The 137731-nt window shown below is 53.7% G+C and overlaps 8 protein-coding genes and 1 pseudogene across 18 annotated transcripts; 4 read left to right on the top strand and 5 right to left on the bottom strand.

Moving 5' to 3' along the window:
• Positions 1–4707: 4707 nt before the first annotated feature.
• On the bottom strand, positions 4708–13214 carry LOC115640618 (interferon-inducible GTPase 5-like). Of its 2 annotated transcripts, XM_030543512.1 has the most exons (3): positions 13092–13214; positions 12137–12240; positions 4708–6045 (listed from the first exon to the last, which is right to left on the bottom strand). In XM_030543512.1, exon 3 carries the CDS (start codon positions 6001–6003, stop codon positions 4825–4827), a length of 1179 nt encoding a protein of 392 aa, XP_030399372.1. In that variant the 5' UTR covers positions 6004–6045; positions 12137–12240; positions 13092–13214; the 3' UTR covers positions 4708–4824. The 2 variants fall into 2 exon arrangements, with proteins under 2 accessions (XP_030399372.1, XP_030399373.1); XM_030543513.1 differs by lacking the exon at positions 12137–12240 and having other exon boundaries at positions 13092–13173.
• A 43373-nt stretch (positions 13215–56587) lies between these two features.
• On the top strand, positions 56588–68644 carry LOC115640614 (interferon-inducible GTPase 5-like). 2 transcript variants are annotated; one of them, XM_030543504.1, is made up of 2 exons: positions 56588–57210; positions 66041–68644. In XM_030543504.1, exon 2 carries the CDS (start codon positions 66045–66047, stop codon positions 67284–67286), a length of 1242 nt encoding a protein of 413 aa, XP_030399364.1. In that variant the 5' UTR covers positions 56588–57210; positions 66041–66044; the 3' UTR covers positions 67287–68644. The 2 variants fall into 2 exon arrangements, with proteins under 2 accessions (XP_030399364.1, XP_030399365.1); XM_030543505.1 differs by lacking the exon at positions 56588–57210 and adding an exon at positions 64782–64802.
• On the top strand, positions 59995–61722 carry LOC115640620 (interferon-inducible GTPase 5-like). The gene is made up of 2 exons (XM_030543517.1): positions 59995–60080; positions 60241–61722. Exon 2 carries the CDS (start codon positions 60291–60293, stop codon positions 61044–61046), a length of 756 nt encoding a protein of 251 aa, XP_030399377.1. The 5' UTR covers positions 59995–60080; positions 60241–60290; the 3' UTR covers positions 61047–61722.
• A 5995-nt stretch (positions 68645–74639) lies between the features above and the next one.
• On the bottom strand, positions 74640–90105 carry LOC115640609. Of its 4 annotated transcripts, none has more exons than XM_030543495.1 (4): positions 89999–90105; positions 82918–84144; positions 79902–81125; positions 74640–76400 (listed from the first exon to the last, which is right to left on the bottom strand). In XM_030543495.1, exons 2-4 carry the CDS (start codon positions 84138–84140, stop codon positions 75056–75058), a joined length of 3792 nt encoding a protein of 1263 aa, XP_030399355.1. In that variant the 5' UTR covers positions 84141–84144; positions 89999–90105; the 3' UTR covers positions 74640–75055. The 4 variants fall into 4 exon arrangements, with proteins under 4 accessions (XP_030399355.1, XP_030399358.1, XP_030399356.1 ...); XM_030543498.1 differs by having other exon boundaries at positions 82918–84140; XM_030543496.1 differs by having other exon boundaries at positions 90046–90082.
• Positions 86477–90066, bottom strand: LOC115640611 (annotated as a pseudogene).
• A 4508-nt stretch (positions 90106–94613) lies between the features above and the next one.
• On the top strand, positions 94614–97175 carry LOC115640596 (interferon-inducible GTPase 5-like). 2 transcript variants are annotated; one of them, XM_030543477.1, is made up of 2 exons: positions 94614–94720; positions 95549–97175. In XM_030543477.1, the coding sequence occupies exon 2, from the start codon at positions 95565–95567 to the stop codon at positions 96801–96803; it is 1239 nt and encodes a 412-aa protein (XP_030399337.1). In that variant the 5' UTR covers positions 94614–94720; positions 95549–95564; the 3' UTR covers positions 96804–97175. The 2 variants fall into 2 exon arrangements, with proteins under 2 accessions (XP_030399337.1, XP_030399338.1); XM_030543478.1 differs by having other exon boundaries at positions 94706–94767.
• A 1411-nt stretch (positions 97176–98586) lies between these two features.
• SMG9 (SMG9 nonsense mediated mRNA decay factor) lies at positions 98587–109560 on the bottom strand. 2 transcript variants are annotated; one of them, XM_030543410.1, is made up of 14 exons: positions 109475–109560; positions 105624–105788; positions 105461–105535; positions 104757–105000; positions 104337–104434; positions 103913–104025; positions 103479–103590; positions 102932–103027; positions 102576–102661; positions 102039–102145; positions 101458–101565; positions 100458–100583; positions 100057–100201; positions 98587–99140 (listed from the first exon to the last, which is right to left on the bottom strand). In XM_030543410.1, the coding sequence occupies exons 2-14, from the start codon at positions 105777–105779 to the stop codon at positions 99062–99064; spliced, it is 1545 nt and encodes a 514-aa protein (XP_030399270.1). In that variant the 5' UTR covers positions 105780–105788; positions 109475–109560; the 3' UTR covers positions 98587–99061. The 2 variants fall into 2 exon arrangements, with proteins under 2 accessions (XP_030399270.1, XP_030399271.1); XM_030543411.1 differs by having other exon boundaries at positions 99068–99140; positions 100017–100201.
• LOC115640553 lies at positions 105862–113760 on the top strand. 4 transcript variants are annotated; one of them, XM_030543407.1, is made up of 3 exons: positions 105862–109338; positions 111022–111111; positions 111598–113760. In XM_030543407.1, exons 2-3 carry the CDS (start codon positions 111028–111030, stop codon positions 113620–113622), a joined length of 2109 nt encoding a protein of 702 aa, XP_030399267.1. In that variant the 5' UTR covers positions 105862–109338; positions 111022–111027; the 3' UTR covers positions 113623–113760. The 4 variants fall into 4 exon arrangements, with proteins under 4 accessions (XP_030399267.1, XP_030399268.1, XP_030399266.1 ...); XM_030543408.1 differs by lacking the exon at positions 105862–109338 and adding an exon at positions 109469–109557 and having other exon boundaries at positions 111026–111111; XM_030543406.1 differs by lacking the exon at positions 105862–109338 and adding an exon at positions 109470–109557.
• A 614-nt stretch (positions 113761–114374) lies between these two features.
• Positions 114375–127494, bottom strand: KCNN4 (potassium calcium-activated channel subfamily N member 4). The gene is made up of 9 exons (XM_030543490.1): positions 126602–127494; positions 124798–124893; positions 121920–122329; positions 120475–120604; positions 119826–119936; positions 119047–119165; positions 118095–118164; positions 117645–117822; positions 114375–116349 (listed from the first exon to the last, which is right to left on the bottom strand). The coding sequence occupies exons 1-9, from the start codon at positions 126800–126802 to the stop codon at positions 116342–116344; spliced, it is 1323 nt and encodes a 440-aa protein (XP_030399350.1). The 5' UTR covers positions 126803–127494; the 3' UTR covers positions 114375–116341.
• Positions 127495–137731: the final 10237 nt, after the last annotated feature.

The raw sequence follows: 137731 nt of genomic DNA, 5'->3' as shown, positions 1-137731 counted from the left end.
GACAAACTGGAGAGAGTCTAGAGAGCAGCAACAAGGATGATTAGGGGTCTGGAAAGCCCATGGAAAACATCACCTACGAGGGAAGATGGAAAGAACTGGGTTTGTTTAGTCTGGAGAAGAGAAGAGTGAGAGAAGACATGATAACAGCTTTCAAATACCGAAAATGTTGTTACAAGGGGGAGGGAGAAAAATTGTTCTCCTTAACCTCTGAAGACAGGACAAGAAACAGCGGGCTGAAATTGCAGCAGTGGAGGTTTAGGTTGGACATTAGGAAAACTTCCTAACTGTCAGGGTGGTTAAGCACTGGAATAAATTGCCTAGGGAGGTTGTGGAATCTCCATCATTGGAGAGTTTTAAGAGCAGGTTAGACAAACACCTGTCAGGGATGGTATAAATGGTGCTCATCCTACCATAAGTGCAGAGGATGGACTTGATGACATCTCAAGGTCGCTTTCAAGTCTATGATTCTATGTTTGTTGCTGCCCAGTATAGAAGGCAGAGTCAGAGCTGGAACCCAAGAGGCTTTGGAAAAGAGGGGCAGGTGATCCTGGGCTCTCCCTTGACTTTTTTTCAGAGGGGTAGCTGTATTAGTCTGATTCAACAAAAACAGCGAGAAGTCCTGTGGCATCTTAAAGACTGACAAGTTTATTTGGGCATAAGCTTTCATGGGCTGGAACCCACTTCGCCACTTGAATTTTGTTTTTCCACCCTAACCTAAGGAGCATTAAAACCTGGATTCCAGTTGACTAATAAATACTGGCTTGGTCTGAAAATGCTGCTGTGCATCATGGCAAATTCATGCTGGCTGTGTCGCTTTCCAAAGGGCTAAAGTCTCTTACAGGGTCTCACACATTGGGACCTGCTAGAGAGTCATGGTGAGAAACAAGGGTGCTGAAGCCAATGGACCCAGTCCTGGGGGATCGGAGTTGTGTGGCTTGTCCTGCAAAAAGACCCAGGGTCTAGCAGAATAAAGGAGAGAGATTTTGTAAAGGCTGAAGGATCAGCACACCCTGTAAATCTGGTACATGTAGCCTGATTTAGGGTGTACTGATAATATTAATTTGGATAATATGGGAATTTAGCTTATTAGTGTGATTTTATCTTAAGAACAAAATTAATAATAATTAGTGTGGGTTTAGACTCGCCAATCTGTTTGATCAGAAGATAACAGTTCTTGTTCTGAATCAGGCTCCACAGAATTTATAAACGACCCTCGGGGGTATGACAGGAAGCTCACACTGAAACAGCTATAACCTTAAAGACTTTTTATTAAAATTAATAATAATGAGTAAAAGGTAAAATACTCAAGAGTTACAAAGTTACAATTAAATTACTGCTATTCATAAGATACATATGAGAATATAGTATTATATGCAATAGAGCTTTGGTTAACATACTCACACCCTTCCTTGATAACCTGGCGATAAGAGATACACGACCAGCCTTGCAGTTCAGGTTTCTCAATTCTCGAGTGAGTGATGCAGTGCTTAGAAAATGCTAAAAGCTGTTAAAGCTGACTAGGGTTTACTTGACCATCTGGAACTTAAATCAAAACCTAATAAACAAACTAAATAAAAACTTAGAGAAACCAGGCTTAGCCTTGTTCCCTTGAAACTTAAAGTTTAAGAAGAACAAGCACAGCCTACAAATAGTAGTAGTCATCGTAGATAGATAGAGTGGAAGAAGTAAGTGAGAAATGGACACAGAAAGAAATGGAGAGCATGAAGAAGAGAAATGGAGAAAATGGAGATCCTCTGTTGAGGTGGTTACCTCTTTTACAGGGCAAATACTGGACCTCCTTTCTCTTATGCCCAGATTTCATTCTTCACCCACAGAAATGTTAGGGTGCACTTACCCCATAGGCTAGTATGAATGTGCATATTGATGACAGGTATGTACGCACATCAGTCTCTTGTGGTGTACTTGTTAAGTCTGTGGGAAAACCCCCCTACGGCATTCGTCATTGTCTATCAGTCTAAATAAAAGTCATAGACATAGGCATGGGTACTCATATATTTAGGTAACAAGATATAGGTCAACTTTGTTTTCTGAATAAAAGGTCTTAACCTAGATATGCTAACTTTGCTTTAGCTTAACATACAGGATATGGCCTGTAGGTCTCTTGCATTACAGCCAAACTTACTTTAATATAAATCTATAAACTAATACAATATATCAAATATATATATGCAAGCAGGTTAGTCCTATAGGCTACATACATAGCCCCTAAACCAGCCCAATTCCTCCTTACTTTAGGATACTTGTGCTATAGACTCTGGTCATTGAAATGAGTCAGTCAATTGAGACATCATATGACCCAAGGGCAATGGAGTTTGTTATAAAGTAAATTGAAAAGGCCAGATTCAGAGACACATGTGCAGCCCCCATTGGCATTTGACCCATGGTCAATAGAAACAAACAAGAAAAAGATATAAAATCAGCACTTAGAACTCAAATCGCAGCTCTGCAGACATGCAGTAACTTCAACTATTTTAACCATAAAGCCTCTAAAACTGATTTAGCAACACTCAAACCTATATCAGTTTACAGCAAAGTGATGGTTACAGGGTTAACTCTCTTCCCAGGCTGCAGATCTGCAGAAACATGAAGATTCAGTTATTCCAATCATCCAGGAGTTTCTGATAGAATCTATTCCTAGTGGCCTTAGAATTCAAAGATGACATGCTGGATACAAGGGTTGGCAGGAGGGCAAAGTCATCTTTGTACTTGGAAAAATATTTTGTGCGGGTTTTTGTTTTTATCTTTACACAACCAGATTCCATTTTAATTGGTTTTGTGCTAGTCCCTAAATGCCTCAATGTGGAGCCCATCAAACCTAGCATTTAATAGCAGAGGGAACTTGAAAATCAAGGGAATCAGCAAGTATCTGTTGCTGTTGGTGCGGGACTTTGGTAACAGGTTTGCTGTACTGAACCTGCTGCACTAGACACTTTGCACTGGTGAGAGATAAATGTAAAAGTAAATACTTCCTTAACTATCCCTGTAAGGGGTCAAACATTGATTAGGGAACTTGCTCTCCGTTTCAGGCGGTTCTGTTACTTTACTAATATACCTTTGACCCATTGGAAAAAGAATTCCAGCCATAATTCCAAAGAATCTGGTCTGGCTGCTACCTAGGGTTTTCAGAACCCTTAACTAGTTCACTCCAGGTGTCCGGAATAAATCAGCAGGAACACAGCAATTCTGTCTGACCAAAGATTAATGCAAGTAAGAATGTTCTTGTCTAAAACTGCAGTTTATTAGTTTCAAGCAGACACAGACATAAGGAATGGGTTTAGAACAGCTCAGATATTTACCTACATTCTGAGATGGTATCGAGTAATCAACAACAGGCCAGTGCTGGCCAAACACCTCCCTGCCCGGGAGTAGTGTCAGGAGAAATGTCTCTCCAAGGATAGCTCCAGAGGGCTGCGCTCAAGTACATGCTATTATCTAGATTTTTTTTATAACTAACTTCTGCAAAACACATAGGTCATAAGGACCTCTACTGGATCATCACTTTTTCCTAATTTTTGATAAACTTCTAAAAAAAGAGGTGCTTAGAGTAAAGGTTTTCTCATCCACTTATTTTCTTTCAGTCTGTTATTTACTTTTCTTCTGCTCCCACATTCTGATTAGCAGAAACTGTTGATAGTTTTGACCTTGCCTCTAAAAGCCTGCTTTCAAATTAAGCCTTAACTATATGGCGTTCTACACTAGAACCTCAAAGTGACGAACACCTTGGGAATGGACGTTGTCCATAACTCTGAAATTTTCTGTAACTCTGAAGAAAAGGTTATGGACTTCAGCCTCACAGGGGGGTTGGGCTGCAGCCCTGGGAGTGGGGAGGGGGATGGGCAGCCTAGGCATATGGGCGGGGGCTTCTGACTCCCATGGCACCAGGGCTCTGGGCAGGGGGGCTCAGGGCTTCTGCCCCACAGAAGCTCTGTGGCTCAGGGATTTAGACCTGGAGAGCACTGGGGCTTGGGGCTTCATCCCCACAGCTCTGCTCCCAGTTTAAGGCTTGTGGGTGGCACCAGGGCTCAGGGCATCAGCTCCACTGCTCCGTTCCCGACTTCAGCTCTGTGGGCAGCACCAGTGCTCAGGGCTCCCCACGGCTCTTCGCCTGGCTTCAGAGGGGTGGTGGCAGGGTGCCGGGCTTGGGGCTTTAGCTATGGGGGCAGGGCTGGGGCTGAAACTGGTGCTCTCCTCGTAGCTAAAGCCCCGAACTCTGACTCCCCCATGGGGCTGAAGCAGGAAACAGAGCCACAGGGCTGAAGCCCTGAGCCCCAGCACTCCCCTCAGATCTAAAGCCCTGAGCCCCGGTGCTCCCAAGGGCCAGAAGCCCCAAACCCTGCCCCCCAATATGGAGCCCTGACCCACCCATACACCCTGCGGCTGGAGCCCCAACCCTCTGTGACTGAAGTCCTGAGCAGTTTTGCTTTTTTTCTGTTCGTTTCCACTGCTACTTGACTGATGACTTCTGGTTCAACAGGGTGTCCAGTTGACCGGTAAGTCTGTAACTTTGGTGCTCCTATCTTTGAGTTCTACAGTTTTTCATTAATTCATGGTGGCTGAATGCACATAATATGGCTGCAATTAGTCTGATCACATTCTGGGGTATACACACCCCTCAAAACCAGAGTAGCAAAAATCTGTCTTTCATTCTCCTCTTGTTGACTCTGTTTTTCAGTTTTGTTTTTAGGTTGGTTTTCGATGATCCACTTTGAGAGATATGGCAGATGAAATGAGATTTAAGCCTTTTTTTCCTGTGTGGTACCTGTGGATGTTTTGTTGCTGATATGTGTATTCTTTACCTTTTGGTTAAGACAGAGCTTTGATCAGAACTTTTTGGGCATCTTCAACAACATCATTCAGAAAGTTGTTCAGCATGTAGTACGTGGTTCCGAAGGAAACTCCTCCAGATAATAGAACTCCAATAACTGGTACAAAATCTAAAAGTTCTTCAGTTATCATTAGTGAAGCAGCACATACAGATGTGGTCAGTAAATGCATTATCCACTCTTTTGATATTGAGTTGGCCATAGGGACTGCTTTAATAACAGACTTCAGTTCTGCAACAGGCTTGCCAACCTGCTTAGCGAGTCTAGCAAGGGAATTATCATCCAAGCCAAAGACAGTGAGGTAATGTTTCATGTTTGCCATCAACATTTCTACATCAGAAGTAAATGAGAGACCTGGGACAGGAATAAGGGAAACAGCACATGATTTAAAGGCCTGTTTCCAAATATGTTTCTTCAGTTCAGCCTTTTTCTTCTCCAGGATTTTTTCTGAGATGTTGGGCAGGGCCAGGGTGAAAACGTGTCTCTTCTGAGCATCCAGATTATTCTGAAGTGTATCCTGCAAGAGCGGGAAATCATACTTGTCCCATTTCCAGTTGCAGATAAGGAAAACCTCTGGGGAGACCTCACCCACATCCCTCAGGTTCTTGATGCAGTAATTCCGGATTTTCTGCAGGATCTGCACCTCATTGTACGTGCTGGGCCGGCAGGTCTGACCTGCATGCAAGTCGGAATCCACTTTGGAGCGCACGTAGTAAAACTTCTTTCCCATCTTGTGAATCTCCTGAGCAAGTTTGGTGTGGTGGGAAGTGAAGCGCGCTGAGGCGATGATAATGAAGAAGTCATAGCGGCTGAAATTTACCTGTTTGAGGTAAGTGTGTGGCTGAAAACTTGGTGTCCCGATTCCTGGGAGATCCCACACTGTTACATTGGGGAGTAAAGGGTATGGATAAGGCTGTGGATACTTTGTTATTTCAACCTCCCCAGTCTTCGCAGCACCTTCATCTTCATCCGTCAGTCCCCGGATGGCATTGACGAAGGATGATTTTCCAGAGCCTGACTCCCCTGTGATGGCGATGTCAAGTGATTGATTTTCTGATGACTCCAGCTCCTTCAGTTTTGCTGCTACTTCTGTGATGTTTCCTGTTTCAAAAGCAGCCTTCATCTCTTCCAATTCCTCTTGGGAGAGCTTTCCAGCCATGGCAGCTCCTGGCAATGGTACAGTTGGTTTTAACCTGAATATCTTAGAAAAGGAATAGAAAGATTCTAGCAATTTATTATTTTCTCGCAAATTCAAAACAACCTCTTCTCATGGGAACCCATAGTTTTTTGGGAGTGAAAAAGATAATTTCACCAATCTCAGTTTAATGTGAATGAGTTTTAAACAGAGTCAGATCAATTTTGCTATATATCCATTGCTGAACAGACAGTGTTAATAAAGAGTTAAGCATGCCAAGCTCTGCCTCCTGTCTGGGGAGTGACCAAACTCAAAACTATGACCACAGGGAGATCTATGCAAAGTCAAGGCAACACCTCCCACAGCACACACATCTAGCCACCCTTAGCTCTCTGCTAAGAAAGATTTTTGTTTGTACTGTTGTTGTAGCAGTGTCAGTACCAGAATATCAGAGAGACAAGGTGAGTGAGGTACCTACCGTTCAAGGGAAGTTGCCCATTAATACCCAAAGGTGTTAACTGGGTGTTAATGGGCCATAGGACAAAAAGGGAAGTTAGTGGATTACAAGATTGTTGTAATAAAATGTAAAACCCATGTCTTTATTAAGACAATGAGTTTCAGTGTTTAGAAAAGTTATGAATTTAAGCTCCCAGACACTGAGGCCTGACTACACTACAGACTTTTGTCAACAAAAGTCAGCTATCACTGGCAAAAGAGTGCAGGTGTACACACTCGAATGGCCCAATAAATTGAATTTATTGAATTTATCTAATTCTTTTTTGAACCCAGACCCTGCTCCCCAACCCTGAGCCCCCTCCTGCACCCTTACTGCCTCCCAGACCCTGCACCCCCAGCACTGCTGAGCCCCAGGACAAGAATGGAGTAAAAAAGAATGAAAAGTGTGATACTGTTGCAAAAAAAGCAAACGTGATTCTGGGATGCATTAACAGGTGTGTTGTAAACAAGACACGAGAAGTCATTCTTCCGCTTTACTCTGCGCTGGTCAGACCTCAGCTGGAGTATTGTGTCCAGTTCTGGGCACCGCATTTCAAGAAAGATGTGGAGAAATTGGAGAGGGTCCAGAGAAGAGCAACAAGAATGATTAAAGGTCTTGAGAACATGACCTATGAAGGAAGGCTGAAGGAATTGGGTTTGTTTAGTTTGGAAAAGGGAAGACTGAGAGGGGACATGATAGCAGTTTTCAGGTATCTAAAAGGGTGTCATTAGGAGGAGGGAGAAAACTTGTTCACCTTAGCCTCCAATGATAGAACAAGAAGCTATGGGCTTAAACTGCAGCAAGGGAGATTTAGGTTGGACATTAGGAAAAAGTTCCTAACTGTCAGGGTAGTTAAACACTGGAATAAATTGCCTAGGGAAGTTGTGGAATCTCCATCTCTGGAGATATTTAAGAGTAAGTTAGATAAATGTCTATCAAGGATGGTCTAGACAGTATTTGGTCCTGCCGTGAGGGCAGGGGACTGGACTCGATGACCTCTCGAGGTCCCTTCCAGTCCTAGAGTCTATGAGAAAAGGGGGAAATGAAGCTCAGCACAGGGCCCCACTAGTTCTAAATCCACCACTGGCAGGTAGCAAAAGCCCATGGATAAGTGTAAGCAGGGGTCTCAAAGTCCCAGCTCATGGGCCATCTGTGGCCAGAGACCCTCCCCATTGTCGCCTGCAGCGGAGAGACACATACAGCCATGCTGCCGGCAATGTCTGCCCCATTGGCTAGGGGACAGGGACAGAGTTACCATCACTAGTCCCTGGGCAGAGTCAGCCATGAAGGCAGCATCATTAGTTGCCAGGCAGAGTCAACCATGGAGGCAGCGTCACTTTTTTCCACAATGAATATAAACAAAATACCACACACAGCTATTTGATGCACACCTTGCTGCAATCCGGAAGGTTTCAACTGCTCCATCACTGAGGCCAAACGTCAACAAACTGACAGAACTGAAGCATTACCAAGTGTCTGGCAAACACTAAAAACTCTCGGGCGAGCAAAGAATTGTATAAAGTTGTATGACAGTTTTATTATTTCTAAGAAATTTGAAATAAAAAATCAAATATAAATGTTTTCTTTTCTGCACACCATCTTCAGTGACATTATTGGCCCACTGGGAGGATTTGAGGACTGGCCCTAAGGCAAATGGAGTCTGAGGCCCTTGGTGTAAGGGGACTGCTGGCCCCTCACTAACACTCAGTCGGGTGTTTTGGTTGCTAGTTCCCAGTACCTAAAAAAGAAAGGGGAGGGGTCAATGGGAAATCAGGACCCTGAGACTGACAGTCCCCAGGACCAATGGGGAGAGGCCAATGCTCCAGGTCAGCCTGATTGACAGGGCAGGCTAATGAGGGAGTCAGGAGGCCAGGGGGGTTCTATCCTTGGTGTAAGCTGCAATTGCATGGGCCAGTCAGAGTGAGGTCGAGCTAAGGAGCGATCAGGGGCCCAAACGGAGCCGGGGAGCAGTGCCGGGCCGGCCAGAGGGGCCAGAAACATAGCCCAGGAAGCAGACCTGCCCTGGGAACAGAGCTGTGGCAACCAGAGCCAGAGGGGCCAGAGAAGCAGCCCAGGGAGCTGGAGGCAGAGTGGAGCTGGAGCAGGCTGGAGCTGGGTGCAGTGAGCAGCTGGGCAGAGCGAGGGGGACCCTCGGCAGTGGGCCCAGCGCAGCAAGACACTCCCAGCCATGGGGCCCTGCAGGACAGACTTGGGGGGGATTGTAACCCCGACGGGGTGGGGACCACGTTGGGAAGCAGGGCCCTGCCACCCAGAACCTGAGAGTGTGTGGCCACCGCCAGAGCAAGTGTTCAACCCGCAGCGTCCCTGCAGCACAGCCAGGTCCTGGGCAGGGGCCTGGCTGGGATGTGTGAGAAACAGACTGAACTGCCCTGATATCCCAAAGACGCTAGTTGTGATGTCCCCATGTCAGAGAGCGGGGTGATGTGTTTTCCTTTAACCTGTCCCATTTTTTACTTATTTTAAAAAATTGGTTGCTGTTTTATAAACTGTATTTGCGTTGAACTGTACGTAATGATCAGTGGGTCAGGGAAGCATACAGTGCAGAGCGAGGACCCTGGAATGGGGACACCCAGGCCCCTGCCTTAAGTGACCACGACAGGTTTGGGGGTCAAGCCCCCCTGGAATCCTGGGCCCAGCCTGGGCCCAGCCTCTGCCATACAGGAGATGGAAGGGGATCCCTCGAGGTCAAGCAGGCCTCTGGATAAAGGACATGGAAGCGAGGACTCGGATCCTTTCACTAGCCCACTTCACCAGGCTAGTGTATAAGGCAGGAAACTTCCTCACAATAGCGAGACCATTCCCCCACTTACATAAGTATAAAAAAGGTGACCTCAATAGAGGGATAGTTGTTGGGAGGGACATGGGAAACTGCAAAAGAATCAAAGGAGAATAAGAAGGAAATCAGTTGAGAAATATGATCACCACAAATACAAGGAGTATTGGGAATACAAGGACTGTATATAACCTGCATGGCTTTAAATCATGTGGTTAGTAAAATGAAGGAGAAAGTGAGGAATTACAATAGAACTTGGAAGCAGAAAAGTCGCAAACCAAGGAGTTAAAACAACAGCTGGAAGGTTTCAGTAGTTTAAACACCTCCTTGTCTTCCAATCCGCAGGTGACAAAAGATAAAATTGGGAATTCAGGAACAATTCAATCAGGAGGCAAAGGAAAACCTGGGGTGGAAATTGCAAGCAGCTGATTTGAAAAGTGCCTACAGAATCCTGCAAAGTCAGTTACAGCAGCAAGACTGAAAGACCATGGTCAGTGTAAGTTTAAATCCTTCTCTCTCAAGAGACAGGTCAGAGCTTTCAAGGGACAGAAGCAGCTTTAAGACTAGATTGTCTGCTCCCCACAGCACCTCATATCTACCCCTCTCAGAGGATGTTTATTGGGATTGTCAGCAGGACCGGCACTGCCATTAGGCGACTCTAGGCGGTCGCCTGGGGCGCTAGGATTCGGGGGGGTGGCATTTTGTGTGCTCCTCACGGGGCATACAGGAGCTTCCAGTTCTGCTCCAGTCGCGCCGCCGAAGAAGGACCTGCTGCCGACATGCCACGAAAAACAGGGGCAGGCAATTGAGCAGCTCAATGACTGTGGCATTTTGGCGGAGGGTCCTTCTTCGGCAGCGCGATGAGAGCGGAACCGGAAGCTCCCGCGCGCTCCGTGGGGAGCGCACAAAATGCCGCCCCCCGAATTCTGCCTGGGGTGCCAGAAACCCTGGCGCCGCTCCTGATTATCAGGGGTATGGTTATGAGTATGTGGAACTGTGGCTAGATGAGGGGAGAGAGAGAATATAGTTAAGATTCCTGTAGCCGCAGGGAGAACAAAACAGTCTAAACCAATAGCTGCCAAAGGTCACTAGAATTTGATTGATTTAGGGGAAAATCTGAGGAAGAAACCCAAGAAACAGAATCTGAGGACGAGGAGGCAGAGCCCAGCGGCATGCCTTGACAACCGCTAGGGCCTTCCTCGAGCACTAAAATAAACAGATTTAAAACTTCCACTAAAACCGAAGGGTCAGAGACTGTTACTAATATTAAAACACTTACATCTGTAGCACAACTTGTGGGTCACATGCAAAAAGGGGACTCCATCTCTCTGCATGTTAATAGAGTTAAACAACAAAAGGAGCTGCATCATTTAACTGAAGAAGACCTGATTAAAATACTGCAGGTGACAGCTGACCAGCCAGCATGGAATGTTAGAACTGGCCGAAAAGGGCTTTGAGGAATTAGTAACGCCGTCCCAGGGAATTCTAAATCCTGGGCAAACGGGAATTACTCGGATGGCAAATATTAAACAATCACTAGGGGAACACCGTACAATTTATTGTCAAAGGCTGTCTGCTGCATGGCAAATGAGTAAGATAAATGACACTGTGAATTGGCATCAGGACCCCCAGTTTGTAAATTTGCTAGTTAACAATGCCAGCACTGGGATCCAAAATCAAATGGAAGGAGCAGCAAAACCAGACACCCCTCGAACTGACGTTTTGGGTGTAATGCCGAGAACACACGAAAGTTTCATGGCCAGTAAGGCTGAAGCAGGGAAAAATAAAATAACTGAAAACATAGTAGAGGAAGGACCTTAAGGGTTAACCATGAGCAGGCAAAGCCTCCAAGCCCAGGGCTTTAAGGAGAAAGGGAAAAAACCTCCCTGGCTGGAATTCAGCTGCTGTTTGTTAAACCCAGGGGAGGTTTTAAGGACATACAAGCTTAGGAATAAATTCTAACTGGCCGCCCTCTGGGCCACAAAACCCTCCGCCTACCAAAGGCTGGGCAGGGGAGGAAATGATAATAGCCCTCAATATACACAGCATGCATCCCCCGCACTGCATCAGGCGAGGCAGGAGATCTACCCTCCAGGCCCTTACCAGCACCTTAGGCAGCAAGTAAATCGGCTGCCTCATCAAACTGATGCAGTAACTACAGTTCACAGCCGAACAAATCTGCCCTGGGAGTATCACAGACCACACTCACTGCCTCGCTTTGAACCCCTCTCCTTCGCAATGAGGGTGTCCGGCCTCAGGTAAAGCTTTTTGTCTTTTGCAACTGCAGAGCTGCGGTCGCCCTGGGTGTTCACCTCGGTTAGAGGCCACCAGTCTGCTAAATGACACCAGAGCTTCCATTTCTCTTTTGCATGAAGTTAACCCTTCTGTAGCTTCCTTTTCTGCTGGAAGCTTTTAGCTTTGGAAACCTTTGCTACGCCTCTGCCTAGGAGCAGCAGGGACATTTCACCGCTGCAGGGAGCTGCCCGAGGTGAGTGCTGTCTGGATCTGGCACCCTGAAACCCCTCCCATGCCCCTACCCCCTGCCTTGAGCCCCCTCCCACACCCAAACTCCCTCCCAGAGACCCCACCCCCTGCTGTGCTCCCACCTCCAGCTCTGAACCCCCTCCCATGCCCAAACTCCCTCCCAGAGACCACACCCCCTCCTGGGCCCCCACCCCCAGTCCCAAACCCCCTCTCTCACCCAAACTCCCTCCCAGAGCCCCCACCCCCTCCTGTGCCCCACCCCCAGTCCCGAACCCCCTCCCACACCCAAACTCCCTCCCTCCACGGGTAAGTATAACTCTTGGTCAAAAATTCTGGTTCATTAACCGGCACCCCTCATTCCCCCAACATGCCAAAGTTTTTACTGTAGTGCAGAAACTATTGTTTCTTTGGTCCAGCGGGGTGTCCTCTGCTCCTGTACATCCACAAACAACTCTCCTCTTGGGCCAGCGGTTAAACCTGATGGGCCCTGCAGACAGGGGGTGCCATTTAGGGAGGGTGGGGGGATCCCCCGAGCTCTGTACCACATTTGGGTGAAGTTTGCAGCAGGAGGGAAGATCCTGCTCCTCCTCTTCCCCCTGCCTCACTCCTCTGCTGTGCGAAGCCGCAGCGCTGTCCCTGCCACCCCCAGCTTCTGCTGACCAAGCTGCTTGGGAGCAGGCCCCTGCCTCCTGATCTGCTGCGCACAGCTGGGCAGGGGCTGATGTCGGGGTGTCCCCCTCCCCCAGCTCATGTACCTGGTCTCTGCTGAGCTGGGGTGGGGAGACTGGCTGTCTGTGCCGGTGCCTCTGGCTCAGGAGTGGGGGCTGCAGCTGCTGCTCACTGAAGAAGGGTTGAGGCTCCTGAGTGCTCGGTTTGAAGCAATGGGTCCCAAACTTTTGAGGGTCACATGCCCCCTTATCCCTGCCAGGGCTGGGAGCGGGGCCAAGGCTTGGAGGGGATGCAGACAGAGGTAAGGAGGCCAAGGCTGGGGCCACAGATGGTGTTGGGTCTGGGGCCAGGAGCGGGGCTGGGATGGAGCCACAGCCAGAGACTGAGACTGGGGCAGGGGCAGGGGCAGGGGCAGAGGCAGCGCTGGGAGCAGAGGAGATTGGGGGCAGGGCCAAGCATGGGGATGCAGCTGTGGGTGGAACCGGAGCAGATTTAGGGGTGGGGAGCGGCTGGGTCTCTCCCTCTCCACTCCCCATGGGGGTTAGTCTGGGCTGTGCCCTCCTGAAGGTTCCTCTGTGCCCCCCTAGTGGGGTGCACCCCCCCCACACACATACACACACACACCCCGTCACCATCACACACTCCCCCAATCAGGGGAAAACTCTTTACCGTCAGCTCCGATGCACAATGATTCTTCTGAGTTCTGTGAAGTCGCAGAGGCAAATCTCCAGCTGTCTGATGTTGAGCCTCCCCTTCTCTCCTCTATATATGGGAGCAGAGACCATCCGCATATGGAAAGTGAAAGTGCAAGGTGAGTGAGTTGTGAGTGTGATTTCCAAAAACTGCTGCAGGACCCTGAATCAGTAACATGAGCTCTTAGCTAACAAACCATCCCGGCGTGTCTCTTTTGCTGCCCTTGGTTTATCTTTGCGGACTCTCACCTAAGTTCTGACTCAGACGTCATCCTCTGTAGCTGGTGAGAGCTAAGGGGTGCAGAGCCCCTGGAGATCCAGGACCATGCGCAAGAAATGTTTGTTCTTGAGGGGAAAAAAGGGGCCAGATGAGTTTGAACTTTTGAACACTGCTGAGTGTTCAGGGAATGTAACAGTCATGATGAGAATATAGGGAAAGTGGGTGGATTCTAATTGCTGTAGGTCCTCCCAGCTTCCCCCCAGCACCCTCCAAGATGCAGTGCCCCCACGTGTGTGACAGATTCAAATACATATCTCCCTCACAAAAAAAATAGACAATAAATATTCTTACCAAATCACAAAGCCAAAAAGAGGGGTGAAATGATTCTGTTTGTAACAAGTTACTCTCGTTTAAAGTGTACTGACTGACACAAACCAGAGGAAACCTACAATATTTCGTAGCAACGACATAATCTGTCACTAGATGAGAATGTCTGTGAAGCTGAAGGAATCTATTTTGTCACTTCTTGAAAGACGCCCCAGCCTCTCGTGGACTTCTGGGAAATGGAAACAACCAGAAATAGCTTCAGCAGCCTGGAGCGGCCTCCTGGCGTTCCTGGTCTGCCAGCTATAGGTTTCCCCTTTCGTATGGGGCTGCCATCACCGCCCCTATGAAACGCAGCTCTCAGACTGCAAACCTGCCAGGGTGTCACACCAGCCAGCAAAATGGTGGACAAGTGACTGAACTGCGAAATGCCTCTATCTTGGTGACTCACACCATGATTCACAGATTATCATGTTTTTTTAAGCACAATTTTATAAAGAGTGAACTTTCCCCCATGCAAATCACAGCACTCCATACGCAAGCTAAGGCGTTGTCAGAGCTCGAACCCTGGATCTGTAGGCCCCTCGCTGAGACTCCTACAACTGGTAGTGAAGACCTAGAAACAACAAGAAACTGGAATTAATTAGCAAACTTGACACTATCAGACTGGGTCTGAATAGAGACTGGGAGTGGCTGGCTCACTACAAAAAGTAATTATCCCCCTTTTTGGTATTCACACCTTCTCCTCAGCTGCTGGGAGAGGGTCAAATCCCCCTGATTGAATTGGCCTCACTAATCCGGGTCCTCCCCTTGGTAAGGTAACTCCCATCTTTTTATGTAGTGTAGTTAGTGTAGTTATACCTGCATACTGTAATTTCCACTCCATGCATCTGAGGAAGTGCGTTCCAGCTCACTGAAGCTTATGCCCAAATAAATTTGTTAGTCTTTAAGGTGTCACAGGATTCCTCAATGTTATTCTCCCAGAAGACCTTGCCCATTAGTTCCCTGAGGGAGTCAAAGTCTGCTTTTCTGAAGTCCAGGATCTGTATTCTGCTGCTCTCCTTTCTTCCTTGTGTCAGGATCCTGAACTCGACCATCTCATGGTCACTGCCTCCCAGGTTCCCATCCACTTTTGCTTCCCCCCGTATTTCTTCTCTGTTTGTGAGCAGCAGGTCAAGAAGAGCTCTGCCCCTACTTGGTTCCTCTAGCACTTGCACCAGGAAATTGTCCCCTACACTTTCCAAAAACTTCCTGGATTGTCTGTGCAATAGGATTGTCCTAGGATTCTATGATTTACACCAGTGCAAAATGGGTCTACAATGCTGCTATTCTGGATCCATAGAGCTGTATGCCCGCTTTGTACAGGTGTGAATGAGTTTGCAAGGTGCAGACAATGGAGAATCTTTCATTGCTCAAACAGCCTTGTCTGATTCCCAGGGAGCTTTGTGACAGTCTCAGGAACCAATCTGGATCATGTGCTCCTGGAAACTGAAAGCAACAGGCAGAGCTTCCCCGTTCCCAGAAATGAGAGGAAGCCAGAAAGTGAGGCTGGCTCTGTGCCACCAAACTGCAAACAAAATTCCTCCAGCCCTTAACTCTTGCAAGGAAACACAGGCGAGGTCCTGGCATGTGGAGCTGTTTAGCCGGCAGCCATCTGACAGCAGCTCGAAAGCTTGTCTCCCTCCCCTACACAAGTTGAACCTTGGGGTTCTCTCTCCGCTCTGGGAACTTCCCTGACCTCCGATCCCAGGTCAACTCAAATGCAACTTATTAAACACCAACTGTAAACAAAATAAGGAAAAAAGGATAAGCATTAAAGGAACAAGTAACACACCCCCCCCCTTTGGGCACAGGGACACCACAAGCCGCTGTCTCTGGCACATGAGATAAATTAAACGTCTGTTCTTCACTTTTCCCAGGCCTCTCTCCCAGGCCCTGCATGAGCTGTGGTGTCACTGTGGTTCAGACCCCACTCTGGTGGTGACCACATGCCTTCAGGTGCTAGGCGACAGGACCCTTCTCTCCAACATCGGCCTCCTCTGAAACATCACTATTTTAATAACGATTAAATTGTTATGAATGACACAATTACATTATGAATTACTATATAGTAAAACCATTGGAATCACCGACAACGTCCCAATTTAAAGACATTATGTCCCACTGTAGCTTTCTAGATGAAACGGTCAGCAATTATTTACATCTAGTTTCCTGGTAGGGTCTTGATGGACACTAAGGATAGAGACGTTATTCAGTTGCCTTTGTCCCACTGAGGATGGGAGACAATTTTTAAGTCATCTGAATCTGGAGGAGGAATTCAGGATGATACAGGCACAGTGAGAAGGATTCTTATAAAATTGCAGTTCTCTGGAAACATAGAGCTTCCAAAGTACTGCAAATGACTCCAAGGTCTCTTTCTTGACAGATAACAGCTAATTTAGGCACCATCATTTTGTATGTATAGTTGGGATTATATTTTGCCATGTGCATTACTTTGCTTTCACATGGAATTTCATCTTCTTGCCAAGTCACCCGGTTTTGAGTAATTTTGTATCATCTGCAAATTTTGCCACCTCACACTTTACCCTGTTTTTGCAGACCATTTATGAATATGTTGAATAGGACTGGGCCCTGTCATAAACAGATAGCTAAGGGTTAATGTCTCTTTCACCTGAAACACCTGACCAGAGAACCAATCAGGAAACCGGATTTTTTCAACTTTGGGTGGAGGGAAGTTTGTGTAAGAGGTCTTTTGTCTGTCTGCCAGCTTTCCTCTGAGCTTTGGAGAAGTAGTTCTATTTTCTAGTCTTCTGTTTCTAAGTGTAAGGACAAAGAGATCAGATAGTAAGTTTTATGGTTTCTTTTCTTTGGTATTTGCATGAATGTAAGTGCTGGAGTGATTTGATTTGTATTCTTTTTGAATAAGGCTGTTTATTCAATATTCTTTTAAGCAATTGACCCTGTGTTGTATCATCTTAATACAGAGAGAACATTTGTATTTTTTCTTTCTTTTTTATATAAAGTTTTCTTTTAAGACCTGTTGGAGTTTTTCTTTACTTCAGGGAAATTAAGTCTGTACTCACCAGGGAATTGGTGGGAGGAAGAAATCAGGGGAAAGCTGTGTGTTGGATTGCTAGCCTGATTTTGCATTTCCTCTGGGTGAAGAGGAAAGTGCTTTTGTTCCAGGATTGGGAACGGAGAGGGGGACTCACTCTGCGTAGTTTCACAGAGCTTGTGTCTGTGTATCTCTCCAGGAGCACCTGGAGGGGGGAAGGGAATCAGGATTATTTCCCTTTGTTGTGAGACTCAAGGGATTTGGGTCTTGTGGTCCCCAAGGAAGGTTTTTCAGGGGGACCAGAGTGCCCCAAAACACTCTAATTTTTTGGGTGGTGGCAGCAGTACCAGGTCCAAGCTGGTAACTAAGCTTGGAGGTTTTCATGCTAACCCCCATATTTTGGACGCTAAGGTCCAAATCTGGGAATAAGGTTATGTCATGGTGTGCAGCGGCGGGATATAGACAGAATCCAGAAGCCAGTAGGAATATTATATTTTTCTTTGCTAAGGGCTTTTTAGCAGAGAGAAACAGTTTGGTTTTAAAAGGGAACCAGAGAGAATTTTTTTTTTCTGCTCTCTCTAGCAGTTTGTAGTTTGCATATTAAGCGAGAAGACTGTTAAGGGTCTTTTGTCATGCAATAGCCCTCCCATTAGGTGGCAAGTACCAGCACTTATATGCATGCAAATTAAGTGGTTTTTCTGGTTTCCCTTAATTGAACATTAGCTAGAGAGAGAAAGGGGAAAAAAGCACTGTTGCTAGGCAGACTTCAGGAGGCAACAGAGCCTGCAGTTCAACAGAGAAACACCGGAGGGCACCCCAACACAAGAAAACAGGAACCATGTCTACTAGGACAAAAATGGAGGCCGAAGACCATTTAAAAGAAGCTGAACACAGGCGACAACTGGAAATAAAACAAAAAGAGATGGAGATAAAAGAAAAGGAAGAAAGCATCAAACTGGCAGCCTTCCAAAGAGAACAGGCAGCCCAAGAGGCAGCACACAAAAGAAAACTAGAGGAAGAAGAGGTGGCCTACCGAAGGAAACAAGCAGAAGATGAGGTGGCCCACCGCCGAGAAATGGAAAAGCACCAAAAAGAAATGGAAAAGCACCAAAAAGAAATGGAAAAACAACAAAAAGAAATGGAAAAACAACAAAAAGAGAATGAAGAGAAGGAAAAACAGAGAAAACATGAACTGGAGATGGCAAAAGCTGGGCTGCATGTGCCAGCCAACCCTAACAACCCGGCGCCAATTATTGCTCCACAGCACAGGAAATTTCCCACCTACAAGGCAGGTGATGACACCGAGGCCTTCTTGGAAAATTTTGAAAGAGCCTGTCTTGGGTACAGCATCCCCGAAGACCAGTACATGGTAGAATTAAGGCCACACCTCAGTGGACCTTTAGCAGAGGTGGCAGCTGAAATGCCCAAGCCGCAAATGAATGACTATAAACTTTTTCAAACCAAGGCCAGATACCGGATGGGGATAACCCCAGATCATGCCCGTCGGCGCTTCAGAACCCAAAAGTGGAAACCAGAGGTGTCATTTCCCAAACACGCCTACTACATTGCAAAAAACTATGAGGCCTGGTTAACAGGAAACAACATTCAAACCTTGGAAGAAGTGAACCTCCTCATACAAATGGAGCAGTTCTTGGATGGTGTTCCTGAAGACATCACACGGTACATACAAGATAGAAATCCCAAAACTATCGCTGAGGCGGGGGAGATTGGAGCCAAATGGATGGAACTGGCAGAAAGCAAAAAAGCTACTGTCAAGGGGAACGATTACCACAGGGGGCACACAGACCATAAACCCTACAACCGAGGACAGCCAAAGACCCTACATACCACCCAAGTAAAGCCACAGATACCCTACTCTTCAACCTCACCAGTCTCCAGTAACTCACCTCGGCCCAGTGACCCATCAGATGGAAGATGCTTTAAGTGTAATGAACTGGGACATATCAAGGCCAACTGTCCCAAGAACACCATGCGAGTGCAATTCATTACACCACCATCACCCCAAAGATTCCCAGGCCCAGATGCCTCTCAAATACCCTTGGAGCGAAGGGAAAATTTGAGAGTGGGCGGAAAGAAGGTTACTGCGTGGAGAGACACGGGGGCACAAGTGTCAGCTATCCACCAATCCTTCGTTGACCCCAAATTCATCAACCCAAAGGCCAAAGTTACAATTTACCCCTTCATGTCACAAGCTGTAGACTTGCCTACAGCTCAACTGCCTGTCCAGTACAAAGGCTGGTCAGGAATGTGGACTTTTGCAGTCTATGACAATTATCCTATCCCCATGCTACTGGGGGAAGACTTGGCCAACCAGGTGAGGCGGGCCAAGAGAGTGGGAATGGTTACCCGTAGCCAAACCAGGCAAGCTTCCAGACCCATTCCTGTTCCTGAGCCGTCCACAGAGGCCCCGTCTGTGTTACCAGAGACCCAGACAGAGGTAGTGGACCCGGATTCCATGCCTACCACTGAAACAGCCACAGCATCTCCAGTCCCAGGCCCGGAACTGGAACAGCAACCAGCACCAGCAAGTGCAACCACATCTTCAAACTCAACGCCAGAGGGCGCCAGCGAGCCAGAACTGGCAGAAGCACACGACAGCCATACCCAAAAGGCTCAGCCAGAGCCTGAAATACCCTCAGGTGCACCAGCGGAGAGCGGTTCACCAGCAACGGAAACAACCCCATCACCTACATCGCTTCCAGAGGGACCAAGCCCAAGTCCACAGTCTGAGGAAGAACTGGTGACCCCAGCCTCAAGGGAACAGTTCCAGGCTGAGCAGGAAGCAGATGACAGCCTTCAGAAAGCGTGGGCGGCGGCACGGAGCACCCCACCGCCTCTCAGCTCTTCAAATCGATCCCGGTTTGTTATAGACCAAGGACTTTTATACAAGGAAATTCTTTCTGGTGGACACCGGGAAGAATGGCAGCCGCAAAAACAGTTGGTGGTTCCAACTAAGTACCGGGGGAAGCTCTTAAGCTTAGCCCATGATCATCCCAGTGGCCATGCTGGGGTGAACAGAACCAAGGACCGGTTGGGGAAGTCCTTCCACTGGGAGGGGATGGGCAAGGATGTTGCCAAGTATGTCCGGTCTTGTGAGGTATGCCAAAGAGTGGGTAAGCCTCAAGACCAGGTCAAGGCCCCTCTCCAGCCACTCCCCATAATTGAGGTCCCATTTCAGCGAGTAGCTGTGGATATTCTGGGCCCTTTCCCAAAAAAGACGCCCAGAGGAAAGCAGTATGTACTGACTTTAGTGGACTTTGCTACCCGGTGGCCAGAAGCAGTAGCTCTAGGCAACACCAGGGCTAACACTGTGTGCCTGGCCCTAACAGACATCTTTGCCAGGGTAGGTTGGCCCTCCGACATCCTTACAGATTCAGGGTCTAATTTCCTGGCAGGGACCATGGAAAAACTGTGGGAAACTCATGGGGTAAATCACTTGGTTGCCACCCCGTACCACCATCAAACCAATGGCCTGGTGGAAAGGTTCAATGGAACTTTGGGGGCCATGATAAGAAAATTCATCAACGAATTCTCCAATAATTGGGACCTAGTGTTGCAGCAGTTGCTGTTTGCCTACAGGGCTGTACCACATCCCAGTTTAGGGTTTTCACCATTTGAACTTGTGTATGGTCACGAGGTTAAGGGGCCATTACAGTTGGTGAAGCAGCAATGGGAGGGGTTTACGCCTTCTCCAGGAACTAACATTCTGGACTTTGTAAGCAACCTACAAAACACCCTCCGACACTCTTTAGCCCTTGCTAGAGAGAACCTAAAGGATGCTCAAGAAGAGCAAAAGGCCTGGTATGACAGACATGCCAGAGAACGTTCCTTCAAGGTAGGAGACCAGGTTATGGTCTTGAAGGCGCAACAGGCCCATAAGATGGAAGCATCATGGGAAGGGCCATTCACGGTCCAAGAGCGCCTGGGAGCTGTGAACTACCTCATAGCATTTCCCAATTCCTCACTAAAGCCTAAAGTGTACCACGTTAATTCTCTCAAGCCTTTCTATTCCAGAGACTTACAGGTTTGTCAGTTTACAGTCCAGGGAGATGATGCTGAGTGGCCTGACGGTGTCTACTACGACGGGAAAAAAGACGGTGGCGTGGAAGAGGTGAACCTCTCAACCACCCTGGAACGTCTGCAGCGGCAACAAATCAAGGAGCTGTGCACTAGCTTCGCCCCATTGTTCTCAGCCACCCCAGGACGGACTGAACGGGCATACCACTCCATTGATACAGGTAATGCTCACCCAATCAGAACCCCACCCTACCGGGTGTCTCCTCATGCCCAAGCTGCTATAGAACGGGAGATCCAGAACATGCTACAGATGGGTATAATCCGCTCATCTACCAGTGCATGGGCATCTCCAGTGGTTCTGGTACCCAAACCAGATGGGGAAATACGCTTTTGCGTGGACTACCGTAAGCTAAATGCTGTAACTCGTCCGGACAACTATCCAATGCCACGCACCGATGAGCTATTGGAAAAGTTGGGACGTGCCCAGTTCATCTCTACAGTAGACTTAACCAAGGGGTACTGGCAAGTACCGCTAAATGAACCTGCCAAGGAGAGGTCAGCATTCGTCACCCATGCGGGGGTGTATGAATTCAATGTCCTTCCTTTCGGCCTTCGAAATGCACCCGCCACCTTCCAGAGGCTGGTAGACGGTCTACTAGCTGGACTGGGAGAATTTGCAGTTGCCTACCTCGATGATGTGGCCATTTTTTCAGACTCCTGGCCCGAACACCTACTACACCTGGAAAAGGTCTTTGAGCGCATCAGGCAGGCAGGACTAACTGTTAAGGCCAAAAAGTGTCAAATAGGCCAAAACAGAGTGACTTACCTGGGGCACCAGGTGGGTCGAGGAACCATAAACCCCCTACAGGCCAAGGTGGATGCTATCCAAAAGTGGCCTGTCCCAAGGTCAAAGAAACAGGTCCAATCCTTCTTAGGCTTGGCCGGATACTACAGGCGATTTGTACCACACTACAGCCAAATCGCTGCCCCATTGACCGACCTGACCAAAAAGACCCAGCCAAATGCCGTTAAGTGGACTGATGAGTGTCAAAAAGCCTTTACCCAGCTTAAGGCAACGCTCATGTCGGACCCTGTGCTCAGGGCCCCGGACTTTGACAAGCCATTCCTAGTAACCACGGATGCATCTGAGCGTGGTATAGGAGCAGTGCTCATGCAGGAAGCAACAGATCACAACTTCCATCCTGTCGTGTTTCTCAGCAAGAAACTGTCTGAGAGGGAAAGTCACTGGTCAGTCAGTGAAAAGGAATGCTATGCCATTGTGTACGCCCTGGAAAAGCTACGCCCATATGTTTGGGGACGGCAATTCCAACTACAAACTGACCATGCTGCACTAAAGTGGCTTCATACTGCCAAGGGGAACAACAAGAAACTTCTTCGTTGGAGTTTAGCTCTCCAAGATTTTGATTTTAAAATTCAACACATCACAGGAGCTTCTAACAAAGTTGCTGATGCACTCTCCCGTGAAAGTTTCCCAGAATCCAGTAGTTAAAAAGTGTTCTTAAAATCTAAAGTCTGTTAGTTATATACTTAGTAGTATATGTAAAGGTGCATGTGTTGTATTAATCTGTTTATTTTCAAGTTCTAGAAGAAATTGCCGCCAGTGAGCTTCCCCACTGTCTGCAATTTGGGGGGCGTGTCATAAACAGATAGCTAAGGGTTAATGTCTCTTTCACCTGAAACACCTGACCAGAGAACCAATCAGGAAACCGGATTTTTTCAACTTTGGGTGGAGGGAAGTTTGTGTAAGAGGTCTTTTGTCTGTCTGCCAGCTTTCCTCTGAGCTTTGGAGAAGTAGTTCTATTTTCTAGTCTTCTGTTTCTAAGTGTAAGGACAAAGAGATCAGATAGTAAGTTTTATGGTTTCTTTTCTTTGGTATTTGCATGAATGTAAGTGCTGGAGTGATTTGATTTGTATTCTTTTTGAATAAGGCTGTTTATTCAATATTCTTTTAAGCAATTGACCCTGTGTTGTATCATCTTAATACAGAGAGAACATTTGTATTTTTTCTTTCTTTTTTATATAAAGTTTTCTTTTAAGACCTGTTGGAGTTTTTCTTTACTTCAGGGAAATTAAGTCTGTACTCACCAGGGAATTGGTGGGAGGAAGAAATCAGGGGAAAGCTGTGTGTTGGATTGCTAGCCTGATTTTGCATTTCCTCTGGGTGAAGAGGAAAGTGCTTTTGTTCCAGGATTGGGAACGGAGAGGGGGACTCACTCTGCGTAGTTTCACAGAGCTTGTGTCTGTGTATCTCTCCAGGAGCACCTGGAGGGGGGAAGGGAATCAGGATTATTTCCCTTTGTTGTGAGACTCAAGGGATTTGGGTCTTGTGGTCCCCAAGGAAGGTTTTTCAGGGGGACCAGAGTGCCCCAAAACACTCTAATTTTTTGGGTGGTGGCAGCAGTACCAGGTCCAAGCTGGTAACTAAGCTTGGAGGTTTTCATGCTAACCCCCATATTTTGGACGCTAAGGTCCAAATCTGGGAATAGTACAGACCCCTGGGGGACACCACTATTTACCTCGCTCCCTTCTGAAAACTGACCATTTATTCCTACCCTTTGTTACCTCTCTTTGAACTGGAGTGCCTGGCAGTGCTTTCAGGATCATCTAAGGATCCTTAATTTAATTTAATGACAAGCATTTTGTTATCTTAATAACCCTGCCTCTGATTAAAAACTACCTGATCCAAAGGCAGAAGTAGCACAGAACTCATCACATTCCAGCTCTGGCTTCTGGTTGCTGAGCACCCATTATTGTTTTTGTCTCTGGGTGCTTGAGCCCCGGAACACCCATAGAGGCGGCGCCAATGCTGGAGCCCCTAGTGGGCTGAGGGAAAAAAACTTTGGTGCTAGAACAAAACCAGCTGTTAAGGGAAAACTCCCCAGGACTTTGCTTCAGGGGTTGAAACAAGAGAAGGAAGTGACTTTTCTCTAATGACTCAGGAGTCAGTTTGGACCGTGCGTTTGCATCAGACTCCAGTGGAAACTAAAAGCAAAACTCTGAGCTGCCCCTTTCCCAGAAATGTCAGGAAATCAAGATGAGGGGTGGGCTCTCAGCCAGCAAACAAAACTCCTATAGCCCTTAATTTTTTCACAGGCAAGGGAACGGCCTGTGAAGCTGTTTAGCCTGACATCCATCCATCCAACGGCAGCTTCAAAGCTCCTTTCTCTCCCCCATCAGAAGTTGGGTCAATAGAAAATATCACCTCATCCACTTTGTTTCGCTCATAAACTCTGGCATCATTGTCTCACTTTTGTCACATTTCCCCAGGTGAAAAAATGTCAGATAAAGTAGGTGAAACTTCCCTTTCCCTCTATCTTCTACCTCTGCCGGACACGCCTGTGCGTTGGTTCACTCAGACCATTCCTCAAAAGGGGCTCCAGAAAAGCCTACCCATAAAATCAGACTGTGTTTACATTGGGTAATTTTGCTTGACTCTTTGATCTCGTCTGTATGATCTGCAGTGGGTGTTTGGGTTCGTAGGGGTCTATTTTCTGCAATGGGAGGAAAGGGAGCAGCCCATAGGGTGGGGTCAGGTAGGGGAGGTGTTAGCTGTGCTGAGGTGTTAGCTGGGCACTGGGCAGAACTGAGTGTCTGGAGGAAGGTTAGATCCCAAGTCGTGCCCCTGAATGTGTAACAATAAAATAATTATCGCTGGAACACAGGGATTGGCAGAGAATGACAAAGCCAAAGTTCCCTACTCCAGTATCTTGTCTTTAACAGTGGCTAGAACTGGAGATCCAGAGGAAGAGGTAAGAATCTCACAGTAGCAGAGTTGGGAGACCTTCCTGTGACAGACTTCCCCTGGGTGCAACCTGGAACTGGGGTACGGCTGGGCCCTCTGGCTTACCAGTCTGGACCCTCTCTCAACTGGTACGGCTGTGACAAACTGCAGTCCTCTCCAGGACTTGCACATACACAGCCATACACAACCAGAGACACACCCAGCTGCAATTACACCCATGCTTTTACTAGTCACTCATGAACTAATAACAGTAGAGAGATTCCAGCCAGTCCCCCAGCTCCCCAGCCTAGGACCCCAGATCTACACCATCTTGACCTGGTTAAAAATCCTGTATGTGTATTACCCAGTCCGCCCTTCACTCAGTGTAGAGAGGACAGTGCACCAGCCTACTCCTGGTCAGGTTTCCCTTTGCACTTTAACAACAACCTGTTTTAAGTGAAAAATATAAAACAATTAAGTACAAAAAAAGAGATTTTAAGTGATTATAAGTAATAAGTTTATAGATGAAAGTAGATTACTTAAGTAAGAAAACCATACCCCAATCTAAGATCTGTAAACTAGCCAGTGTTTGATTCATATACTGTCTCATCCTGATAGTTTAAGCAGTTTGCAGATCCTTCATATGGGATTCCTTCTTCCCCCCCTAAGACCACCTTCCCCCATTCAGTCTTTGTTCCTGGGGTGTTTCCAGGTGTTGAGTTGTGGGGGGAGTGAGGCCAAGTGATGATGTTGCTTCCTCCCATTATAACTTCTGCTATATGGAGGAAACTTCATTGTCCCCCCAAAAAGCCCCCAGCACAGTGGAGTTAGTGTAAAATTACTGGTACAAGATGGAATCACAACCTTTCCATTAACACCTCACATGCAATATTTTGTCCATGACAGATCATAATCATATCACCATGGTAAATACAGAGGTGTAGGGTGTTGTTTTGAGGCACAGAATGTTACACTTACCCCTATATTAGGTCTCAGGCCTGCTCTCTAATTATGATCAATTTAAGCCCTGCAGCACAAGGTTCCACGTCCCTTCCCACATTTCTGTGATCATTAATTATCAGAGCCCGAAACGATGCAATTACAATCCGCACACCCCAGGTTAGTCTCAGCAGTGCCGGTGATTCCCAGACACTCAATCAACCCTAAGCTCAGCCTCAAGAAGCAAGTCAGTGTATAAACTCAGCAGCAGTGGCTCAAACAACAGCTCAGGAATAAAACAAAAATCTGACAGGAGCAGTGTAAGTATTTAGTCTCTGGTTGGGGTTTAAAAGCCAGATGCTCCCAAATCCTGCTCAGGACCCAACTTTTATTGTTATTTGCACCATGGCCGCGCTTACTGAGATTGGGGTGTGTTTGTGTCAGGCGCTGCACAGACTCAGACTGAGATCAGGGCACCCATTGCATGGGGAACGGCACAGTGCCGCTCTGAGATCTGGGACCCTGTTGTGTTGAGCTCTGCACAGACCCTGACAGAGATCAGGGCCCCAACCCAATTCCACTAGTCATTGCACAGACCTTGACTGAGATCTAGGTCCTTGCTGGGTGTTGCACAGACACACAGTGAGATCCAAAATGAATATTTGTTATTGGAAGGGTGACACTCGGTACCTGAAAGCAGCATCCTGGAACACCCATATTCACCACAGACATATCACTATGATGTGTTTTGTACAAAGTCTGCCTTGTCAGGTATCATTTAAAAACTCTTGCTCTGTTTGACATTAATATCCTGTTGGATTGTGTGCACTAGCATTGCATGTGAGGGTATGAAGTATTGCTGTATGACTTACTGAAATATCTTGCAAGCTTGGGAACACCCAGAACCAGCCTTTCATCTGCAACCGCGGTTCATGACTCATCAACACCCATCAAGGAAAAAATCCAGACTGCTTGACCAATGGAGACTGCAGAGGGACTCTGCACACTTGTGTCAAAGCAGCCCCTATGGTGGACTTCTTGACTGAGTGGTAGCAGTCTGGAATCACCAGCTTCCACAGGGGGATTGGCACGTGCTTCTCCACCGACAGCACAGCTCTCATTCTGGTGTCTTTGCACCTCAGGTCTGGGGCAAGCTCTGCACACAGTTCCAGGAAGGTGGCTCTCCAGTTCTGTAGCCACTGCTCATCATCTCAGACCTGCATAACAACTCCCTTCACTGCGGGTTTTATGAGCTCAAAAGGGGTTGAAAGCTTTGAACAAATGCTCAGAAGCATTTCCTGTGCATATGTAGAGATGATATGAAACATTGCCTATGGGACAAACATCTAAGAACTATGGATAAGATGGTGTCTCTAGCTGAGGACTTTGAACAGACCCAGGTATCTATTGAGAATAAACACAGAAAGAGAGGTTTAAACCTAGTGGAAAGCAGGGTTCCTGGGAAAATGGAGGGTGGCTGGGAGGCTGGGCACTCACTTCCCCAAAACCATTTCTTTAATCCCCAGCCCAAACCTCCTGTGAAAATAGAAGAGACCGAAGAGTTTTATCACTGTAATTGAACTGGCCACCTGAAGAATAAGTGCCCTGTGCTGAGATGAATCACACAGCCAACAGCCCATGTTGATGCTGCTGTCCTCAGCACAGAAGCCTCTCGGGTGCCTGAGACTTATGATATTGGTTTTATGAGATTAGCTTCTGCAGAACCAGCCATGGAGCACATTAAGGTTGCCAGGATTAATGGCAGGGAATTCTTAGGGTGGAAGGATATAGGGGAACAGAATGTGGTTTCAGATGACAGCATATTACCTGGTCAAATGGCAGGTTGTGGAGGTGGGTGGAACCAGATTCCCTGTGCCACTAGTTAGAATTCATGTGGCCCGGTAAGATTTGGAAAGTGTTTTGATTGGAGGAGGATGATGGAAGACATCCTGGTTGACATCTTTATTGGAAATGATTGTTTCCATGCAGCTAAGACTGTTAATGTAGTGACCCACAGCAAGAAGGAATATTATGCTGGGGCCTGGGACCCCTGAGGGACAAGGTAAAGTCCTAGGGACTGCTGAAGGAAAGGGAGAAAGTCATTTTTATTCCTCTGCAGCAGGGGGAACCAGCAAGCTTCTAGGTGTGGGGAGAGAGACCAGCTCCTGCACTACAGCTGAAGGCATCTCCTCCTCAAGAGAAAGGGATGTAGTGCCTGTCACTGAGAAAATTGTCCAGGCTTTTAGCCCTTTTCAGCTGAATGGGGGATAGATTCCACTCTAGAAAGCAGAGGGAGATGGGTCCCAGAGTGGGGCCGAGAGAGGAAACTGGGGAAAGAGTCGTGGGAAAACATGATTATCTGTTCAAGAGTCACTTGGAAGGGAAAGCCCAGGACAGAATGGTTGATTCAGCATCTGTGCACTCAGAGTCAGAGAGGGAAATGTGTAACTGATGTTTCGGGGGGGAGCAGTCACACAGTTGACCTCTCCAGGATAGAGAAAGAGGTGACAGAGGGTACCCCAATCCAGGTCCTAGTTTTTCAGGACACCAGTCCTGACATTCCTTTGGGAACTAACTGTGCCTCTTTAAGTCAAGATGCAGCTCCCATGCCTGTAATAGCAAAGAGTTGAGTTCAGGAAGTTTCCAAGTGGTGGTTGAGTGAATGCAAATGACTCAGCTGATACAGAGGAGAGGTGGTTCCCCTGGGTTGGTAAGACGCAGAAAGCAGCTGAGGGAGAGCTGCTGGGGAAAGATGTGTCTGGCGAACGAGAAAACACTCTTAACCCAGACATCACAAATCACCATCCTCTAAGAAAAGGGGCAGGGATGCTGGGAGTGGGGATCACAGGGTAACCCAAAACAGAGAGATGGATTTTTTGCATGTGCATAACCCTGGGGTTGGGAAACAGCTCCACAGAGGGCCAGCCAATATGCAAATCCCCCTACATCTGTGGTCCCCAAACTTTTTTCCTCATGCCCCCTGTTACCCATGTCCATGCTCCCACTGCCAAGCCAGGGCTGGGAGCAGAGCTGTGGCTCCAGGAGAGGGTCAAGGCTGAGATCACAGTTGGATGAGAGTGGGACTAGGAGCAGAGCCAGGAGTGGGGCAAGGAGCTGAGCCAAGGTGGAGGCCGAGGCCAGCAGCTGGGGCCGGGAGCAGAGCTGGCAGCCGGGTCTCAGGGCCCCAAGCAGGCAGTCAGGGCCGAGGATGGAGGTGTGTGGTGCTCCCTCCATGCCCCCTCTGGGAGCTGGCCCAGGCCACAGCTGTGCCCCCAAAATTTCTTCCATGCCCATTGAGGGAAGCACGTCCCACAGTTTGGGGACATCTGCCCTACATCCTTACCTCACTAGACTCTGGAGTATCACAGCCCCAAAGATATGGTGGGTTAGAGTACCCAGACTGAAGGGAACAAAACCCCAGTAACTGAACACATGGTAAGGTTCAGGAAGGCGTTGAAAGATACAAAGGGTGTTGAACAAACCAGACTGTCTAAAGAGAAGGTTTGGTCTGACAGAAATACTTGTAAATATCTACCTGTGATAATGGTGTTACTATTAAACCTCATGATAAAAAGTTTGATGCTAATGTTTAATCTGATAACAAAAAAATGATACAGATGGTAAATCTTATGAAAAGGTGCAATATGCATAAATGTTTGGGAAACAGATGATTAAGAGGGAATATGATAGAGGTCTATAAAATCATGACTGGTGTGGAGAAAGTCAATATGGAAGTGTTATTTACATAGCAGAAGAACTAGAGGTCACCAAATGAAATTAATAGGCAGCAGGTTTAAAACAAACAAAAGGAAGTATTTCTTCACACAACACACAGTCAACCTGTGGAACTCTCTGTCAGAGGATGTTGTGAAGGCCAAGACTATAACAGGGTTCGAAAAAGAACTAGATAAATTCATGTAGGATCAGCTCATCGATGGCTATTAGCCAGGGTAGGCAGGGATGGTGTCCCTGCCTGTTTGCCAGCAGCTGGGAATGGGCGACAGGGGCTGGGTCACTTGATGATTCCCTGTTCTGCTCATTCCCTCTGGGGCACCTGGCACTGGCCACTGTCGGCAGACAGGACACTGAGCTAGATGGACCTTTGGTCTGACCCAGTAGGGCCATTCTTATGTTCTTAAGCTGTTGGATATGCTGAGAGTGGTAAACCAGAACACACTCTGTGATAAAAACAATGAGGAATCCTGTGGCACCTTAAAGACTAACAAATTTATTTGGGCATAAGCTTCTGTGAGCTGGAACCCACTTCCTCAGATGCATGGAGTGGAAATTACAGTATGCAGGTATAACTACACTAACTACACTACATAAAAAGATGGGAGTTACCTTACCAAGGGGAGGACCCGTATTAGTGAGGCCAATTCAATCGGGGGGATTTGACCCTCCCCCAACAGCTGAGGAGAAGGTGTGAATACTAAAAAGGGGGAAAATTACTTTTTGTAGTGAGCCAGGCACTCCCAGTCTCTATTCAGACCCAGTCTGATAGTGTCAAGTTTGCTAATTAATTCCAGTTTCTTGTTGTTTCTAGGTCTTCACTACTAGTTGTAGGAGTCTCAGCGAGGGGCCTACAGATCCAGGGTTCGAGCTCTGACAACACCTTAGCTTGCATATGGAGTGCTGTGATTTGCATGGGGGAAAGTTCACTCTTTATAAAATTGTGCTTAAAAAAACATGATAATCTGTGAATCATGGTGTGAGTCACAAGATAGAGGCATTTCGCAATTCAGTCACTTGTCCACCATTTTGCTGGCTGGTGTGACACCCTGGCAGGTTTGCAGTTTGAGAGCTGCGTTTCATAGGGGCGGTGATGGCAGCCCCATATGAAAGGGGAAACCTGGCAGACCAGGAACGCCAGGAGGCCGCTCCAGGCTGCTGAAGCTATTTCTGGTTGTTTCCATTTCCCAGAAGTCCACGAGAGGCTGGGGCATCTTTCAAGAAGTGACAAAATAGATTCCTTCAGCTTCACAGACATTCTCATCTAGTGACAGATTATGTCGTTGCTACGAAATATTGTAGGTTTCCTCTGGTTTGTGTCAGTCAGTACACTTTAAAGGAGAGTAACTTGTTACAAACAGAATCATTTCACCCCTCTTTTTGGCTTTGTGATTTGGTAAGAATATTTATTGTCTATTTTTTTTGTGGGGGAGATATGTATTTGAATCTGTCACACACGGGGGGGCACTGCATCTTGGAGGGTGCTCGGGGAAGCTGGGAGGACCTACAGCAATTAGAATCCACCCACTTTCCCTATATTCTCATCATGACTGTTACATTCCCTGAACACTCAGCAGTGTTCAAAAGTTCAAACTCATCTGGCCCCTTTTTTCCCCTCAAGAACAAACATTTCTTGCGCATGGTCCTGGATCTCCAGGGGCTCTGCACTCGATAGCTCTCACCAGCTACAGAGGATGATGTCTGAGTCAGAACTTAGGTGAGAATCCGCAAAGATAAACCAAGGGCAGCAAAAGAGACACGCCGGGATGGTTTGTTAGCTAAGAGCTCATGTTACTGACTCAGGGTCCTGCAGCAGTTTTTGGAAATCACACTCGCAACTCACTCACCTTGCACTTTCACTTTCCATATGCGGATGGGCTCTGCTCCCATATATAGAGGAGAGAAGGGGAGGCTCAACATCATACAGCTGGAGATTTGCCTCTGCAACTTCACAGAACTCAGAAGAATCATTGTGCATCGGAGCTGACGGTAAAGAGTTTTCCCCTGATTGGGGGAGTGTGTGAGTGTGACGGGGTGTGTGTGTGTGTGTATGTGTGTGTGGGGGGTGCACCCCACTAGGGGGGCACAGAGGAACCTTCAGGAGGGCACAGCCCAGACTAACCCCCATGGGGAGTGGAAAGGGAGAGTCCCAGTCGCTCCCCACCCCTAGATCTGCTCCGGTCCCACCCACAGCTGCATCCCCATGCTTGGTCCTGCCCCCAATGTCCTCTGCTCCCAGCCCTGCCCCTGCCCCTGCCCCAGTCTCAGTCTCTGGCTGTGGCTCCATCCCAGCCCTGCTTCTGGCCCCAGACCCAACCCCATCTGTGGCCCCAGCCTCGGCCTCCTTACCCCTGTCTGCATACCCCCCAAGCCTTGGCCCCGCTCCCAGCCCTGGCAGGGATAAGGGGGCATGTGACCCTCAAAAGTTTGGGACCCATTGCTTCAAACCGAGCACTCAGGAGCCTCAACACTTCTTCAGTGAGCAGCAGCTGCAGCCCCCACTCCTGAGCCAGAGGCACCGGCACAGACAGCCAGTCTCCCCACCCCAGCTCAGCAGAGACCAGGTGTCATAAACAGATAGCTAAGGGTTAATGTCTCTTACACCTGGAAAGAAGTAACCTGAAACACCTGACCAGAGGACCAATCAGGAAACCAGACTTTTTCAAATCTGGGTGGAGGGAAGTTTGTGTCTGAGTTCTTTGTCTTGAATCTGTCCCTCTCGGCTATGGGAAGGATTTTTCTGTTTCCTGCTTTCTAATCTTCTGTTTCCAAGTTGTAAGTACAAATATAGTAAGGTTTCTATTGTTTTCTTTTGTATTTACCTGGGTATAGTTGCTGGAGTGCTTTAAATTGTATTCTTTTTGAATAAGGCTGTTTATTCATATTTCTTTTAAGCAAATGACCCTGTATTTGTCACCTTAATACAGAGAGACCATTTTTATGTATTTTTTTCTTTCCTTTTACATAAAGCTTTCTCTTTAAGACCTGTTTAAGTTTTTCTTTAGTGGGAAACTCCAGGGAATTAAGTCTGTGCTCACCAGGGAATTGGTGGGAGGAAGAAGTCAGGGGGAAATCTGTGTGTGTTAGATTTACTAGCCTGACTTTGCATGCCCTCTGGGTGAAGAGGGAAGTACTTCTGTTTCCAGGACTGGAAATAGAGAGGGTGGAATCCCTCTGGTTAGATTCACGGAGTTTGCTTCTGTGTATCTCTCCAGGAACACCTGGAGGGGGGAAGGGAAAAGGTTTATTTCCCTTTGTTGTGAGACTCAAGGGATTTGGGTCTTGGGGTCCCCAGGGAAGGTTTTTGGGGGGACCAGAGTGTCCCAAAACACTCTAATTTTTTGGGTGGTGGCAGCTTTACCAGGTCCAAGCTGGTAACTAAGCTTGGAGGTTTTCATGCTAACCCCCATATTTTGGACACTAAGGTCCAAATCTGGGACTAGGTTATGATACCAGGTACATTGGCTGGGGGAGGGGGACACCCCGACATCAGCCCCTGCCCAGCTGTGCGCAGCAGATCAGGAGGCAGGGGCCTGCTCCCAAGCAGCTTGGCCAGCAGAAGCTGGGGGTGGCAGGGACAGCGCTGCGGCTTCGCACAGCAGAGGAGCCAGGCAGGGGGAAGAGGAGGAGCAGGATCTTCCCTCCTGCTGCAAACTTCACCCAAATGTGGTACAGAGCTCGGGAGATCCCCCCACCCTCCCTAAATGGCACCCCCTGTCTGCAGGGCCCATCGGTTTTAACCGCTGGCCCAAGAGGAGAGTTGTTTGTGGATGTACAGGAGCAGAGGACACCCCGCTGGACCAAAGAAACAATAGTTTCTGCACTACAGTAAAAGCTTTGTTATCTGGCATGTTGGGGGAATGAGGGGTGCCGGTCAGTCAACAATTCTGGTTAATTAAGAGTTATACTTACCAGTGGAGGCAGGGAGTTTGGGTGTGGGAGGGGGTTTGGGACTGGGAGTGGGGGCACAGGAGCAGGTGTTGGCTCTGGGAGGGAGTTTGGGTGTGGGAGGGGACTCAAGGCAGGGGGTGGGGGCACGGGAGGGGTTTCACCATGCCAGATCCAGACAGCACTCACCTTGGGCAGCTCCCTGCAGCGGTGAAATGTCCCTGCTGCTCCTAGGCAGAGGCGTAGCAAAGGTTTCCAAAGCTAAAAGCTTCCAGCAGAAAAGGAAGATACGGAAGGGTTAACTTCATGCAAAAGAGAAATGGAAGCTCTGGTGTCATTTAGCAGATTGGTGGCCTCTAACCGAGGTGAACACCCAGGGCGACCGCAGCTCTGCAGTTGCAAAAGACAAAGAACTTTACCTGAGGCCGGACACCCTCACTGCGAAGGAGAGGGGTTGGTGAGGCAGCGAGCGTGGTCTGTGATACTCCCAGGGCAGATTTGTTCGGCTGTGAACCGTAGTTACTCCGGGTTTGGCTCCACTTGCAGCTGTACAGCGCTGCGTGGGAGTGCTGAAGTGCGAGTGTGGTCCCGGCGCCAGCGCTAGGAAAGAGCTCTCCCAGCGCTGCAGGTGCTCCACCTCGCCGTGGGGTTTAGCTTGCAGCTCTGGGAGCCGTGCCCCCAGCGCTGGGGCAGTTTACACTGGTGCTTTGCAGTGCTGTATCTTGCTGCGCTCAGGGGGGTGTTTTTTTCACCCCCCTGAGCAGGAAAGTTGCAGCCCTGTAAAGCGCCAGTGTAGCCAAGACCAGATCAGTTTGATGAGGCAGACGATTTACTTGCTGCCTAAGGTGCTGGTAAGGGCCTGGAGGGTAGATCTCCTGCCTCTCCTGATGCAGTGCGGGGGATGCATGCTGTGTATATTGAGGGCTATTATCATTTTCTCCCCTGCCCAGCCTTTGGTAGGCGGAGGGTTTTGTGGCCCAGAGGGCGGCCAGTTAGAATTTATTCCTAAGCTTGTATGTCATTAAAACCTCCCCTGAGTTTAACAAACAGCAGCTGAATTCCAGCCAGGGAGGTTTTTTCCCTTTGTCTTTAAAGCCCTGGGCTTGGAGGCTTTGCCTGCTCATGGTTAACCCTTAAGGTCCTTCCTCTACTATGTTTTCAGTTATTTTATTTTTCCCTGCTTCAGCCTTATTGGCCATGAAACTTTCGTGTGTTCTCGGCATTACACCCAAAACGTCAGTTCGAGGGGTGTCTGGTTTTACTGCTCATTCCATTTGATTTTTGATCCCAGTGCTAGCATTGTTAACTAGCAAATTTACAAACTGGGGGTCCTGATGCCAATTCACAGTGTCATTTATCTTACTCATTTGCCATGCAGCAGACAGCCTTTGACAATAAATTGTACGGTGTTCCCCTAGTGATTGTTTAATATTTGCCATCCGAGTAATTCCCGTTTGCCCAGGATTTAGAATTCCCTAGAACTGCGTTACTGGTTCATCAAAGCCTTTTTCGGCCAGTTCTAACATTCCATGCTGGCCGGTCAGCTGTCCCCTGCAGCATTTTAATCAGGTCTTCTTCAGTTACATGATGCAGCTCCTTTTGTTGTTTAACTCTATTAACATGCAGAGAGATGGAGTCCCCTTTTTGCATGTGACCCACAAGTTGTGCTACAGATGTAAGTGTTTTAATATTAGTAACAGTCTCTGACCCTTCGGTTTTAGTGGAAGTTTTAAATCTGTTTATTTTAGTGCTAGAGGAAGGCCCTAGCGGTTGTCAAGGCATGCCGCTGGGCTCTGCCTCCTCGTCCTCAGGCCATGGCTACACTTACAGTTCTGCAGTGCTGGTAATTACAGCTGTGTTCGTACAGCTGTGTACGGCCAGCGCTGCAGTGTGGCCACACTGACAGCTACCAGCGCTGCAGTGTGGCCACATTTGCAGCACTTGCAGCGCTGTTGGGAGTGGTGCATTGTGGGCAGCTATCCCACAGAGCACCTCGTCCCATTTTGGCGCTGTGGCTTGTGGGGAGGGGAAGGAAGTGTGCGGGTCTTTCCGCTTCCTGTTCCAACGCCCCGTGGTGCTTTGCTGCACATTCCGAGCAGTTTGGCGGCATTGTGAGTCTGCAGCGCGATTTCTGAGATTTCTGTTACAAATGGAGCCCGAGCTGCTGAGGACCTTGCTGAGCTGCTGAGGACCTTGCTGATGAGTGTTGCCAGCACATCACGCATGGCAGTGGAGCTATTCCTTCAGCTGCAAAGTGACAGTGAGGAGTCAGACGATGATATTGAAACGCCTGACGCTCAAGACACTCAATTGCTTGTGGCAGTAACAGACGTGCTCAGCACCGTGGAACGGCGCCTTTGGGCTCGGGAAACCAGCACTGAGTGGTGGGATCACATCGTCCTGCAAGCCTGGGATGACGAGCAGTGGCTGCAGAACTTTCGGATGAGAAAAGCCACTTTCATGGGACTGTGTGCTGAGCTCGCCCCTACCCTGCGGCGCAGGGACACGAGATTGAGAGCTGCCCTGCCAGTGAAGAAGCGGATGGCTATTGCAATCTGGAAGCTGGCAACTCCAAACAGCTACCGATCGGTGGCGAACCAGTTTGGAGTGGGAAAGTCGACCGTTGGAATGGTGCTGATGCAAGTTTGCACAGCCATTAATCGCACCCTGCTAAGAAGAACCGTGACTCTGGGGAACGTGCAGGACATTGTGGATGGCTTTGCACAAATGGGTTTCCCTAACTGTGGAGGGGCAATAGATGGGACGCATATTCCTATTCTGTCTCCACCCCACCTAGCATCAGAGTACGTTAATCGCAAGGGGTATTTCTCTGTGGTTCTGCAAGCGCTTGTGGATCACCGTGGGCATTTCACTGACATTTACTCAGGATAGCCTGGAAAGGTGCATGATGCACGCATCTTTCGGAACAGTTCCCTGTTCAGGAGGCTGAGGGCCGGGACTTTTTTCCCAGACCGCAAGATCACAGTAGGGGACATCGAAATGCCCATTGTGATCCTTGGAGACCCCGCTTACCCCTTAATGCCTTGGCTCATGAAACCGTATACAGGGAAGCTTGACAGGAGCAAGGACTGGTTCAACTACAGGCTGAGCCGGTGCAGAATGACTGTGGAGTGTGCTCTTGGCCGTTTGAAAGCCCGCTGGAGGTGTCTTTATGGGAAGCTAGATTTGGGGGAAAGCAGCATCTCCGCTGTTATATCCGCGTGCTGTACCCTCCATAATATTCGTGAAGGGAAGGGTGAAAGATTCAGTGAGGAATGGACCTCCAAGGTTCGACGCCTAGAGGCTGAATTTGCACAGCCAGAGAGCAGGGCTACTAGAGAGGCCCAGGAAAGGGCTTCAAGGATTAGGGATGCCTTAAGTGAGCAATTTGATGCTGAGAGCCAACAGTAATGTTTGGTGCCTTTGCTGTGCTCCCTTCTACCTTGGGGTACAGTATTTACCACTTTCTGCAATAATAAAACGTATTGTAAAAGCCATAAAATCCTTTATTAAAAGTACAGTACATAAAAGGCCAGGGGGGTTAGGGTGGTGGACTGTACATTCAGAGGTTTGAATATGTCCTGTTTGGATTACTGTTCAATATCTGCTGCACTTCAGGATTACTATGCTGCACGGTAATTGGGGTGGAGTGCACAGGGTAAGGATTGTAGTTATCAGGGCTGGTAGGTGATCGTACAGGTGTTGGGGGCAGCTGGGGTAATAAGAAACTGGCTGCTGGAGAAAGGTGTTTTGTGCAAATACTGGGGAACAAGAAAGAGAGCTTTGGGAGGGTTGTGGGTTACCACGGTACTGATCTGCCTGCATGGCTACGAGAGACTCGAAAGAGGCAGTTTGGCGAGCCAGGAGGCTTATCAGGTGCTTTGAGGTTTTTTTGGTAGCCAATTCCTTTCTCCTGCTTTGTGTTTGCCTCCACTCATACATTTTCTCTCTCCATTCCTGCGTCCTCCTACTTTCTCTGTTGTAGTGATTCATAACTGGTTTGATCAATTCTTCTTTTGATTTTCGTGGATTTTTTCTCAAGTTCTGCAACCAACGTGAGGCCGGTGATCCGGCTGCATTAGTCAAGGCCACTAAAAAAAAAACATAGATAGAAACATGTAATACACAGAGGCTACATTGCTTATTATCACACAGTAAAGGAGTTTGTAGACTTTTTGTAGCATCATTCCCACATACCTAACATAACACAGAGAGGCCAGGGAAGCGAAGGCATGGCGAGCAATGGGGTGATTGTTTCTGCCCCGACTTCACCTGGGAGGGGGAACTGACTGACTGGCTCACTGGGGTTTATCTGCACTGGGTAGAGGAGGTAGCTGGTGGCCTGCACAGGGGACACTAGGGAACATGAAGCTGGCGACCTGCTGGCGGGGGGGGGTGCTCCGCGGAACTGCCGGCCTGCTGAGGACGGGGGGGGAATGCACCGCGGTGCTGCGACCTGCTGGCGGGGTGGGGGGGAGACTGGAACGCACCGCGGGGCTGGCGACCTGCTGGCGGGGTGGGGGGGAGACTGGAACGCACCGCGGGGCTGGCGACCTGCTGGCGTGGGGGAGACCAGGACACACCGCGGTGCTGGCGACTTGCTGGCGGGGGTGGGGAGACTGGAACGCACCGCGGTGCTGGCGACCTGCTGGCGGGGGGTAGACCGGAACGCACCACGGTGCTGGCTACATGCTGGCAGAGGGGTGGGGAGAGACTGGAACGCACCGCGGTGCTGGCTACCTGCTGGCAGGGTGGGGGGGGAGACCGGAACGCACCGCGGTGCTGGCTACCTGCTGGGGGGTGGGCGGGGGGGGAGACCGGAACGCACTGCGGTGCTGGCGACCTGCTGGCGGGGGGGAGACCGGAACGCATCGCGGTGCTGGCTACCTGCTGGCGGGGGGGAGACCGGAACGCACCGCGGTGCTGGCGACCTGCTGGCGGGGGGGAGACCGGAACGCACCGCGGTGCTGGCGACCTGCTGGCAGGGGGGAGACCGGAACGCATCGCGGTGCTGGCGACCTGCTGGCGGGGGGGAGACCGGAACGCATCGCGGTGCTGGCTACCTGCTGGCGGGGGGGGAGACCGGAACGCACCGCGGTGCTGGCAACCTGCTGGCAGGAGGTGAGACCGGAACGCACCGCGGTGCTGGCGACCTGCTGGCGGGGGGGAGACCGGAACGCACCGCGGTGCTGGCGACCTGCTGGCGGGGGGTAGACCGGAACGCACCACGGTGCTGGCTACCTGCGGGCAAGGGGGTGGGGAGACCAGAACGCACCGCGGTGCTGGCTACCTGCTGGCAGGAGGTGAGACCGGAACGCACCGCGGTGCTGGCGACCTGCTGGCGGGGGGGAGACCGGAACGCACCGCGGTGCTGGCGACCTGCTGGCGGGGGGGGGGAGACCGGAACGCACCGCGGTGCTGGCGACCTGCTGGCGGGGGGGAGACCGGAACGCATCGCGGTGCTGGCGACCTGCTGGCGGGGGGGAGACCGGAACGCACCGCGGTGCTGGCTACCTGCTGGCAGGGGGGGGTGAGACTGGAACGCACCGCGGTGCTGGCGACCTGCTGGCGGTGGGGAGACCGGAACGCACCGCGGTGCTGGCGACCTGCTGGCGGGGGGGAGACCGGAACGCATCGCGGTGCTGGCGACCTGCTGGCGGGGGGGAGACCGGAACGCACCGCGGTGCTGGCTACCTGCTGGCAGGGGGGGGTGAGACTGGAACGCACCGCGGTGCTGGCTACCTGCTGGCGGGGGGGAGACCGGAACGCACCACGGTGCTGGCTACCTGCTGGCGGGGGGGGAGACCGGAACGCACCGCAGTGCTGGCTACCTGCTGGCGGGGGGGAGACCGGAACGCACCGCGGTGCTGGCTACCTGCTGGCAGGGGGGGGTGAGACTGGAACGCACCGCGGTGCTGGCTACCTGCTGGCGGGGGGGAGACCGGAACGCACCGCGGTGCTGGCGACCTGCTGGCGGGGGGGAGACCGGAACGCACCGCGGTGCTGGCGACCTGCTGGCAGGGGGGGGTGAGACCGGAACGCACCGCGGTGCTGGCGACCTGCTGGCGGGGGGGGAGACCGGAACGCACCGCGGTGCTGGCGACCTGCTGGCGGGGGGGGAGACCGGAACGCACCGCGGTGCTGGCGACCTGCTGGCAGGTTGGGGGGAGACCGGAACGCACCGCGGTGCTGGCGACCTGCTGGCGGGGGGGAGACCGGAACGCACTGCGGTGCTGGCGACCTGCTGGCAGGGGGGGGTGAGACCGGAAGGCACCGCGGTGCTGGCGACCTGCTGGTGGGGGGGGAGACCGGAACGCACCGCGGTGCTGGCGACCTGCTGGCGGGGGGGGAGACCGGAACGCACCGCGGTGCTGGCGACCTGTTGGCGGGGGGGGAGACCGGAATGCACCGCGGTGCTGGCGACCTGCTGGCGGGGGGGGAGACCGGAATGCACCGCGGTGCTGGCGACCTGCTGGCAGGGGGGAGACCGGAATGCACCGTGGTGCTGGCGACCTGCTGGTGGGGTCAGCTGAGCCCAGGGCAGTGGAGTGTGCCGGATTACCAGAGAGGCTTAAAAGGTGTGCTGGGATACCTCATTATACCCTGGAGGTCAATAAAGCGCTGGTGGGGTCCACACTTGCTGACCAGCACTGGATCACCAGCGCTGGAATCGCTACACCCGAGGCCTGACCGGGTGTACAGCCAGCGCTGCAACCAGGGAGTTGCAGCGCTGGCCGTGCTTTACAAGTGTGGCCACATCCTGAGTTGCAGCGCTGTAACCCCCTCACCAGCGCTGCTACTCTCCAGTGTAGCCATGGCCTCAGATTCTGTTTCTTGGGCTTCTTCCTCAGATTTTCCCCTAAATCAATCAAACTCTAGTGACCTTTGGCAGCTATTGGTTTAGACTGTCTTGTTCTCCCTGCGGCTACAGGAATCTTAACTATACTCTCTCCCCTCAACTACCCCCAGTTCCACCTGCTCATATACCCCTGACAATCCCAATAAACATCATCTGGGGGAGGAGGGTGGCTATGAGGTGCTGTGGGGAGCAGACAATCTGGTCTTAAAGCTGCTTTCTGCCCTTTGAAACCTCTGACCTGTCTCTTGAGAGAGAAGGATTTTGACACTGACCATCATTTTTCAATCTTGCTGCCGTAACTGACTTTGCAGGATTCTCTAGGCACTTTTCAAATCAGCTGCTTGCAATTTCCACCCCAGTTTTTCCTTTCTCTGGTGATTGATTTGTTCCTGAGTTCCCAATTTTATCCTTTGTCTCCTGCAAATTGGAAGACAAGCAGGTGTTTAAACTACTGAAACCTTCCAGCTGTTGTTTTAACTCCTTGGTTTGTTCCTTCTCTGCTTCCAAGTTCTATTGTAATTCCTCTTTCTCCTTCATTTTACTAACCACGTGATTTAAAGCCATGCAGGTTATATACAGTCCTTGTACTCCCAATACTCCTTGTATTTGTGTCGATCAGATTCCTCAACTGATTTCCTTCTTATCCTCCTTTGACTCTTTTGTAAGTTTCCATGCCCCTCTCAACAACTATCCATCTAGTGAGGTCACTTTTTTTATACTTACTTGTGAACTTTTGTTACCTGCCAATGGCAGATTTAGAGTTAGTGGGTCCCTGTGCTCAGCTTCATTTTTGCGCCCCCCTCCCACGCTGGGGGAGCATTCTCTCTTATCTCCCTTCACTCCCCATTTTTCATTTTTTTTTTCTCAATCCTCTTCCTGGGACTCAGGGTCCAGGGTCTGGGAAGGAGTTCAGACATCAAGTAAGCATGCCTGTCTCCAAAATCGCTGAATTCACTGGGCTTTGGAGCCCATGTCCCTTGCCTAGCGAGTGCTACTTAGCTGCTAGTTAGTCCATCATAAAATGCCAAGTACAGTTCTATTGTCCTTGATTCACACAACCAGGATAACAACCCTGTGTTACTCCTGCCCCAATAACAGAGAAACTGGGGATCCCACAGCTGTCAAAGTGACCATCTGGGCAGGCAGGGTGGGTGAGCCCAGGCAAACGAGATCAGTCCCTGAAGTCCTTTTCCACAGCTCCCCACCAAATGTCAGGGTAGAGCCCGTTCTGACTCTGCTTACAATAACAAAGACTGTACCAGGGCAAGGATTGCGCCCACACTAGGACTAGTCTGTGAAATAAGCTTATTGGAACATCCTTGAGAGCAGGGGCAGCTCTAGGTATTTTGCTGCCCCAAGCATGGCAGGCAGGCTGTCTTCAGTGGCTTGCCTGCAGAAGGTCCCCGGTCCCACGGATTTGGCGGCAGCCTGCGGGAGGTCCGCCAAAGCCACGGGACCAGTGAACCCTCCGCAGGCATGTCACCGAAGGCAACCTGCCTGCTCTCCTTGTGGCAACCGGCAGAACGCCCCCCATGTTGCCCCAGTCACACGCTTGGCATGCTGGTGCCTGGAGCTGCCCCTGCTTGAGGGTGAGATATTACCTGTAATAAGTTTCTTAATGTATTAGGGTTGGACTTGTGTGTTTTGTTTCATTTTGCTTTGTGACCTACTTTGTTCTGTCTATTACTTGAAACCACTTAAGCCCTACTTTTTATACTAAATAAAATCACTTTTGTTTATTAGTAAGCCCAGTGTAAGCAGTTGTTACCTGGTGGGGGGCATCTCTCTATGCATCTCTCTATGAGTGATATAGAGGATGGACATTTTATGAATTATACAGAGTTAAATGGAATTATTTGGGGTTCAGGCTCCCAGAAAAGCTGAACACTGGGCACTGGGAAAGTCCCCGTTAACTGAGAAGCCCCTGGGCCGAGTGAGTCTTAGTTTCAGTGAACTGAAGAGGGGTGTGGCCCAACCTCTGGGTCTGTGCTGGAGCTGACTGGAGAGTCTGACTCAGTAAGCCAGGAGTGGAGGGGCGCCTGTTCTGGCAGAAGGGTTGTTCTCAGTGACTTCCCAGCTCATCGAGTGACAGTCTCGATGGGGGGTCTCTGTGACCCAACCCCTCACACCCAGAAAGGGACACAGTATTCCCAACTGAGGCCTAATCAGTGCTGCATAGAATGGAAGAATTACTTTTCATGTTTGGCTTCCAGCATTTTTGCTGATACATCCCAGAATGATGTCCCCCTTTTCTGCAATAGTATTACACTGTTGATCCATATTTAGCTTGTGGTTCACTAAACTCCCAAAGTCTTTGCTGTAGTGCTCCCTCCTAGGCAGTCGTTTCCCAGTTTGTATGTGTGCAACTGATTGTTCCTTCTTCAGTGGAGCCCTTTGCATTTGTCCTTATTGAATTTCATCCTATTTACTTCGGACCATTTCTCCAGTTTGTCCAGTTCATTTTGAATTTTAATCCTATCCTCCAAAGCTCTTGCAACCTCTCCCAGCTTGGTATTGTCTGCAGACTTTTTAAGCGTACTCTGTATGCCATGACCCAAATCATTCTGAAGATATTGAACAGAACTGGACCCAGGATAGATCTCTGTGGGACTCTACAAGATATGCCCTTCCAGATCAGTTTTGAACCATTTATAAATACTCTTTGAATAAGGTTTTCAAGACAGTTGTGCACTCACCTTATAGCAGATTTATCTAGGCTATATTTCTCAAGGTCATGTGATTCAGTATTAAAAGCCTTACTAAAGTCAAGATATATGACATCTACTGCTTCCCCTCATCCACAAGGCAGTTACCATGTCAAAGAAGGTTATTAGATTGGTTTGACATGATTTGTTCCTGACAAATCCATGTTGACTGATAGTTATTACCTTATTATCTCCTAGGTGCTTACAAATTGATTGTTTGATTATTTGTTCCAGTTACCAAATTTAAACTGACTGGTCTATAATTCCCTGGGTTATCCTTATTTCCCTTACATAAAAGCCTATGAACGGCCAGACTGGGTCAGACCAACGGTCCATCTAGCCCAGTATCCCATCTTCCAACAGTGGCCAATTCCAGGTGCCCCAGAGGGAATGGACAAAACAGGGAATCATCAAGTGATCCATCCCCTGTCACCCATTCCCAGTTTCTGGCAAACAAAAGATTAGGGGTATGGAACAGTTTTGATGTGAGGAAAGATTAGCAAGATTGGGATTTTTCAGCTTTGAAAAAGACGACTAAGGGGAGATATGATAGAGGTCTATAAAATCCTTACTGGTGAGGAGAAAGGAAATAAGGAAGTGTTATGTACTCCTTCTCATAACACAAGAACTAGGGGTCATCCAATGAAATTACTAGGCAGCAGGTTTAAAACAAAGAAGAGGAAGTATTTCTTCACACAGCACATAGTCTCCTTGTGGAACTCTCTGCCAGAGAACGTTGTGAAGTCCACGACTATAACAGGTTCCAAAAAAGAGCTGGATAAATTCGTAGAGGATATGTCCATCAATGCTAACCCCTGTACCAGGGAATTTAACATCCAGATCTTGAAATATACTCCTTGGTGCCTCTTCTGTAGCAGCCATCTCCCTGGAGGCAGCGAGGGGTGGGGGGAATATGCTAGTGCTCATCTTTCGCTCAGCTGGCACAAATGCTGACTGAGATCAGGGCCCCCATGGTGGCAGGCACTGCACAGCCGCTGACAAGATTGGGGCCCCGTTGCACAGACACAGTGAGGAACAGCCCCAGCCTAAAAGAGTTTCCAGTGTAAACAGACAAATGGAAGGGTTTTATTTAACACAAATAAATAATCATCGTAATTTACTTGGGAGGGTGAGATATTGACACTCCAGCTCCTACGAGAGTCCCTGACAAAGGAATACTGAATGTCTCTTAGACTTATGCTGTCTCCTCTGTGTCCAATGCCTTGGTCAGAACCTTTTGGGCATCTTGAGACACGTTATCTAGAAAGCATCGCAGGATGGTGTAAGTTACCCAAAATGACAAATCTGCCTCCACTGACATGCCAACCAATGGTAACCCACTGAGGATACGTTTTGTTCTTGTCGTGCAATCAGCTTTAGCCTTGACCAGCAGATTCAACGTAATATCCTTTGATATTTCTTCAGTTAGAGGGGACCTTACCATAGCTTTCAAGTCTGCGATAGGCTTCCCAGTCATCTTGGCAAGGTAAACCAGGAGTTGTCATCCAAGACAAAAGCCTTGCGATAACTTGCCATGCAGCCCATCAACTGGGGAATGTCACAAACAACAGGGAGACCTGGGATAGGAATGGCAGAGATGGTGCAGGACACCAGGACTTGTTTCCAGACCTCTCCCTGCAGGGTTTTCCTCTTCGTTTCTAGGATGGGTCCGGACATGCTGGGCAGGAAAAGAAGGAAAACATGGAAGTTATAATTCAGGCCCCCATTTGCCACTATACGCTCAGAGGTCGAATCACATTTCCCATGATGCACCATGATTTCCCCTCTTGGGAAGGAACAGAGGCAGAACGTCCCCAGTTGGCTCTATTGTGATTTCAAAGACGCAAACCTTAGCTGTGTATTGATCATCTTTGAAACCCAGGATGGCATTGACGAAGGACAATTTCCCAGCACCCGATTCCTCCGTGATCATGATGTTGAGGCTGGTCTTTTTTGATAGCTTCAGGGATTCCTGCACTTTGGAAGCTGCTGCTGAAAGGTTTCCTCTGTCGATGGCTGCCTGTAGCTCTTCAAGATCCTCCTTGGACATAGCGGGGAGCTTAAAATCCAAATCCTGTGATCTACCAGCAAATATGGCTGGTGCAGAGTCCTGCACCTAGGAAGGAAGAATCCCATCCACCGCTACAGACTACGGACCGACTGGCTAAGCAACAGTTCTGCAGAAAAAGACCAAGGGGTTACAGTGGACGAGAAGCTGGATATCAGTCAGCAGTGTGTCCTTATTGCCAAGAAGGCCAATGGCATATTGGGCTGCAGTGACACCAGGTGGCCAGTGAGAATAATGCATAGAGTGTATCCTCCCACCTACCTCTCGCCACCCCTCGTAGCTAGGTGTGTGTGCGTGTGCGTGTGTGTGTGTTTCCCATGAAGCAACAGTGACTGGTGGGAATATGTCCCTGCTCTTCGTCCAGGTTTCCTGCTGTCCAGACTCCCTCTGACCACCACTTTTCTAAAGCCATCAGGAACAGGGCTTTTGTCCTACAGCCCTCACAAGATCCCCAAGGACAGGAGATGTGAATGAGGACAAGGGGCTGCAGGGATCTTGGCCCCTCTGGGAATTTTTCCTGGAGAAGCCTCATTGTGCAGAACCCAATTTCTCTGGACTGAGCTGACTCTTGTCTCTTCAGAGAAAGGGGCGAGTGACTTGATTGACATTTAAAGACTGGCTCAACTCCTATCTCAAGGCAAGGTCAAGCAACCAGTTGGGAGGGGCAAGAGGGATCAGGGGGAGGTAAAACACTAAAGATCAGAGAAATGCCTGCCCATGAACTCTCCCTCTTACCTCTCCCATGGGGTACAAAAGAAGTGGGATGAAGACACCAGACCAACTACTGCCAAAACAGAACATGACTATACGTTATAAGGGGTGGGACCCTGGACGTGCATTTCAGCTATAATGATGCCTGCTTAGGAGAGGGGGGAATGGGACACTGGGACACAAGGATCTGCAGCATCAGAGTTATGGGAAACATGCCTGCTGGAACTAACCGCAATAAACATCACATTGCCTGCACTTCGGATTTCTGGTCTTCTGCTTTTAGGAGTCACTCAATGAAATTAATAGATGGCAGGTTTGAAACAAATCTAAGGAAGTATTACTTCACACAACACACTGTCAACCTGTGCATCGTGTTACCACGGGATGTTGCAAAGGAAAACACTATAATTGGGTTCATAAAGATTTAGATAAGTTCCTATGGATTAGGCCCCTCATTGGCTATTAGCCAAGATGGTCAGGGCTGCAACCCTGTGCTCTGGGTGTGTCTAAGACTCTGACTTCCAGAAGTTGAGACTGGACAACGGGATGGATCACTCCAATCGTCCTGTTCTGTCTCATTCCCTCTAAAGCATCTGGCCCTGGCCACTGTCGGAAGACAGGGCTGGATGGACCTTTGATCTGACCCAGTCTGGCTATTGTTCCTATGTGGGCCTGTCTGGCCCAGGGTGGTGTATCACTACAGCAGATCGTCACTTCTGCAGTCGCCCTCTCTTTTAGAGACTGTGCAGCGCAAGGTAGATCTCATACACGTCACAGGCACAAGCTCACAATGCCGACCTGTGGAGCCACTCCCAGATGGGACCTATCTAGGACTTTGAAAGTCACTGCTACTACTACCTCATGACTGTGAAACTGAGGTGTGGGCATTTCTATACTCCCTGTCCCTGCTCCAGCCCCTTTAAACTGGGGGAAAGGGCCCCAGAGTGGTATAAAGGATTGCTAAAGGCCCCAGATCGGCTGGGGGAAGATTTCCCTGGAACAGGAACTCCAGAAGACAACCACTGTCCTTTGCAGGACCCGTCACAAGCTCTGATGTAGGGGCATGGTGGATGTGGGCTTGGGGGAGGAAGAGACATGGCTAAAGCAGAAAACACTTTTGAGATTCCAGGCAGCTCTGCGGCCAACAGGCAGTGAGGTACCAAATGCCATAACTCTGACAAGCCCTCAGGACTTTCTATGTGACCCCTGGGGTCACAGCGTGTCCTAGAACAGGGGAGGTGCAACGGTGGGTTAACACTACCGGTGCTCCGGGGCTGGAAGTTCTGTGCTGACCAAGCAGGGGGCACTTGGTCTAGCATGACGCCTGTTAAAGGAACTGGGCAGTTTTAGAAATGTCGAATTGGTGAATCCTGAATGGAATAAAAGGGCAAAAAAACCCCAAACAATCTGTTTGCCAATTCCAGCGTTCTTGCTGGGACTTTTACCCTCCAATTATTGACCTGAACTCTCAGCCTCAGCCTCACCTCAGTGAATGTATGGTCTAGGATTGTCTCAAGTTTTAAATAGCCCTCTCTAGCTTGTGACTCAGGACAGGGTGGCGACATCCCCTTCATGCTGATTGACTGAGGTTCACATGACAGGAGCCTCACGTGAAATTAGAGTTTTATCAGCTTGATATTGGCCTTGGGCACTGTGCCTCATGCTGAGAGTCTGTGTTGTATTTCTATCCTTGAATTTTCCTTCTCACTCACCTCTGGGTCTTTTCCCTGTTTCTCCACATCCTTTCTATAGATTGGTGACCAAAACTGGACACCGTCCTCCAGCTGAGGCTGAAGCAGTGTCAAGTAGAGCGGAGCACTGTTATCAGCTCCTGTGACTTGCATGCTAGGCCTCTGTTAATGCTACCTAAAATTGAATTTCCTTCTTTTGCAACATCCCCGCAGAAGGAGCAGCCTTGGAGAGAGAAGGACTGGCTGCGTGGTAATTAGAAAGGGATACCTTGGACAGAGCAGTGCTGGGAAGGGCAGGAGGAGCTGGGGAGCTCCAGCCTGGTGAACTCCTAGGCCAAGGACCTGAGACAGGAGGTACTGGTGCTGCAGAGGTGTAGCCGGGGCAGGAATAGGCAGCAGGTCCAACCCTCTTGCTGATGATGAGTGGCCACTTCAGACTGCAGTTTGCCCCTGAGGGATGGAGCTAGATGCAGACTGGCAGTGGGTCACTGAGGAGAGATGGGATTAGAGGATTGGGGTTCCCCAGGGAGGGGAGGACCCCAGAGTGTGGGGGCACTGCATGGGGCAGTACTCAAGAGAAACGGCACCATGGGCCAGGAGGGACACAGGGTCTGCAGGGGTGTGGTGGAGCCCATTCCTCCTCATTGTGTATTTAAACCCAAATGCGTGTATTGGAGAAGCAGAGATATCTGGCCATAGTCTGGGTCTGTGTTTAAGTCTCTAACTCCCAGCTTTCCTGTAAAGGAGGCACTTCCAACATGGAGACATTAAATTCAAATTCAATGCGAGTTTATTCAGTTATAAAACTACATCTGTGAGATTAAGAATTCTGAAGATGGAAGCAATTAACACAAGGATTACTGAGCCAGGCGAGATGTGGACATGCTCGGTATTGAATTGGCACCCTTTATGACCCATGTGTTAGAGAGTCTGGTCACTCACATGAGTCAATCAAGCAAGAGATCATCTGATACAAACAGCAATAGAGTTTGCGATATAGTAAAGCCAAAGGGCCAGATTCAGAGACACATGTGCAGCCCCCATTGGAAAAAGGTGTAAAATCAGCACCAAGAACTCAGATCGCAGCTCTGCAGAGAAATGGTAATTTCCGCTGAGATATTTTAACCATAAAGTCTCTGAAATGGGTTTAGCAGCACCCAAACCTATCTCAGCTAACCATGAAGTGATGATTAGAGGGTAACTCTCTCTCTAGCTGCAGAAATGTAGGGATATTTAGACCCAGTTATTCCAATCATCCAGGAGTTTCTTATAAAGTCCCTGAATCAGAAGAGGATGCTTATTCTATAGACCTGTACTATCTCAAGTTGAGGGAGAAATTCAGTATTAAGCCTGTGTGAGTTCATAACCATAAAACCGTGATGCATGCAATTGTGCGAGTGGCTGTGCACAGAATCATGAAGAACTGCCTGAGTGAAACAAAATGAGGATTGTCCTGGGTGCACCATAGATGCTCCCGGTCAGAGTCATCATGACTGTGTGTACTGGTCTTTAGATGATGTGAACTGTAAAATTAAAGAAATTAGCTATAGTTTGTATCTGGAGAGTGTGTTAAATATCATCATCATGCTGGGATACACGCTGCAGTGGGTCTGTTTAATCCAGGAATATTTATCTCTAGGGGCAGAATTGATGGACAAAGTGACAGAGACTGAGGACCCAAATAGCGTTCATCAAGCTGACAGATAAATGTTTAATGTGAAATATTGAACATCTTCTTCGTTCAGCAAATTACAAAATCTTGCCAAGAAAAAACATTAACTGTTAGAGCATGTTTTGGGAACAAAACAGATCATGTTGTAAAATAAAATGTCAGTTGAAAATAACTGTGTGAAGCGTGCTTTTATGAAGTTCAAGGGGTGTGGGGTTTGTCAAAAGGGAAATAGGTTGCTCCCATTGTATATCTGCATTTAGGTTACAGTTTGTCAACAACAAGAAGAGGTATATGAGCGACCTGTTCCTCTAACAAAGGCCCCCTCACCCCATCCAGCCCTGGCGCTTGTGCACGAGGTATATAGGCTGTTGGGGCATCTGAAGCATTGCAAAGCAGCCCCAGAATCCCTCTTAAATCAAACCATCTTCCGCTTCGACAGGACCTTTTCATTCCCCCCCCCCCCCCGCCGCTCCCCAGGCCCTCTGCATTAGGACTTAATCATGACCCTCTGGTTTCAACAGTGTCTCAGTCTCTCGTCTGCTGGTTCATGTTAGCTAATGTTGTACAGCATCTAGGGTTACACTTTGCAAAAAAGTGTTTTATAAAAACAAAACCAAAAAAAATATTCTCTAGGGGCTTAGACAAGATCAACACAATTGTAGTTGTAATTGTTGCTTTGCAGACCCTGCTTCAAAGTATCTTTAAGTTTGTTTTTGTTCATATTTCATTATACCTCATAAAGTGGGAAAGTGCTTCTGAGCAACAACTGCTTGCTCGTGCTAAAGCATAACAACTAACAAAGAATGTCTGCCTACAAAACTGTTTCACTAAAAGAGTTATTAACATTCCCCCTAAAACTCAGGGCACCTTTCTTACTCCCAGGCCTTGAGCTCTGTGGCTTTTTAAAAAAATTGTTTGTCCTGGGTTTAGATTTTAAAAAACATTTAAAAAGAAGAAAGTGGAGGGAGGGGGGAGTAGGAAGATGTGAGGGGGTGACAGACTCCTTATCTCTGGCAATAAACAGCTAACATTTTACATACGCTATTTTTTCTTTTGTTTTTTTGCATAAATCCAAACTTTAAAAAGCAGTCTTGTTTGGGTTGTTTTGGGTTAATTTTGTTTTTTTAATTAAAACACATCTGTAAACTCCCCTCGGTTGCCAGTTTTCACATTCTTACCCAGTTGGTGTTTTGGCACTTTAAAAACACTATTTTTAAAAGGACAGGCTAATATCTTAAGCCTTTTTAGTTCACTAAACTTCTACAAAATATCCCTAAGAGGGGCCTGGTTTTGTTACAGCTCAGGCAATACTGATTTTTCATGTTAAACTTTAAAAAAAAGAAACAAACATAATGCTTCAAACAGGCCTCACTGCATACAGAATAGCCTTTAAAAAGGTCATGTTATATTACAGCTCAGTCAATGCTGCATTTTCATGTTAATTTTTTTTAAAAAACCCTTATTATAATGAAACACTGCATGTTTAGCAAGTGTTAAAAGTATGGGGGAAAAGTCAAGGGGTGAGGGGTTCTTCAGTTAGGCTATCTCTGAGCTTCATGCAGTCACAAAGCCTTGGGTTTTGTCTTTTACAGTCAGTAAATGGAATAAAATACTTGTTAGAACTTTCACAAAGTGTCTTTCAATGCAATCTCACCATTTGTTAAAACTTTAACAGCATTTAAAAAGTTAGGAGAGAAGTCTGTGTAAAAAACCAAGCAAATGGAAGGCGTGACCCTAGAGCCTTGCTAAGGCAGACTATAGTGCGTGGGTCACTGGCTAGCCTAATTAGTCCTATCTGTTTTTAACATGTAGAGAAAGCCACAGCTCCAGCCTATGATGTATTATTTTAATATAAATCTATAGACCCAAAACAAACACAGAAGCTTGTACCTGTGTCTCAGCACACGGGTTGCAAACATTTTAAAACAAAGACATTCTGATAATGCAACAGAAAAAAATCATCCTTAAATCTAAAAGTCCTAAGAAAATGAAAGCATGGATTTGTTAAAAAGTGGGGAGGAAAACTTCTCTCTGATCCACTGGATTACAGAATAAAAGGAATATAAACTAGCTGTTACTAAGGGTATGTCTACACTACAAAATTAGGTTGATTTAACATAAGTCGATTTTTTAGAAATCGATTTGATACAGTCGATTGTGTGTCCTCACTTAAGACCATTAAGTCAGCTGTGTGCGTCCACAGTACCAAGGTTAGTGTCGACCTTCCCACAGTTCCCGTAGTCTCCACTGGCCATTGAAATTCTGGGTTGAGCTCCCAATGCCTGATGGGTCAAAAACATTGTTGCGCGTGGTTCCAGGTACATGTCGTCAGGGCCCCCCACCCCCCATGAAAGCAATGGCAAAACATCATTTTTCGCCTTTTTTCCTGGGGTACTCATGCAGACGCCATACCACGGCAAGCATGGAGCCCGTTCAGCTCACCATCACCGTACGTCTCCTGCGTGCTGCTGGCAGACGCAGTACTGCAGTGCTGCACAGCAGCAGCTCCTTGTGTTTGCAAGTTAGCAAAGATGGTTAGCAATCATACTATGCTGGTGTCTCCTGGTTGCTCCTGGCCAGCGCTGTGTCCTCATATAGGCTTGTCTTTTCAAGTGATTATAAAGAGCTTTATTCCTTTACAAAACTTACTATAACTTGCTTTTGTTAAAAAAGTAGAGGAAGAAGTAGCCTTCTTATCTCTGATCCACTGACTCACATCCTGTTTTTGCTAACAGTGGTTTTGCAGCAGCTTCAAATTGTCCTCACTCAAAAATTACCAATGTTAGTCTAAAACATAGGCGGAAAACTTTTAAAAACTGTTTGTTAATAAGAGCTTATGATTTTAACCTTTATTAAAGCACCTATGCAGAAGTGTTATATGGTGGGGGCAAATGCTTCGGGATCTGTTGTTTTTAGATAAGAATAAGGCAGTTAAAGGGGGGCCATGAGGAGAGGGGAGGGAGATGGCTCTTGTTTAAAAATCTTGGGCCTATAGGATTGGTTCAGGAAAATGTATTCTGTGATGCAGCTGTAGAGCAGCATCTGACTGGTCCGATCCAAAGATGGAGATAAAAAACCTGAGGAGTTGTGAGTGTTGGAAGCTTCCTCGTTCCCCAGGAACAGCCACAAGAGTAAGATCTCTTTCTCTGATTCAACCATGACCTTTTCTTGCCCTGTTCTCACTTCTAACCTATCTTTATATGTTTCTCTTTTATTTCACTCTTTTTAAATGTTCTTTTCTTAACCTACCCTTATATTTAATATTTTAATTGCTTCTTTATTAACTAGCCAAAAATCCTTCTTTTCTTCAGCAGTTTGCCTCTATTCTTCCAAAGTAACCCTTTAAAAAATAAAATCATTATTTTTCCTTAAGGTCTTTCAATCTGTTTTCAACCTTTTTCTCTAAACAATCAACCAAATGTATCAGAGCACCAGCACGCCACATTCCCCCTATTCAAACATAAAAAATATGGCCAATGGTGCCAAACCTCAACACCAGCAGAAATGGGAATGGAGAGTAGGACATAAATCCTAAAGGGGGCATGGAAACTTGTCCAAAAATACATGGTGATGGATACTATATAGGTATATACTACTCACCTGCTTTGCGTTGGTGTGAATGAGTTTGCAAGGTACAGGCAATGGAGAATATTTCATCACTCAAACAGCCCTGGCTGATTTGCAGGGAGCTTCATGAAAGTCTCAGGAAATGATTTGCAACCTGTGCTCCTGGGAACGGAACACAACAGGCTGAGCTGCCCCTTTCCCAGAAATGGGAGGAAGCCAGGAAGCAGGGCTGGCTCTGAGTCACCAACCTGCAAACAAAATTCCTACAGCCCTTAACTCTTGTGTAAGGGGACTGTTATCCCCTTACTAACACTCAGTCGGGGTGTTTTGGTCGCTAGCTCCCAGTACCAAAAGGGGAAGGGTCGAGGGGAAATCAGGACCCTGAGATTGACAGTCCCCATGGGCGACAGGGAGAGGCCAATGCTCCAGGTCAGCTTGAATGACAGGACGGGCAAGCTAATGAGGGAGTCAGGAGGCTAGGGGGGTCCCATCCCCCATGTGAGCTGGAGTTGCCTGGGTCAGACAGAATTGGGCTGAGCTAAGGAGAGAGCAGGGGCCCAAGCTGAGCTAGGGAGCAGCGCCGGGCCAGATCCAAAGGGGCCAGAAAAACAGCCCAGAAAGCAGGTCAGAGTTGGAAGCAGAGCCAGAGACAGCCCAGGGAGGGCAGATCCTGTGCTGGAAGCAGAGCTGCAGCCACAGAGCCAGGTGTGGTGAGCAACCGGGGCCACCCAAAGGGGGACCCTGGGCAAAGGGCCCAGCGCAGAAAGACAGCACCAGCCAAAGGTCCTTGCAGGCTAGGCTGGGAGGGGAATCTTAACCCGATGGGGGGCTGACACTGGGAAGAAGGGTCCCACCACCCAAAGTCCAGAGGTGTCTGGCCACCACCATTGCAAGTGTCCAACCCGCAGCGTCCCTGCAGCACAGTCAGACTGTGAAGTGCCCTGACGTCCAGAGACACTGTTTGTGATGTTCCCTGCCACAGAGCAGCGTGATGTGTTTCCCTTTAACCTTGTTTCCTTATTTGTTTTTAAAATTAATTGTTGATTAAATAACTTGTATTTGCTTTAAGTTGTATGAAATGATCAGGGTCAGGGAGGTGCCCAGTGCAGAGAGAGCACCCCGGAGACCACAGCAGGGTTGAGGGTCGAGCCCCCCAGAAATCCTGGGCCCAGCCTTGTCAGGGTTACAAGGACTCTGCCAGACAGGAGAGTGGAAGGGGAGTCCTCAAGGTCAGGGAGGCCTCTGGATAAAGGAAGTGTGAGGGAGGACTCAGATCCTTCCGCTCGCCCACTTCACCGGGGTAGTTCAGAAGCCAAGAAAGTTCCCCACAATAGCAGGACCATCCCCTGCTTACACTTGCAAGGCAGTACAGGCGAGGGCCTGGCATGAGCAGCTGTTTAGCAGCAGCCATCCAACAGCAGCTCAAAAGCTTGTCTCTTTCCCCAGTAGAAGTTTGTCCAGTAAGAGATATTAGCTCTCCCACCTTGTCTCTCTCAAACGTTAGGTAAGCCAGGGGGTGGTCCCACTGTTGTGAGGAACTTTCCTGGCTTCTGCATTGTCCTGGCGGTGTCAGATAGTGAAAGGATCTGAGTCCTTGCTCCAGCTCCCAGTACCTGGAGGCCGGCCTGCCCTCGGGGGTTCCCCTTCTGCCCTCCCACACAGCAGAGTCCCCGTAACCCTGACAAGGCTGGGCCCAGGATCCCTGAGGGCCTGAAACCCCACTCTCATCGTGGTCACACAGGACAGGGGTTAGGATGTCCCCACTCCAGGGTCCTGTCTCCACACTGGCCACTTCCCAGACCCCCTGATCAGTATATTAAATTCAACCCAAATACAATTATTAAACAGCAACTGTAAGAAATAGAAGAGGAAAAAAAAGGTTAAAGGAACAGGAATCCCACCCTATGGGCATGGGGACACCACAGCCAGCCATCTCTGGGATGTAAGGAAAGTTCACCACCTGTTCTCCCCACATCTCAGGCCTTCCTCCCAACCCTGGCTGCACTGTGGTGACACCATAGTCAGACTCTGCTCTGGCAGTGCCCACCCGCCCTCAGTTTCCAGGGGGAAGGATCTTGCTCCCCAGCATCAGCCCCCCCCCGTCAGGCCCACGTCCCCCCTTTGAGTCCAGTCTGCAAGGTCTCATGTCTGGTGACATCTCCCTGCTCTGGGCCTCTGCCCAGAGCCCCCCAGCCGCTCATGGCGCTTGGCTGCAGGGTTACAGGTGGCAGGGCTGGTGCCCACTGTCCCAGCTCTGGCCCCCAGCTCCCCCTGCACCTCATCCCTGACACCCCATTGGCGTGGCTGGTCTGCACCGTGCCTGCCCAGCCCCCAACTCCCCCTCTTCTGGTTCTGGCTGCTGCTCTCCCCTTAGCTCTGCCCTGCCCCAGCTCACACAGAGGACGGGACCTTGGGCTCCTGATTCCCTCATTGGCCTGCAGCCCTGCCAATCAGGCTGACCTGTAGCATTGCCCTCTCCCCCTTGGTCTCAGGGACTGTCAGTCGCAGGATCCTGACGCCTCATCTGCCCTTCCCCTTCATTTGGTATTGGGTGAGGGCCAACAAAAAAATAAAAAAAAAACCACTACAGCTCAGTGAGTGGCCAAGAGCCCCCTACTTCTGCCGGCCACACCCATGCGTTGTCTTGCTCAGACAATTCAACAAAAGGGTTCCCCAGAAAAACCTCCAAATAAAATCAGACAATGGGCCGGCTCCCCTTCCCCACCACCCCTTGGTCTTCCAGGCAGGAGAAGCACAAACAGAAGCCCCCATGTGCAGGGGTGGCTGGACCCCAAGAGAATGCAGGAACCCCATAAACTACCTGTGCCTCAAGCTAAAGGAAACCGTTAGTGGTTGCAGAGCATCCAACACCCAATGGCAATCTCCCTTGTCCTCTGGCAGCATCGTGGTGTGGCCAATCCGGGGACGTACCTTATGCAGCATGTGCTGTTGCACCGTCCTTCCTGGACCTGGAGCCCCTGGCGGGTCGGGGAACCAATTTTTGCTGCTGGAACAAAATCAGGGGGAAACTCTTCTGGACTTTGCTTCAGGGACTGGAACAAGGAGAAGGGACAGACTTTTCTCTAATGATTACAGAGTTTTCGGTTTTAGCGAGGCGCGGGTCAGGGCTGAGCAGGGCGAGGCTTCCCGTACCCTGGGGTAGAACAGGATTTGTCCCTCCCAGTCTGGGAACAGATCCTAGATTAACCCCGTTCTCTCTGCACAGCTGCAGAGTGAATCATTCCTTCCTTAGCCATTGCAGGTCCTCTTCTCTTCTCCCCAGGGCAGCCTGGGAGCCCCTTCCTCAGCCCTCTGCCAAGTAGAGCAAATACCTGAAACCCTGAACTCTCTGTCCCCAACCCCTGCCTGCTGCACAGAGAGAAACATGGGAAATTGTTCCCCTTCCAAGCTGTCTCCCCCTTTTGGAGACATGCTGAGATCAGGCACTGGGTCCTCCTCCAGGTTGTGTTGTCATTTACACCAGTGCAAAAAGGGTCTAGACTGCTGCCATTCTGGCTCGGTGGAGTTGTACACCCACTTTGCACTGGTGTGAATGAGTTTGCAAGGGGCAGCCAACAGAGAATCTTTTATTGTACACAGACCTGTCCATGGGGGGATGAAGGGGCAGGTGACCCGGGCCCCACTGCTTTAAAAGGGCTCGGGGCTCCCGGTCACTGCCACTGCTACATGGTAACAGCCAGAGACCCGGGCCCTTTTAATTGCTGCCAGAGCCCTGGGCGGTGCACGCCTGGCAGCGCTGAAGGGCTGATTGGGGGAGGCTAGCCCCCAGCGCTGCCCCTTCCGGGGATACGGAGACAGCCCCCCCAACCTCGCTGAGGTATAACAAACAAAATAATGAGATCCCCATAGCACTACACATACACTATAACAGACCTTAAGGTGGCCATCCTGCAGCAAAAAAACTTCAGGACCAGACTCCAAAGAGAAACTGCTGAGCTTCAGTTCATCTGCAAATTTGACACCATCAGCTCAGGATTAAACAAAGACTGTGAATGGCTTGCCAGCTACAAAACCAGTTTCTCCTCCCTTGGTTTTCACACTTCAACTGCTAGAACAGGGCCTCATCCTCCCTGATTGAACTGACCTCATTATCTCTAGCTTGCCTGCATATATATACCTGCCCCTGGAAATTTCCACTACATGCATCTGATGAAGTGGGTATTCACCCACGAAAGCTCATGCTCCAAAACGTCTGTTAGTCTATAAGGTGCCACAGGACTCTTTGCTGCTTTTACAGATCCAGACTAACACGGCTCCCCCTCTGATACGAGATCCCCATAATGAGTTTACAAAATCTGCAAACGTGGGTGCGTGGGTGGGTGAGGGAAGGGAAGATTTTTCCAAATTAAAAAAAAAATCCAACTTTTCAACTGGAGAAGATGAAAAGGAATTTTAATTCTTTAGAAAAATACATATTTTGGGGTGTGACACAGGGTGCCTGGGGCAGCGCACATGGAAAATGCCTTGGGCCGGGCGGACTGCAGAAAAGGAGAGCAGCTTCTCCCACAGGTGGTGGTTTGCACTGTCGTTACATTCACCAGCCAGTCACACACGGGGAAAATAACAGAAACTGAACAGGGTTCATCGAGGATCTGTTGCCAGAATGGGAGAGGTGAATCCTGTTCCGCCCCAGAATTCAAGCAACCTCTCCCTGCTCAGCCCTGACCCGAGGCTCACCAAAACAAGAAACTACTTAATCAGTAGACAACAGTCCCTTCTCCTTGTTTCGCCCCCTGAAGCAAATTCCTGGGGATTTTTCTCCTAAGGGCTAAATTTGTTCCAGCAGCAAAGAGTGATTCCCTGACCCCACCCATTAGGGGCACCTGGACCGTAAAGGACAGTTCCTCAGCACACGCTGTGTAAGGTACGTTCCCAGATCGGCTGCCCCACGATGCTGCCACAGGACAGGGGAACTTGCTGTTGGGGGTTGGACACATTTGACCCACTAACCCCTTCCTTTAACTTTAGGCACAGGCAGCTTTGGGGGCCCCCTGGGGACCAGCCACCCCCACAAATGCGGGCTTCTGTTTGTGCTTCCTCTGCCTGGAGGAGCAAGGGGGCAGTGGGGGAGGGGAGCCGGCCCATTGTTTGATTGTATGGGGAGGCTTTTCAGGGGAGCCCGTGTGTTGAATTGTCTGAGCGACCCAACGCACAGGCGTGGCCAGCGGAGGGATATAACTGTGGGAAATGGGAGGTTTCCCTACTCTCGCTGATTTCATTTTACATTTTTTCACCTGGGACAAGGTGACAAAGGAAGAAAATGATGCTAAATGCCAGGGGGCCGATGGTGGGAAGAGAGCTCCTGTCCCCTAGCTGCTGTGACATTGCCAGAGGAGGGTCGAACCACAGTGACGCTGCAGCTCATGCAGGGCATGGGAGACAGGCCTGGGACATGTGAGGAGCAGATAGTGAACTTATCTCTTGTGCCAGAGACAGCGGGTTGTGGTGTCCCCGTGCCCAGAGGGGGGGTGTCACTTGTTCCTTTAACACTTTCCATTTCTTCCTTATTTTGCTAACAGTTGGTGTTTAATAAGTTGTATTTGAGTTGAACGTAACGCAGGGATCAGGGGGCCAGGGAGGTGTCCAGTGTGCAGGGAGTACTCCAAGGTGGGGACACCCCATCCCCTGCCCTGAGTGACCATGGTGAGACTGAGGGTTCAGCCCCCCACCCCGGGATCCCAGACCCAGCCTTGTTGGGGTTACAAGGACTCTACTGCTCAGGAGGGAGGAAGGGGAGCCCTTGAGGGCAGGCCGCTTTCCGGGTGAAGGGAGCGACTCAGACTCTGTCACTGTCCTATTCCACCAGGGCAGAGGAGAAGCCAGGAAAGTTCCCCACAATAGCAGGGCCACTCCCACCTCAGAGAGACACAGTGGGTGAGCTAATATCTTGTATTGGATCAACCTGCGTGGGGGAGGGAGACCAGCTTTTGAGCTGATGTCAGATGGCTGCCAGCTAAACAGCTCCACGTGCCAGGCCCGCACCTGTTTTTCCATGCAAAAGTTAAGGGCTAGAGGAATTTTGTTTGCAGTTCATAGACTCATAGACTCTAGGACTGGAAGGGACCTCGAGAGGTCATTGAGTCCAGTCCCCTGCCCTCATGGCAGGACCAAATACTGTCTAGACCATCCTGGATAGACATTTATCTAATCTACTCTTAAATATCTCCAGAGATGGAGATTTCACAACCTCCCTAGGCAATTTATTCCAGTGTTTAACCACCCTGACAGTTAGGAACTTTTTCCTAATGTCCAACCTAAACCTCCTTTGCTGCAGTTTAAGCCCATTGCTTCTTGTTCTATCATTGGAGGCTAAGGTGAACAAGTTTTCTCCCTCCTCCTGATGACACCCTTTTAGATACCTGAAAACTGCTACCATGTCCCCTCTCAGTCTTCTCTTTTCCAAACTAAACAAACCCAATTCCTTCAGCCTTCCCTCATAGGTCACGTTCTCAAGACGTGTTGCTCTTCTCTGGACCCTCTCCAATTTCTCCACATCTGTAGGGTAGCCATAGCCGTAACGTGCTGATTGCCAGAAGCTGGGGCTGCTCTACAGGGGATGGAGCACTTGATGCTTCCCAGCTCTGTTCATTCCCTCTTGGGCACCTGGCACTGGCCACTGTGGAAGACAGGAGACTGGGGCAGATGGACGTTTGTTCTGATCCAGTCTGGCGGTTCTTATGTTAATTGAGAATTCATTCTATGCGTCCCCACATGAGAGCTGACCTTGACACAGGATTCAGCTTATGGGGAAAACAGAGGGGCCAAAAGTCTCTCCCATGCTATTCTCCAAGTCCAGACCCACAGAAACAAGGAAATTAAGTTGAGACTCAAAATCACAGGGTCAGGCCAGGTTCAGTTTCTTGGACAGTGGAAAGATTTCCTGTTATTTCAGAAACTTAAAAGTGTTGCATTTCCCCCACCAAGGATTGTCCCTGCAGACGAGCTCTCCCTGACAACATGCAGATGCACTCAAGTCAGCTCTGACTTTGAGGGGATTCTGTTCCCCCCTTGTTCTGTGCAGCACAGCGCCCCCCAGCACCACACTGGGACTTCAGGATCAGCACTGACTCTTCGGGGAGATGACACCCGATTGAGCCCCTCCCCCTGCTCTCTGCTGCACAGCGCTGGGCTGGGCACAGGGGTCAGCACTGAGGGGCACACGGCCTCTCCTACCACTCAAAACATGCCCTGTGGCAGAGCACCCTCCAGTGTCACATTGGGGCGCTGCGAATCAGGGTACGTGGAAATGAACCCTTCCTTGCTGGCCACTCTGAGAAGTTATCCGTAGATTATTTGACTTCTTACAATTTGTAACCAAAGATCCTTTTCTTATAACTTGGTGGGTTTATGTGCGCACTAATAGGAGATATCTCTATATGTTTACTGTGTGCGGGTTAATAAATTGTCTCTGGGCACAAAGAACTGATCATGGCTGGAATTGGTGTTTCTTTCCCCAGGAAAATGGCAGCTACAAGAAGCTTCTGGGCAGATTTATTTTTAGAATGGGGAAATAACCTTAATGGTCTGTCCCATGAGGAATATGAAGAATTCCAGGCTGCTGTCTGTGCAGGAAACCTTGCTGAAGCCATCGCGGTGGTGAAGAAATCTGATGCGTTGTTAAAAAACACCAAGCTTGACGTTGCCATCACCGGAGAGCAGGGCTCTGGCAAGTCATCTTTCATCAACGCCATAAGAAACCTAGCTGACGATGATGAAGGTGCAGCTGAGACCGAGGTGATAGGATCAGTAAAGGAGCCAACTCCTTATCCGCATCCCAAGCACCCAAATGTCACGATGTGGGACCTGCCTGGGATCGGGACACCAAATTATCCAACAAACACATATGTGGAGAAGGTGGATTTTGCTCACTATGATTTCTTCATCATTATCACAGCAGGGCGGTTCCGAGAGTCGGATGCCAGCCTGGCCCAGGAGATACAGAGGATGGGGAAGAAGTTTTACTTTGTCCGCTCCAAGGTGGACATGGACCTGCGCAGTGAAAGAAAAGGAAAAACGAAGGTCAAGGAGGAGACAGTCCTGCAGACTATCAGAAACGATTGCATCAGGAACCTGCAAGAAGCAGACATCCTTTCCCCACAGGTTTTTCTGGTGTCGAGATGGGACTTTGAAAAGTACGATGCTCCCCAACTTCAGGAGACCTTTTCGAATGAACTTGACACTCACAGGAGACATGCCATCTTTCATGTCCTGCTCAAAATTTCTGAACAACCCTTAAACTGGAAGAAAGAGGCCCTGGAGCAGCAGATCTGGAAGCAAGCCTTTAACTCAGGTGCTATCGCTACTATTCCTCTCCCATTTCTCTCTGTTTGGTGGGATGTTGGCATCTTGGTGGATAACGTGACTAAGTTCTGTGAGAGCTTTGGCCTGGACGACTATTCCCTCAGAGCCCTTGAAAAGCCCATGGGCAAATCTAGTGAGCTGAGGACTGTGATACAATTCCTGCTGGCCAAAGACAGATCAAGAGATGAGGTTTTCAAGCTTCTGAAAGAGGCTACAGGGCAAGTTATGATGATAGCTAAGTATTTCATCAGCATGATCCCAGGGATTGGTACTGCGATAGCCGCAGTGACATCTTACAGAGTCACAGGCAGATTGCTGCGTACGTTTGTGGCTCACGTTGCAGAAGATGCTCAAAGAGTCCTGAAAAGGGCTTTGGAGGGAGCTGAGAAAAGAGATTAACAACAGCCACAAAAGAGGAACGTACCTGATATCTCATGGCAGCTGGAGATCAGAGTCAGCCGAGGGGGAGGTGACATTTCCCTTCATTCTCAAATACAGTGCAAAAAAGAAACTGTCAAAAAAAAAGATCTCCAGACTTTGGTGTATTTTAAAAACAAATATTCTTTCCTAAAGTAGGGAAATGGGTAAAATTGAGGTAAAGGTCTCTGATCCCACAATTTCTGTTAAACGCTCCGAAGGGAAAGACTCTCAGAACAAATACTGTGTAACGAAACTTTGCTCTATGTTATTTAGTAATGATGAGTTTGCCTTGATGGCCTGTTTTGCTAAGCAATAACACAGCAAGGCCTACTGAAAAGTTTACTGACTGGGGTAGACAGGCCAAATTTATGACCTTGCTAGATACCAGCGTGCTTGCAGAGTCTGGGGAAAATGCTTGCAGACACTTTGTGAAGCAACTTGTACCTTTTTGAAGCTTATCAAGAAATAACAGTTGCTCTTTGTTTTTCTCTTGTATGCTGGGAAAGTATAACTGGGGAGGTACAGTGATGACGCGACAGAGCAGCTAATAAAACAGTTTGAATCTGCAGAAGGGGGGCTGGTTCTGTGTGGAAAATGGGCTTTTTCTTTGTTGATGTGTGCATGCATTAATAAAGAACTTGGTATTTGGATCTTGCTGGGTTGTTTGTCTTTTGCGGTCAGATAACGAACCTGAAAAGTCTGGGATAGAGATAACCTCGACAGTAATAATACTTGACACAAGTTTTAAGACATACTCCAGTTTTCATTATTTAAGCTGCTGGGGCCATACCCTCATATGGCAAAAAGTTAGTGTAAATTTCACACAGTCATAGATTCCAAGGTCAAAAGGGACCATTGTGATGACCAAGCCTGATCTCCTGCAGAACACAGGCCAGAGAGCTGCCTCATGACAATTCCTAGAGCAGATCTCTTAGAGAAACATCCAGTCTTGATTTTAAAATTCCCAGGGCTACAGAATCCGCCACAACCCTTGATTACTTATTCCAATGGTTAATCACCCTCACCGTTAAAATATTTTGTCTATTTCCAGCTGGACTGAAGTCAAGATCTGGCCTTTTACTTTTTGCAGTGCACTGAGTCACTTTCTTTCTTAGGCTCTCATGCACTAGCACAAGGTGGTGATATTTGGATACCAGCAAAGCAGGGAAATCTTGAAATCCAAATCAAACTCTTTGCCCTGAATAATGTGCTTCACACAATCTCATGAACCCATTTCTGTAGGGATTAGGGTTTGAAATTTTTGTAAAATGAACCACATCTAAATTTCAGGCCTGAAGTGGCTGAAACTCCATCGATGTTTAAGGCCAGAAGGGACCGTTAGGATCACCTCATCTAACCACCTGCATAACAAAGTGTCCCTTTGTGGAACGTTTAACCTTTCCTGTGAATAAAGAGAACAGTGCAGAGTTTGCACTAAATTTGGCCCTGACTTACAGTGAAGTCAAAGGGATTTCCAGAGTGTATGTGAGCACATACCAGAATCTGGACCTAAGCCACTAGGCCGCCAATATAATAGTCCAGGAAAGCTATCAGAGCAGAGCGACCCCAGAGGCAGCTCCTGTGATTGGAGCTGCAGTTACCTGCTTGTTTTCTCATGCAGAGTTTTGGTTTTCTGGGTGTCCAGGAATCACTATCATGGCTCAGACTAACCTGAGTTGGGCTCAGAGGATGATTGGCCCATGTCACCACCACGACACTATTGATGTGCACCATATTTCATAGTCCGTAACCAGTGTCTGTCCTGGGGCTGCTCTGTGCTGGGAGGTTACACAGCGTTAGAACACGTGGCAACCAAAGGCTCAGGCCCTGATTCCCACTGCCATTAAGGGCACTTTACGTTGATCTGGCAGTGGGAAGAGGCCAAAGCCTTAGCTGAAATGAGTATCAGGCCTGGAAACATTTAGCAGGGTGTTAGCTGGATGTGGGTAACCAACATGATATTAGGGGTAATTGCGTTGTGTTAGCGTGATATTAAAGACGTGTTGTGTGAACACATAGCCATTTCCATCATGCTTGTGAAACCCTTCTGCCAGGCCGAGTTGATAGCAGCAAGGGCCGAGTTCAGTACATAGGGATCCCCTCCCAACAATGTAATGCAAAACCAGCTCTAGCCCCCACCCAGCGACCTGGGAAAATCTTACACACACCCCTGGGTACCTCAAAGAGTCAATATTTCCCCTTTCGCAAGCACAGAGTCTCGGTGTAGCAGAAAATGTTTAATAACATGAGATAAACAACGTAGCATTAAATTGGGAAAACATCTCAACTAGGCCGTGTCCTTTTCCCTGGGCTCTTGAGTCCAGCAACCCCCAAATCACCCCAAGACTCCAAAGTCCGATACCTCAAATGTCCCAAGAGTCCAGCCACCCAAAAATCACCCCAAGACTCCAAAGTCCAATACCTCAAATGTCCCAATAGTCCAACAACCCAAATATCACCCACAGTCCCAAAAGTCCCGCAACCCAAAAGTCTCTGTCCAGGGTCAGTGCAGCCGCAGAGTTCAAAAGTCTATCTGCAGGGGTTTTCCCTCCGCCAGCCTGGGTAGAAAGGGGCACCTTACATGGTCCGGGGCAGACTGCCCTGCCTCTCTGTGAGATTCTGCTTCCACCTTCCCCACAAACTGCTCAGCTCCGCACTGCTCCACCAGCTGCTCTGCTCCACCAGCCGTCCCGTGATCCACTCCAGCTGTCCCCACAAACTGCTCAGCTCTGCTCGCTCCATGGGCCGCTCCAACCATCCCACAAATTGCTCCACTCCACCAGCTGCTCTGCTCTGCAATATAGCTTCAGGCTCCCCCACTAGTTAGCACAGCTCTTTAGAGATTTCAGCTCTTAATGAGTTCAGTTCAGTAACCTGTAACTTAGATTCTTAAAGGAATCAAAAATCAGCTCCAATATTCAACTGTGGAGAGAGGAGAAGGTGCAATTGGTGCTTCTGGCTCCCACAAGGAGCCCACTCCCTTGTCTAAGTGCCACTCAGTTGATGGCGAGACTCCCTATCACAAAGCAGTCTCACAGTTCCTCATCCACACAGTCAGGGTGACAACGCTCCACTCCTTCCGCCCCAACCACAAAGAAATTGGGGATCCCACAGCTGCCAAAGCAACCATCCCAGGCTGCCATGGGCTATGCCAGGTGGGGTGGGTGTGCCTATGCAAACACGATCAGCCCTGAAATTCTTTTTCACACTCGCCATAATTCATCACCAGATGTCAGGGTAGAGCTGACTCTGCTTACACGCACATCGCTGTTTGTCAGCATGAGAGATGGGTGGGGAGGGATCTGAGCACCTCCGCTCCCTAACCATTGTCAGGCTGTTTGTAGGCACGATGGCAGAGGAGAGTGTGAAGACAGAGTGAAGGGGGATAAGCGGGTAGCTTTGCGGGTGTGCAGGGCCGGTGCAAGGAAGTTTTGCGCCCTAGGTGAAACTTCCACCTTGTGCCCCCCGAGCCCTGTGGCCACTCCCCAACCCCCACTCCCCAACCCCCCTCCGCCATGAGGCGACCCCCTCAAGGCAGCTCCCCCCGCGGGGAGCCGTGCAGCAGCTCCCCACCCCAGCTCACCTCTGCTCCACCTCCTCCCCAGCATGCTGCCCCTGCTCTAATTCTCCTCCCCTCCCAGGCTTGCAGAGCCAAACAGCTGATTGGCACCACAAGCTTGAGAGGTGGGAGAAGTGGAGCAGCGACGGCGTGCTCGCGGAGGGGGCATAGCAGAGGTAAGCTGGGGAGAGGAGCCCTGCGGCAGCTCCCCCCTGCACTGAGGCACCCCCCACCCGCATCAGCTTCCCGCCCCCCGGCCCAGGGAGCTGTGCGGCAGCTCCCCACCCCAGCTGTTTGGTGCCACAAGCCTGGGAGGGGAGGAGAATTAGAGCAGGGGCAGTGTGCTCAGGGAGGAGGTGGAGCAGAGGTGAGCTGGGGTGGGGAGCTGCCGCGGGGGGGATGCCTCAAGTTTGGGGGGGAGCTACCGCAGGGCCACCCCAGCTCACCTCTGCTACGCCCCCTCCCCGAGCATTTTAACTCATCACGTCCCGATTGTCAGAGGTTTATGTTTAGCCACTTTCCATATTCTGGAAGGGCACCTCCAGGCCACCTTAACGCTGCACCTACAAACTTTGGGGGCAGTCCATTTCCTTGGCTTTTTTTGAAAGATCATTTTCCAGCACCCCATGGCCCACAGCCAGGCTCTCTCCATCCTTGTCTCCCATCTCTCTGCCTGCCCAGCATACCCTGGGCCTGGGGGTGGGGCAGGCATTGTCAGGGCTGAGGACCAGGGAAGAGGAGGCAGGGACAGAAGTGGAGTCAGCGAGGGCATTTTTGGAAGGAGGGACAGAGATGGGGACCCATGAAGACATAGGGCTTTGGATGGGCACAGCTGAACCCTCCTCCAATATCTCCTACTGCGCAGCTCTGACCTGAAGCAGCAGAATCGGACTAGAACTGTTGGCTCTCAGAGGTGCTGGGCAAAGGGGAGAGTGTGCCAGCCCCACAGGAAGTACAGGACACATATGATAAATAAGAATACCTGACTTTTATGTCATGCTTTTCCATCAGTAGGTCTAAAGCCCTTTTCAATATCCCCATGTTACAGATGGGGAAACATACAATTTTGAACCCCGATGTGGCCCTCGGGCCAAAAAGTTTTCCCACTCCTGCTCTAAAGTGCTTACCATTAGCCCCCTTATACAGATAGAGAAACTGAGGCACATGGCAGTGACTTGCACACCATTGGCAGAGGTGGGAATAGAATGCAGGTCCACTGAGTCCCAGTCTACTGTTCTATCCGCTAGCTGCCAGGGGAGGGAAATGGAGTCATCGGTACCCTCCCCCCACAGATAGTAACTAGCACTAAGTAACATTTTTTTCTTTTTTTTGCTCCTTGCAGATTAAAATTCCTAGATGACTTTGTTCTGTGGGAGGAAAAAGACTATGTGTAATTTTTATTTTTTCTCCATAGGAAGATGGAAGAACTAAAATTTATCCCTGGTAACAAATTTTCAAAAGACAGAAATACACTGCCTGGTCTGTCTGAGCAGGAAACTGATGAGATCAAGGCTGCTCTCGAAGCAGGAGACCTCTCAGGAGCAGCGTATGTGGTGCACAGGTCTGACGAGTTGTTTAAAAACACCGAGCTCAACATTGCAATCACAGGGGAGTCAGGAGCTGGGAAATCGTCCTTCCTCAATGCCCTCCGGGGCCTGGGAGATGAAGACAAAGAAGCTGCTAAGACCGGGGTGGTAGAGACAACCAAAGAACCAATGCCGTACCAGCATTCCAAGTACCGCAATGTGATCTTCTGGGACCTGCCGGGGATTGGGACCCCAGCTTTTCAGCCAGACAGTTACCTGGAGCAGGTGACATTCAATCGCTATGACTTCTTCGTCGTCATTGCTTCGGAGCGGTTCAGGGCCAACCACGCCAAACTGGCCCAGGAGATCCATAAGATGGGGAAGAAGTTTTACTTTGTGCGCTCCAAGGTGGACTTGGACATTTACAATGAGAAACACAAAAAGAGCTTCAATGAGGAGAGAACCCTGGAGCAAATCAGAAACGACTGCATCGAACACCTGTGCGGAGAAGGGATGAGCTCCCCGCAGGTTTTCCTGGTGTCAAGCAAAGAATTTCAGAAATACGATTCTTCCAAACTGCAGAAAACGTTGCTGAAGGAACTGGAAAGTCACAAGAAATTCCTTTTCCTCTTGGCCCTGCCCAACCTTTCCAAACCAATCTTGGAAAAGAAAAAAAAAGCTTTGCAAAGACAGATCTGGAAACAAGCCCTGAAGTCGTGCACCATTGCTGCTGTTCCTCTCCCGGTTCTCTCGGTGAAGTGCGATGTTGGCATCCTGGTGGATAACATGAGAGGGTATTGTGAGAGCTTTGGGCTGGATGACAGTTCCCTCTTTATACTCGCTAGCCAGGTTGGGAAGTCTGTCGCTGAGCTGAAGGGCGTGATCAAGTCCCCACTGGCCAAAAATATTTCAGAAGAAATGGCTGAGAAGCAGCTGACTAAGGCTGCAGGAAAGGGTCTAATTTTAGCTAAACATTTTATCAGCATGATACCGGTGGTTGGGACCATATTTGCTGCAGAGAGGTCTTTCACAGTGACATACAGAATGCTGAACAACTTTTTAGATGATGTCGCTGAAGACGCCCAAAGAGTCCTGATCAAGGCATTGGAGACAGAAGAGAAAACAAATGAATAACAGCCACAAAAGACCAGTAAACTGATACACGCCTCTGGCAGATGGAGATTGGAGCCAACCAGAGGACAATGACAGATTCTTCTGTACTCTGATTTCATGCAACCAAAGAAAAAAAAATATTGAAAAAGATCTCCAGAGTTTGAGCTTTAAAATACAAAGATGTATTTCTAGTGCGGAGGAACAGGAAAAACTGAGGTACAGTTCCCTGGCCCCACAATTTTTTTAAGCCAGGCCCCAGCTGGGATAATTGAGGGACAGCATCAGGGCAAATACCAGCTCAAAAGGTCCTGATCTAAATTAATTAAAAGCATCAAGCAAGAGTTTTAAAATATATTTTAACTTTCTCTGTGTAAACCAGTGGAGATTCCTTGAGTCCAATGGAGCGATTGACACCAGCTGAGGATGTGGCCTATTGCATGCGGTGTAAACCGGTGCAGAATCTGACCGTGAGCAGCCATCAGAGCTGTAATAACAGCGCAAAATGTGATCAGAAAATAGTTGAAACCGGAACCAGCTCCTTCCAGCTTTTGTTCTTTTCCTGAGTCCTTTCTCCTTTGCCATTCAATGCAGGGTTAGACCAATTCAACCTAAAGCCTGTGAACGCAATTAATTAAAAAAACACCATTAAAAATAGATTTCTGAGCAGTAAGACACCGACCTGAGACCTGTATCCTGCTCAGCTCCCATGGGCTCAGCTCTCAACTCAACACTGCTCTAATGCGGGTCCCTGCGCCCCAGGGAAACAGACTTGGTTAGAAACCCCGAGCACAGATCCCCAGTATTGCACCGAGCTCCATTGATCCAATCCCATTGACCCACTCTGGGGATCTGTTTAATGGGTCTCATAGCAGAGGTTTGCTAATGATTCTTTTCTCCATCTGCCGTCCTTGTGCTAGAGGCTGTTATTAGCTCTGTAACTAAGTTGTACCCTGAGCAGGGTTTGGAAGCATCTGGCTCCTAAACCCATATCAGAGGATTAAGAGTTAAATTGCTGAAGTGAGATTTTTCATATGGGCCTGAGCTGCAGTTTGAGCTGCTGCTGATGGTGGTTTTGGTGCTGATGTGTTTGTTTAATGTGGAGTTTAGATTGGCCTGGCGTCAGGGAATCACCCCACACCGCTCAGACTCACCTGGGATTTGCAGTTTGTAACCGCGATGTGTCGGGCTTTGATGACGATTGGTTCATATGATGCCACGCACCAGCCTATCGCAAATTATTTGCTCTATATTCCACAGTCAGTAATTCATGTGATTGCATCTCTTTGCTCTGTGTATTCGCTGCTTGTGGTTTTGTCATCACTGCAGATCTTAGCGCAATACTTTTGTCTTTTAATAAACTCCCAGTCAGCTGGATCTGACACTTTGTGCATCTGATTTTTGTGGCTCTTAGGAAAACACAGAGTGAGGGGCATCAGCTGGACCCTGGCTTTGACTCCATCTCCCCCTCAGCCCTGCAGATTTGCACTGGATAGTTATATGGGTATCAAGACTACCCAGAGTCATAATTAACACTAACAAAAAACTGGAGAGTCCATTAAACCTCCTGCTTCCGTGTTTAAGCCAATCTGCAGCTATTAGAGAGCAGGGTAAGGTTGTTACAAACTGGCCCTGCTGTCACCCACTGTGCAGCCAGGTATCTGTGTGTATAGAGTCCCACATGCTTCTGAGCCAGCTGGGACTGGGAGAGTCCAGTCACTGCTGCTGGCTCGGGACTCCAGGACGAACCACCAGACTCAGACCTCTTGTCTTGAGCTGCCCTAGACCATAGGTGCTGGAATTAGAGCAGCTGGGGGAGCTGCCACACCCCCTGGCTTGAAATGGTTTCCATTATATACAAGGTTTACAGTTTGAGTCAATGGATCTCAGCATCCCGCTATACAAATTGTTCCAGCACCTCTGCCCTAGACCCTGAAATCAGTGTCTCAGTCCTCCAGAGTGCTCCAGTCCTCCTGAGTCAAGGGCAGGATATCGGGAGAAGGTGAGGAAGAGAGTCCCAAGGATGGAGCCGGATGTCCAGAGAAGGGAGGGAGCCTGGCAGGGACCAAGAGAGCCTGGAGAACACAGAGGAGGCAGATCTGTGAGAGGGGAGGAGAAGGGGACGGAGAGGGCCAGAGCCAGGAACTTAGGGCCTGTGTCCATTAGGGGTCTATCCCGATTGTGCCCATGCTGTGCCGGAGACCATGGGGCTGTACCCGGGGGACCTTACTAAGGAAATCTGGAAAAGGTGGGAAGAAATGGTGGTGACACAAAGACCTGGGGGGGAAGCTGCCCCGTCTCACACCCCCTGGCCCCCAAACCCTTTGAACGGTTGGAAGTGCAATGAGGGAGATAGCAGGGTGAGCTATGGGGAGATGGAGGGAGTTGGTGTTTTCAGTGGGGAGGGGGGTATTGAGGGACCGTGGGGGCGGGATAGCGGAAGCTCCTGACAGGGGATATTAAGGGACTGTGAGGGGGGTGGCTGGGGCTCCTGAGGGGGGATATAGAGGGATTTGGGGGAGGGGTGACTGGGGATCCTGAGGGGGACTATTGAGGCACCATGAGAGGGGCTGGCAGAGGCTCCCGAGGGGGGATATTGAGGGACCATGAGGGGGAAGGTGGGGCCCCTGAGCGGAGATATTGAGGGACCATGGGGGGGTGATGGGGCCCCTGAGGGGGGATTTTGAAGGACCAGGACAGGCTCCTGAGGGGTATTGTGATCATATGTTGGGGTTCTCCTGGACGTTATCCTCTTTTTGGTCCTTCGATCTCCGTCCGCGCGGCTTTTTGAAATATGAGGAAATGTCCAGGTCTGGGATTCTTCCTTGCTGTGACAGGCCAGGCCCCAGCTCCCCGCCCTGGGCAGGGGGAGAGGCCCAAAGGAAGGTGCTGACTGACGGGCGGGTGCTGCCTCCTGGACTTGTATCCACCACCATAACAGGAAGTGACACTGCCCCCCACCTCCAGAGTGAGGCCACAGGTACCCCCTCCAACACCCCTCAGGTACCCCCCAGGTACCTCCTCCAGGACCTCCCCAAAACCCTCCCAGTACACACACACCCCTGCAGCACCCCCCAAAGTGACCCCTCCAAGCATACAGTCTCCCCAGGACGCTGGGTATGACAATTGAATTGCTTTGCAGAATGTAACCCTACAGGTAATATGGATGCCAAGCTGGAAGAATCCTGATCTAAACTGGCCGCAGCCTGGAGCCAGAAATACCCCTCAACGGAAGAAGGTGTGGAAGCGGGTGCAACCAGCGCTTTTCAATGTGTCTTTCCAGTCCATAACATGGATGGTGCACCCCAGAGAATGGTGGGTGGACCAGGTACACCCCAACTGCAGCACATACACAAAAGGCTTGAAGCAACAACGTAATTGGTGGGTTTGGGGACATACACAGAATCGTCGCTGGAAAAGGGGTTTGTGGGCAGCAGGAAACGCAGGGTTGGGTGTATGAAATCTGGGAGACCGTTACATAACTGATAAGCCAGAATGTAAAATTGCAGCAGCAAATCAATGAGCTACTGGCCCAGCAACAGTCTGCAATCACAATGGGATGGAAAAGGACAGCAAAAGTGAACCTGTGGCTAATTCAGTGGACATTAAACCTCGTGACATGGGTGGGGGGTGACCTCAGAAGGCTGACTTGGGAGAGGGACGTGCGCTTGGGGATACAAAACCCTCAACTCTGGGGTTAGCGCCTTGTAATAGTTACTGTGATGCCTTGGAATGGGATAGCTCTGAAGGTGGGTCCCCATGAGCCCTATAGGAATAATGAGAAAGGGAGGCGCTCGCTGGGACCCACTGGGAGAGAGCTGGGGAGGATGGAATGGTGTAAAATGGGCAATAATCCAGTTAAGTAATTGTTTGTCCAGAGAAAATATCTGAATGTGTTCGTCCGCAATGGCCATGGAGGGCAGAATTAAAGGCCTGTTGCAAATGGGGGCCATTAGCGGTGATATATACGGGGTCTGGGATATTTACTGGGAATGTACACAACATTTGGGGCCACAATTGCACCAGAATCTGGCACAGTTACACACAGGTACGTACTGCCGTTGGGACTATGGTGCACAAATGGATCTGTGGAACACGTTGCTGAGGACAATCGAACCAGCACCTATTACCCAATCCCATCCCAAGTAGTCAAATGGCGCAGACAGCACTGAATTTCATTGTGGATAGTCAATGAACGCACAACATGGACCAGAGTACACAAAGATTACAGGAGGAACTCACCTCAACAGCCAAGAGTTGGACACAGTTACAATACACACGTCAGGATGGCACTGACCGAATTTTAACGCTATCGAAGGAGGAGAAGCAGTGTTCTTGGAGGTGGCCAGGATGTTGGCCCATACTGCAGTGGCCAGGATTCTCGGTGTTGCTGTGGATTATGATGGCGGCTGGTGTATTGTTCTGTATACTTGTGTTACGTTACAAATGGAACAATCAACCCTCTAAAGAACGGCCACTAATTATAACCTATACGTAAGGTAGTAAGCCCCCCCCCAGTGCACTAGACAGCCCAGACCCAACCTTCTCAGGCCCACTACAATGGGAAGTCCGGAGCATTAACTGGAATAGGTGTGGTACACCCGTACCAGACAAGGTGTCGGGCATTGTACTGCACAAGGGGCAGTGCGACAGATGGCGCATCGGCACATTTCACCTCGATGCCTGGCCCTATCAGGAAATGTGTCGCCCCATGTCCTGTGCTTTCCCAGGGATACCTGGGCAGAAGGATCCCAACAGAAAAGAAAGGGGGTGGAGTGTTAGGATATAAATATTCAGGCCTGCCTGTAGAGGTCTATACTTAAGAACTTAGGTGTATTTTTATCACGTAGCTAGTTACAGGGGTATAAAACAAAGAATCAAAACCACAGTCTGCCTGTGTCTGGGCCTTCTCTCACTGTGACAGTCTGAGGCCTGGTTCTTAGGCTAAGGCCTTTGGCTAAGCAGTGGGGGCAGCCATACGCTGGGAAGTGAACGGTCACATCCTCACATCCCAACCCCCCCCCACACTGAAATAAGAGGGTTTGGGACTGTGCCAAGGCTGATTCCCCACTTTGAGCGCAGGAAGTGGGGCCCACAAGGACTCTAAAAATTAACACTGGCCACTCTAGGCTCGTTTTCAACTCCCAGGGTTACAGCTTTTCTCTGTCCTTGGATTGGTTAATGCTGCCACCACCCAAGAGCAGAACCCCTTGGAGAGCCCAGGAAGGGGCACTTGGGAATTCCTCCCTGAGGGGTACCCTCAAGCCCTTTCACCCCCTCCCCTCCGGGGAAGAGCAGAGAGAGAAAAAACAAAGGAAATCAGCTGTTGCCACCAGCTAATTAAACAACATGCACAAACCTCTTAGACCCAAAAATCCAATTCTGTTCCTTAAAAAGGTAAATGTTATTAATTAAAAAAAAAAAAAGAAAGAAAATACATCTGAGAACTCAGGCTATTGCTAGGTTTAAAAAAAAAAAACAACTATAAGGATTAAGCACCAAGAATAGCTTTCTTCAGGTTCAGCTTAAAGGTTATAAGCAAAACAAAAGCACCTGGGGGTAGCACAGAGGAATCCTTAAGCCATTAAGAAATAAAAGGGATAAACCCAATCGCGCCTTCCCAGACATTCCCTGATCTACTTACAAATCTGAGGTTACAAATGAGCAGTTTCTAGGTATGATACTGATGATTTTTCATACCTGGCCCAAGCTTCCTACAGCAGAGCTCTGCCCTGTCCACCTCTCCCCAGAGAACAACAGCAGACAGACAAAAGGGGGGAGTCTTTTTTCAATTTTAAAAAGTTCGAGCCTTCCCATTGGCTCTTTTGGCCAGGTCCTCACTCCCTTCCTTTTACCTATGTGTAGTAGTGAGACTTTTTAACCCTTTACAGGTAGAGCAATTAAAGAACAGCTACTAAGAGGGATTTTATAGCTACTGGCTGGCTGGGTGTCCACAAAAGGGAGCTACCTCCCCCCCCTTCATTTATCACAGGCTGTTAGGAAGATGATCCTGTCCCGACAGTGCCCATCACCACCAGATAAAGAAACAGATCTTAACATGGTTGAAGAAAACTTAGGGCAAGTCTCCACTAGCAACATTAAAAGTTCTGCCGTGGCTTGTGTAGTCATGATACCAGGACTGGGAGAGAGCTCTCCCAGAACTGTAAAAAACCCACCCCCTGTAGCTCCCAGCGCTGGGGCCCTGTCTACACTGGCACGTTACAGCACTGAAGCTTGCTGTGCTCAGGGTGGTGTTTTTTCACCCCCCGAGCAACAAAGTTGTAACGTGGCAGCGTAGACAAGGCCTTAGTTTGATAGCATCCCGTCTGGCAAGAAATCACTTCTCAGTGGCTGTGGTTGTGAAACTCTCATTTCTGTCTGTTTTATCTTCATGGCCCCCACTTTTCTAATGTTAATCTGCCTGGTTCTCTAATCATTTCTGTCTGCTGTATAATTAACTTTGCTAGATGTAAGTTAATTAGGGTAATGGGATATAATAGGTTAGAGAATTATGTTACAGGATGTTAGGATTGGTTAGTTAAATTTCAGTAAAATGATCGGTTAAGGTGTAGCTGAGAATATTACTGGGGTCAAACAGGAAGTGGGGGGAAGGGAAATTGGAATCACGCTTGCTGGACATTAACTCCCATGAACATCGCATTGTCTGCACTATGAACTGCTGGTCGTTTGCTGCCTGCTGTCTGCGTGATAGGAACCAGAGAAGTGGGAGGGTGAAGGAAAAGCCCTCTAACCTATTGCTCTATAGTCACAGTTGGTTCTGGCCAGTGGAAGGACAACGGGCTGCGGGGAAAGGACCCCGGTGACCTGACCAGCCAGTTCCAGCCAGAAGGGAACAAAGGAGGAGAGGCTGGAAGAAGAGGAGACCCAGGAGGCCTGTTTACCTGGGACAAAAGACAAAGGACAGAGATGGGACTTGGGGGATGGTGGTATTGAATGCCCAGCTGGAAGGAGGGGTTTTCTGGGCTAGGAGGAGAGAGCAGCCAGAGCCAGCTGGAGGCAGGACAGATCTAGATGTGCTGGGCTGAGGGAGGCCAGGCCTGTGGCCCTGAGAGTTCCCTGTGCTGTTCAGATGCTCAATAAACCATCCTGTGTTACGCTGGCTGAGAGTTGCTCCGGGCTAGAGGGCAGGGGGTCATTATTCCCTCTGGATTTGGAGGCCCTGGGGTCCAGAGCGAGTGGACTCCCTGAGGGGCCCACAGCAGAACCAGGCACACTAAGGCTGAAAGAGGTGTGGTTCCAGGAGGTGCTGGAGTCCAGGGATTAACCCCTGAGAGTGGACCCCAGAGCAGGGCTGTCACACTGAAGGGGGGTCCCCCCAGGGACTGTACAGAGCCTAGAGAGCACGAGTCCTCTGCGTCTGTGACACACAAGAATACAACTTTAGTCAAACAAACTGAAGAGCTTCTAGTTTGTTTCTGAACTGCTGTGCACAGCTTTACTGGGTTCTCAACCCAGCTTCCAGGGCACATCCTAAATTCCTGCATTCGTAATTATGTGGGAGCGTCTCTAAATTATAATCTTCAATAAACATATCTCTACAACCCCGACCCAGATCAGGGCCCCTTTGCACCAGAGAGAGACACAGTTTCTGCTTCCAATGAGCTTACAGTCTAAGTAGACAAAGGATTATTCTCTCCATGTTATAGGCAGGGGAAACTAAGGCACAGAGATGACTAGATGTGATGAAGGTCACACAGGCATGCTGTGGTGGAGGCAGGTCTCCTGAGTCACACTCCAACACTCTGACTGCAAGAACATCCTCCCTGGTGCCACTAAATGGACTTTTTCTCGGCCACCTCCAGAGCCTGGGTGAGCACCCGATGGGCATCCTCAGCAACGCCATCCAGAAAGTAATGCAGGGCATAGTCTATGACTAGGAACGAGATCTCTGCAGCTAGGAGGGTTCCGTACACTGGTAGGAGGCTTATGTACTTTTTAATTTTTATCATGGTTTCACCCATCTCTTTGTCCCCTTGCTCCCAGGCAAGATCAGTAGGCTTAGACGATTTGACGAAGCCGTGGAGATATCGACTGTAAGTGTACCTCATTGCACTACCTGAAACCTGGCCCAGCAGCTTCAAAGCATCTTCTCTTGATATTTCCTTGGCCAATGGGGTCTTGATCACATCCTTCAACTGAGACACGGGTTTCCTGACCTGTTTGGAGAGTCTATCGAGGGATTCTTCATCCAAACCGAAGACTTTGCAGTACTCGGTCATGGATTCCACCAGGATGTCAACATCACATGAGACAGAGAGGTGGGGGATAGGAACAGCCGCAATAGCGCACGACTTCAGGGCTCGTTTCCAGATCTGGTTCTTCAGGGCTTCTTTTTTCTTATCCAGGATTGGCCTTGAGATATTGGGAAGTGCCAAGAGGAAAACATGTCTCTTGTGAGAGTCCAGTTCATTGGCTAGAGTTTCCTGCAGTTGAGGAGAATCGTACTGGTCGAATTCCCACCTGGAAGTGAGGAAAACCTGCGGGGAATTTACCCCTTCACTCCTCAGCTTCTCCACACAGTTGTCTCGGATTTTCTGCAAGGTGGTCTCCTGGTTGTAGTTTCTTTTTCTACTGTCGTTTCTCAAGTCCTCGTCCACTTTGGAGCGCACAAAGTAGAACTTCTTCCCCATCTTCTGGATCTCCTGGGCCAAGTCTGCGTTACAGGATCTGAAGCGCTTCGAAGTGACAATGATGAAGAAGTCATAGCGGGCAAAGCTGACCTGCTGAAAATAGGTGTCAGGCCGGAAACTTGGAGTCCCGATCCCAGGAAGGTCCCACATCTTCACATTGGGGAGCGTGGGATGCAGATAAGCGATTGGCTCTGTTGTTATTTCTATGATGCCAACCTCGGCCGCTCCTTTGTCATCGTCGGCTAAGCCCAGCATGGCGTTGATGAAGGACGATTTCCCAGATCCCGACTCCCCAGTGACGGCGATGTTGAGGTTGGTGTTTTTTGACAGCTCCAGGGCCTCCTGTGCTTTTTGAGCTGCTTCTGAAAGGTTCCCTGTTTCAATGGCAGCCTTTAGCTCTTCAACATCCTTCTCGGACATACCAGGGACTTTAACATCCAGATCTTGAAATAGGCTCCATGATGTCTCTTCTGCAGCCGCCATCTCCCTGGGGGTGGAGGGAAGAGAAGAGAAATGTGCTAGTTATGCTCATCTGTCACCCCATCAGCTGTGGCCTAGTTGTTAGGGCACTGAACAAGGACTGTCAACCTTACACATTTTCCTTGTTATTTACTTTAAAGAAATGACTCCAACTGAGATTAGCACCCTGTCAGTGCAGGGGTGCCTCTCAGAATAAGAGCCCCCACTCTGCCAGGGGCTGCACAGAACCAGCCCAAGATTGGGGCTCCCATTCTGCCACATGCTGCAAAAACCCCAACTGAGGTCAGGATCCCCATGGTGACAGGCGCCACACAGACCCTGATGAGATTGGAGCCCTGTTGCACAGACACAAAGGGACAGCCCCAGCCTAAAAGAGTTTCCAGTGTAAATAGACAAAAAGAAGGATTTTTATCCCTATTTTATAGTCAGGGAAAACTGAGGCACAGTGGGTTTTTAAGTGATTTGCCCACGGTCATCCAGGGAGTCTGAGACAAAGCCAGGCATTAAACCCAAACATCCTGTCATCCTCGTGTACATCTTGATACATTTGTACTGCACCTGACACAATGGGTCCTTGATCTACAACTGGGGTGTCTATGTGCTTCTGTGATACAAATAAATAATCATAATAATGTGACAGTTGCTGGCAACCCCCCTTAACAACTAACAAGCAACTATTAAGGGAAAGTAGAAGCCTTACATACACAGTAACCTGAACTTTTGAACTGTTTTTTTTCCTCTGCCTCCAAACCGGTTTTTACTAACCAGATAGCAGAAGTACGGAGTCCGGCAATTACCAATTAAGTGTTAACACGGCAAGGGTTTTTGTTTGAATGTGTATAAAAGGTTTGTAAAATTTGTATAAAGAAAAGGTGTTTTGTACCAAGGTAGGGAACTCTCCTTTCTTCTGCAGTATAAAGCAACCTTTCCTTATCCCTGTCTGGCTGTCATTGGCTCTCAGCTAGGCGGACCCGACATTTCGGTAACAGTTTCTGGCACCCCAGATGGGACTCTCCTAGCTCGGACATCGGACTCTGGATGGCTGTGGCGAACTAGGAGTGGCGCCACCGGGGTGTTTAGCCTCTCTTCCTCACTTCACCATGGCCCCTGGGGTTAGTATTCCGATAAGGTGAGTCCTAATAGAATAAGAGCAGCAAAGAATCCTGTGGCACCTTATAGACTAACAGACGTTTTGGAGCATGAGCTTTCGTGGGTGAATACCCACTTCGTCAGATGCATCTGACAAAGTGGGTATTCACCCACGAAAGCTCATGCTCCAAAAACATCTGTTAGTCTATAAGGTGCCACAGGATTCTTTGCTGCTTTTACAGATCCAGACTAACACGGCTACCCCTCTGATAATAGAATAAGAAAACGCTATCTGGTTCTGGTTCCGTTTTGTTTTGGTTAACCAATTAACATTTTTTTGCTTTAATTCCTCAGGGTGAAAACCATAGCATGCAATAAAGCTCTAAGATAGAATTAAAATCCTTCTGTCCGTCCTCTGTAGTGGTCAATGTAATAAAAGTAAAAAATCCTGAATTAGACCGTAATTCCCTCTGCTCTCTGTTTAATTCTCTGTTTGAGTGTCAGAAAACAGATGGGTGGGTCTCAGAGAAAACCCTCTAAGAATAGACCTTTAAATTATATGCTAAGTAAAGGGCCCCTACCCGGTGTTCAAAAAGGGATGTCCAGGAAGCGTTTTTTACAACTCTGCACCCAGGATTGGCCAGCCCTGGGGACTGCATGGCCCGAGTATGGCTCTTTTGATATTCTGACTTATTTAACCCCTTTGCACCTGATATTAGAAAACCAGGCGCCGGGGCAAATGGACTATTGAACCCCTCTTGTCTCCTACAAAGGGCCTTTACTACAAAATTAACAGGCGTTCGCTATCAAAGGCAGTGGTTTCCCTCATTCCTCCCATTAGGCCCCATAAATAAAACATGTGTATTATATAAATATTTACTCTGGCATTCTGTTGCCTCACCCATCCCTTAAAAGAATGTCTAAATGCCCACAACCCATAAAAATGATTTCCAGTTTCACAGCTAACTTATTTAATGTTACTTATTGTGGGAGCATCCTAAATGCTACCCATGCCCTAAAACACTTAAATGTATCCCATTGAAAATGTCAGAACTGCATAATGGGTAACTCCAAGCACTGAGATGTACGAGTGGGCTGGTGCCATCGAGTCGCGGGTAATACCCTTACCCTCTACTTAAAGGCCCCCGGCTTGTATTTTATCTGTGGCTATAGTGCCTACAAAGCTCTCCCTCCAGATTGGCAAGGTCGGTGTGGTGTGGCCCGGGTGCTATCGAATGTCCAATAAACAATACGTTAAATTCCAGTCAAATCCTCAACCTGGAAAGCTACTCTCACAAGCTCTTCACCCCCTCCATAAAAACTCGAGCAAAGCGTGCCAAAAATCCCTTACTAGTCAGACAAACAAAGTTTCATTCCTTTGTTCGTGCGCTCATTCCAGGGTTGGGGGTAGCTAAACTAAAAAAAAGCAGTAGTAAATATTTCTGCAAAACTCAAAAAAACAGCTAATGCATCAATAAACACTTTCCAAAAGTTGCAACGGAAAATTGACGGGGTGGCAGAAGTAGCTTTGCAAAATAAGGGTGTACTAAATGCCATAAATGCTAAATTGGGGGGGCTTGTGCTCATCTAAAAAAAATGTTGTTTTTATGTTAATCACTCTGACTTAATTAAAAAAATTTAAAAGCTATTAAAAATGCTGCTGTTGTCTTTCATGCTGTATCTCTTAATCACACCTTTAGTTTTAAAAACCTCCTCCCAGGCCTTGGGTCACGGTTTACAGGGCTCTTGCAAACAATTGTTAAATACATTCTTTTCCTTCTTTTCTTCCTATGTATTATTTGGGTAATAATACAATGTGCAAAATGTCTTTGCAATGCTATGACTAAAAGCTCTGCTGCCCATAAAAAAACCCAGTATCTATCCCTCCAGCTTGATCGCAAATTGCGTAACGGGCTGACAATTTGGGCTTGTCATGCCCGAAGGGGGGACTGTGACAGTTGCTGGCAACCCCCGCTTAACAACTAACAAGCAACCATTAAGGGAAAGCAGAAGCCTTAGGTACACAGTAACCTGAACTTTTGAACTGTTTTTTTTCCTCTGCCTTGAGGCAGAGGAAACTGGCTCCAAACCGGTTTTCACTAACTAGATAGCAGAAGTACGGGGTCTGACAACCACCAATCAAGTATTAACATGGCAAGGGTCTTTGTTTGAATGTGTATAAAAGGTTTGTAAAATTTATATAAAGAAAAGGGTTTTTGTACCAAGGTACAAAACTCTCCTTTCTTCTGCAGAATAAAGCAACCTTTCCTTATCCCTGTCTGGCTGTCATTGGCTCTCAGCTAGGCAGACCCGACATTTCGGTAATAATAATTTACTCCAGAGTGTGAGAGACTTTGGCACACGATCTCCAGTTCCCGTGAGAGTCCCTGCTAGGGACTATTGAACATCTTAGACTTACACTATCTCTTCTTTGTCCAATGCCTTCGTCAGAACAGTTTGGGCATCTTCAGCGATGTCATCTAGAAAGCGCCGCAGGACAGTGTAGGTGACCCAAAAAGACAACTCTGCCTCGATAGATGTACCAACCAATGGTAACCCACTGAGGATACGTTTTGTTCTTGTCATGTAATCAGCTTTAGCCTTGGCCAGCAGATTCAACGTAATATCCTTTGATATTTCTTCAGTTAGAGGGGACCTTACCACGGCTCTCAAGTCTGCGATGGGCTTCCCAGTCATCTTGGCAAGGTAAACCAGGGAGTTGTCATCCAAGTCAAAAGCCTTGCGGTAACTTGCCATGCAGCCCATCAACCAGGGAATGTCACAAACGACAGGGAGACCTGGGATAGGAATGGCAGAGATGGTGCAGGACACCAGGGCTTGTTTCCAGACCTCTCCCTGCAGGGCTTTCTTCTTCCTTTCCAGGATAGGTCTGGAAATGTTGGGCAGAGAAAGAAGGAAAACATGTCTCTTGAACAAGTCGAGGTCATCTGCCAGAGTTTCCTGTAGTTGTGTAGAATCATACTTGCCAAACTCCCATCTGGAGACAAGGAAAACCTGTGGGGAGCTCATCCCTTCTCCCTGAAACCATGTCACACAATCATCTCTGATTTTTTGCAATATCCTCCCCTCACTGAAGCTTTTCTTCCTTTTTTCATTTTGCAAGTCTACATCCACTTTGGAGCGCACAAAGAAGAACTTCTTCTCCACCCTGTGGATCTCCTGGGCCAGGTCAACATGTGTAGATTTGAACCGCTCTGAAGCGATGATAATGAAGAAATCATAGCAGGCAAAATTGACCTGCTGGAGGTAGCTGTCAGGCCGGAAACTTGGCGTCCCAATTCCTGGAAGTTCCCACATGGTAATGTTTGGATGTTTAGGATGAGGATAAGGAGTTGGCTCCATTGTTGTTTTCGCCACATCAACCTTGGCTGCATCTTTGTCATCATCATCCAGACCCAGCATGGCATTGATGAAGGATGATTTCCCACATCCTGACTCTCCCGTGATGGCGATATTGAGCTTAGTGTTTTTTGATTGCTCCAGTTTGGAAACTACTTCAGAAAGGCTCCCCATTTGAATTGCGGCCTTTAGCTGTTTAAATTCCTCCTCTGACATACTAGGGAGTTTAATGTCCAGATCTAGAAATATACCAGATGAAGCTTCTCCAGTAGCATCCAGCTCCCTGAGGAAAGAGAAGAGAAAGATTGTAGTCATTGTCACGTTGTACCAGGCCATCTGTGGCCCAGTGTGTCACACTGAGATTTAGAAGATGTTGGTTCTATTCCTCTTTCTATCCTTTGTCTATTTAGATTTTCAGGTCAAGAGTTAACTCTTCCTGTACAGCACCTAGCACAATGAGACCTTGATCTACGTTTGTCCCACTGTAATATACATAATTAATAAATATGGTTAGAAAATTTGAGGGGTCTGCAAAAAAATTCAATTTTCCATACACACACACAAAAAATCATGAGCCAAATATTTTGATTAGGAAATAGCGCTGTGATGCCTCATGAGAGTGGCAGTTCAGGTGCCTCATGCCCCCATTCACCACTATAGACCAGGTTCACTGGTCGGACTACATTTCCCATGATGCACTTCACTTCCCCCTCTTGGAGGCAGAAAGAAGCAGAACACCACAGGAACTTCTCACCAGAGTGCATCCTAAAGGATGTAGTCCAGCTGGGGATCCCCACCCATAGAGGAGAATGGGGACTTGAGGGTGATGAACTACAACTCCCATGAGGCATTGCAAAACAAAATATTTTGGTTTTCTGCAATTATGGATTTTTAACCAAAAAAAATCTGACTCTTTTAACAGAAAATCAAAAACAGAATGATGAAATATTTTCGTCCACTCTAATAATTAATAATACACTACATCAGTAGAAATGTGAGAAGCTGTGAATGGGGATGGATCACTTGATGGTTGCCTGTTCTGTTCATTCCCTCTAGGGCAGCTGGTATTGGCCACTGTTGGAAGACAGGCTATTGGGCTGGATGGACCTTTGTTTTGACCCTTTATGACTGTTCTTATGTTCTTAGAGAGGAGTTTCAGCCCTCATCGCACCCATAAGCCCACAGAGCTGGTGAGATAACACAGGCTGGAGCATGCTGGGACACAGGCAGCACCTTTGTCCTCATCTCAAACCTTGCTAGGGTCTTTTTGTTACCATTGGCCAGATTAACTTCTGATGTAAAATTCCACCAAACTGGTATTTTACAGAATAAAATAATTATTAATAATGCTTATGATATCTGAGAACCCCAATGACTCCAGTGGACCTACGGCCTATTGACCCCAGCTGGGATATGGCCTCATTGACTCCAGTGGAGCTACAGCCCACTGACCCCAGCTGGGGGTCTGACCCCATTGACTCCAGTGGAGCTACGGCCTATTGACCCCAGCTAGGATCTGGCCCGTTGACTCCGGTGGAGATTCTGACCCATAGATTTTCCCCACCATTTGACTGGGGTCCTGTGAGCTCCAGGCCAGGGTATTAACCACAAGACCAGTCTTCCTCTTGGCCTGTCTTGCTTTTGTACATTTTCTTACATGTCTGTATCGTGCCTAGCACAATGGTTTACTGATATACAACTGGCATCTCTACATGTTACTGTAATCATAATAACTATAACAGTAATAGTCCCTCGCTCTTCTAGGGCAGTTTTCATCCGCAGGTCTCAAAGCGCTCTGCAAAGGAGGTCAGTATCATTATCCTGCTTCTGCAGACTGAGAAACTGAGACAGGGAGAAGGGAAGTGACTTCTCCAAGATCAGCAAGCAGTCCAGCAGTAGAGCTGGGAACAGACTCCACGCCTCCTGATTTCCTGTCCAGTGCTCCATCTGCCAGTAATACAAGTGATTAATCATAATAACTTTCTCCAGAGGTGAGAGATTCTGGTTCCTGGTCTCCAGCTCCCTTGAGAGTATCTGCCTGGGGACTACTGAACTTCTGAAACTGCTGCACTCACTTTTTCTCTTCCACTTCCAATGCCTTGATCAGGACCCTTTGGGCATCTTCAGCCACGTTATCCAGAAAGTGCTGTAGGACGGTGCACGTGACCGAAAAAGCCATCTGTGCCTCCACCAAACGACCAATCAATGGTATCACACTGAGGATATGCCTGGTTCTTGTCATGCAATCAGCTCTGGCCTTGGCCAGCAGATTCAAAGTAAAACGACTAGATATTTCTTTGCCTATGGGAGACCTTATCACAGCTCTCAAGTCCACGACAGGCTTCCCAACCCGCTGAGCAAGGTTAACCAGGGAGTCATCATCCAAGCCAAAGCTCTTGCAGTAACTTGCCATGCATCCCATCAACTGGGGAACATCACAAGCAATGGAGAGACCTGGGATAAGACTGGCGGAGATGGTGCGGGCTTGTACCCTGACCTGTCCCTGCAGGACTTTCATCTTCCTGTCAAAGATGGGTCTGAAAATGCTGGATAGGCCAAGAAGGAAGACATGTCTCTTGTGAGCATCGAGTTCATCTGCCAGGGCTTCTTGCAGTCGGGGACCATCATATTTGTCGAATTCCGATCTGGAGATGAGGAAAACCTGTGGAGAGCTCACCCCTTGTCTCTGCAGGGACTCGATGCAATTACTTCGGATTCTCTGCAGGACATCCTCCTGGCTGAAGTTCCTTTTCCTTCTCTCGTTACACAAGTCCACGTCCACCTTGGAATACACATAGTAGAACTTTTTCCCCATCCTCTGGATCTCCCAAACCAGGTCAGCGTGCATGGATGTGAACCTGTGTGAAACAAGGATGATGAAGAAATCATAGTGGGCAAAGTTGACCTGCTGGAGGTAGAGGTCAGGCCGGAATCTTGAAATCCCGATTCCCGGTAGGTCCCACATCCTCACATTGGGGAGTTTAGGATAAGAATATGCAAATGGCTCCATTGTCGTTTCCATGATGCCAACCATGGCTGCATCTTGATCATCATCTTCCAAACCCCGGATGGCATTGATGAAGGATGATTTCCCAGCGCCTGCCTCCCCCATGATGGCAATGTCGAGCCTGGCATTTTTCAATAGCTCCAGGGATTCCTGAACTTTGGAAGCTGCTGCTGAAAGATTTCCTCTGTCGATGGCATCCTGTAGCTCTTCAAGATCCTCCTTGGACATAGTGGGGAGCTTAAAATCCAACTCCTGTGATCCACCAGCCATAGCACCTTTTGGTAACTCCATCTTTCTGCGGAAAAGGAAAAATACATCAGCCAATATTAACAGAAAGGGGAAATGGGAGCAGTAGATGACAGAAATGAGAGTTGTGAAGGTTCTTCAAATGTTTCTGCCTCTTTGTAAGGCTGGTAAGACATCAGTAGATAGCAAACCAGAGCTTACAGATAACATGTATCAAGAGTTACCTTTACTCATCAGCACTTCAGATAAACAGGAGAGAGCAGAGGTAGAAAAAGAGACGACTCAGAGCTCTGTGGTGGAGATCTCTGCTTGTGAAGAAATGGAGGTTTTGCATTAAAGGTGGGAGAAAATTTTTCAGCAAGTTTTCATTGCCATGTTTTCTCCATTGAAACAGAAATATCTGTTTTCAAATATTTTTCAAGCTTTTGTCAAAACAAATAAACAAACAAAAAACACTGAAAAAAGTCAGATTTTGATGAAAACCCTGAACATTTTTACGCAAAATTTTGACCAAAACCAAAACCAAACACAAAACCCACCCACACACAGTTTCATGGAGGGAAAAAACCTTACATTCCCCAAACAGTTCTTGCTTTTCTTATTGTAGATTCATAGACCTGAAAGCCAGAAGGAACCATTGGAGCATCAGCCTGACCACCCGTATAACACTGGCCAGATATATTCACCAAATTACTTCTATATTGAGCCCAGAGTTGAGCTAGAGTGTATCTTTTAGCAAGATGCTCTATTTTGATTTAAAGACTTCCTGTCCTTTCCTCTCCCTGATATAGTAATGTCAGTTTTCCCACAGGAAATTTGGAAATGAAAATGTTTGTGTTGACTTAAAATTCCGGTTAGTACTCAAATAAATGGTGATTCAAAACAAAAATGCTCTGTGTGAATTGGTTCCAAACTTCCAACATTTTCCAACCAAAACATTTTGAATACTTTGCATTCAAAATTTCTCATGGGGGAAAAAATTAGTTTTCTAAGCAGTTCTACTAATGAGATACATTCATATCCTTGCAAATAAGCATATTCATTAGTGACCAGCCTAGTTTACAGAGATACACGGATTCTTAATTCCAATGTAATAAGTGTTTATTCAACTATAAAACCATTTCTACATGAGACTTGATGACAGAACAAAGAAAACACAGAGAACTGATGTTTTCAAGCGCTAGCTATGAGACAGAGATGTGTACCAGGCTAGCATTGTTTATCTGAACATCCCACCCTGTTAGCAAATATTGATCCTACTGGGAAAGGAATATGAGGATTTTGCTGAGTCACTAGATAGGAAACTCATCTGGGTTTAAGGGAGGTTGGAGTGGGTCTCTGAGGAGAGGAGGAGATCCAAGCTGATCTTTATGTTGTTTTACTGCTGTTCCCTTGGTGAATAAAGCTGATCCCAGGAACACAAGTGGGTTTGGGCTTTGCATGTTGTGTCAACTGTTGTTTATGCAGCACAAGCCTCTTTGCGATCCTTTATATATCGCAGTCCCAGGAACATGCAGTGGAGCTGGGTGGATTTTTCAGTTGAATAGTACATTTGCTGAAAAACACTGTTCCAGAGTGACCAAAACTAATTCCAACATTCAGGACATTTCATGGAGGTTAAGTCCATCAATGGCTATTAGCCAGGCTGGGTAAGGAATGGTGTCCCTAGCCTCTGTTTGTCAGAGGGTGGAGATGGATGTCAGGAGAGCGATCACTTGATCATTACCTGTTAGGTTCACTCCCTCTGGGGCACCTGGCATTGGCCACTGTCGGTAGTCAGGATACTGGGCTGGATGGACCTTTGGTCTGACCCAGTATGGCCGTTCTTATGTTCTTACGACAAATAATGTTGGCTGATTAAAACTGAAAAAAAAATTCAGTTTGTTTTGACATTTGCAGAATGAAATGCTTCGACTCTTTGGTTTCAAATGGTGCTTCATCTTGAAATGTAGCTAGATTTGCTTAACTGAAAAAAAGGGTGGCGCAGAGAGATATAATAACCACCCAGAAACAAAACCAAACAAAAAAAAATCAGCTAGGGACAAACAAAATGTTTTGTTCAACTCAAAATGATTTTTTTTATTTTAAATATTTTTTATTTTGTCAAGAAAAAAATGTCAGTTTTCATTCTAAATGAGCCAATTTTTTTTTTAAAAAAGATTGTTTTGGTTCAGTCCCTGAACTGAAAAAATCAGCTCTTCACTCAACCCTAATGTGCACCATTTGAACATAAGGCAGCCATGCAGGGCTGGCACTTCCATTTAGCTGACCTAGGCGGTTGCCTAGGGCACCAGGATTTGGGAGGGTGGTATTTTGCCGCTCTTGGCAGCAATTCGGTGGCGGGAGGTCCTTCCGCGCTCCAGGTCTTCGGCGGCAATTCTGCAGCTAGTCCTTCACTCGCTTTGGGACCCGAAGTGCCCCAAAGACTGGGAACGCGGAAGGACCCCCCCGCCACAGCATTGCCGCCAATCGGGAACGCGAAAGGACCCCCGCCTAGGGCGCCAAAAACCCTGGCACCACTCCTGCGGCCATGCCAGGGGAGAGGCTAATAATCAGTGCAGTGCAAATCAGATAAGAAGCCATACAAATCAATAACTCAAACAGCTTGGAATGGAAGCGGCATGTTTATATCTGCTGCTTAGCAATCCATATACATAGTTCTAGAGTAGATAGTGTGTCTCACAAACACAGATGAGATAATCCTCACGACAGCCCTCTGAGCTCAGATACTTTTAACTTTATTGTTTCTTGGCCTAGGGAATGAGGTGTCAGACTCAGCTCGATGGCATCTCTGTTTCTCGATCTTGACACTTTCCCATCTTACTCCAGAGCTTTCTTGCGAACCCTTTGTGCATCCTCAGCCACCTTCTCCAGGAAGTTTGACAGAATGGAGTAGGACGTGGCAAAGGACAACCCGGCTGCACCCAGGGTGCTAATCACTGGGACGAGGTCAAAGCGTCGTTCAACTGAGCTGGTAAGGCCGCACCCAACCTGGACAATCTTCTTCATTAATACATCTCGGGTGAGAACTTCCCCTTGTGGTGAGATGATAACAGCCTTGAGCTCTGCGACAGGCTTCCCAGCCCGCCTGGCCAGCTTAGCTAAGGAGTCATCGTCAAGGCTGAATTGTTTGTAAAAGGTGATCATGGATACCAACAGGAGGCCAACATCACAGGCGAGAGAGACACTTCCCATGGGAAGGACATTGATAAAAGCCGACACCAGGGATATTTTCCATAAGTGCCCACGCAGAGCAGATTTCTTCTTCTCTATGATTTCCGGAGAGAAGTTGGGTAGGCTGAGCAGGAACGCAAGTCTCTGTAGATGGGGGAGGTCCTTCTCCAGAGTCTCCTCCAGCAAGGGAAAATCATACTGACCTAAGTCCCAGTTGGAGAGAAGAAAGATCTGGGGGTTGATGGCTCCCTGGTCTCGCAGGCATTTCCTGGCATTTTCCCTGATCCTCTGGAGAACATTCTCTTCGACATAGGCTTGAGGATGAGCCCTTCTTGCATTGGCCAAGTCTTCATCCACTTTGCAGCGCACAAAATAGAACTTTTTCTCCATCCTCTGGATCTCCCGGGCCAGGTCGGCGTGGCTGGATCGGAACCGCTCCGAAGCAACAATGACAAAAAAGTCATAGCGGCTGAAATTCACCTTTTGGAGGTATCTCTCTGGTCCAAAATCCATCGCCCCAATCCCCGGCAGGTCCCACAGGATCACGTTCGGGTAGCTTGGATGGGGATAAGCTGTCGGCTCTGTTGTTGTGTCTATCACCCCAGTCTGAGCCGCACCTTGATCTTCAGAACCCAAACCGCGGAGGGCATTGATGAAGGAGGATTTTCCAGAGCCCGTCTCCCCCGTGACAGCAATGTTGAGCTTGGTATTTTCCAGAGATTCCACATCCTCCTGAGCTTTGGAGGCTGCCTCTCCTTGGCCTCCATCCTTGAAAAGCTCCATGAATTTCTCATACACCTGTAGCGCTGCATTGAAAAACCCCTTGGGGTCTGACTCAATGTCAATGCCCTTCGTCAGAGCTGAGAGAGACTCCATCTGCCGCAGAGAAGGAAATGGATATCGCCTTTAGTCTGAGTTGGTTTATAAACAGGTGACTTAAAACCGTCAGTTCAAGTAGGAACTCAAGGCTGGCTTAAGGCCTAGGTATTGTAAATGTAAATTCCTGCGTCTGTCAGCTGATTGCCAAAGAATCTCAGCTTTCAGTTACTAAAAGAGAGAGAGAGCAATTTCCTAACCCTAGTGACTGGTGAGAAAAACTCAAAAATGTGATTACATTTAGGTACATTTGAGCTAATGCAGGGCTGCTGCCTGTATCTGCAGAGAGCCTGAACCCATCACTTTGGGGGGGTAGCTGTTCTGTGCACCTGAATGGGGTGTGAACTCCCTCCTCACCCCACCCCAGCAGGGGACTCTGTGTGAGGCAGAAGAGGAGAAGCAAAGCAGGCCGGCCTCTGCCTTCACCACCCCAGGAGAGACATCTGAGCTGATGGGGGTAAGTTCTAGGGGATCCCACAGCTCATACCAATGCCTCTGTGCCTGAGGGAAAAGTGAATGGGGATCCCATGCCACTGCAAATCCAAGTGTGTGCGTGCGTGCGTGTGTGTGCGTGTGGATGGGGAGGTTGGAAGGGCTACTGTCCGTACAGGGCCAGTGCAAGGATATTTCGTGCCCTAGGTAAAACTTCCACCTTGCGCCTTCCCCCCGCGCCCCCGCTCTGAGGTGCCCCCCTCATGGTAGCTCCCTCTCTCCGCCCTGAGGCACCCCCCTGGCAGCAGCTCCCCCCCTCCACCCTCCGCCCTGAGGCTCCACCCCTGCCCCAGCTCACCCCTGCTCCACACATGCACCCCGAGCACGCCGTCGCTGCTTCACTTATCCCACCTCCCAGGCTTGTGGTGCCTAAGCTGATTGGCGCTGCAAGCCTGGGAGGCGGGAGAAGTGAAGCAGCCATGGCGTGCTCGGGGAGGAGGCGGGGCAGGGGTGAGCTGGGGTGGGGAGTTCCCCTATGTGCCGCTCCCCCACCCCTTACTTGCTGCAGGCGGCCCTCCCTGCGCTCCCCTGCCTCAGCTCCCTCCGCCTAAATGCTGGCGGAGAGCTGGGCAGCCGAAGATCCGGCCGCCGCGGTCGCTGCCGAAGAAAATGCTGCCCCCCAAATCCTAGCACCCTAGGGTCACCTAAATGGTTGCACCGGCCCTGTGTCCCTAATTATCATAGCTGATCAGTTCCGCATTGCAGTATCCTAAGCCCCAGTCAGAACTGGGGCCCTGTCACACGGGCCGCAGCCCAGACATACCCCACCCTGGTGAGCTCATGGGTTAGTCAACCCTCTCTGCTCCTTCCCCTGCCCTCAGGGCCGGTGCTTCCATTTAGGCAACCTAGGGCGCCAGGATTTGGAGGGGCAGCATTTTGCCGCTCTCTGCGGTAATTTGGCGGCGGGGGAGTCCTTCCGTGCTCTGGGTCTTCGGCGGCAATTCTGCGGCGGGTCCTTCACTTGCTCCGGGACCTGCCGCTGAAGTGCCCTGGAGACCGGGAGCAAGGAAGGACCCCCCCGCCGCAGAATTGCCGCCGACTGGGAGAGCAGTAGGACCCCCGCCTAGGGCGCCAAAAACCCTGGTGCTGCTCCTGCCTGCCCCATATGGATCACGCTTCCCCTGGGACCAGGGAACCCACCAGCCTTTTGCTAATCTCCCTCCCCCACCCCCGGCTAAGGAGTAGAGCCCTGGGAAAGTGCCCAGTGAAACCTAGCCCAGGGCCAGCCCCTACCAGGCCTCAGGAGCTCTGTGAGCTCGCAAACGTACCCAGCTGTTAATGCAACCACATCCAGTGATTGGCAGCAGCTCTGGGAGCTGAGAGAGGGCGATTTAACCCCCTATCTGGGGTTAAACTCTTACCGGTCGCTCCAGTGAGCAGGACGTTCCCCATGAAGCACAAGACTCACCCTGATGCAGGGCTCTGGCTGCTTCCCTCTGCAGTCAAATGGAAAGCAAAAGCTTCAGAGAAAAGCAGCCCTGGGAAAATTCAAGCCGCACCCTTTCCTGGAAATCAGCTGCAGCCAGCTCTGAGTGCCTGCATATACCAGAGAGCAGGACTGGACAGACAGACAGACACAGGGACTGGAGGGTGGAACCCCCAAAATGTCAAATTGCCTTAGCAAAGAAAGCAAACACTGCGTTTGGAACAGAGGCTCGGTTAATTCACTGTCAGTCAAGCAGCCAAAGTTAGTTGTGGTGCAAAACTGCTCATTAAAGCACTACTCAGGGGCTGTCGTTTGACTGGGTTTCATTCTATGCCCCCCACTTCACCCTGAACGCACCCACACCCACACCCAAACTCTGTCCAGACACCTGAAATAGCAAAACAGGGGAAATGATGGATAGAGAAATGGAAGAAAAGAGAGAGTGATGGGTGCGTATGGAGGATAGATAGATAGATAGATAGATAGATAGATAGATAGATAGATAGAGCGGGTGTTTGGGGATAGATAGGTTGATAGGGAGGTGTATGGGGGTACATAGAATGAGTGCATGAGTGCGTGGGTACGGACAGAGGCAATGCTCTGTCTCGCAGAGTCTCACGTGTGTCTAAAACACTCCCAGACTTTCCCCACTTGTTAGGGGAGCTGTTATCTGGGACTATGACCCAGCTGGTTCCTGGCAGCTCAGGCACGGGCAGTCCTGGGAGGGGCATCCAAGGCTGGGCTTTCCCCAAATGGTCTGGATGTTGGACGCCTCCATCTCTGAGAATTTAACCCATAGTTCACTGGGCTAGTTTGTGGCAGAGCTGAGAAGCGGCAGCTCCCACGGACCTCAGTAGGCTCCACACACCCATAAACCTGCAGCCGGGCACAGGCATGCAAACATCTGGGACATTTCAGGCTGAAGGGCTCCGTGGGGGGTGCTATCCCCTGGGCAGTCAGAGCTGGCCCCGAAACCCCAGTGTGGCGCTGTGCTGCAGGGAGTGAGGTGGCTCCATCGCTGTCCAGGGCCCGCCCAGGCGTGTGCCCTGCCCAGGAGCAGATCCCCAGGGGCTGCGAGACCTGTGGCTCCCGGCCCGGGCCCAGCTCTGGCCCCAGGTCTCTCTGGCACCTGGTGCCTGGGGCTCGGGGCTGGGTCCAGCCAGAGAAAGTCCCCTCGGCTGGGCACAGAGTCAGTCCCTGGTGCAGGCCCAGCTGGGGAAGGGCCCACTGCACAGCCCCGGGTTCCCAGCTCCCCTTCGAGGCTACAGAGTCCCACTCGGGTGTCTCTGTTTGTTGTTTTTCCTCCTTCCTTCCTTCCTGCCAGTAGTCCCCCCTCCAGGCCCCCCGCTGCTGCCTCCGGCTCCTTTGGCACCGACCTGAGCCGGGGCTCCTGGCGGACGCTATCGCAGCAGCAGCAGTAGACGGGGGCCCCTGAGCCCTTTTAAATCGGCCAGGCCCCTGGGTAATTACCCCCTTTGCCCCTCCTCCCCCCATCAGCGGGCCTGGCCAGATGGGGCATGAAGGTACGGATGGCTAAGTAAGGTGACCACATAACCGTGTTTAGCTCACTGGGTCGTCTTCAGCCCATGCACTGTGCTTTTCAGGGACGGTGGGTGAACATCCTCCCTGCAAAAAGACAAAAAGTGGGGGAATGTCGTAGGAAGAGAGCCTGAGACCAAAGCCCGTGTATGAGAGGCCTGGTCTGAGGCCCGAGGCCTTGGCTAAAGTAGTGAAAACTTTGTTGATATAAAGCAAAGTTAAGCTGGGAGCAAGAGGCAGGCCGCGCTCACAGGAGCTGGCAAGCACTGGGCTAACCCCGCAGAAACACACATGCTTAAGTAAAGCTGGCATAAGAATAGAGATGCAAGCACATTCCAGAAAGGTGGTACCCAGGGCTGCCCGGTGGGGGGGGGGGGGGGGCAAGTGGGGCAATTTGCCCCAGTTCCTAGGCCCCACAGGGGCCCCCCCGAAAATATAGTATTCTGTAGTATTGCAACTTTTTTTTATGGAAGGACCCCCCAAATTTGCTTTTCCCCAGGCCCCCTGAATCCTCTGGGCAGCCCTGGTGGTACCCGAACACCTCGATACCAAACACATCCCCCAAAGAGAACCGGAATACACTGACCCAGCGGAAAGATAAGGGCAGGATGACAGGGCGATGGATAGAGATGTTTTGATTGAACCAACGGGTACAAGGTAACGGGTGGCACCCAAATACATCCGAAGGTGGCACCCAAATATGTCAGGAGTGATGCGCAACTTGTTGTATTGGTGAATAAAGACACAGAGGGAGAGTCTTTGGCTGGCTTAGGAGATAATGGAAAGTCCCGTCCTTAACTGAGCTAGTCCATTGCCCTGGGCATACCTGTGTTAGGGTACCTGCGACCACTGAGCCAGGGCCTTGGCACCGTGCTTCGCTGACAATAAACCTGGCCGAGTGCCTTCGCTACGAACCGAGTCTGGGCAGTTCTCTCGAGGGCTGCTGAGCCGGCTGCCTGCGCCAAACTGGGGGATCTGAACCAGAGCGGGACGGGGACCCCATGCAGGGAGAACACACACACGCAGCCGAACATCTGATGACAGCGAGGATAGCGTATGAGGGGCAGTCATGCTGGAGGGACCACACAGCACGTGGCCAGGAAAAATTCCCTGCTGTCGCCAATTTCCTCCTGCCATAGCCACATGGCGTCGAGGTGCTTCCCCTTTGCCTCTGGGCTCTCCGACGGCCTTGGCCCCCTTCTCTGGCCTCACGCCGCCCGGCCAGCGGCTGGTCAGGGAGACCGAGCTCTCCCACTACACCGGAACCTGCCACCAGTGCCACCAGCCGCTCCAGCCTGCCGTTTCCTGGGCTCGTCCAACCCGGCCTCGCTCACGCTTGGCTAGGGTGACTAGAGGGCAAGTGTGAAAAATCAGGACAGGGGGTGGAGGGTAATAGATGCCTATGTAAGAAAAAGCCCCCATACTTGGGACTGTCCCTACAAAATCGGGACATCTGGTCACCCTACGCTTGGCCCTTCTAAGCCTCTTCAGCTCTTTATACTCACCTGCCTGTCCAGCCCCTGGCTCTGCCGGGGCAGCCTGCAGCCATCTCAGGCCCACACTAAGCTGTTCGGGGCCTGCGTGGGGCACACACCCCACCACGCTGCGACATGCGATATAATGAACATAAGGGAACACGCAAGACAGCCAACACTGCACACAGGCTAGATTCAGGCGCCACATAATTCAATTTGTTTATATACAATTTTGCTGGATAATATCGCTCTGGATTTTTAAGGTTTTTTTTTTAATCATTTACATGTTCACAGTTGTGCCAAATTATTTGTCTGACACATTTTCCTCTCCCTATTTTTATCTATTTTAAATATTTGCAGTAGCAGGAAATTCGGGGGGAAGGGAGCAGGGCCGCCCAGAGGGCAGAGGCAAATGGGGCAATTTGCCCCAGGCCCCAGGCTCTGCAGGGGCCCCCACGAGAATATAACATTCTAGAGTTTTGCAACTTTTTTTTTATGGAAGGGGCCCCCAAAATTGCTTTCCTCTGGGCGGCCCTGGAGGGGAGAGGCAATAATCCTTGCAAGACGAGTGATACAGTTTATACTGGAGGCTCCCACGGGACAGAGAATGCAGCCTGCGAGCGTAGGTGGGGTTTCTGGGTTATAAACGCTGTCGCCATGTGAATCCCACCGTGCCCAGTGACTGTGAATGAACAGTAAAAGCAGCAAAGAATCCTGTGGCACCTTATAGACTAACAGTAAGGTGCCACAGGATTCTTTGCTGCTTTTACAGATCCAGACTAACACGGCTACCCTCTGATACTTGAATGAACAGTGCCGCACCTCGCGGTGTTGAGCACCAGTGGGTGCACGAGGGGTCCCACGCGTGCACGGCTGGACTGTTTTTTTCTGAGCAAGCCCCAGGCTGGATTGTTAAGGGATCAGGGCCCAGCGGGGAGAGGATGAAATCTGCTGTGTGTAGGTTGACCAGACAGCAAGTGTGAAAAATCAGGACGAGGGTGGGGGGGTAATAGAAGCCAATAAAGCCCCCAAAATTGGGACTGTCCCTATAAAGTCGGGACATCTGGTCACCGTAGCTGTGTGCAGCAAACAGAGCTGGGCTTGGCCTTGCCGGAGGAGGAGAGGAGCCGTGTGGGTCCCTGCCGGGGGTGAGCCCTGCTCCGCGGGTGAGGTGCCCAGTGGCACAAGGTTAAACACTCCAACAGCTGGTAAGTGAGCGGTGGGCTGGGCTCAGACAGGGCAGGGGGCGGAGGTTGTGGGGATTTGCTGTGGGAGGGGCACAGGGGAGTTAATTCCTTCCAGCAGGGGTGGATGTGCACAATCACACACACACACACACACAGCAGGGCTCCTTCCTTCCAGCAGGGGGCAGCAGCGACACACACACACACACACACACACACACACACACACACACACACACACACACAGCAGGGCTCCTTCCTTCCAGCAGGGGGCAGCAGCGACACACACACACACACACACACACACACACACACACAGCAGGGCTCCTTCCTTCCAGCAGGGGGCAGCAGCGACACACACACACAAACACACACACACACAGAGGAAACGAAAGTGAAAGCCTCCAGCCGGCGGGTCGCGCCGCGTGGGACAAGGGCGGATCTGGCCCCACTCGGGAGGTGACCACGCGGACGGGGGGGCAGAGACAGATGGGGCGGCCGGGAAGGTGCGGGAGGGGGCGGGAAGGAGCCGGAGCCGGGGGGGACAGCCGGAGGGAGGGGGAAGGAAATGGGGCTGGGGGGAGAGTGAAGGGAAGTGGGGGGGATGCAGGGGGAGAGCCGCGGGTGTGGACTCGGGGGGCAGAGGGTGAAGAATGGGGGGGGGCAGGGGGTAAAGGGGTCGGAATGGGGAGCAGAGGGAGGGGGAGCCAGGGCTGGAATCGGGGGCAGAGGAAGTGGAAGCGGGGGGGCAGAGGGGGAGCCGGGGGGCAGACAGAGATGGGGACAGACTGAATCAGAGCAGGGCGGGGACCCCCCCTCCCATCCCTCCTTCCACCACCCCAAATGGGGTGGCCAGAGCGACCGACCCAGAATGGCTGGGGGGGGGAGTGGAAACTGGGGAACCTTCCCCCCCTTTCTGCCTGAACCCCCAGGGATGGGGGCCACGTTCAGGAGACATGTGGTGACGATGTGGGTGGGGGCAGGTGAAGACCGCAGCCCAGCAGTGCCCTGGCCTGTGCTCCTGGCTTTTGCCAACCCCCCAGGGGAAGGAGGGATCCCATTCCCTGCCCCCACCCCCAAGCCAGCCAGTCCCCTGCCCTGGGCTAAAACGGGGTCGGCCGCCCCTAGAGGAAATGCCCCCATGCCCCATTCCCTGCCCCCCTGCGCCAGCCAGTCCCCGAGCTGGGGCTGGATGGGAGCCGGCGTTCCCGGGGGGGGGGGGGAAGGCCCCATGTCCTGTTTCCCTACATTAACCCCCACTTTTGCATCTCTCTGCCCCCCCCACAGCGCTCTCCCAAGCCCCATGGCTGATCAGGCCCCCCCAGAGAGTGACCGGCGTCCTGCCGACTTCAGGGAAGAGTATGACATCATCACCGATGAAGACATCGCGGAGATCAGAGACGCCCTGGAAGGGGGCCGGCTGGACGAAGCCGCTTCCAAGATCCTGGAGAGCCTGGAGGACTTGGAGAAGACCCAGCTGCACATCGCTGTGACGGGGGAGTCTGGCTCCGGCAAATCCTCCTTCGTCAACGCCGTCCGCGGCCTGCGAGACGATGACGAGGGAGCGGCCGCCACGGGGGTGGTGGAGACCACCCCGGAGCCGACGCCGTATCCCCATCCCACGCACCCCAACGTGACGCTGTGGGACCTACCGGGCATTGGCACTCCAGCCTTCCAGTCCCACACCTACCTGGAGCAGGTGGGCTTCCCTCGCTATGATTTCTTCATCCTCCTCGCCTCCGAGCGCTTTCGAGCCAGCCACGGCCAGCTGGCCCGGGAGATCCAGAAGATGGGCAAGCGCTTCTACTTCGTGCGCTCCAAGGTGGACGCTGACCTGTATGCGGCCAGAAAAAGGCGACCGGCGAGCTACAGCGAGCAGGGGGTCCTGACGCAGATCCGGGACGACTGCTGCCGGCAGTTGCTGGCCGAAGGGGTGCCTTCCCCCACTGTCTTCCTCCTCTCCAGCTGGGATCTGGGCAGCTACGACTTCCTGGCGCTGGAGGAGACCTTGCAGAAGGAGCTGCCTGCTCACAAGAGATGCGCGTTCCTCCTGGCCTTGCCCAACCTTTCGCTGAGCATCCTGCAGAGGAAGAAGGAAGCCATGCAGAGGCAGATCTGGAAACTGGCCATCATCTCCTGCGGCGTGGCTGCTGTCCCCATCCCGGGGCTCTCGGTGGCCTGCGACGTGACCATCCTGGTCAAAACTCTCTCCGAGTACCGCCAGACCTTTGGCTTGGACGACGAGTCGCTCTGCAAGCTGGCCGAGAAGGTGGGGAAACCCGTGGAGGACATCAAGGAGGCCATTAGGTCACCTCTGGCCAGGGAGATCTCCAGGGACCTGGTGCTGAAGTTGCTGACCAAAGCCGGAGGGGGAGCGCTGATGTTCATAGAGTACCTGGCCAGCACGGTGCCGTTGTTTGGGTCCATGGCGGCCGGGGGGATCTCCTTCGGAACCACCTATTACATGCTCCACAGCTTCCTCGAGGAAGTCGCCAGGGACGCCCACAATGTCCTCATCAAGGCCTTTGAGACGGATGTTTGAGAGAGGGACCATGGAGCCCCGGTCCACCGGCCATGGCAGAAATCCCCACGCAGGAGAGATTTCGGAGCTGGATCCTCAGCGGGAGTAAATCGGTGTTGGGCTGATGGACACCGGCTGGGGAGTCAGCTGGTATCAGAGCAGCATGTGACCCCCATGGAGGGGGAAAGCAAACCAGGGGGTCATGGGAGGCCATGAGCTGTGGTGCTATTTTGGGGTCCTGCAGGGGGCTCCTTGCGGCTCCTCGTGGAGGATTGTGGGAGCTCAGCGCCCCTGGTCTGGGATCAGCCTCGCTTTGGTGCAATCAGTGTACGGTTCAGCAAAACGGGATTGTTTTGCAGGTGGTTGATTAAAAAACAAAAACTTTAAATTAAAAACTTAGTTTGTGATGGTGGGGTAGAAAATGGGATCCAGGATTCAGGTTCTGTCCCTGGCTCTGTGAGGGGAGTGGGGTCTAGTGGTTACAGCGGGCGGGGGGGTGGGGGGGAGGGGGGGAGAAGAAGCCAGGACTCCTGGGTTCCATCCCTGGCTCTGGGAGGGAAATGGGGTCTAGTGGTTACATTTGGGGAGGCCGGGGCGGGGAGAAGCCAGGACTCCAGTAGTTAGAGGAGGGCTGTGGGAAGCCAGGACTCCTGGGTTCTGTCCCTGGCTTTGAGAGGGGAGTGGGGTTTAGTGGTTGCAGGCAGGGGAGGGGAGAAGCCAGGACTCCGGGGTTCCACCCCTGGCTTTGGGAGGGGAGTGGGGTCTAGTGGTTACAGTTGGGGCACGCCGGGGAGGGGAGGAGCCAGGACTCCAGTGGTTAGAGAAGAGAAGGAGGTGGGAAGCCAGGACCCCTGGGTTCTGTCCCTGGCTTTGAGAGGGGAGTGGGGTTTAGTGGTTGCAGGCAGGGGAGGGGAGAAGCCAGGACTCCGGGGTTCCATCCCTGGCTCTGGGAGGGGAGTGGGGTCTAGTGGTTACAGTTGGGGCACGCCAGGGAAGGGAGGAGCCAGGACTCCAGTGGTTAGAGAAGAGAAGGAGGTGGGAAGCCAGGACCCCTGGGTTCTATCCCTGGCTTTGAGAGGGGAGTGGAGTTTAGTGGTTGCAGGCAGGGGAGGGGAGAAGCCAGGACTCCGGGGTTTCATCCCTGGCTCTGGGAGGGAACACAGTACTGACTTCACAATCTTTCCACAAAGGCCTAACCTGAGCCCCCACTCAACACACTACCAGCGTAGACGCGCCCGTTGCTCTGACACGTCGCAGGTGCCCGACACCGGGCAGACGGGCCCGTTGCTCTGCTTTGCAGGTGCGATACCAGGTGGATGGGCCAGTTGGTCAGATCTGGGGGTGGCATGGGGGGGTCCGCACGAGGTGCTCTGCCCCAATGCACCTTCTCCAGGTGTTAACAAAATCCACCACAAAGTCAGTGCCCAGCTTGAAGCTCTCTTTATTAGCGGGGGGGGGGGGTCGGGGAGGGGGGCAGGCACAGCATGGAGGGTCCTCACAGACAGAGGGGAGACCGTATGGCCATTGTGGGGGACCCCAGTATGGGGTCAGAGCATCACAGGCGGCAGGGACAGTGGGAAGGGCAAAGGGGGCGTGAATGGGGAGAGGAAAGATTCTTCCTTAAGGCTGTGTGGATGAGATATGGGGGAGGGAAGGAGAGATGAAGGAGGGGGGATAGGACAGAAGGAGGGGGGAGAGATGAAGGTGGGGGGAAGGATGGAGGGTGGTATGGAGAGAAGGAAGGAGGGATGGAGGGAAGGGTGGAAGGGGGAGAGGAGGAGAGATGAAGGGGGGAAGGACAGAAGGAAGGAGGGATGGAGGTAGGGGGAGAGGAGGAGAGATGAACGGGGGGAAGGAAGGAGGAAGGGAAGGGGGCGAGGAGGAGATGAAGGGCTCAGCTCCATGGGGCACTGGTTCAGGACTATGGCCCTGCCCTATGGTTCACCCCGCCCCGATCCTGCCCCATGGCATCATGGGGGGTGCATTCTCAGCCCTGGGCAGGCTGGGAGAGTCAAGGACTCCCCCCTCTCTAGTACCCCTGTCTGGCTGGGGGAGCTCTCATGACTTGGGGGGGTCAGGACAGCTCTGCCCCAAGTGCCTCTGGGAGTGGGATGGTGGCCCAGGAGGGGCATCCCGCCCAGACTCTCACGCACCGCGCCTGGAGCCAGCAACCAAACAGCACCTCCAGGCTGCCCAGCAGGCCCCTTCTGCCCCAGGAGGCAGAGGGCGGGGGCCCCGGTGTGGCCCCCCAGCACGGCAGCTTCTTGGGCAGCAGTCGCTCAGGCCAGCAGGCGGCTGTACTCCGAGAGCGCCGAGGATTTCTTCACCCCGTCCCAGATCCGGGCCGCGTAGTGGAACCTGCCAGGAGGGGTGCACAGCATGGGTGTCAGCGCCGAGTTGGGGGAGAGCCCCCACCCCCTGCAGCACAGCATCCCTGAGGGTATGAAGGCCAGACCTGCCTGCCATGGGAGAGTCCCCCCCACTCCCAGCTGCACAATGCCCCCTACGACATCGGGGCCAGCCCTGCCTGCCAGGGGAGAGATACTCCCCCCCTCTCAGCAGCACAATGCCCCCTACGACATCGGGGCCAGCCCTGCCTGCCAGGGGAGAGTCCCCCCCACTCCCAGCAGCACAATGCCCCCTATGACATCGGGGCCAGCCCTGCCTGCCAGGGGAGAGCCCCCCCCTCCCAGCCGCACAATGCCCCCTACGACATCGGGGCCAGCCCTGCCTGCCAGGGGAGAGCCCCCCCTCCCAGCCGCACAATGCCCCCTACCACATCGGGGCCAGCCCTGCCTGCCAGGGGAGAGCCCCCCCACTCCCAGCCGCACAATGCCCCCTACGACATCGGGGCCAGCCCTGCCTGCCAGGGGAGAGCCCCCCCACTCCCAGCCGCACAATGCCCCCTACGACATCGGGGCCAGCCCTGCCTGCCAGGGGAGAGATAATCCCCCACTCCCAGCCGCACAATGCCCCCTACGACATCGGGGCCAGCCCTGCCTGCCAGGGGAGAGCCCCCCCCACTCCCAGCCGCACAATGCCCCCTACGACATCGGGGCCAGCCCTGCCTGCCAGGGGAGAGCCCCCCCCACTCCCAGCAGCACAATGCCCCCTACGACATCGGGGCCAGACCTAACTGTGACAGCAGAGCCCCCACCCCACCCCCTATAGTACATCCCCAAACCTACTTACCCATAATCCTTTGCTCCACAATCTCCTACCCAACTTGCCTACCCATAATCCCCTGCTCCCTCGGCTGTATCCGGCCTCTCACCAGTTCTTCTCTGTCAGGATGGTGTGGGAGAGCTGGGGCCGCGCCATAGACATGATCTGGCTGCGCAGCTTGGCCATGAGCGACTGGAAGCTGGGGTGCCCCTTGTACCCGGGCAGCAGGGAGAAGAGGGGGCCGCCCCCAGGAGCTGCAAGCACAAGGAGGGAGAGAATGAAAATAGGGCTGCCCTGAGGACTGCAGGGAGGCAGAGGAGGGCACTGCCCTAGGGACCGTGCTCAGGGACCGCAAGGGGGCTTAGGACAGCACCGCCCTAGAGGCCACGCCCCAGGACTGCAGATGCCTGCACCCCAGCCCAGGGGAAGGAATACAAACAGCGCCACCTAGGGCGGCACAGAGGGACGGCAGGGTAGGAGGACTCTGGGGGCAGGATCCCAACTCCCTACCTGCTCTGGGGAAAGTGTCGTCGGCGTCACTGTCCGCAAACGGCAGGAGGAAGAGATTCACCTCCGTGTCCAGGTAGTCGTAGGGGAGGCCAGGGAAGATGTTACATTCCAGCATGGAGAGAGTGCCTGAGAGACAGAGACACGTGCCAGCTGGCAGCAGCGTGGCACTAGGGGGCGCTGTGCTGCGGGGACAGGGTTGGGGCTCTCCCCTGGCAGGCAGGGCTGGCCCCAATGCCCCAGCTCAGCACTAGGGGGCGCTGTGCTGCGGGGACAGGGTGGGGGCTCTCCCCTGGCAGGCAGGGCTGGCCCCAATGCCCCAGCTCAGCACTAGGGGGCGCTGTGCTGCGGGGACAGGGTTGGGGCTCTCCTCTGGCAGGTAGGGCTGGCCGCAATGCCCCAGCATGGCACTAGGGGGCGCTGTGCTGCGGGGATGAGGTGCGGGCTCTCCCCTGGCAGGCAGGGCTGGCCCCAATGCCCCAGTGCAGCACTAGAGGGCGCCGTGCTGCAGGGAGTAGGATGGAGGGTCTGTCCCTTGGCAGTCAGGGTTGGTCTCAATATCCCAGGCTGGCACTAGGGGGTGCTGTGCTGCAGGGGGCGGGGTGGGAGCTCTCCCCTGGCAGGCAGGGCTGGCCCCCTATTCCACAGGGCGGCACTAGGGGGCACTGTGCTGCGGGGACGGGGTGGGGGCTCTCCCCTGGCAGGCAGGGCTGGCCCCAATGCCCCAGCGCAGCACTAGGGGGCGCCGTGCTGCAGGGACAGGGTAGGGGCTCTCCCCTGGCAGGCAGGGCTGGCCCCAATGCCCCAGCGCAGCACTAGGGGGCGCTGTGTTACTTTTGAGGTGAGAATCACACCCAAGCTTCCAGCCATTCCTGGTCAATCCAAATCCCCCAGCACTTTCTCCTGCAGGAACTGGGCCATTAGCTCTGCATCCTGGAACCCAGGTATCCGGGGCCCCGTTCACCCCACCGCCACATGGGGGGAGCCAGAGGGGAAGACTTACCCTTGTATTTCAGGTGCGAGTGCATCATGATTTTATCGATAACCACGTGCATCTGCTTCAGGTTCCGGGGACAGAAATTCTCCCGCTTGGCCTTGTTCTGCAGGAAAACTGGAGCGAGGGGCAGAGACGCCAGAGGGGGGTGGAAATTTAGCCTGGACATCACAGCACAGACCAACCCTGCTAGAATAACCTGGCCCCAAATAACCAATGGAGCGCTAGGGGGCACTGTGCTATGTGAGCAGGGTGGGGGCTCTCCCCTGGCAGTCAGGGCTGGCCCCAATGCCCCAGGCTGGCACTAGGGGGCGCTGTGCTGCAGGGAGCAGGATGGGGGGGGTCTCCTCTGGCAGGCAGGGCTGGCCCCAATATCCCAGGCTGGCACTAGGGGGCGCTGTGCTGCAGGGAGCAGGGTGGGGGCTCTCCCCTGGCAGTCAGGGCTGGCCCCAATGCCCCAGGCTGGCACTAGGGGGCGCTGTGCTGCAGGGAGCAGGATGGGGGGGGTCTCCTCTGGCAGGCAGGGCTGGTCCCAATATCCCAGGCTGGCACTAGGGGGCGCTGTGCGGCAGGGGGCAGCAGCTGCTCACCGACGTGGGGATAATACTCCGTGCCCTCGTCGGCACCCGAGGAGCCGGTGGACTCGTGGCTGGGGGAGGGCGTGGAGGGTTTCACCATCTCGGCCGTCTGCAGGAACCTGCCGTGGGGACATAGAGAGCTGCGGTTAGTGGGGAGCTGGGGGGACCTGGGGCCATTTAGTGCCTGTGGGAGGGGAAGGGGAGGTCCCCTGTCCCTGCTGGGAACGGGGCTGAGACCTGGCAAACTTGATTCACACATGAATTGCTGAGCCCGGAGCCCATCCCCCAAAACAGCCTGGGGCCAGCTCAGAGCCAGTACCCCCTAGAGGGGAAAGACTCTGTACCCCATTTCCTGATCCCCTCCCCAAAGCAGCCAGTCCCAGCCCTGGGGATGAATGGAAGCCAGTGCCCCCCCGGTGGAAAGACCCCGTGTTCCATTCCCACCCTCCTGAGCAAGGCAGTCCCAGCCCTGGGGCTGAATGGGAGCTAGCGACCCCAGAGGGGAAAGGCCCCATGCTCCACCCCCCACCCTGCTAGGGCCCTGCTCACCTGTACAGACTGAGGTCGGTGAACCAGTCCTGCACCACGATGACCACGTGGCAGACGGTGAAGAGGAAGGCTGCGATCTGCAGGGACTGCAGGGAGCAGAGCAGCTGTCAAAGGAGGAGTCTCTGGGATGGGGTCCCCCCCCGGACCCGGCCAGCAAAGCGAATGTCCCTCCTCCCCCCAAATAGTAGCAACCAATCAGTGCAGTGTATCCCACTACCCACCACCTCCATCACCCCTACCCTAGGGCTGGATCAGAGCTAGCGTCCCCTAGATGGGCAAGGCCCCCTGTCCCGTTCCCCAGAGCCAGTCAGTCCCACGCCCTGGGGCCAGATGGGAGGTGGGGGGCAGCAGCCTACCTGCATCTCCACGTAGGTGTGGGGCAGGTTGTACTCGGGGGGCAGCTTGCGGTCGTTGTTGATGAGATGGTCCAGGATGGAAGGGCTGAGAATCGGCTGGAGGGAGACATGGGGCAGGGAGCCTTACAGTGTCCGACTGTCCCGAGCCGTGCGAGGTGCTCACAGGGACACACACACGGAGCAGGGCTCGTCCCCACCAGCAGGGGGCGACACACATACCGAGAGGGAATCACCCCACTGTATCCCTGCCTTGGCCAATGAGGGAATCCACCCACAGCCCGTAGCGATCCCCCATTGCTAGAGAGCCAGCCAGCCCCACCCTGCCACCAATCAGCCCCCATCGACCGATGTGCCACATAGACCCTCTACTGCTCCCAGCCCAGGGGGCCTCGTCCGGCACAAGGCATCAGCCCTGAGAGCCAAGCTCGTCAGGGTAACAAGCTGGGCTGGCACAGACCAGCTTCGGCAGAGGTGGTATTGCACCAGGATCTCCATGCCCATTGCCACCAGAGGGGTGTGCCCCCTGGAGAAGGGGGCGGGCAGGGACCTGGGTGTCGAGGAAGATGATGCGCTCCTGGGTGATGAAGAAGTCGATGCCGCTGGTCTGGTTCCCCCCGCGCTCCTTGATCTCCTGGCTCTGGGTGCGGAACACGTAGGCCCTGGGATGGGGGGGGGGGGGAGAGAAGGGTCAGTAGGGATTGGGGGGGGAATGTGTGTCCCCTTGACCTGCTTCTTGATGCCCATCCCCCACCCAACACCCTTCAACATCCCACCTCCCCAATGTCCCCCAATATCCCACCTTCTCCCCAAACACTTGCCACTGCCCTTACTGCTGTGCCCCCTCCAGGACCCACATCCACTGCCCACCCTCCATCCCACCCCAACTTCCCCCTTTCCCCTCATGCCCCAGCCACTCAGCATTCACGCCCATTTCCCAGGAACATGTCAGACCCCGTGCAAGCCCCCTCCCACCCCACATACCTTTGATCTTCTTCAGGCTGGTTAGCCGACAGCAGAGACATCAGCATGGATTTGCCGGTGCCCTGTAATCCCAGCACCCCGACCACCAGCACGTCGGTCTGGTCCAGCAGGTACTGCCGAGGAGAGAGAGCTCTGTGACTGCCAGCTCCCTGAGAACCCAGGAGTCCTGTGGAGCAGCAGTACAAGAGCAGGGACCAGCAGGCTCAAGGGGCGGGGAAATGGGGCCTTTCCCCTCTAGGGGGCACCAGCTCCTATCTAGTCCCAGGACAGGGTCTGGCTAGCTCGGGGTGGGCAGGGAATGGGGCTCAGGGCCTCTCTGCTAGGGGTTGCCAGTTCTGATCTGGCCTCACTAGCAGGGCCCGGGGAGGGCAGGGGGTCGCTGGGAGGATCTCTGTGGGGTGGGGGGCGTCCCGGGGCCAGGTACCTCGATGGCGCTGTCACACCAGTTCATCTGATCGTCCACCAGCTTGATGCTGTGCTTCATCTTCTCCGGGGCCAGCAGCTTTGCCTGGCCCACCACGGCTGGCGGAGGAACAAAGAGACAGGGCTCAGAGAGGCTGACAGCCCAACCGGGGGCTTAGCTACCTGCTGCTCTAACCCACTGGAGAGAGAACCCAGGCGTCCTGGCTCCCAGCCCTTCCCCCCAGCTGCCTGGAGGCTGGCCTCATAGCCCAGCAGGGAGGGGTTGGCTGCCATCTCGTGGTGCGCATTGATAACTACATGCATATTAAAGGGCACCTGGTTCTCTTCCCACCTCCCACCTCCCTGGGGCTACAATCCCCTGCCCCTTCCTCCTCCTCCTCCTCCCCTTCCTCCTAGCCCCGCCCCCGCAGCGGGTACTCACGGTCCATGGTGCTGCTGGATGCAGCGGATCCCATGCCCCGGTTCTGGATCTGGTAGACGGGTTGCGTGGGGCGCTGTCCCTCCTTCTCCCCCTTGGCAGCAGCTGTGGGGAGCTGGGCAGCCCCCTCCGACGCCCCCACTGGGCCTTTGCCTTCCTCCCGAGACTTCATCAGCACGATGGGCTTCTCCATGGGGGGCGGGGCAGTGGCAGGTGGGGCTGGAGCTGGGGCAGGGGCCAGCTTGGACTGTGGGGAGAATGAGGCTGGTAGAGACCTCATGTCTCATCCTCAAGCTGAGGGCAGAACCCAGGAGTCCTGACTCTCACCCGCCCTGCTCTAAGCACTAGACCCCACTCCCCACCCAGAGCTGGGATAGAACCCAGGAGTCCTGACCATGGTCTGCCCAGCTCCTACTCTTACTGGACTCACATATCCTGCAAATGGTTAAGAAGCGGTGGTGAGACACCCTTGCTTGGCGGCTGCTCTGTATAGTAGCTAATAGCCTACTGCTGCTGCCTGCTGACAGAGTAACTCCTTTAGTTTCACGTGGAGGATACCAGCTCTATTACAGCTGCCTGCTGACGAAGCCACTCCTTTAGCTGAAGCAGCAGAGTCCTGTGGGCTGGCACTGTTGGTGGGGGTCACACACACACAGGGTGGGTGTGACAGGCCTGAGGGGGCAGCATCCTTCACATGTGGGTCTTACCCTCTCAGCGGGCGGCTTGGCCAGGATGATGGGTGTCTTCTGCATCATGGACCCGACCGGCTCCTCCGTGGGCTCCTGGGGAAGAAATCAGAGAGGGGTGAGAGGGGGCTCCCTACGTGGCCTCTTCCCCACCCCGCAGTCCCTCCCCTGCCCCATCACTCACCCGGCGCTCGCGGTCCCAGGGGCCATAGTCACGCTCCCGGCCCGGCCCCGACAGGCTCTGGGGGCCGCCCGGGGGGCCCAGCTCCTTGTCGCGGTTCCAGCGGCGCCGGCGGTCGGGGCCGTACAGGCCGGGCTGGCTGTGCCCGGAGTCCGACATGGCCACCACCTGCGGGGGGGCAAGAGTCACGTCAAGCCCAGCGCTGCGGCGGAGGGAAACGGCGCGGGGGGAGGAAGGGGGAGAATGTGACAGCATCAGGGCATTATTTCTCCAGTGGGGTGGAGGGATACCATACAAAGAGGGCATTAGGGACTATTTCCCTGGTATGGCAGATGGACACCGAGGCACACTCTTGGGGACTATTTCTCCACACGGCGGTGGGATATCACAGAAGAGACACCATCACTGGGGTCTATTTACTCGACATGGCGGAAGGGCACCGGGGTTATTTAACCAGCAAGAGAAAGACACCGCGGGGAAGATGGGGCCTATTTTCTCTGCACTATTTACCCTGCCTGGCAGAAGGACACTAGCACAGAAGGGCAGAGAGATACTGGAGAGGTGGTGAACCACCAGGGACTATTTACCCAGCCCAGTGGAGGAGCAAACCAGGACAGGAAACTACTTAATCTGCGCAGCGGCCGGCCACGGGACTACTTTGCCAGCATGGTGGAGGGATACCATGGAGAAAAGTTGACAAGATGCATGGGTGGGGGCAGAGGGGGGCCGAGAGCCATTGAACCAAACTGCAAACCCTGGATATGTTGGAAACCACGTCAAGCCGCACCCCATGTCCCAGCCCGTGTGTGGGGAACTATTTAGCCTATGGGGTGGAGAGATATTTAACCTGCTCTTAAGATGCTGGGGTGTTATCAGACCCACGGGGGTAGCAGCCCTGCGGATGGATACGGGGCAGGAGGTTGCTGCGATTCGTCCTGCTCAGCTGAGGGATTCTGGGCACCAGGGTTATGACCCCACCCCAATGGGGCACCACTGGGATTATATACCCTGCGGAGGGATAAGATGTTATGGGATTACACGGCCTGAGGAGGAATATGGGGGCAGGCAGTGACCCCCCCCGGGGCTATACCGCCCACAGATGGATACGGGGGACATCACATCGGGGGCTATGTGGACTGTGGAGGGATACAGGAGAGATGTGAGGTGCCAGGCTGGGAGCTATATGGACCGTGGAGGGATACAGGAGGGATGTGAGGTGCTAGGCTGGGAGCTATACGGACCGTGGAGGGATACAGGAGGGATGTGAGGTGCCGAACTGGGAGCTATATGGACCGTGGAGGGATACAGGAGGGATGTGAGGTGCCAGGCTGGAAGCTATACGGGCCGTGGAGGGATACAGGAGGGATGTGAGGTGCCAGGCTGGGAGCTATACGGGCCGTGTAGGGATACAGGAAGGATGTGAGGTGTCAGGCTGGGAGCTATACGGACCGTGGAGGGATACAGGAGGGATGTGAGGTGCCAGGCTGGGAGCTATACGGGCCGTGGAGGGATACAGGAGGGATGTGAGGTGCCAGGCTGGGAGCTATACGGACCGTGGAGGGATACAGGAGGGATGTGAGGTGCCGAGCCGGGAGCTATACGGGCCGTGGAGGGATACAGGAGGGATGTGAGGTGCCGGGCCGGGAGCTATACGGGCCGTGGAGGGATACAGGAGGGATGTGAGGTGCCGGGCCGGGAGCTATACGGGCCGTGGAGGGATACAGGAGGGATGTGAGGTGCCGGGCTGGGAGCTATACGGGCCGTGGAGGGATACAGGAGGGATGTGAGGTGCCGGGCCGGGAGCTATACGGGCCGTGGAGGGATACAGGAGGGATGTGAGGTGCCGGGCCGGGAGCTATACGGGCCGTGGAGGGATACAGGAGGGATGTGAGGTGCCGAGCTGGGAGCTATACGGACCGTGGAGGGATACAGGAGGGATGTGAGGTGCCGGGCCGGGAGCTATACGGGCCGTGGAGGGATACAGGAGGGATGTGAGGTGCCGAGCTGGGAGCTATACGGGCCGTGGAGGGATACGGGAGGGATGTGAGGTGCCGGGCTGGGAGCTATACGGGCCGTGGAGGGATACGGGAGGGATGTGAGGTGCCGGGCTGGGAGCTATACGGGCCGTGGAGGGATACGGGAGGGATGTGAGGTGCCGGGCTGGGAGCTATACGGACCGTGGAGGGATACGGGAGGGATGTGAGGTGCCGGGCTGGGAGCTATACGGGCCGTGGAGGGATACGGGAGGGATGTGAGGTGCCGGGCTGGGAGCTATACGGACCGTGGAGGGATACGGGAGGGATGTGAGGTGCCGGGCTGGGAGCTATACGAGCCGTGGAGGGATACGGGAGGGATGTGAGGTGCCGGGCTGGGAGCTATACGGGCCGTGGAGGGATACGGGAGGGATGTGAGGTGCCGGGCTGGGAGCTATACGGGCCGTGGAGGGATACGGGAGGGATGTGAGGTGCCGGGCTGGGAGCTATACGAGCCGTGGAGGGATACGGGAGAGATGTGAGGTGCCAGGCTGGGAGCTATATGGGCCGTGGAGGGATACGGGAGGGATGTGAGGTGCCGGGCTGGGAGCTATATGGGCCGTGGAGGGATACATGAGGGATGTGAGGTGCCAGGCTGGGAGCTATACGGGCCGTGGAGGGATACGGGAGGGATGTGAGGTGCCGGGCTGGGAGCTATACGGGCCGTGGAGGGATACGGGAGGGATGTGAGGTGCCGGGCTGGGAGCTATATGGGCCGTGGAGGGATACATGAGGGATGTGAGGTGCCAGGCTGGGAGCTATACGGGCCGTGGAGGGATACGGGAGGGATGTGAGGTGCCGGGCTGGGAGCTATACGGGCCGTGGAGGGATACGGGAGGGATGTGAGGTGCCGGGCTGGGAGCTATACGGGCCGTGGAGGGATACGGGAGAGATGTGAGGTGCCGGGCTGGGAGCTATACGGGCCGTGGAGGGATACGGGAGGGATGTGAGGTGCCAGGCTGGGAGCTATACGGACCGGGGAGGGATACAGGAGGGATGTGAGGTGCCAGGCTGGGAGCTATACGGACCGTGGAGGGATACATGAGGGATGTGAGGTGCCGGGCTGGGAGCTATACGGACCGTGGAGGGATACATGAGGGATGTGAGGTGCCGGGCTGGTAGCTATACGGACCGTGGAGGGATACAGGAGGGATGTGAGGTGCCGGGCTGGGAGCTATACGGGCCGTGGAGGGATACAGGAGGGATGTGAGGTGCCGGGCTGGGAGCTATACGAGCCGTGGAGGGATACGGGAGAGATGTGAGGTGCCAGGCTGGGAGCTATACGGGCCGTGGAGGGATACAGGAGAGATGTGAGGTGCCGGGCTGGGAGCTATACGGGCCGTGGAGGGATACAGGAGAGATGTGAGGTGCCGGGCTGGGAGCTATACGGGCCGTGGAGGGATACAGGGTGTGTGAGACATCACTCCCCGTCCCCGGGGCTATATAGCCCACACAGGGATACGGGGGTAGGGGTCACCCTGGGGCTATATGGCCTGCGGAGGGATACAGGGCACGGGAGGCCTCACCCCGCGGAGGGATACGGGGCGCTATATCAAATGGAAATGGGTAGGGCAGTGGAGTGCGCACCCGCGGAGGGATACCTCCCTAGGTCATGCCCTGCGCGGCTCACCGGGCTGCGGTGAGAGGAACCGCAGCACTGCACACGGCGGCGGATTAATCGCCAGGTAAGGAGAAGCCCGAACTAGCTACCCGCGGAGGGATACCGGACTGGGTAACTTGTCTCAACCGCCCGCCCCTCGGAGGGATACCGGGGTGTGACGCGTGACCCGGCGCTATTTACCCCGCCCCGCGGAACGGTACCTGAGCGCTGCTGCTGAGAGCAGAAGCCGGGGCTGTCTCCCCGGTAACGGCGGAGGGATACCGGGCGGCTCACTGGGGCTGAGGTACCGTGCAGCGGCCGGGACAGACTGCGGGGGAAGGCCGGCGGCGCGAACACAGCATCTAGGCGCCGGCTTGGAACGAACCTGCTCGGCCACCGTTGTTTCGGAATGCGCCTGCGCGCAAGGGGGCGTGTCAAAAATGGCGGCTTCACGCCTGCGCCTGCCGCTGACGGCACATGCGCACTACTCTGGCATTGGTTGACTAGACCCCTCTTAAGGGGCGTGGCCTCCAGACAGAACGAGGCTGGAAGTGGGGAGACACAGTGGTGCGCATGCGCAGGGACGCCTGGGTTCTCCGCGTGGCTCCCGGAGCGGGGCGGGGCCGAGGGGGCGGAGCCTGGATCCCGGTGCCTCAATTCCCCCCCGCCCAGCGCTGGGGGCTAATTAGCCGGAGACAAAGAACCGCGAACAGGGACCCGCCCGCGGGCTGGGCCGGGCGGGGAAAGACTCAGCGCCCCCCAGGGCCCCCCCGATCTGTCCTGCACCCGCCCGCCCCCACGTGTCTCCTGCGGCCCCTCCGCACAGCCCCGCCCTCCCGCACTGACCCCATCCCCCATCCTTCCCGCACAGTCCCCGACCCCCCTTCCCGCACTGACCCCACCCCCTTCCCTCTCCCTGCACTGCCCCCCACAGCCCCCCCTTCTCGTACTGACCCACAGCCCCCCTACCCACAGCCCCACACCCCCTTCCCTCTCCCTGCACTGACCCCCATCCCTCTCTGGCCCCCTCCGCACAGCCCCCCACTAGCAGAGGCACCTTCCCTGTACCAGACAGACGGGCCATACTGTCCCACCTCCCACTCCGTAGCTCTGGGCCATTTAAAGGCCGCAGCTGATTGGGGGGGGGTGAAACTACATTTCCCAGCATCCCCCAGTGCGCGCCCCCCCCCCCCCCGCTGCCAGCTTCCGGGCTAACAGGCTGAGGCTGGGGCTGGGGAAGGGGCTGTAGGGAGCTGCTCCCCCTCCCACGGGGTGTTTGGGATCCAGCGAGGACCATGCACGAGCGGGTCCTGGGCTGGGTATCTGCACCACTAGGCCGGGCAAGTACCCCCAGGTTGGCAGCACAGGCCCTGGGCAGCCCCCCCCGCCCCTGCTCTACCCACTAGACCCCACTCCTCCCAGGTTGCCTGAAATTTACTCCCCACCGCTCCAGCCCCGTCCCCAGAAAACTGAGGTCTGCTTTCTCCAGCCTTCGCAGGACTCCTGGGTTCTCTCCCTGGCTCTGGAAGGCGACTGGGGTCTAGTGGTTAGAGCAGAGGGCCTGGGAGCCAGGACTCCTGGGTTCTCTCCTCTACTCCACCACAGATACTCTGCGACCATGTGCACTTCCTTGCTTGTATGCCTCAGTTTCTCCCTCCCACCGGAGGCAGCAGGCGGCTGTGCACTTTTGAAGTCCTGTCAAGGTGGCGGGGGCCGCAGCGTGCTGCTGCCGCCGATCGACTGAGCGTGTTCCCCGCTTTGCTTCCAGGCAGCCATGGACCCGGTGCCGGCAATGGAGGTTGGGGCCGAGATTGAAGTGACCGAAGATGGCCTGTTGGAGGAGCTGCCGCTACGGCTGGTACGTCCCGGCGCTTGTATCTGAGCAGCGGGTGCTCCGGCTTGGGCGGCAGATCTCTGGGGTAGGGCAGAGGCTGTTTATACAAGACCCCTCACCCAGCCCTGAGATGTGCTGCTCTGGAGTGGGGCGGGGGGGCTGCTTAACACTTTGAGACAGGAAGTGCATGAACTTTGCATACGTGACTGTCATTTTAGGGCAGGTAGTTTTGGTCTGGACTCAGAACTTTACTCCACGTCCTGTTCGTTGTGTGGGGACTCCATAGAGAGCTTGATGTGCTTCAGGGGGTGAGATGGGGGGATTTCCCGTGGCAGTGAGGGCTGCCCCCCCCCCCCCGGCAGCAAGACGGGGACTGTGCTGCAGGAGGTGGGGAACCCTGAGTCAGGGCTGGCCCCGATTCCCCAGTGTGTCAGTAGGGGGTGCTGTATCACAGGGAGTGGCGTGGGGGTGCTTCCCCCTCCCCAACTTACCCCCATTTCATCCCCCCAGGAGAACGCTAAGAACTGCCTCTCATGGGAAGGCCTGGAAGTCTCCAGCAGCGATGACGATGGGGAGATCACCGCCCCCACCTCCCTGCCCCCCTTGCGCCCACCTCGGCCCCTGGCGCCAAACCTGCTGGCTCCCCCCTTCACCACCAAATCCCTGCCTCTGGAGAACATCATTGTCCCCTTCCGCCCGGGGCCTGCCGCCGCCCCAGGGACCCAGGCGTGCGGGGCCTACCAGTGCCAGGAGTGCTGCCAGGTCTTCGTGGAGGAGTGGCACTACCTCCAGCACGCCCAGGAGCATGCCCAGGAGCTGGCCCGGCGGCCCCGACCAGCCCTGCCCCACTCCCTGCCCCGGAGGAAGCAGCGCTGCCCAGAGTGCGGAAAGAGATTCTCCCACCAGCCCCGCTTCACCAGACACGTCAAGTGGCACCTCAAGCTGGCGCAGGCAGGCATCTGGGTGCAGTGGAGACGGGGAGCCCGGCCTTGCTCCCTCACCTCCTACGTCTACCAGCCACTGGGCGCCGGGAAGAACCAGGCGGGTTCTGGGGATGTTCCTTGCCCGCCGCCCAGCTGGGAGGGTTCGCCCGGCCTCAGGAAGCAGCAGGGTGGGGCCCGCCCTGAGAGGTGTGTGGGGCAGACGAAGGGGCGTCAGATGCCCGAGGCCCGGACAGCGAGCAAGGAGCAGGGCACAGAAGGGCCCAAAGGGACCCGGCAGCGTAGACCGACTCTGGGCCGGGAGTTCAGCCTGCCTAGGCCAGTTGGCATGAGTCCTACCCAGCCAATGAACATGGAGGACGAGGGGCGGGCGGCCATCTTGGACAGCAAGGTTGTCATGAGTCCGCCACAGCCAATGAATGGCCAGGTTAGCGGGAGCGTGCTTCAGGCGGCCATCTTGGACAGCCAAATTGGCGGGAGCACATTTCAGGCAGCCATCTTGGATGGCCAGATTGATGGGAGCCCTCTCAGGACGCTGGTCATCAATACCGAGGAGCAAGCGGCCATCTTGGAGAGCCTTCTTGGTGGGAGTCCCCCACCACCGGCGCACCTCAAGGAGGAGGCGGCCATCTTGGCTAGCCTGGTGGGCGCCAGCCCTCTCCACTCTTTCCGGACCGTGGTGGTGGGAGCTGAGGAGCCGGTGGCCATCTTGGAAGGCCAAGTTGGCATGAGTCCCCTCCACCCCATGCCCCTGCGGGCCGAGGAGCTCCCGCCTTCCTTGTTCCTGGAAGCCGAGCCTGGCCTCAGCACGGCGGTGGATGCGGTGACTCTTCGCCTGGTCCCGTTGCTCCCTGACCCCCAGGGGCTCGTGCCGTGGGGCAGCCAGATGGTGGGGGAGCTTCCCGACGAGGCCGGAGATGCTCAGCCCACGGCTTTCCAGCTCACAGGCTACCTTCCGCCACTCAACCAACAGTGCCGCCCCCCGGGCCCGCTCAAACTTCCTCCCTCTCCACGGGCCCCCCTGCTCCTCCACCTGGTGCCCACCCACCCTGACGAGCTGCCCCAGGTGCTGGAGCTGGAGTATGCACCGGGCAGTGGGCTGGCACCAGAGGCCGGGGATGACTTTATCGTGGTGGAGCTGGAGGCGGATGCCGGTGGGCGGGAGGAGGTGGTGGCCGGCCAACCTGGCACCGCAGGGCCTGAGCGCTCTTTGGATGCCAGCAGGCGCCGACACTTCTGGTGCCCGGACTGTGGGGTATGCTACGGCCGGGCAGCCCAGCTCCGCTCCCACCGCCGGGGGCCAGGGCGCCGGCTATGCGGCTGCGGCCGGCCCTTCCGGGGCCTCCTCCACCTCCTGCGGCACCAGCTCTGGCAGCTGGAGGGCGCCGCCTTCCTTTGCGCCGCCTGTGGGGAGGCGCTGAAGGGGCGCCGGGCACTGGGCCGCCATGGGGGGCGGCACCCGGGGGCCTCCTGCTTCCACTGTCCCTGTGGGGCAGGCTTCCAGCGCCTACCCCGCTACCTCTGGCACCGGATCCGGAACCAGCCGCCCGGCCTGGGCGTCTACAGCCTGGACAGCTTCCTCACCCCGGCCTGAGCGGGGGGGCCAGCTCTACCCGGCTCATGGAGGGCAGGGAGTGGGGCATGGAGCCTCTCCCCTCGAGGGGGCGCCGGCTCCCATCCCACTGAGTGACTTGGTCTTGTTCTAATTAGATTGTTCCTAATTAAAGAACTAAAGCGCGTCAGTTGTCACAACCTTTCCCCCTCACCCCTGGGGGGCACTGGGACCTGGCGTGGGGGCACTGGCGATTTCTTGGGGTGCCCTCCCACCCAACCCCATGCTGAAACTGTGGAAGCGGGGGTGAGGGGCTTCTCAGACTCCCTGAAGCTGATCCCCCCCCGCCAGCCCCCCATCTTTTCCAGCATCCCCTGCCCCGCAGGCCTCCCTTCTCTTCCGGGGAGCCAGGCCGAGCTCCACCAAGGGAGGCGCGGACCCAGAAGTCCTGGAGAGCCCCTAGGGTTGGGGGAAGGAAATAGGGCAGTGGGAGTAGAAAAAGGGGGTGTCCCTGGGATTGAGGGGGCCTTGGTGAAAGGGGGTGGGGGCTGTGAATGGGGAACGGAGTTGGCATAGTAGGGGGCAGGATGCAGGGGGACAATGGGAGTGAGTGGCAGAGGGGGAGCTGAGCGGGTGGGGTAGCAGGTTTTGGGAGTGACTGGGGAAGGGGCTGCAGGGGCCCTTTATGGGGTGAGGGGGGGCTGGTGTGGGGAAGGGGGCTGCTGAAGGGGGAGAGGGGAGGATTTTTGGACCCCAGGCAGGCGAGCTCAGAAGGAAGTAAGAGAGGCCGAGGCGGGCATGTGGGCAAACAGCTCTTTTATTTCCAATGCAGCAGCTAGGTTTGTAACCATCAGACCGACGGGAGCCATCGCACCAGGGGCTGTACAGCAGCACAGCTGGGAATCCACCACCCCAGGGCCCCGCGCGCCAGGTGCTGTACGGCAGCATGGCTTGGCATTTGGGGGACTGTGGGGATGCCTCAGTCCTCCCCCCCCCACCCGCCTGGACGCCACCCACTGAACAAACCCCAACCCCAAAGCTGGTCCGTGCCCCAAATAGCTGGCAGCCACAAAATGCCCCCCCCCCGCCTCTGCGGGGTATATTTCACACCCTCCAGCTAACCCCGGTGGGGCTGTCATGGCATCTTAATTTAGGGGATTCCAGTCCGTCTGTCCCCCTCCACCACACACCATACAGTTCTGGTTCCTATTTTTGCCTGAGATGTTCCTGACTCTCAGCCCAAATGGCTAGACAGGCACCGCTTGCCTGGCGCTGAGATGCGGCCACCTCTGGGGTGGAGCCCAGGGACTGTTTATACAGGGACCCCTCGGTGCTGAGATGCAGCCATCTCCAGGGGTTTAGGACAGCGCGTGAGCGAGAACTGAAACAGCACTGGGCAGTTTAGGGAAGCAGAAGGGAATTGGGAGCTGGGCTTTGGCCAGGACGCCTGGGTTCATATCCTGAGTCTGGGACGGGAGGGGGAACCAGGAGGGCCCTAGTGCCCACAAAGGCCAAGAACTCAGGTTTGTCTCTTGGCTGAAATGTGCAAGGCACCGGCGTGCCCTGCATTAAACCCCACGCTGAAGGGGCCGTTCCTGTCCTGGCTATTTCCTGGTGCTCTAGGCTGGGTAGCGACAAGAACCAGCCTTGGGCGCGCCTGGTGCTGTACGCAGGGCTATTTGCTCTGGGTGAGAGTCGTGCCCTCCATGGTCTGCTTCCTGAGCGAGTGGTGCGAGCGTGCACAGCCTTGTCTAAAGAGGGGAACCAGTCTTTCACACTTAGCCCCCTTGCATGCCGAGCCGCCACCTGTTATGACGCCCATGTGCTCTGTATTTCACGTTTCTAGGGGCTCGCACGGCTGCTCGCAATCCCAAAGCCCCTTTTGCAAAGCAGGTGCTTTCCAAGTCTCGCACACTGGGTCCCTTGCATGCCAGAGCCCCTGGTGCAAAGCATGCGTCTGCCGTGTTTCACAGCTGGCATCCCTCACATACCTGTTCACAGTCACGCTGTCCCTGGTGCAAAGTGCAAGCTGGCCGTGTTTCACAGCCTGGCTCTTTTGCACAATGGCTCACATTCACCACTTGCCCTTGTGCACAGCATGGGCCTGCTGTGTCTCACGCCCTGGAGCCTTCACAATCCCAGAGCCCCTTGTGCAAAGCTTATGTCTTCCCTCCCTCCCATCCTGGATCCCTTGCATGCCAGCTCCCAGTCACAGCACCTCTTGTGCAGAGCACGCACTGTGTCCCTCAGTCCCACGCAGGGCTGCTCACACTCAGCGATCCCCTCATGCAAAGCATGTGCCTTCCCTGGCTCACATCCTGGATCCCTCGCACACTGTTCACAATCACAAATCTACTGGTGCGAAGCACGGGCCTTCCATCTGCAGCTTGGGTCTTTGCACGCCCACTCACAGCTGGGGGGTGTCCTGCTGCAAAGCGTGGGCCTGCTGCATGGATCGCTCCCCAGTGGGGAGCCCCTCGAGGAAGACGTGCTGCCATATTTCACCTGACGGCGGCCGTGATCTAACCAGCCCCCCTTTGGGGGTGTAACCCTCTTGCACTTTGGAGCTGGGGTGAGCACAGGCAGCCTGCGGTTCCAGCCTGTGGCCACCAGGGAGCGCTGTTGTCCACCCATTCCCAGCCCCCCAAGTGGCATCTCCTTCAGTCCCAGTCGGGGTACAGGGGGCTGAGTCCCTGCAGGCCCCTATGGGGCAGGCGCCCCTGGACCCGGGTCTGGGCTCCAATGCCGGGTCAACAACGCCTCACCGGCCTGCAAAGCAGAGAGAAACGGAGCCAGAGGTTAATCTCGCCCCAGGGGGAACCCGGCCCTTTACATTTCACACCCCAGCACCCCCCTCCCCCCACACTAAGGGGTGGGGAGGAAAAGGGGGGCTTATGGATTTGCAGGCAGAGCTAGTGGGGGGGGGAGCCCAGGGCTGGGCTAGCAGGAGGCTGCAGGTCGGGAGTGAGGGGCACCAGCAGGTCTGGGCTGGCGGGGGGCTGCAGGTCGGGAGTGAGGGGCACCAGCAGGTCTGGGCTGGCGGGGGGGGGAGGGGTTGGGAGTGAGGGGCACTGGCAGAGCTGAGGGGGCAGGGCTGGGCTAGCAGGGGGCTGCGGGTCAGGAGTGAGGGGCACCGGCAGGGCTGGGCTGGCAGGGGGCTGTGGGTTGGGAATGAGGGGCACCGGCAGGTCTGGGCTGGCGGGGGGGGGAGGGGTTGGGAGTGAGGGGCACTGGCAGAGCTGAGGGGGCAGGGCTGAGCTAGCAGGGGGCTGCGGGTCAGGAGTGAGGGGCACCGGCAGGGCTGGGCTAGCAGGGGGCTGCGGGTCAGGAGTGAGGGGCACCGGCAGGGCTGGGCTGGCAGGGGGCTGTGGGTCGGGAGTGAGGGGCACTGGCAGAGCTGAGGGGGAAGGGGGCAGGGCTGGGTTGGCAGGGGGCTGCGGGTCAGGAGTGAGGGGCACTGGCAGAGCTGAGGGGGGAGCCCAGGGCTTGGTTGGCAGGGGGCTGTGGGTCGGGAGTGAGGGGCACTGGCAGAGCTGAGGGGGAAAGGGGCAGGGCTGGGTTGGCAGGGGGCTGCGGGTCAGGAGTGAGGGGCACTGGCAGAGCTGAGGGGGGAGCCCAGGGCTTGGTTGGCAGGGGGCTGTGGGTCGGGAGTGAGGGGCACTGGCAGAGCTGAGGGGGAAGGGGGCAGGGCTGGGTTGGCAGGGGGCTGCGGGTCAGGAGTGAGGGGCACTGGCAGAGCTGAGGGGGGAGCCCAGGGCTTGGTTGGCAGGGGGCTGCGGGTCAGGAGTGAGGGGCACCGGCAGAGCTGCGGGGGGGGGGCGGAGCCCAGGGCTGGGCTAGCAGGGGGCTGCGGGTCAGGAGTGAGGGGCCCTGGCAGAGCTGAGGGGGGAGCCCAGGGCTGGGCTGGCAGGGGGCTGCGGGTCAGGAGTGAGGGGCACCGGCAGGGCTGGGCTGGCAGGGGGCTGCGGGTCAGGAGTGAGGGGCACTGGCAGAGCTGAGGGAGGAGGGGGCAGGGCTGGGTTGGCAGGGGGCTGCGGGTCAGGAGTGAGGGGCACCGTGCCCACCTGTCTGGCTGTCCTGGGGCTGTAGCAGCCACTGCTCCTGCGGTTGTTTGGCCTCCAGGGCGGCCGTCACCAGCCTTGTCAGCGCGTCCAGCTTCTGGTCCAGGGTGTTGATTCGCTTCTCCAGGCCCCGCTGGGAGGTGCTGAGCCCGGTGCTGAGGTCACAGAGAATCGTCTGCACCTGGAGGGGAGCAGACAAAACCCCGGGGCATTGTGGGAAAGTGGCCCACTCTAACACACTAGACCCCACTCCCCCCCGGAGCCGGGGCGAGAACCCAGGAGTCCTGGCCCCCAGCCCCCCATCCTGGCTCAGTCCCTGCAGTTTCTAGCTTATTGTCCCCGAGCAGGGGGCTGTGTGGGGCTGGGTTACTTAGGGGTCCTGGGAGAGGGACGCCAGGCTGGGATCCCCAGATCAAAGACTCCCCTCCACTGGGACACGCAGGCAGGACTCACCTTCGACATGTCCACCAGGGTGTTAACCTGGTCCCGGAGCTTCCGGTGCCGAATCCGGACCTCCCGGAACCTGCAGAACCGGAGAAAGCACTCAGCTGGTGCCCCTCACTCCCGACCCGCAGCCCCTGCTAGCCCAGCCCTGGGCTCCCCCCACCCGGCACAGCTGGTGCCCCTCACTCCCGACCCGCAGCCCCTGCTAGCCCAGCCCTGGGCTCCCCCCCCGCACAGCTCAGCTGGTGCCCCTCACTCCCGACCCGCAGCCCCTGCTAGCCCAGCCCTGGGCTCCCCCCCGCACAGCTCAGCTGGTGCCCCTCACTCCTGACACGCAGCCCCTGCTAGCCCAGCCCTGGGCTCCCCCCCCCGCACAGCTCAGCTGGTGCCCCTCACTCCCGACCCGCAGCCCCTGCTAGCCCAGCCCTGGGCTCCCCCCCGCACAGCTCAGCTGGTGCCCCTCACTCCTGACCCGCAGCCCCTGCTAGCCCAGCCCTGGGCTCCCCCCCCCGCACAGCTCAGCTGGTGCTCCTCACTCCCGACCCGCAGCCCCTGCTAGCCCAGCCCTGGGCTCCCCCCCCCGCACAGCTCAGCTGGTGCCCCTCACTCCCGACCCTCAGCCCCTGCTAGCCCAGCCATGGGCTCCTCTCTCCACCCCCCCACCCCACAGTCCTGCCAGTGCCCCTCACTCCCGACCCGCAGCCCCTGCTAGCCCAGCCATGGGCTCCCCCCACCCGGCATAGCTGGTGCCCCTCACTCCCGACCCGCAGCCCCTGCTAGCCCAGCCCTGCCCCACCCCAGCTCAGCTGGTGCCCCTCACTCCCAGTCCCCAGTGCCCTCCCAGAGCTGGAGAGAGAACCCAGCAGTCCTGGCTCCCAGCCCTGTGCGCTAACCACTAGATCCCACCGCCCCCACCCCTACAGGCCGGGAGCGGACCCAGGCGTCCGGCGCTGTCACTCACCTGTGGATGGCCGCCAGCAAGCGCCTGTGCTGTGTCCGGGCCCGTCGCCCGGCCCTGGCCTTGCTGTGTCTGTGGAAGAGCCAAGCCGCCTGCAGGACGTTGGCTGCCGAGTTCTTCATCTGGGGGGGACGGAGACATGTCAGGATCCTGAGCCCCTCATCCTTCCCACAATGCACCGGGGCAGCTGTGCCCTACCCCCCACCCCCAACCTGGGGCTCTTGGGGTGGGATGGGGAGGGGCACAAGGCACCTGAACTCTGAGGTTCCTCCCTATACTTCCCACAATGCACCTGGGCCACAGGGTTGGCCACTTTCCCACCATGCACCTGGGGCCTTAGTATTTCCCCGTCCCACAATGCACCTGGATCTTGGCGGCTGGGCACGTTCCCACAATGCACCGGGTTTTACTATTCCCCTGTCCCACAGTGCACCTGGCTTTCCAGGGCTTGGCCACCTGCTCACAATGCCCCTGTGTCGGCTTAGCCTGTGCAGGCCCAGCCAAGCCCCACCATGCCCAGGGGGAGGGGGATCAGGGCCTGGCTGGGGGGGCCCTGCCCTCTCCCCCCAGCAGGCACCGGCAGCGTTTCCCATCCCTATCCACTGAAGGATGTTTGTAAATCAGCCACGTTCCCGGCACCGGGAGGGGAGTGAGGTCAGAGCAGGGGGGCTGGGAGCCCGGACTCCTGGGTTCTCCCCCCAGCTCTGGGAGAGGAGTAGGGTCTAGTGGTTAGAGCAGGGTGGGAGAGGGGCTGGGGGCCGGATGCCTGGGTTCTGCCCCACCTCTTTGGTGCACTGTATGTCCATCATGAAGTTGTAAACGTGTTTCTCCGCCCGGTTGAACTCCATTTTGTCAGCTGCCACTGCCACCAGCAGCGCCGTGCAGCCAACGCCCTGCGGCAGAGACGGAGGATGCGATTAGCCAGGCAGTGCCCCAGGGCAGCACTAGGGGGCGCTGTGCTGCGGGGGGGGCCAGGGCAGCACTAGGGGGCGCTGCGCTGTGGGGGGGGGGTGGTCCCAGGGCAGCACTAGGGAGTGCAGCACTGCGGGGGGGGCTGACCCCAGAGCGGCACTTGGGGGCGCTGCGCTGTGGGGAGGAAGGGTCTGGCCCCAGGGCAGCACTGGGGGGTGCTATGCTGTGGGGAGCGAGGGTCTGGTCCCAGGGCAGCACTGGGGGGCGCTGTGCTGTGGGGGGGGTGGTGGCCCCAGGGCAGCACTAGGGGGCGCTGTGCTGCGGTGGGGGGGGGGGTTGGCCCCAGGGCAGCACTAGGGGGTGCTGTGCTGCGGTGGGGGGGGTTAGCCCCAGGGCAGTATGAGGGGGTGCTGTTCTGCAGGGGGGGGGCTGGCCCCAGGGGCCACTGTGCTGTGGGAGGGGGGGAAGCTGGCCCCAGGGCAGTACTAGGGGGCCGGGGGTGGGGGGCAGGGCCCTTACCATGATGCCGGTGCACAGACAGACCAGCCGGCCGCACGCCGTCACTGGCACCACGTCCCCGTAGCCGATGGTGAGGAAAGTGATGGGAATGACCCACAGCGTCTCCTTCAGCTGCCATGCTCTGTTCTCCCTGCGGCGCGGGGGGCACAGGGACAGCGTCAGAGACCACCACGGAGCCTCCGCGCCCCGCCCCTTCTGCCTGGCGGCTTTCCCAGCATGCCCTTGGGCCTACAGCGGGAGCCCCTCAACCCACAATGCACCTGGCCGCTTGGCTCCTTTTCCATGCTGCTCTTCCGCCTTCAATTGCCAGTTTTCCCACCATGCCGCTGGGCCGTTGCCACTTTCCCATGACGCACTTTGGGCTATGGCACTTTCCCATGATTCACCTTGGCCTATGGCCGCTTTCCCATAATGCACCTTGGGCTAAATTAAACTGCTTTCCCATGGTGCACTTGGGCTCTAAGTTGGCCCCTTTCCCACAATGCACTTTGGCCCTGGACCACTTTCCCACAGTGCACCTGGGCCTGAAGTTGCCTGTTTCCCATGATGCCCCAGGGCCCTCAGCTGCCTGCATCCTGGCCATGCCCCGGGGCCCCGGGCTGCCCTCCCACTATGCACTCGGGGCCCACGCTGGCCGCTTTCCCGGCATGCCCCGGGGCCGGGCTGCCCTCCCACAATGCACTCGGGGCCCACGCTGGCCGCTTTCCCGGCATGCCAGGAGCCGGGCTGCCCTCCCACAATGCACTCGGGGCCCACGCTGGCCGCTTTCCCGGCATGCCCCGGGGCCGGGCTGCCCTCCCACAATGCACTCGGGGCCTATGCCCCGGGGCCGGGCTGCCCTCCCACAATGCACTCAGGGCCCACGCTGGCCGCTTTCCCGGCATGCCCCGGGGCCGGGCTGCCCTCCCACTATGCACTCGGGGCCCACGCTGGCCGCTTTCCCGGCATGCCCTGGGGCCGGACTGCCCTCCCACAATGCACTCGGGGCCCACGCTGGCCGCTTTCCCGGCATGCCCCGGGGCCCCGGGCTGCCCTCCCACAATGCACTCGGGGCCTACGCCCCGGGGCCCCGGGCTGCCCTCCCACAATGCACTCAGGGCCCACGCTGGCCGCTTTCCCGGCATGCCCCGGGGCCGGGCTGCCCTCCCACAATGCACTCGGGGCCCACGCTGGCCGCTTTCCCGGCATGCCCCGGGGCCCCGGGCTGCCCTCCCACAATGCACTCGGGGCCTACGCCCCGGGGCCCCGGGCTGCCCTCCCACAATGCACTCAGGGCCCACGCTGGCCGCTTTCCCGGCATGCCCCGGGGCCGGGCTGCCCTCCCACAATGCACTCGGGGCCCACGCTGGCCGCTTTCCCGGCATGCCCCGGGGCCCCGGGCTGCCCTCCCACAATGCACTCGGGGCCTACGCCCCGGGGCCCCGGGCTGCCCGCGCCCACCGCACCTCTCACAGACGGCCAGCACCCAGGAGGCGGTGAGCCAGAGCCCCAGGGTGAGCACCAGCAGCACGCGGCCGGGCTGGCGGTTGACCAACAGGCGCAGGACGAACGGGTACTGGAAGCGGATCTGGTTGAGGGAGCCGATGGTGCGGTACGAGGCGTCCCCCAGCACCCGGCTCTGCAGCAGCGCGGCCCGCGGCACCAGGTAGAGCCGCAGGAACATCAGCAGCGACAGCGGCATCTCGGCCCCCGGCAGGAAGGGGGCCGCGGGGGCCAGCTCGGGGGCCAGGCACGGGGAGCCCCCCGTGGGGAAGGGGTGCAGGGAGCAGACCAGCAGCTCCAGCAGGATCAGGCCCAGCTTGGGGCCGCTCACCGCGAGGCGCCAGTCCTGGAGTGAGTTGTCCAGCATGAAGAGCTGTGGGGGCGAAAGAGGGGGAGAGCATGGAACCCAGGAGTCCGGGCTCCCCACCTCGGCTCTAACCCACCAGACCCCACTCCTTTCCTGGAGCCGGGGAGAGAACCCAGGAGTCCGGGCTCCCCACCCCCCACCTCGGCTCTAACCCACCAGACCTCACTCCTCTCCCGGAGCCGGGGAGAGAACCCAGGAGTCCGGGCTCCCCACCCCCCACCTCGGCTCTAACCCACCAGACCTCACTCCTCTCCCAGAGCCGGGGAGAGAACCCAGGAGTCCGGGCTCCCACCCCCCCACCTCGGCTCTAACCCACCAGACCTCACTCCTCTCCCAGAGCCGGGGAGAGAACCCAGGAGTCCGGGCTCCCCACCCCCCACCTCGGCTCTAACCCACCAGACCTCACTCCTCTCCCGGAGCCGGGGAGAGAACCCAGGAGTCCGGGCTCCCCACCCCCCACCTCGGCTCTAACCCACCAGACCTCACTCCTCTCCCGGAGCCGGGTAGAGAACCCAGGAGTCCTGACTCCCCCCACTCCCCCCGGTCACTGTTTCTCTCCTTTGTTTTCACTTTCTCCATCTTTCTTGCCTCTCTGGGATTTGCCCCTGCCTGGAGGAGGATCCTCAGCTCAGTGGCTCAACCCCCCAGTCCCCTTCTGCGGGCAGGGGCCAGTCATGGCCCCCCACTGCCTGGCCCCCCAGGGGCCATCAGGGCAGGGGCAGGGAGGCCCAGAGCTAGTCTCCCGCTAGAGGGGCCCAGGAGAGGCTGGACCGGGATGCGGGCGGGTGGGTGACCCACTGCTGGGTGGGGCTGAGCCCTGCTCCCTGTCTGTCTGTCTGGGCCAGGAGGCGTGTGTGTGTCTGGGCCAGGAGGCGTGTGTGTGCGGTTGCGGTGACTCACAGCCGGGATCTCCTCGCTCTCCCGCCCCAAGAACCCGGGGCGAGAAACTTCCACCCTCGCAAGATCAACCTCCCATTTCCACCCTGCCGGCTGCTGGGACTCCAACACCACGTGTGTGTCTGTGTGTGTATCTGTGTGTGTATCTGTGTGCCCCTGTGTGTCTCTGTGTGTGCCCATGTGTCTCTGTGTGTGTGCGTGTGTCTGTGTCTTTGTGTGTGTGTGTGTCCATGAGTGTGTCTCTGTGTGTCTCTCTGTATGTGTGTGTGCCCGTGTGCGTCTGTGTGTGTGTCTGTGTGTGTATCTCTGTGTGTGTCTGTCTGGGCCAGGAGGCGTGTGTGTGCGGTTGCGGTGACTCACAGCCGGGATCTCCTCGCTCTCCGGCCCCAAGAACCCGGGGCGAGAAACTTCCACCCTCGCTAGATCAGCCTCCCATTTCCACCCTGCCGGCTGCTGGGACTCCAACACCACGTGTGTGTCTGTGTGTGTATCTGTGTGTGTCTGTGTGTCTCTGTGTGTGTGCGTGTGTGTCTGTGTCTTTGTGTGTGTGTGTCCATGAGTGTGTCTCTGTGTGTCTCTCTGTGTGTCTCTGTATGTGTGTGTGCCCGTGTGCGTCTGTGTGTGTGTCTGTGTGTGTATCTGTGTGTGTGTCCGTGTGTCTCTGTGTGTGTGCGTGTGTCTGTGTGTCTGTCTGGGCCAGGAGGCGTGTGTGTGCGGTGACTCACAGCCGGGATCTCCTCGCTCTCCCGCCCCAAGAACCCGGGGCGAGAAACTTCCACCCTCGCTAGATCAACCTCCCATTTCCACCCTGCCGGCTGCTGGGACTCCAACACCACGTGTGTGTCTGTGTGTGTATCTGTGTGTGTATCTGTGTGTGTCCGTGTGTCTCTGTGTGTGTATCTGTGTGCCCCTGTGTGTCTCTGTGTGTGCCCATGTGTCTCTGTGTGTGTGCGTGTGTCTGTGTCTTTGTGTGTGTGTGAGAGAGAGAGTGTATGTGTGTGTGCAGCAGGGACATAAACAGCCAACCCACAACTCACAGCCCTCTGTCACCCACCAGCAGCCGAGGCAGCTAGAGCAGCCCAGACTCAGCCTGATCTGGGGAGATTAGATGGAATCTGCCCCCAACTGATGGAAAAATAGTCAGTGACCGTTTTCCGTCACCGGTTTGTGGGGTGGAGTGGGGGCTGGGAGCCCGGACTCTTGGGTTCTTTCCCTGGCTGTGGGAGGGGAGTGGGGCCTAGTGGTTAGAGTGCGGGGAGGGGGGCTGGGGCAGGACTCCTGGGTTCTTTCCCTGGCTCTGGGAGCAGAGTGATGTCTAGTGGTTAGAGTGAGAGGGCAGGAGTGGGGGAGGAGCCAGGACTCCTGGGTTCCAATTTGACTTAGGAAAAGCTGATAAGGAGGTGGCCACTTTCGATCCAAGAGCTCAGAGCCGCTGGGGGGAGCTTCAGTCCCAAACAGGGGAACCCCAAATGTAGCCCCACCCCACCCACTGCAGGGGAGCCTTCTTCGGGGTGGGGGGAATCAGGGGCAAGTCTGGAGGGGGGAGCTCCTAGGACATTTGGAGGCAGGGGCCTTACCTGGATCTCCTTGACGTGGAAGGCGAGGATGAGGGCCAGCAGGGTGGCGGTGGAGAGCAAGAGGAGGCATTTCACCAGGAACAGATACGCAAACCACTGCGGGGTGGGGGAGAAAACAAGGGTGAACCCCCCTGAGCCAGCCAGGCCCTGCCCTGGGGCTGGATCAGAGCCAGCACCCCCTAGAGGGGAGAGGCCCCGAGCCCCATTCCCGCTCCAGCCAGGCTGAGTGGATCTGGGGTGTTTGACCCCCCCCCCCCCCCCAGTAGCTCTCGGTGCAAAATCTCATTGTTCTTTGTAATCAACCCAGGAAAGCGGCCACCAGCCAAGGCTGACACCACAGCCGGGCCCCAAGGGAGCGAGGGGTGGGAATCGCCCCCCTGCCTGTTCCCTCCCCCCGTCCCGTGGCTCTGCTGGCAGAGGGCTGCCTCCGGCCCAGTTCAGTTCACAGCCCCACCCTGAGCAAACACGGCGCTGCCGGGGCAGGTGGAGGGTTTGGAGCGAGGCCGGGAGGATTCGCCACGGAGAAGGCGGCAGGGCCCGGGCAAGGCTGCTCAAAGGGAGGCAGATGCAGGGAACCCAGAACCCAGCCCTGATAGAACTCAGGAGTCCAGACTCCCAGTCCCTCCCTCCTGCTCTAACCACTAGACCCCACTCCCCTCCCAGACCCAAGGACAGAACCCAGGAGTCCTAGCTTCCAGCCCCCCCCCCACTCTAACCCCCAGACCACCCTCCCCCATGCCCTGTGCAATGATTGATCGATCTCCTCTTCCGTATGAAGCTGCCACCTTCTCCTTCCTGATCAATATTTATCCTGTCACTGGCCCAGAATCAACACCCCCGGTGAAGGGTGCGATTGTGTTGGGAACAATCGGAGCAGCCAGTCTTGGCGGCTTCTTGCACAGGGGCTGGATGGTGCCAAGAGCAGGAGCGGGATGGCCAAGGTCTGCACCAGGAGCTGGTGCCCAGCGAGACATCAAAATGAGCACTGCTTGTGCCTCAGTTTCCCCACTGACTCCCCCGGCTCCCCTAGCACCACATGGGGGATCAGGCCAGCCCTACCTGCCAGGGGAGCGCCCCCACCCCGCTCCCTGCAGTACAGGTTGTTTATGTACCGTCTCCGGGTTCCCGCCCTGACATGCCCACAGAAGGGAGAGTTCTGGGAGAGGGCCCAGAACGGATCCAGGGGCCCGTTCCAGACACCGAGCCAGGCTGCGCCCACAGCTAATCGCTGGGAGGGTCCATTGGCCGCCGGAAAGTCCCAGCCGTTAGCCAAACCCCACCGAGATTCCAGAGCAGGGAGTCAGGACTCCTGGGTTCTACGGCAAGGGACAAGATGAGAACCCAGGAGTCCGGGCTCCCAGCCCCTCCCCCCTGCTCTAACCCACTAGAACCCACCCCCCTCCCAGATCTAGAGATAGAACCCAGGAGTCCAGGCTTCCAGCCCCTCCACTCTGACACTTCCCCCCTTCCTCAACGGCCCGTGGCTGACGGCTGGTTAAATAAATTATTTGAATAAGTTTCTGCAGCCTGGGGCTGGTGCCACCAGTCACCGAATTCCAGCACGTGGCGGCTAGTTCCGGGATGGGGCTGCAGGTCGGGAGTGAGGGGCACCGGCAGAGCTGTGAGGTGGACCCAGGCTGGCTGGCAGGGGCTGCGAGTCGGGAGTGAGGGGCACTGGCAGAGGTGTGGAGTGGACCCAGGCTGGGCTAGCAGGGGCTGCAGGTCGAGAGTGAGGGGCACCAGCAGAGCTGAGGGTGGGGAAGCAGGGGGGGCTGCGGGTCGGGGCTGAGGGGCACTGTCCTACCTTGCAGCCCCCGAACCAGGCCAGCTCTGTGTGCAGCATCATGAGCAGGATCCCCCCGAGCGCCAGGGCCAGGCCCCAGCCCGCCAGCTGCCCCTCGGCCTTCAGCAGCCCCTTCCGCTGCTGCAGCCGACGCAGGTTCTCGCCCGGCGCCCCCGGCACGGGCAGGACGGTGGCTTCGGGGGGGTTCTGCTTGACTCCCATCTCATGGGCGTAGGGGGGCCTGGGCAGGCAGCGGGCGAGGGATCCCCCGGCTGGTCCCCATCGCTGGCGCTTCAGCAACCAGCACGCAGCCAGCGTGACACCGGGGTGGGGGGCTGGCAGGGGCACGGAGCGGAAACGGGGGGGCAGAGGAAAAGAGAGAGCTGGAGAAATCAAGGGGGTGGGGAAGGAAGGAAGCAGGGGGTGAGAGTCACTGCGAAAGGCCAGGCGGCAGAGAGAAGGGGATGACTGGGGAGACACGGGCCCACGAGCGAATCAGCCTGGCAGAGCTGCCAGGACCACAGGAACGGGACAGCCCCAGGAAGAGACGGCGGAAGAAAGGGAGCAGGTGAGACCGAGAAAAGGAGGGAATTTGGAAGAGACGGGAAGAGAGAGAAGAGAATGGAGGGAGTGTAGAAGAGAGAGATGGAGTGATAAAAAGATAGAAGGAAGGTGGAGAAGAGAGATGAAGGGGTGTTAGTACAAAGGGAAGGCAGCAGAGGGAAGGTGGCAGAGGAAGGTGGCAGGGGGCAGGGGAAGGTGGAGGAAAGGCGGCAGGGGAAGGTGGAGGAAAGGTGGCAGGGAAAGTTGGCAGAGGAAGATGGCAGAGGGAAGGTGGCAGAGAGAAGGTGGCAGTGGGCAGGGGAAGGTGGCAGAGGAAGATGGAGGAAAGGTGGCAGTGGGAAGGGGAAGGTGGAGAAAAGGTGGCAGGGGAAGGTGGCAGAGGGCACGGGAAGGTGGCAGAAGGAAGGTGGCAGAGGAAGGTGGCAGCGGGCAGGGGAAGGTGGCAGAGGAAGGTGGCAGAGGGCAGGGGAAGGTGGAGGAAAGGTGGCAGAGGGCAGAGAGAAGGTGGCAGCGGGCAGGGGAAGGTGGCAGAGGAAGGTGGCAGCGGGCAGGGGAAGGTGGCAGAGGGCAGGTGGCAGAGGACAGGGGAAGGTGGAGGGAAGGTGGCAGAGGGCAGAGAGAAGGTGGCAGAGGGAAGGTGGCAGCGGGCACGGGAAGGTGGCAGAGGGAAGGTGGCAGAGGAAGGTGGCAGCGGGCACGGGAAGGTGGCAGAGGGCAGGGGAAGGTGGAGGAAAGGTGGCAGAGGGCAGAGGGAAGGTGGCAGCGGGCAGGGGAAGGTGGAGGGAAGGTGGCAGAGGGAAGGTGGCAGAGGAAGGTGGCAGCGGGCAGGGGAAGGTGGCAGCGGGCAGGGGAAGGTGGAGGAAAGGTGGCAGAGGGCAGAGAGAAGGTGGCAGAGGGAAGGTGGCAGCGGGCAGGGGAAGGTGGCAGAGGAAGGTGGCAGAGGGCAGGGGAAGGTGGAGGAAAGGTGGCAGGGGAAGGTGGAGGGAAGGTGGCAGAGGAAGGTGGCAGCGGGCAGGGGAAGGTGGCAGAGGAAGGTGGCAGCGGGCAGGGGAAGGTGGCAGTGGGCAGAGAGAAGGTGGCAGAGGGAAGGGGAAGGTGGAGGGAAGGTGGCAGAGGGCAGAGAGAAGGTGGCAGCGGGCAGGGGAAGGTGGCAGAGAGAAGGTGGCAGAGGGAAGGGGAAGGTGGAGGGAAGGTGGCAGACCCAGACAGGCAGTGGGCAGGGAGGAGGGCCGCAGGCGGAGGGATGGAGCGGGGGGATCCCCAGCCGGGCGAGGGCACCTGGCAGCTGCTGGGCTCGGCTCCGGGTTGCTCCCTTCTCTGCCCCGCCGCGATCTGGCCCCTGGGTGCGGCGGGGCAGGGCGAGGGCTGGCGGGGGGGAGGGACTTGACGGAGCAGCAAGTGTCTTGGGACGAAAGGGGCGGGGGAAGGAGCCCAGGGCTGGGCTAGCGGGGGCTGCAGGTCGGGAGTGAGGGGCACCAGCAGGGCTGGGCTAGCAGGGGCTGCAGGTCGGGAGTGAGGGGCACCCGGAGGGGTGGCGGGGCGGAGCCCAGGGCTGGGCTAGCGGGGGCTGCAGGTCGGGAGTGAGGAGCACCGGCAGGGGTGGGGGTGGCGTGGGACCTGAATCCCAGACCCCGCCCCCCAGGAACGGGGTGGGGGAGGGGGAGGGATACCCTCCACCCCCTGTCACGGGGGAGGGTCCGAGCCGGGGAGGGTGGCTGGTGGATTCCTGAGTCCCAGGCAGGGTGGGGGGCTCTGAAGGGACAGACCTAGTTTGGAGCCCTGGGAGCCCAGGTGGGAGCGGCTGGAATCTGCCCCCTGCCCCCCCCTTCCCCTCTTTCCCCAGCCGGGGCGGGGGGATCGGATAGTTTTCAGCGAAAGGCTCCGTCCAAGCCACAGACTGGGCTCCTCTCCCCGCCCCCCTGCCCACTTCTGCCGGTGCCCCTCACTCCCGACCTGCAGCCCCTGCCAGCCCAGCCCTGGGCTCCCCACCCAGCCCTGCTGGTGCCCCTCACTCCCGACCTGCAGCCCCTGCCAGCCCAGCCCTGGGCTCCCCACCCAGCCCTGCTGGTGCCCCTCACTCCCGACCTGCAGCCCCTGCCAGCCCAGCCCTGGGCTCCCCACCCAGCCCTGCTGGTGCCCCCCAAGGAGGTGTCACTGTTTCATCAGAGCCATCTCTGCCCCGCTTTGAATCACCCCCAGCCCCTCTCAGCCCCCCCCCCCCCGGCTCTGAGTCACCAGGGAGGCTGCCACCCCTGACTCAGCCTAGGCACATCCTGTGGCATCCTTGATTTTTCTGGCTGGGTTCCCAGCCCTGCCCCGCCCTGACACCCCCCCCCCCCAGACCTGGGACGGGCTAGGGATTTGTTCCTCTGTATAAACAGCTGCCCTGCCCCAGAAGCAGCCGCATCTCAGCACCGGGTGAGGTGTCCCTGTAGAAGAACATAAGAACGGCCAGACTAGCTCAGACCAAGGGTCCATCCAGCCCAGTATCCTGTCCTCTGTCAGTGGCCAGTGCCAGATGCCCCAGAGGGAATGAACAGAACAGGGAATCATCAAGTGATCCACTCCCTGTCGCCCATTCCCAGCTTCTGGCAAACAGAGGCTAGGGACCCATCCTGGCCCAGCCTGGCTAATAGCCATTGATGGACTGATTCTCCACGAGTTTATCTAGTTCTTTTCTGAATCCTGTTATAGCCCCAGTGCCCCACCCCAGAGCTGGCTGCATCTCAGTGCCGGGCGAGGGGACCCTGTATAACCAGCCCCCGCGTCTCACCCCAGAGCTGGCTGCATCTCAGCATCGGGTGACAGGGCCCTGTATAACCAGCCCTCGCGTCCCACCCCAGAGCTGGCTGCATCTCAGCGTCGGGTGACAGGGCCCTGTATAACCAGCCCTTGCGTCCCACCCCAGAGCTGGCTGCATCTCAGCACCGGGCGAGGAGACCCTGTATAACCAACCCCCGCGTCCCACCCCAGAGCTGGCTGCATCTCAGCACCGGGCGAGGGGACCCTGTATAACCAGCCCCTGCATCCCACCCCAGAGCTGGCTGCATCTCAGTGCCGGGCGACAGGGCCCTGTATAACCAGCCCTCACATCCCACCTCAGAGCTGGCTGCATCTCAGTGCCAGGCAAGGGGGCCCTGTATAACCAGCCCCCGCGTCTCACCCCAGAGCTGGCTGCATCTCAGTGCTGGGAGACAGGGCCCTGTATAACCAGCCCTCGCGTCCCCACCCCCAGCGCTGGCTGCATCTCAGCACCGGGTGAGGGGACCCTGTATAACCAGCCCTCGCATCCCACCTCAGAGCTGGCTGCATCTCAGCGCCGGGTGAGGGGACCCTGTATAAACAGCCCCCGCGTCCCACCCAGAGCTGGCTGCATCTCATCGCTGGGCGAGGGGGCCCTGTATAACCAGCCGTCACATCCCACCCCAGAGCTGGCTGCATCTCAGTGCCAGGCTAGGGGACACTGTATAACCAGACCCCGCGTCCCACCCCAGAGCTGGCTGCATCTCTGTGCCGGGCGACAGGGCCCTGTATAACCAGCCCTCGCGTCTCACCCCAGAGCTGGCTGCATCTCAGCACTGGGCAAGGGGACCCTGTATAACCAGCCCTTGCGTCTCACCCCAGAGCTAGCTGCATCTTGGCGCCAGCTGAGCACCCCTGAAGCTGTTGCAGGAGCTGCAGCCAAGGTGCCCTGTCATGGTGAATAAGGGTGCTCTGCTAACTGGGAGGAAGAGAAAATATGATTCATAAAGGGATGGGTGAGCCGCTAACGGCTATTTTCAGGAGCCTCGGGAGGGGTCGGAAATCAGCCTGGATCCTGGGCTGGAAAATATGAACCCTTCCCCTGATAGGGAGAAATTCCTGCAGTCCCAGCTGCTGCACCAGGCCCATGGGGAGCCCAGAGCTGGGCTAGCTTGGGGCTGTGGGTCGGGATTGAGGGGCACCGGCGGAGCTGGGGGGGAGTCCAGGACTGGGACAGCAGCAACCCCAGGTGTTCCCCCGCATAAGTGCCCCCCCAGCTCTTCCCAGAAGCCCTTGAGGAACTGAAAGTCATGACATGGGGTTTCTGGACTCTCTTTCACGAGGCTCAGGTCTGGCTCATGACCCTCAGTGGCTTCCCCTTGGCTCCTGAAACCTTCCCCTCCGCCCTGGCCAGAAGAGGAAGCACACATGAGGGTCAGAGACGAGGGATGTCTAGCTTTCTTCCCCAGCTCAGCCTCCCACTGGCAAGTCAGGGCCACTCACTCTGCCTCAGTTTCCCTCTCTGTAAAATAGGGCTAATGATCCTGTTAGACTGTGAGCGCTCGGGGCAGGTCCTGTCTCTGGCTGTGTCTGGGCAGCGCCTGGCATGGCCGGGCCCTGATCCCAGTTGTGCCTGGTGACACAACTGCAATGCTCTGAATTATTCATTTCTCCTTGGCAGGGATGGGAGCCAGCGGAGACCCCAGGGACAGTTCGGGCTCATTAAGTTACACACACAGTGAGGGAGGGTGACGAAGTGGGGCTGTTCTTAATGTTTCCTCTGAATCCTGTGGGGGGGCCTCACTTTCCAGCCAACACTCTGTCTCCTGGCGACTAATGGCCGGGGCCCTTCCCCCCTGCCAGGGGATGCTAAAGGTTTGGGAGAACAAAGAGATCAGGTGACCTCCTGGCCCGGGAAAGAGACAAAGGCCAGAGAGAAGGGGCTGGAGGGGGTTGCAGTTTGGGCTGGCTGGTGACGAGGAGTGAGGGCAGATGGGGTTGTCTGCCTTGCTGCCCCCCCAGAATGGACCCGGCCGAGGGGTCCCGTTCGCTGTACCTACAAGCTCTGTTTTAGACCCTGTTCCTGTCATCGAATAAACCTCTGTTTTACTGGCTGGCTGAGAGTCACGTCTGACTGCAAAGTGGGGGTGCAGGACCCGGTGGCTTCCCCAGGACCCCGTCTGGGTGGACTCGCTGTGGGAAGCGCACAGAGGGGCAGAAGATGCTGAATGCTCCAAGGAGAGACCCAGGAGGTGAAGCCGTGGGAGCTTCTTGCCCTGGAGACAGTCTGCTCTGAGGGAGAGGAGGCTCCCCAAAGTCCTGCCTGGCTTGGTGGGGAGCAGCTCCCGAGCATCGCCCGGGGACTCTGTGACAGGGAGCTCAGAGATGTCACCTCCGAACAGAGAAAGTGTGATGGATGAGAGCACCCCCTGCCCCCCGCACACAGCAGAGCTTGTCCCCTCCATCAGGGGGCAGCAGGGACACACACACACACACACACACACACACACACACACACACACACACACACACACAGAGCAGGGTCCATCCCCTCCAGCAGGAAGCAGCAGGGACACACACACACACACACACACACACACACTCTCTCTCTCTCTCTCTCTCTCTCTCTCTCTCTCTCTCTCTCCTCTCTCTCTCTCTCTCTCTCTCTCTCTCTGGAGCCACAAAACATTCATTCCTTGAGCTTGCAGCCGGATGACCAACCTTGGGCCCGACACAAGACCCCTCACCTCAGCCCGCGTTTGCAGCATCCAGCCCATAGCTGGTCCCTGAGGTAGCGGCGATGGCTCGGGCACACCCAGCCTTCTTGTAAAGGCACCTCGCTGTCCCTGGGTAACTTGTGCCAAGTGTCGATTCCGCTCCGTTAACAAGCCACACCTTCGTTCCAGGCTGAATTCATCTCACTTCAGCTTCCAGCCGCTGTCTCCTGCTCTGCCTCGGGCTGCTGGATTCATCGCTCCCCTAAGCCAAAGAGCTCAAATCCCTGATGTCTCTCGCGAGGTGTTTTCCAGAGCCCGGCTCGTTCTTGTGGCTTTCCAGCTACAGCCAGGGTTAAAAAGAGGCTCCCTTCTGCTTTGAAATCCATGAATTATTAAAGGAGAATCTTCCTCCAGGGAAAGGCAATGCGGGGCATAGGATATGCATTTTAAAATGTCCTTTTGCCTCTTTAAATCTTGGATGTGAAGAGCACCTGGAGGGTCCCAACGGCCGAGGGTGGGAGCGAGGGAAGGGAATGGTCCAATATAATGGAGTCTAAAGGGACGTAACGACATCGAGGAATTAATTTTGGCTTTAAATAAAGCGGCTTAAATCACATCTGGGAATAGGACATGGGTCTTCTGCTCTCTAGGGGCTGCAGGCCCCGATCCGGTTCCAGGGCAGGGCACTGGCAGGCCCAGGGGGTGGGGAATGGGACACGCGGCCTTTCCCCTCCAGGGGGCGCCCGGGTGTCGATGCATTGTTCTAAGGTCTGCACATGGTCCCCCCCTGGTGGACACATCTGGAAGTGCAGCTGCCCTGGCTCCAATCGCCCCGATTTAATTTCCTAGGTCAGATTTTTCTTTTAAGGGACATTTTCGTGGGGGGCGGGGGCATTTTCTGGCTCAGAAACACAAGAGCTCCACCAATCTGTGTGTCCTCAGGGCCGGCCCCATGCAGCCGGCCACCAACCCATTGTACAGAGGAGGAAACAAATGCTGAGAATTTGGGGGCAATCCTCACGCTGGGGCTGGGGGTGGGTCTAGCTCTGGCACTGAGCGATGGTACCCAGGAGTCCTGGCTCCTAGCGCCTCTTGCTTTAACCACTAGACCCCACTCCCTGACTTCCCGTTCCAGTGTTTCAATACCCAGCTCACTCCTCTGGCAGCGAGCAGGGAGGATGCGAGACTTTGTGGCTCAGGAAAAGAGGACACAATAAAGCCTCACTTTGCGGCTTCATCCCATAAGAACCCAACCGTGCTGCACCTGTGACAAGTCGATTCAGCCCGGTATGCGAGCAGAAGTGAAAACTGGGCTGCAAAGCGCTTGCGTTTTAATCACAGAGCATCGGAATCCTTCATCGGCGCTTCCAAGCTCCTGAAGGTCCCTTATTCCCCAGCTCTAACTTCACCTTCTGCCATTGATTCGCCGTCTGCACGGCCTTGTCTTCCAGGCAGGGGCCTCAAAAGCTGCTCGAAGGGGCCAGCAGCTCTGCTGCTCTGACGCTAGGTAAACAGACATTTGTCCCGCCCCATAAAGCCCCGGGAACTTTGAAACTCCCCTTCCCATTTTCTTGGAAAGTGCCCACTTATCTGGCCAGGTGACAATGGCTGCGCCATGGAGCAAAGGGTCCCCTGCTTGCAGCAATGCTGAGCTGCTGGAGCTGATTGGTGTTTGGGGAGAGGGGGCTGTGCAGGGACCCAGAATGCCCTGCAATCTCCCCCTTCCCACAAGACCCACTGTCAAACTGGAGAGAGCTGCTCTGTGGGGTCGCAGCTCCCATCGGCGATGGCTGGGCCGCAAGCCGGTGGAAGGACGTGAACACAAGCCAGGGCTTTACTTGCACCGGTTCACTATCACCGGTGAAACTGACAGTGCAAGTGTAGACGTAGCTTCGGGGCATGACGTCACTGGCGGTGTTACAGCAGCCCCCTGCCGTGGCAGCACTTTAACGTGGCTCGTGGGGTCGCGGGACGAGTGCTAAGAGAGCTCTAAAACCCCCATCTCCACGAGGGGGGTCATAACTATAGAGAGAAGGGCAACAACCGTCCTGTGTACAAGTCTATAAAATCCCTCCTGGCCAGAGGCACCAAAATCCTTTTACCTGTAAGGGGTTAAGAAGCTCAGGTAACCTGGCTGACACCTGACCCGAAGAACTAATAAGGGGACAAGACACTTTCAAATGGGGGAGAGGGGGGAGACTTTTGGTTTGTGCTCTTTGGTTTGGGGGGTTGTTCCCTCTTGGGATTAAGAGGGACTAGACAGCAATCCAGGCTCTCCAAACCTTCCTGCACAAGTCTCTCATATTTCAGACTTGTAAATAACAGCCAGGCCAGGCGGGTTAGTTTACCTTTGTTTTTCTCAACTTGTAAATGTTCCTTGTGCTAGAGTGTTTACCTCTGTTTGCTGTAACTTTGAACCCAAGGCTATTGGGGGTTCCTCTGGGATCTCTGAATCTGATTACCCTGTAAAGTGATTCCCATCCTGAGTTTACAGAGATGAACTTTACCTTTTCTTTTAATAAAATTCTTCTTTTAAGAACCTGATTGATTTGTTCATTGTTTTAAGAGCCAAGGGGTTTGGATCTGTGTTCACCAGGACTAACCAGCGAGGTGGTGCTCTCAAGCCTACCCAGGAAAAGGGGGTAAGGACTTGGCGGGGAGGAATTAGTCTCCAATCTGCCCAGGAAAGGGGGGGTTTAGGGACTTGGGAAATATTTGGGGGAAGGCAGAGTTCCAAGTGGCTCCCCCCTAAGATTTGGAACATGCTTGGTGGTGGCAGCTTACTATTAACCTGAGTTGGTAAATAGGCTTAGGGGTCTTTCATGCGGGTCCCCTGAGTTCAGAGTGGGGAAGGAACCTTGACAAGGGGCGTGACAGCCCGGAAACTTGCAGCGCTCGGGGGGGGAAGGGGTGTTTCACACCCCTGAGTGAAAAAGTTGCAGCGCTGTGAAGTGCCAGGGCAGACAAGGCCTCAGACGCTGGGCGAGGCGGGTTTCTTTCTGCACTGCCCCTGCGCGGTTTCTGCGCTGCGTGGCAGGGCGGCGTGTGCACCTCGGGCGTGACAGCGCGGAAACTTGCCAGTGGAGACAAGGCCTTTCTCAATGTGCACGTGACATCGTAGTGATGTTGCTCGGGGCAGGAATAAGCCACCTCCCTGAGTGACGTCGGTTACACTGGCCTAGCGCCGGTGTGGACAATGCCGTGCCAGTGAAAGAGCTTCTCGTCCTCCTCACAGGTCTGTGCTGCCTTTTGCCGACAAGCCAGTGGAGCTGTACACACCACAATGCAACTTTGGGCAGCAAAACTCTCCTGTTGTGCTGACGAAGTAAAACCACCTCGACAAGAGGCGAGAGCTTTTGGTGGCAAAGTTAAAGCGACAAAGAGGGCAGGGGACTGGACTCGATGACCTCTCGAGGTCCCTTCCAGTCCTAGAGTCTATGAGTCTATGAATCTATAAGAGTTGGTGTCGATGCTGCCGTTTGTTAGGTCGCCAGAAATGGCCTCCCCCAGTATCCCACAATGCCCACCGTGACCACTTTGCTGACTGTTTCGAACTCCATTGCCCTGGATCCAGCGATGCAGGCGTGTGACCCTCCTCTTTCGAAGCTCGGGGAAGCTCTGATGGCTGAGCCGATCTGAGCCGGCAACAAACAATCACGTGGGATCCTGGCACTAGGAACACAGTGGGAGGCAGGCGTGTGTGTGTGTGTGACACACACACACACACACACACCACACAGACTGCTGTGCTGTGCTGTGCTGTGCTGTGCGGAGCCGGGGAGTAGGGTGACCAGATGTCCCAATTTTATCAGGACAGTCCTGATAGTTGGGGCTTTTTCTTATATGGGCCCCTATTACCCTCCACACTCCGTTCTGATTTTTCATACTTGCTGTCTGGTCACTCTACGGGGAGGGAGGGAGATGGGGGCTAATGTCAGGGGTGTCCCCATCCCCCTGCCTCAGGACTGGTTGCTTCCAGCCACTGTCTGAACTTAAAGAGACATTGTGACGACACACTCACTGTCTCCCAACACACACACTCCCCCAACACACGTGTCTCTCTCCCATACACTCTGCCCCCTGCAAATTCTCTCATATGCTTTGCCAACACACTGGCTGTCTGCCTGTCTCTCTCTCCCACACAGACACACACACATTCTCCCTGTCACACACTTTTCCCCATTCGGTTGCAAAGCAGCTGGCAATCCAGTAGGATGCCCAGGGAAGGATGTGATTGAGAAAGCTCCTGTGACGCTGTCCCTGCCCCGTGAGGTGCTGCAAACCCTTCCCAAAGCCCCCCGTGGCCAGTTGCTCAGCGGGCTGGCTACTCACCGTGCCCTGCTCTCTGTGGCCGTGTGAGAGCTGCTGGTGTGGCCGGACTCCGTCGCCCCAAGGCGCACAGGCCGTGCCTACACTGGCACGTTCACCGTTCAGACGACGCTCACTCAGGGCTGTGTTGTAACGACGAAAAGCACCGCGGTGGCCAGCGCTTCAGGGGACAAAGTTCCCACCCCTCGCTGGCAGTGGGTTTATTTTCTCGCCGGGAGTCAGGGCCGTCCCTAGACATTGCGGTGCCTTATGCAGCCTCCCCGCTGGGGTGGGGCGGCCCCAGGCCTCTGTGGGGCGCAAGACTGCACCCACGGTCTGTGGGAGGCAGGAGTAGGCTTGGGGGGTAGGAGGGAAACTGGGCTGGGGGCAGAGGTGGGAAGAGGCAGGGCTGGGGCAGAGTAGTGGTTTGAGCATTGGGTAAAAAGAATAGTTGGGGATTGGCCCTGCTTTGAGCAGGGGGTTGGACTCGATAGCCCCTGAGGTCCCTTCCAACCCTGATATTCTATGACAGAGCAGGGGCGGGGGCCGTGGGGGGGCGGCTCAGCAGGCAAGGGGGATTGGGCTGGCCCCTGAAGCAGCACACAGCAGCAGAGGGCACCAGGAAATTTGGTGTGGGGTAGTTTGCATTTGCAGATGGGTAGGGCCCACCTGGCTGGGAAGTTTCCCTCCCCTGGTGAGAAGGAGTGGCCACACAGCGCACCTTTCACCGGGGCAGTGGCACAGTCCCGCAGCGCAGGCGTAGCCATGGTGTGGACGTGCCACTGCAGTTTGGTGGCTGCGTGTCAGTGACGGTGGAACT

Source organism: Gopherus evgoodei, unplaced genomic scaffold (genome assembly GCF_007399415.2).
Source record: "Gopherus evgoodei ecotype Sinaloan lineage unplaced genomic scaffold, rGopEvg1_v1.p scaffold_31_arrow_ctg1, whole genome shotgun sequence".
NCBI classification, from domain to species: Eukaryota; Metazoa; Chordata; order Testudines; family Testudinidae; genus Gopherus; species Gopherus evgoodei.
Note: the sequence above shows the minus strand (reverse complement) of the source record. Positions and strands in the feature narration are given on the sequence as shown.

Bases quoted from the DNA above. Each gene is read 5' to 3' on its own strand.
- LOC115640614 (XM_030543504.1), top strand. From the start codon at position 66,045: ATGGAAGAACTAAAATTTATCCCTGGTAACAAATTTTCAAAAGACAGA.
- LOC115640620 (XM_030543517.1), top strand. From the start codon at position 60,291: ATGGGGAAGAAGTTTTACTTTGTCCGCTCCAAGGTGGACATGGACCTG.
- KCNN4 (XM_030543490.1), bottom strand. From the start codon at position 126,802: ATGGGAGTCAAGCAGAACCCCCCCGAAGCCACCGTCCTGCCCGTGCCG. The intron at 124,894-126,601 runs GTAGGACAGTGC...CCCACCCCGCAG, and splicing joins CCTGGTTCGGGGGCTGCAAG to TGGTTTGCGTATCTGTTCCT. The intron at 117,823-118,094 runs GTGAGTCCTGCC...GCTCCCCTCCAG, and splicing joins CCCTGGTGGACATGTCGAAG to GTGCAGACGATTCTCTGTGA.
- LOC115640618 (XM_030543512.1), bottom strand. From the start codon at position 6,003: ATGGCTGGAAAGCTCTCCCAAGAGGAATTGGAAGAGATGAAGGCTGCT.
- LOC115640553 (XM_030543405.1), top strand. From the start codon at position 110,549: ATGCACGAGCGGGTCCTGGGCTGG. The intron at 110,573-111,021 runs GTATCTGCACCA...CTTTGCTTCCAG, and splicing joins ACGAGCGGGTCCTGGGCTGG to GCAGCCATGGACCCGGTGCC. The intron at 111,112-111,597 runs GTACGTCCCGGC...TCATCCCCCCAG, and splicing joins AGGAGCTGCCGCTACGGCTG to GAGAACGCTAAGAACTGCCT.
- SMG9 (XM_030543410.1), bottom strand. From the start codon at position 105,779: ATGTCGGACTCCGGGCACAGCCAGCCCGGCCTGTACGGCCCCGACCGC. The intron at 105,001-105,460 runs GTAAGACCCACA...TTCTCCCCACAG, and splicing joins CCAAGCCGCCCGCTGAGAGG to TCCAAGCTGGCCCCTGCCCC. The intron at 100,584-101,457 runs GTAAGTCTTCCC...TCTGTCTCTCAG, and splicing joins CTCGCACCTGAAATACAAGG to GCACTCTCTCCATGCTGGAA.
- LOC115640609 (XM_030543495.1), bottom strand. From the start codon at position 84,140: ATGGAGTTACCAAAAGGTGCTATGGCTGGTGGATCACAGGAGTTGGAT. The intron at 81,126-82,917 runs GTGAGTGCAGCA...CTCTTTCCTCAG, and splicing joins TTGGAAGTGGAAGAGAAAAA to GGAGCTGGATGCTACTGGAG. The intron at 76,401-79,901 runs GTAAGTCTAAGA...CTCCACCCCCAG, and splicing joins TTGGACAAAGAAGAGATAGT to GGAGATGGCGGCTGCAGAAG.